The 144,179-nt window shown below is 43.6% G+C and overlaps 3 protein-coding genes across 4 annotated transcripts in view; 2 read left to right on the top strand and 1 right to left on the bottom strand.

The window, feature by feature from the left end:
- Nucleotides 1–42,212, bottom strand: part of LOC120027661 (MAGUK p55 subfamily member 7-like) — a 160,843-nt gene extending 118,631 nt beyond the window's left edge. Inside the window, exons 1-2 of the mRNA XM_038972655.1 lie at nucleotides 42,068–42,212; nucleotides 26,679–26,771 (exon numbers count right to left, since the gene is read on the bottom strand). The gene's annotated coding sequence lies outside the window, so the exon portion shown is untranslated. The remainder of the gene's footprint in view (nucleotides 1–26,678; nucleotides 26,772–42,067) is intronic.
- A 5,872-nt stretch (nucleotides 42,213–48,084) lies between these two features.
- Nucleotides 48,085–91,826, top strand: LOC120027718 (WW domain-containing adapter protein with coiled-coil-like). Of its 2 annotated transcripts, none has more exons than XM_038972708.1 (13): nucleotides 48,085–48,265; nucleotides 48,478–48,511; nucleotides 49,240–49,432; nucleotides 58,041–58,135; nucleotides 68,988–69,103; nucleotides 69,715–69,836; nucleotides 73,462–73,716; nucleotides 80,482–80,604; nucleotides 81,021–81,169; nucleotides 82,932–83,059; nucleotides 88,548–88,737; nucleotides 88,935–89,062; nucleotides 89,168–91,826. In XM_038972708.1, the coding sequence occupies exons 3-13, from the start codon at nucleotides 49,294–49,296 to the stop codon at nucleotides 89,235–89,237; spliced, it is 1,515 nt and encodes a 504-aa protein (XP_038828636.1). In that variant the 5' UTR covers nucleotides 48,085–48,265; nucleotides 48,478–48,511; nucleotides 49,240–49,293; the 3' UTR covers nucleotides 89,238–91,826. The 2 variants fall into 2 exon arrangements, with proteins under 2 accessions (XP_038828636.1, XP_038828635.1); XM_038972707.1 differs by having other exon boundaries at nucleotides 48,085–48,303.
- Nucleotides 91,827–97,733: 5,907 nt separating this feature from the next.
- Nucleotides 97,734–101,629, top strand: LOC120027849 (BMP and activin membrane-bound inhibitor homolog). Its single transcript, XM_038972921.1, has 3 exons — nucleotides 97,734–97,809; nucleotides 99,682–99,960; nucleotides 100,630–101,629. Exons 1-3 carry the CDS (start codon nucleotides 97,734–97,736, stop codon nucleotides 101,046–101,048), a joined length of 774 nt encoding a protein of 257 aa, XP_038828849.1. The 3' UTR covers nucleotides 101,049–101,629.
- The last annotated feature ends 42,550 nt before the right edge of the window (nucleotides 101,630–144,179 follow it).

Below are 144,179 nucleotides of genomic sequence, written 5' to 3'. Positions count from 1 at the left end.
CTGTCTCTGTATTTGTAGGCCATCTATCTGATGCTGCCTGGTCCAAAAGAGTATGTCATTGTTGCCGCCCGTAGCATTGAATGCAAGGGATGTGGCAAGCGTTTGGCCTACCTTGATGAAAATTTTTTTTCTAATAATAGCCAATCAGCATTGAGCTAAACTGAGCGAGCTCAACTGTAAAATGGTCCTGACGCACCAAAAAAAAGGGTTAAGGGAAGCCAGTTTGGCTTTGGCGTCACTCCTATCCAATTGCGTCAAGAGCATATGTCACTTGACAGGAACATTTTTTATTGTTGTATCTCGTTGTGTTGTTGTCCTCTGGTGGCTAGCTAGCTAGCTAAAATTGACCCTTTTATAAATTAGTCATGGATGGAGACACGGATTTGGACTTCTGGTTTAACTTCATTCTTCGTATTGGCCAATGAATATAAGGGCGATTGTGATCCAACCAATAATTACGACATTGTGCCCCTGGCCCGAGAGGATGGAAGTACAATATGTAGCTAGATGTGATGAAACAAACGTGTCTTCTTATTGTCGCGGCCATTAGGCCTCTGTATCACGGTCACAAGGCATATGAACTAATAGGTTATAGAGCAAACAAACAGTGGGGGGAAAACACACGAGGCTTATCAGGGAAAAGGTAGAAACAACAAAAAGGCAAATAAATGAACAAGTTTCATTCATCAACAAGTCTCTAAAAAGTCCCCCAGCCAGACCAATTAAAACATTCCTGCTGCGAGGGAGAGAAAACTGGCCATGGACCTGCTGAAGATTCATCATCATTCACTGATTACTGGGCAGCAAGCGCCATGGACCTGAGATGAGGAGAGGCCAGGCCAATGACTTTAATTTACAAGGACCAGCAGAGGGCAGGAGGGGCAGGGGAGACTGGGTCTATGCACCCCGGCACTCCATGAGTCACCCCATTACACAGTGTGTACCACTCACAGGCTACGAGTAAGGGTCCACTGTCTCTCAGCGTGAAAATGGACATCAAGGGACTTTCCAGTTTCCTCATCATTGTGCCAATGTGACACTGGATGAAACAAAGATCCAAATAAAGTTAACTAGTTACTCAGTTTCCTTTGAAAAGGTTCAGCACTATTGTTACTTAATTCCTTTGTTTTTTTATGGAGAACATTGCTAACAAACAATGTCATGCTCCCGTATAGATTCCCACAAATTGGTTTATGGGTCGTTTCTATGCCATTTCAGAGATCTGTCACACCCAACAACTCAGGTTGTTCTAAAAATAATTTCTGTAGTTAGAAACAGATAATATAAAAATTCCTACAAATCAAACTTTGTCACATGCGCTTAATACAACAAGTGTAGACCTTACTGTGAAATTCTTACTTACAAGCCCTTAACCAACAGTGCAGTTCAAGAGAGTTAAGACAACTAAAAGTAAAAAATAATTAAAAAGTAACACAATAACATAACAAGGCTGTATACAGTGGGTACCGAGTCAGTGTGCAGGGGTACAGGTTAGATGTCATTTGTAGGTAGGGGTGAAGTGACTATGCATAGATAATAAACAGTGAGTAACAGCGGTGTACAAAACAAAAAGGGGGGGGGGGGGGGGGGGGATTTAATAGTCCGGTGGCCATTTGATTAATTGTTCAGCAGTCTTATGGCTTGGGGGTAGAAGCTGTTAAGGAGCCTTTTGGTCCTAGACTTGGCGCTCCGGTACCGCTTGCCATGCGGTAGCAGAGAAAACAGTCTATGACTTTGGTGACTGAAGTCTCTGACAACTTTATGGGCCTTCCTATGACACTGCCTATTATATAGGTCCTATTATACAACATTATATCATTTGACCAGTGTCACATTTATTGAGTATTATATCATTTAAAATGGCCAATTTGGGTGAAATCAATTAGCTTAATTGCTGAGAAATTATATTTCAACAAAATAATGTTGCAGGAATGCTAATCTTGTTTGTTTTTACTATTTCAAAACAATCTGAGATGGTGAGTGTTGAAATCCTCTTTCTTGTGCTTTTTGAGAGGTGGAATGACCCTTATGAGACTGCATGCACAGTAGTCTGTGCAGTGAGTGTGTCCCGTCTGGCAATAAAGGCCCCCATTGTCTGTGAAACCAAAAACAAATGAGTAAGCCCTGAGCATCAGCACCTGTCATCTCCCTCACACCCCTCCCTGTTAATCACAACGACTGACCCAAATGAGCCAGCCACGCAGAAGAGATTCACATAATAATCATTACACACACATTACACACTCTCTCTCTCTCTCTTACACACAACTACGCACACACACACCCCTTTTTCTCAACATTCCTCAGACACAATAATATACAGTCCCCGCCAAGCAGGCCGTAGTGGATTCTGTCTGTCGGTGTATTTTCCACCCTCAGCTATCCTCTCATCTAATTGTTGCCTTGCCTGTGAAATGTGAACCAAGGGAGAGATTAGACGTGAAGGAGTATAAAATACAACCGCTAAGAAGCAATTGATTTAAAATAAATCTGATTTATGATCCTGGATTCAGGTGGGTGAATCTAAAACACTGTACGGACGGAGAGCAGGAGGCGATGAGAAGGATGAGTTTAGTAACAGAGACCGGCTGGCTGTGGAATGGTTGGTTCCCTTGAGGCTTCAAAGCACAAACTCCCTGAAACTCCCACCACCTCCACTCTGGGATTAGGAGGAGTCTGTATAACACTTGAGCTCACTTTTTACCGCTTTAAAATGCCTTGATAACGCCTTGGAATGTACCTCCCTTTCTGACATGGGAGGACAGAGAGAACAGAGAGACAACCCATATGCCTCTTTTTGGCATGAGGAGTGAGTTGTACCCGCAAAACACCAGTCTCAACGTCAACAGTGAAGAGGTGACTCCGGGTTGCTGGCCTCCTAGGCAGAGTTGCAAAGAAAAAGCCATATCTCAGACTGGTCAATAAAAATAATAACATCCTCCTACTTCCCGTTGCCATTCATAAACTATGCAACGTGGTTAGATGTCCATGGTATCACATCGGGAGTAGTAAATCAAAGGATTTCCTAGGTGTCATTTCCTAGGATGTCAGGGATTGCCTGACAGTGACACTTAAGTGAGTGACTTTCGTCTCGTCAGTCAGCGTAGCCTACTGAATCGCATCGGTGAGAGAGCCGTTCTTTTGGCGCCCTAATTTGCACAGGCAACTGGTACAGTAGGCCAAGGCTGTTTGCCGATAACCTGCAAATAAATTATGAAAACATTCAATGAAAATTGTGATTCATCACTGCAGGAACAATAGGTAGTGGAGAGCCTCATTCTGGTCCAAATATGATAATTAGTGCCCTCACGGAATTCAGGCATTAAAACAGAATTCAACAATGTAATTTTCTTTATTGGACTTGGTAGGGAATCAACTAAATGTATTGAAAATGTATTAAATTTGCCCAATATTATCATAAGACGTGAACAGATTCAGGGACGTCACTACAGATTCATCAATAGGGGGGATAAGCCTCTGTTAAGGGGGGTCTTTTTTAGCGTAACAACGGGGTGTAAAATCTATCAAAATAAGGTTATTTTTGGTCAAGCTTGGGTAAAAGTATACCTGTCTCATAGTTTGTGTTAGACACTTTATCCAAATAAAGTCCACTCTGTCCCCCCATCCATCCAAAACCAACAAAAGGCACAAACATGGCTGTACTATGTATCCAAAATACTTTTAGGATAACATTTTGAGAGAGAGAAGAGAGAGAAGAGAGAGAAGAGAAGAGAAGAGCGAGAGAGAAAATGATGGATCTGTTTGTTGTCCCTCCCTCTCTGGATCTGTTCACCTCGCTCTGGATCTGTTTCTTGTCCCTCTTTCTCCGGGCATGCTTGCTCTCTCTCACTTATACAGCTCGCAGATCTCTTCCTTGCACACAAGTCTCTCTTACGGCATGCCCCTTGAATATATCATGAACATCACTTATTTATGCCTAACAAAAGTAAGACATAAATTTGCACAGCATATGACAGCTTAAACATCTACTCGCTTTTTTAATCACTAAACCATCAGACATGCTCCCTCAGCCCTGTCAGCCTCCAGCTTCTTTCCCTCATTCTTGTCTGCTGTGTTTTGACATGTATTGTTATTAAACTCATATTTACAATAACTCAAAGCTTAATAGTTGATTAATTAGCATACATTTTAAATTGTTTGAACTGGAACAAATTTTTATTTGTTTGAACTGGTAAAATCTTAATTTCTCACCGGATTGGCTTTCGGCAGAGCTGCTGGCACTGCCTCTTTTGAAGAATTTTGTATATCCATCTAGCGATAGTTGTTAGCTAGCCTACAGTTGAGAAATTGAGGATAATACAATGACATTGTGATCAACACTATGTCACCTTTTCTACACATGACCTACCTGATAATTATTTTGCAATGGCTACTGAATGAAAGCAATTGAGTATGAAAAGATATGTGCATGATGTTACATCATCGGTCTCATTTATAGCCTGACACAGATAGCAAAACTAAATTAAGGCAGAAAACAAAAATATTCTCTCAAACCTTAACCCTTACCTTAGCCATGGAGTTGATGCTTAAACTTAAACACAAACTCCGAAATGTGACGTTTGAGAAACCTGAATGAAGATCTAATTCGGATATGAGACTGGGAGAACTAGTTGGTCTTGAAAGTACCACAAGCACCTCTGTATACATTTGATAAGAAAGATACAGTTGAAGTTGGAAGTTTACATACACCTTAGCCAAATACATTTAAACTCAGTTTTTTTTAAATTCCTGACATTTAATCCTAGTAAAAATTCCCTGTTTTAGGTCAATTATGATCACCACTTTATTTAATTTTTTCCTGACCAACTTACCCTCCAAATACACCTCTGCTGTTTTCAATCAGGATCTCAGTAATCAATGCCTCATTGCCTGCATCCGTTATGGGTCCGCGGTCAAACGACCACCCCTCATCACTGTCAAACGCTCCCTAAAACACTTCTGCGAGCAGACCTTTCTAATCGACCTGGCCCGGGTACCCTGGAAGGATATTGACCTCATCCCGTCAGTAGAGGATGCCTGGTTGTTCTTTAAAAAGAAATTTCCTCACCATCTTAAATAAGCATGCCCTTTTCAAAAAATGTAGAACTAAGAACAGATATAGCCCTTGGTTCACTCCAGACCTGACTGAACTCGACCAGCACAAAAACATCCTGGGGCGTACTGCACTAGCATGAAAAATTCCCCGCGATATGCAACTTTTCAGGGAAGTTAGGAACCAATACACACAGTCAGTTAGGAAAGCAAAGCATTTTCAAACAGAAATTTGCATCCTGTAGCTCTAACTCCAAAAAGTTCTGGGACACTGTAAAGTCCATGGAGAATAAGAGCACCTCCTCCCAGCTGCCCACTGCACTGAGGCTAGGAAACACTGTCAAAACCGATGAATTCCCCCCCCCAAAAAATTGAGAAATTCAATAAGCATTTCTCTACGGCTGGCCATGATTTCCTCCTGGTAACCCCAACCCCGGCCAACAGCTCCGCACCCCCCGCAGCTACTTGCCCAAGCCTCCCAGCTTCTCCTTCACCCAAATCCAGAAAGCAGATATTCTGAAAGAGCTACGAAACCTGGACCCCTACAAATAAGCTGGGCTAGACAATCTGGACCCTCTCTTACTAAAATTATCCACCGCCATTGTTGCAACCCCTATTACTAGTCTGTTCAACCTCTCTTCGTATCGTCCGAGATTCCTAAAGATTGGAAAGCTGCCGCGGTCATCCCCCTCTTCAAAGGGGGTGACACTCTAGACACAAACTGTTACAGACCTATATCCATCCTGTCCTGCCTTCCTAAAGTCTTCGAAAGCCAAGATAACATACAGATCACTGACCATTTTGAATCCCACCGTACCTTCTCCGCTGTGCAATCCGGTTTCCGAGCTGGTCACAGGTGCACCTCAGCCACGCTCAAGGTACTAAACGATATCATAACCGCCATCGATAAAAGACAGTAATGTACAGCCGTCTTCAACAACCTGGCCAAGGCTTTCGAATCTGTCAATCACAGCATTCTTATCGGCAGACTTAATAGCCTTGGTTTCTCAAATGACTGCTTCGCCTGGTTCACCAACTACTTCTCAGACAGAGTTCAATGTGTCAAATCGGAGGGCCATTTGTCCGGACCTCTGTCAGTCTCTATAGGGGTACCACAGGGTTCAATTCTCGGGCCGACTCTTTTCTCTGTATATATCAATGATGTCGCTCTTGCTGCAGGTGATTCCTTGATCCACCTCTACGCAGACGACACCATTCTGTATACATCTGGCCCTTCTTTGGACACTGTTAACCAACCTACAAATGAGCTTCAATGCCATACAACTCTCCTTCCGTGGCCTCCATCTGCTCTTAATTGCAAGTAAAACTAAATGCATGCTCTTCAACCGATCGCTGCCCGCACCGGCCCGCCTGACTAGCATCACTACTCTGGATGGTTTGGACTTAGAATATGTGGACAACTACAAATACCTAGGTGTCTGGTTAGACTGTTAACTCTCCTTCCAGACTCACATTAAGCATCTCCAATCCAAAATTAAATCTAGAATCGGCTTCCTATTTCGCAACAAAGCCTCCTTCACTCACGCTGCCAAACATACCCTCGTAAAACTGACCATCCTACCGACCTTTGACTTCGGCGATGTCATTTACAAAATAGCCTTCAACACTCTACTCAGGAAATTGGATGTAGTCTATCACAGTGCCATCCGTTATGTCACCAAAGCCCCATATACCACCCACCACTGTGACCTGTATGCGCTCATCGGCTGGCCCTCGCTACATATTCGTCGCCAGACACACTGGCTCCAGGTCATCTAGAAGTCTTTGCTGGGTAAAGCTCCGCCTTATCTCAGCTCACTGGTCACTATAACAACACCCACCCATAGCATGCGCTCCAGCAGGTATATCTTACTGGTCATCCCCAAAGCCAACACCTCCTTTGGCCATCATTCCTTCCAGTTCTCTGCTGCCAATGACTGGAACGAATTGCAAAAATCACTGAAGTTGGAGACATATCTCCCTCACTAACTTTAAGAATCAGCAATCTGAGCAGCTTACCGATCGCTGCAGCTGTACATAGCCCATCTGTAAATAGCCCATCCAACTACCTACCTCATCCCCATATTGTCACGCGGGACTAGGTTGGCGAAAGAACCAGACGCAGAGAGAGAGAGCCGCTTGGGAAAAATATTCCTTATATTTTTACTTAACAAAAACTGAATAAGCCCGAACATCCAGGGCGCAGAGAGAACACTTGCCAAACACCCAAAATACACACACGTAACAAAAAAACAATCCCGCACAAAACAAGGGCGGGTTAAACTCCTAATTATAGGGAAGCTAATTACGAAACAAAAAACAGGTGCAACTAATAAGACAAAACAAACAGACAAACGAAAAAGGGATCGGTGGCGGCTAGTAGGACGGTGACGACGACCGCCGAGCACCGCCCGAACAGGCAGGGGAGTCAACTTCGGCGGAAGTCGTGACAGTACCCCCCTCCTGACGCGCGGCTCCCGCAGCGCGCCGCCACCGGCCTCGAGGACGACCCGGAGGGCGAGGTGCCGGGCGATCCGGGTGGAAGTCTCTCAGTAGAGTAGGATCTAAAATGTCCCCCACCGGAACCCAGCATCTCTCCTCCGGACCGTACCCCTCCCAGTCCACGAGGTACTGTAGGCCCCTCACCCGGCGTCTCGAGTCCAGAATGGCACGTACTGTGTACGCCGGGGACCCCTCGATCTCCAGAGGGGGTGGAGGGACCTCAGGCACCTCACTTTCTTGCAGGGGACCAGCCACCACCGGCCTGAGGAGAGACACATGAAACGAGGGGTTAATACGGTAATACCTAGGGAGTTGTAACCTATAACACACCTCGTTTATTCTCCTCAGGACTTTAAACGGCCCCACACACTGCGGCCCCAGCTTCCGACAGGGCAGGCGGAGAGGCAGGTTTCGGGTCGAGAGCCAGACCCTGTCCCCCGGTGTGAACACGGGGGCCTCACTGCGGTGCTGGTCAGCGCTCCTCTTCTGCCGTTGTCCTGCTAACTTTAGCGATTCCTGGACGGCTTTCCAGGTGTCCTTGGAGCGCTGTACCCATTCCTCTACCGCAGGAGCCTCGGTCTGACTCTGGTGCCAGGACCGGCTGGTAACCTAACACACACTCAAACGGGGACATGTTCGTTGAGGAGTGGCGGAGGGAGTTCTGAGCGAGCTCAGCCCAAGGAACATACCTCGCCCACTCACCAGGCCGGTCCCGGCAATATGACCGCAGAAACCTGCCCACATCCTGGTTTACGCGCTCCACCTGCCCATTACTCTCGGGGTGAAAACCCGAGGTCAAGCTGACCGAGACCCCCAGTCTTTCCATAAACGCCCTCCAAACTCTGGACGTGAATTGGGGGCCCCGATCAGAAACGATGTCCTCAGGCACCCCATAGTGCCGGAAGACATGGGTAAACAAGGCTTCCGCAGTCTGCAGGGCCGTAGGGAGACCGGGCAACGGGATGAGACGGCAGGACTTAGAAAACCGATCCACAACGACCAAAATCGTAGTGCTTCCCTGGGACGGGGGAAGATCGGTAAGAAAGTCCACCGATAAGTGTGTCCACGGCCGTTGTGGAACGGGGAGGGGCTGTAACTTCCCTCTAGGCAAGTGCCGAGGAGCCTTGCTCTGAGCGCACACCGAGCAGGAGGAGACATAAAATCTCACGTCCTTAGCCAACGTGGGCCACCAGTATCTCCCTCTAAGACTCCGCACTGTCCTCTCGATGCCAGGATGACCCGAGGAGGGGAGAGTATGAGCCCAACGGATTAGCTTATCCCGGACCCCTCCTGGCACGTACTGAACCCCCGCTGGACAGTTAGGAGGGGTCTGCTCTAACCGTGAGGCTCTCTCTATCTCCGCGTCCACCTCCCATACCACCGGTGCCACGAGACATGAAGGTGGAATGATGGGAGTTGGCTCAACGGACCGCTCCTCGGTATCATAGAGACGGGACAGCGCGTCGGCCTTGGTGTTTTGGGAGCCTGGTCGGTACGAGATGGTGAACTGAAACCGGGTGAAAAACATGGCCCATCTAGCCTGACGCGGATTTAGTCTCCTCGCTTCCCGGATGTACTCGAGATTACGATGGTCAGTCCAGATGAGAAAAGGGTGTTTCGCCCCCTCAAGCCAATGTCTCCACACCTTCAGAGCCTTGACTACAGCTAACAACTCCCGGTCCCCCACATCATAGTTTCGCTCCGCCGGACCGAGCTTCCTCGAAAAGAAGGCACAAGGGCGGAGCTTGGGTGGTTCGCCCGAGCGCTGGGACAGCACGGCCCCGACCCCCGCCTCGGACGCGTCCACCTCCACTATGAACGCTAAAGAGGGGTCCGGATGCGCCAACACGGGCGCATTGGTAAACAGCTCCTTCAGACGACTGAAAGCTCTGTCCGCCTCTGCTGACCAACGCAAGCGCACCGGTCCTCCCTTCAGCATTGAGGTAATGGGAGCAGCCACCTGACCAAAACCCCGGATAAACCTCCGGTAGTAATTGGCAAACCCTAAAAACCGCTGCACCTCTTTCACCGTGGTCGGAGTCGGCCAATTACGCACGGCTGTAACGCGGTCATCCTCCATCACCACCCCGTAGGTGGAAATACGATAACCCAGGAAGGAAACGGCCTGTTTGAAGAACTCACATTTCTCCGCCTTGCAATACAGGTCATGCTCCAGCAGTCGCCCAAGTACCCTACGCACCAGAGACACATGCGCCGCGCGGGTGGCAGAGTAGATCAAGATGTCATCAATGTACACTACCACTCCCTGCCCGAGCAGGTCTCGGAGAATCTCATCTACGAAGGATTGAAAGACAGCTGGAGCATTTTTCAACCCATATGGCATGACGCGGTACTCATAATGACCAGATGTAGTACTAAATGCGGTTTTCCACTCATCTCCTCCCCGGATACGCACCAGATTATACGCACTCCTCAGGTCCAATTTTGTGAAGAAGCGTGCCCCGTGAAATGATTCCACCGCCGTAGCGATGAGAGGTAGTGGGTAACTAAACCCCACTGTGATGGAATTTAGACCTCGATAATCAATGCACGGGCGTAAACCGCCATCCTTCTTCTTCACAAAAAAGAAGCTCGAGGAGACAGGTGATGCGGAGGGCCGAATGTATCCCTGTCCCAGTGATTCAGTAACATATGTCTCCATAGCCGCTGTCTCCTCCTGGGACAAAGGATACACGTGACTCCTAGGAAGTGCAGCGTTCTCCAGGAGGTTTATCGCGCAGTCCCCTCGTCGATGGGGTGGTAATTGGGTCGCCTTCTTTTTACTGAAGGCGATAGCCAAATCGGCATATTCAGAGGGAATGCGCACGGTGGAAACCTGGTCTGGACTCTCCACCGTAGTCGCACCAACGGCAACTCCTAGACACCTGCCTGAACACTCCTCTGACCACCCCTTAAGAGCCCCCTGTTGCCAGGAAATCACCGGGTTGTGCTGAGCTAGCCAGGGAATTCCCAATACCACTGGAAACGCAGGTGAGTCGATAAGGAACAGACTAATCTGCTCCTTATGACTACCCTGCGTTACCATGTCCAGTGGTACCGTGGCCTCCCTGACCATTCCTGACACTAATGGTCGGCTATCTAAGGAGTGCACGGGGAAAGGTAGGTCTAACGACACAAGGGGAATCCCTAGCCTTAATGCGAGCCCCCGATCAATGAAATTCCCAGCTGCGCCTGAATCGACTAGCGCCTTATGCTGTAGAGAGGGAGAAAACCCGGGGAAATAGGTTAACACATACATATGACTAACAGGAAGCTCTGGGTAAGTCTGGTGCTGACTCACCTGGGGTGATCGAGTAGTGTTCCGCCTGCCCTCCCGACTCCCAGAAGAGTTCCTCCAGCACCGGTCGGCCGTGTGCCCTCGCCGACCACAACTGGTGCAGGAGGACACTCCTCCTCCGGTCCCCCTTGACGCTGCCCCCCCTAACTCCATAGGGATAGGAGCAGGAGGGCTGGGAGGTGGAAACGACAGGACCTGTTCCGAACGTCCGCGGGCAGCCAGCAGGTTGTCGAGACGGATGGCCATGTCAATAAGTTCGTCCAGCGTGAGTGTGGTGTCCCGACACGCTAGCTCCCTGCGGACGTCCTCCCTAAGGCTACATCGGAAATGGTCTATTAAGGCCCTGTCGTTCCACCCTGCTCCTGCAGCCAAGGTCCTGAACTCCAGGGCAAAGTCCTGTACGCTCCTCGTCTCCTGACGCAGGTGGAACAGCCGTTCACCCGCCGCACGACCCTCTGGTGGGTGGTCAAACACAGCTCGGAATCGGCGGGTGAACTCAGGGTAATGATCCCTCGCCGAGTCTGGGCCATTCCACACTGCGTTGGCCCATTCAAGAGCTCGTCCAGTCAAACAGGAGACGAGGGCGCTCACGCTCTCCTCTCCGGAGGGAGTAGGACGAACGGTCGCCAGGTAAAGCTCCAGCTGGAGAAGAAACCCCTGACACCCGGCCGCCGTTCCATCATACTCCCGTGGGAGCGCCAGCCGAAGAGCCCCGGAGCCGGATGCTGTAACAGGAACAGGAGGTGTTGGAGGAGGGGGTGCTGGAGATGAGGTGGGAAGGCCACTCCTCTCCCATCGATCCATCCTCTCCATCATTTGGTCCATCGCCGACCCAATTCTGTGGAGAACACTGGTGTGATGGAGGACCCTTTCCTCCATCGATGGGAGAGGAGACGCGGCTGCTCCTGCTGGTTCCATTTTGTTTGGTGCGGGATTCTGTCACGCGGGACTAGGTTGGCGAAAGAACCAGACGCAGAGAGAGAGAGCCGCTTGGGAAAAATATTCCTTATATTTTTACTTAACAAAAACTGAATAAGCCCGAACATCCAGGGCGCAGAGAGAACACTTGCCAAACACCCAAAATACACACACGTAACAAAAAAACAATCCCGCACAAAACAAGGGCGGGTTAAACTCCTAATTATAGGGAAGCTAATTACGAAACAAAAAACAGGTGAAACTAATAAGACAAAACAAACAGACAAACGAAAAAGGGATCGGTGGCGGCTAGTAGGACGGTGACGACGATCGCCGAGCACCGCCCGAACAGGCAGGGGAGTCAACTTCGGCGGAAGTCGTGACACATATTGTTTTTATTTGCTCTGTTGCACACCAGTATTTCTACTTGCACATCCTCATCTGCACATCTATCACTCCAGTGCTATTTCCCTAAATTGTAATTACGCTACTATGGCCTATTTATTGCCTTACCTCCTTACTCCATTTGCACACACTGTGTATAGATTGTCTATTGTGTTATTGACTGTCTATTGTGTTATTGACTGTACTTTTGTTTATCCCATGTGTAACTTTGTTGTTGTTTTTTGTTGCATTGCTATGCTTTGCTTTATCTTGGCCAGGTCGCAGTTGTAAATGAGAACTTGTTCTCAACTGGCCTACCTGGTTAAATAAAGGTGAAATAAAAAAAATTAAGAATGTGAAATGTCAGAATAATAGTAGAGAATTATTTATTTCAGCTTTTATTTCTTTCATCACATTCCCAGTGGGTCAAAAGTTTACATACACTCAATTAGTATTTGGAAGCATTGCCTTTAAATTGTTTAACTTGGGTCAAATGTTTCAGGTAGCCTTCCACAAGCTTCCCACAATAAGTTGGATGAATTTTGGCCCATTCCTCCTAACAGAGCTGGTGTAACTGAGTCAGGTTTGTAGGCCTCCTTGCTCGCACACGCTTTTTCAGTTCTGCCCACAAATGTTCTATAGGATTGAGGTCAGGGCTTTGTAATGGCCACGCCGATACCTTGACTTTGTTGTCCTTAAGCCATTTTGCCACAATTTTGGAAGTATGCTTGGGGTCATTGTCCATTTGGAAGATCCATTTGCAACCAAGCTTTAACTTCCTGACTGATGTCTTAAGATGTTGCTTCAATATATCCACATAATGTTCCTTCCTCATGATGCCATCTATTTTGTGAAGTGCACCAGCCCCTCCTGCAGCAAGGCAACCTCACAACATGATGATGCCACCCCCGTGCTTCACGGTTGGGATGGGGTTCTTCGGCTTACAAGCCCCCACCTTTTTCCTCCAAACATAACGATGGTCATTATGGCCAAACAGTTCTATTTTTGTTTCATCAGACCAGAGGACATTTCTCCACAAAGTACGATGTTTGTCCCCATGTGCAGTTGCAAACCGTAGTCTGGATTTTTTATGGCGGTTTTGGAGCAGTGGCTTCTTCCTTGCTGAGCGGCCTTTCAGGTTATGTCGATATAGGACTCGTTTTACTGTGGATATAGATACTTTTGTACCGTTTCCTCCAGCATCTTCACAAGGTCCTTTGCAGTTGTGTGGAGTGGTTGAAAAACTAGTTTTAATGACTCCAACCTAAGTGTATGTAAACTTCCGACTTCAACTGTACGTAATGAATATACTGTACACATGGGACAATTTATTTCCACTAAATTATGCAAATTACCTACAGACCGATAAGCATGACCAGTCAAATGGATTTACACCGACTGGTATTTCCATCAATGAACAGGCTAAAAAGCATTATTTCGCAAAGGGATTTTCTCTTCTTCCGGTGCCAATTCTATTTTTTTTCTCTGACAAAAGCCAGCTATTAGCCGGTTAACGGAAACCCTGGCCTAGACAATACGCAAAACTACTAACTGAATTCATACATTTTCAGTCATTTAAATTGTCAAGTCATGTCTTTCTACACAACACCACAACTAATTTTTCCAATCGGGGAGGTAAACTTGACAAAGGTAACCACTTGTTCAATCATTTTGCTGTGTATTTAGGATGGAATCAAGACATTGGAATGGACCAGAGGCCACCAAAAGAGAGTTCCTTCAGCAAACACATTGTAACCCTGGGGGCCATGCCTGGCTGGATACTTTCTCTGTTTGACTGGCTACTCCATGTAATTGCGGAAAACACTGCGGTAAGGTGGCTATTCCCATGACATTGCGTACATCTTTCTCACCACAATATACATCTCTCGTCTCCAGGAGCTAGCCTAACCCGGATGCCTGTCCTACTTGAGAGCTGCTGCTGCACTGAACAAACTGAACTGTGACATTAAACAGAACCTCTCACACATAGTTACACATACCCTCTCTCTCTCTCTCTCTCTCTCGCTCTCTCTCTTGACACACACACACACAAATCCTCTCTACACACACATACCATGCTTCCTCTATCAACATCAGCCATCCATAGAACAGTTGCCTGGACATAAGGGCCCGTTAGAATTGGCTCCCACCTTTCTGTGGCCTATAAATGAGAACAAATGCTAGAAGCTAGTGTAATATGAATTACAGTGGGGAACTTGGGTGTATAGTGTTACTTGCAATGGCAGAATCATGGGTTCAATTCCCACTGGTGCCACCCATACAAAAATGTATATATAGTCAAATGCATAATTATTTAGCACCAATGATAAAGATGAGCAAAAAAGCCTATAAATACTGAGCTATATTGTATACTAAAAAGGAAAATTATATTATTTTATACTAAATGGTCATTTCCATGTAAAAGGACCCATGAGCATCAACATGTGGTTCATAGGAGCATATCACATTGGGTGTCAAATGAAAGCTAACAGGCTGACTGCACCGCTTGCGTCGTGTGCGCGAGTGTTGCAAAATAAATGTAGAAATCTATATTATTCAATTACTGCACCCATACTGCTCGGCGCGCCAACGAGCGTCTGCATTGCCAAGGGCTAAAATAGAAGTCAGTTCTATTTGTGACGCAGATCGCGCAGCAAGTCCTGCCTCTCCCATCTCATTTGTTTATAGAAGCAGGTACCCACGTGCCATCTCCTCATTGGTTATACCCACGTGGGTGACTGAAAGATGAACAAGGTCAGTGGCGGTAATGCACCTAATTTATGAATGTTGCCAATCGCAATATAAAGTCAAGAGAAGAAAAAGCCTGGAAGGAGGAGAGATGACTAGAAACGATTCGGTTGACCGTTTTATGTGTGGATTAATTGGCAGAGTAGAGGACCTTGTGCATTTCAGGTAAAATAACAACTCAATGTTTATATCACAGGACAAATTAGCTAGCAAGTACAAGCTAGCTAGCTAAATTGCCATAAATGTTTAATGCTTTTCGACTTGTCCCCAAATTAATGTAATTGGTTCAGAGTTTGCTTTGATATTTTAACCTGCATATGTCCTGTAATTCCCACAAAATATACACTCTTACAACAACCCAAACCGGCTGTGCCGTGATCGCGTTTGGTGTGGGGGGACAAAATACATTTAGTCACGATGGCGCACGCGCACAGCCGTTTGGTGTGGGGGGACAAAATACATTTAGTCACGATGGCGCACGCGCACAGCCGTTTGGTGTGGGGGGACAAAATACATTTAGTCACGATGGCGCACGCGCACAGCCGGTTTGGGTTGTTGTAAGAGTGTATATTTTGTGGGAATTACAGACATATATATTTTTTTCAACCATTTCCCTCCAAAAAACGAGGAATAAGCAAAGGCTTTGATTCCTGGTCAAACAGATGGAAAAGGGGTCTTAGAAAACATCTAGCAGAAAAAAAGTCTGGAAAGGTGTTAGAAATAAATCTAAACACAATAATGAAGTAAAAGGCCCCTGCCAACTAATATCAACACTTACATTTTGTTTATGAATTATTAAGTGATTAAAACTAAAAAACTTCCATTACCAAATCGGTAACAGAATTCCTGCAATTGAATTGGCTACAATGAGAAACCACAGTTGGGTTCACAAGTTTGGACAGCACAGTACATTACAGCACAGTAGAGTACAGGAAAGTAGTACTGTAATGTACTCTACTGTTTTGTGCTGTACTCTACTGATCTCGACTTTGATTTCCAAACTTGTGAACATAGAAGTTGATGATTGGTTCAGATTTGGTCCGGTCCAGACCAACCAAATGTGGTCTTTGGGGTTAGAGCTCATTAAAAAATAAATAGCCAGTGTTTAGAATATAATCCAAATATGCAAAGGAGGATATTGCCTATTTACACATTTGTGTACCTATTTAGGACACATCACCATGAAGAGAATGACATTCATATCATAACTGTGCATTTCTGTGTAGTACAGATCAGAGACCCATGATGAAATTCCCTTACAGGGTGTAAATCCACTTCACTTACTGTATTTCAATAATCTAAATAGATTTTTTCAAAGTCAACGTGTCATGTCATATTTTTACAGACATCTTTGAATCTCAATTCAGAGCACGTATTTAACAGAGATATTGGAAAATGGTCACATAAAAAGAACTGAGGGAGATTTTACCGAAATTCAGTTGCCAAACTTTGCATCTTCACAGTTCAAGTAAATGTGTTTTTGTAAAATTGTCAGTGTAAATTGTTAAAAGTAGTCCTTGTGCATAGAGTTTGTTGAACTTTGAAATCAACTGTTTTTTCTGTGGCATACATTTTAACTGTAAAATTGGAGTGTCAGCGCAATTCCATTACCACGGAACTGCCCTAATACAAATGCTCAGAGAAAGACATTTGGTTTAACAAGTATTACAACAAAAAATGTAAAAGATAAATAGGGGTCAAAATTATTGGCACCCCTGTTTTCAATACTCTAGCACTCTCCCTTTGTGAGGATAACGATATTGAGCCTTTTTCTAAAAAGGTTGTATGCGATTAGAGAACACGTTGGGAGGTACATTAGACCAGTCCTCCATAAAGAATCTTTCCAGATCCTTGATATCCTTTGTGTGTTCTTACGGACTGCTCTTAAATTAAATCTTTCTCTGAGCAATTATATTAGTGGAAAATAATATAATTTCCCAATTGTTGAGCATACTACCTCAGGATCTGCATTATTTATACTTTACAAAAATATAAACTCAACATGTAAAGTATTGGTCCCATGTTTCATGAGATGAAATAAAATATCCCTGAAATGTTCCATATGCACCAAAAGGTTATTTCTCTCATATTTTGTGCACAAATTTGTTAACATCCCTGTTAGTGAGCATTTCTCCGTTGCCACGTTAACCCATCCACCTGATAGGTGTGGCAAATCAGAAAGCTGATTAAAACAGCATGATTATTACACAAGTGCACCTTGTGCTGGGGACAATAAAAGGCCACTTTAAAATGTGCAGTTTTGTCACACAACACAATGCTACAGATGTCTCAAGTTGAGGGAGCGTGCAATTGGCATGCTGACTACAGGAATGTCCACCAGAGCTATTGCCAGAGAATTTAATATTCATTTCTCTACCATAATGTCATTTTAGAGAATTTGGCAGTACACCCAACCCGGCCTCACAACCGCAGACCACGTGTAATCACACCAGCCCAGGATCTCTTCTTCACCTGCAGGATCGTCTGAGACCAGTCACCCGGACAGCTGATTAAACTGTGGGTCTGCACAACCAAAGAATTTCTGCAAACTGTCAGAAACTGTCTTAAGGAAGCTAATATGTGTGTTCGTCTTCTTCACCAGGGTCTTGGTCTGACTGCAGTTCAACGTCGTAACCGAGTTCAGTGGGCAAATGCTCACCTTGAATGGCCGCTGGATCTTCACGGATGAATCCTGGTTTCAACTGTACCAGGCAGATGGCAGGCAGCTTGTGTATGACCTTGTGTGGCGAGAGGTTTGCTGAGAAAACATTATGGTATGGGTAGGCATAAGCTACGGATAAACACAACTGCATTTTATCTATGGCAATTTGAATGCACACAGATACCGTGACGAGATCCTGAGGCCCATTGTCGTGCCATTCATCCGCTGCCATAACCTCATGTTTCAGCATGATAACGAACAACCCCAAATCGCAAGGATGTGTACACAATTCCTGAAAGCTGAAAATGTCCCAGTTCTTCCGTTGCCTGCATACTCACCAGACATGTCACCCATTGAGCATGTTTGGGATGCCCTGGATCGACGTGCACAACAGCGTGTTCCAGTTCCCGCCAATTTCCAGCAACTTCGCACAGTCATTGAAGAGGAGTGGGACAACATTCTACAGGCCACAGCCTGATCAACTCTATGCGAAGGAGATGTGTCGCACTGCATGAGGCAAATGATGGTCACACCAGATACAGACCGGTTTTCTGGTCCACGGCCCTAACTTACATTTTTTAAGGTATCTGTTACCAACAGCTTCATATCTGTATTCCCAGTTACATAAAATCCATAGATTAGAGGCTAATGAATTTATTTCAATTGACTGACTTCGTTATATGAACATTAACTCAGTAAAATCTTTGAAATTGTTCCGTTAATATTTTTGTTACGTGTATTTATATTCTTTTTTGATCATATTTATCAAGGGTGCCTCTCCGAGAGGATTATGGCCACATGTTGACTGACAACGTCAAGCAGATGAAATGAACAAAGAGAATAAAGACCTCCCAGCTTTATCACCCACTTACCCCTCCTTCCAATGCTTACACCTGTTCCTACTTCTTCAGTTCCAAAGTCGCCCTGCCACACCCCCATTTCTGTCAGAGCCTGGTCAACACACACACACAAATGCCTCTTCCACCCACTGAGGGATTTGTTACGGTGGAAGCCGGACACAGGGGCGACCGACAGGACAGACAAGCCTGTAAAACCTGCTCAGCACTAAACAATGTAGTTATTCTGGCGGTTCCCCTCCCCTCCCTCGATTTTACTGGGAAGATACAAGATCCCATATCCCCAGCTGTCCTTACAGGTAATGCCAACCGGAGAACAACTTCCCTACCTGGCACAGGTAACTGGCACCACACCTGGATAAACTGTTAACATGGCACAGATGGGTAATACATGCTCTTATACCTTTGTAGTAGGCCTAACGCTGTAATTACTACATGACCTTGGCTAACTCAAGCTTCTTAATAAACAAGCTAAACAAAGGGTGCAGAGACAAAGATTTAACCAAGTGGTCAGGGGCTCACTCACAGGTTAGAGCTTACTGCCATCTCTAGTCTGTCAGACACACAGAAACAGAGAGCGCAAGCCGTCTTCATTTAGCCCCATTATAGCCTATTAGGGTGATTAACTTCAAAGCCCTAGACCTAAACTCATCCGCTATACCATTAAAACCATCCTGCTGGGCTGATAGGGCTAGACAAGAGGGGCTTTAAATACACTACATGACCAAAAGTATGTGGACACCTGCTCGAAGGAACGTAATATTCCAAAATCATGGCCATTAATAAACCATTTCTGTATGGACCTCGCTTTGTGCACGGGGTATTGTCACGCTGAAAAAGGCAAGGTCCTTCGCCAAACTGTTGCCACAATTCTGTGCTGGAAGCTTAGTCCGTCGGACTGCCAAACGGTGTAGCATGATTCATCACTCCAGAGAACGTGTTTCTACGGCTCCAGAGTCCAATGGCGGAGAGCTTTACACCACTCCAGTCAACGCTTGGCATTGGCACTACGCGCTTCAGCACTCAGTGGTCCCGTTCTGTGAGCTTGTGTGGCCTACCACTTTGCAGCTGAGCCGTTCTTGCTCCTAGGCGTTTCTACTTCACAATAACAGCACTCACATTTGACCGGGCAGCTCTAGCAGGGTAGAAAATTGACAAACTGACTTGTTGGAAAGGTAGCATCCTGTTACGGAACCACGTTGAAAGTCACTGAGCAATTCAGTAAGGCCATTCTACTGCCGATGTTTGTCTATGGAGATTGCATGGCTGTGTGCTCGATTTTATACACCGGTCAGCAACGTGTGTGGCTGAAAAAAAACAAATCAACTAATTTTAAGGGGTTTCCACATACTTTGTATATATAGTGTACCTCTAATGAGGAAAGGTACTATCTAGAACCTAAAAGGGTTCTTTGGCTGTCCCCATAGGAGAACCCTTTTTGGTTCCAGGTAGAACACTTTTGGTACTAGGTTGAACCCTTTTGGGTTCAATGTAGAACTCTTTCCACAGAGGGTTCTACCTGGAACCAAAAAGGGTTTTCCCTGGAACCAAAAAGGGTTCTCCTATGGGGACAGCCGAAGAAACCATTGTACAGTATAGGCATAGGCCGATGAAGGCCTGGGTCGTATTCTTAGTACAAAATGTACAATTTTGACAAGTTCCGGGTAGTCCCTCTCCGTTTTGCCCCATTTACTTCAGGTTCTTTCCTTATGAAAAATGGGAAAGAGGGAAATACCCACACACCTTAAAAAAATGGCTCAGAAAACAGCAGAGACTCAGACTGGGGACAGAACTGACTGAGAAGAAAGGACAGCAACCTGTCAGTCTGGGATTGAACCTCTGAAAGTGGAGGAGGCGGCTGGGGACAGTGTGTTAAGAAGAAAAGCCAGTGGAAGGCCGCTGGGTACAACAGATTAGCTGAGGAGCTGAGCCCGGGGCGATCCCATGCAGCAGGACCAGTTCACTACTAGACTAGCCCTACCCTGGTGGGGTGGTGTCACTGGCAGAGCTCCATGAGAGAGGATCTGCTCAGTCACTGATGAGATTAAAACAGCCCAGCAGATGTAGAGGCTCTGAAAGTATTTATACGCAACACACTCCTGAGGGAGTTACTATTACGTTACTATACAGCGCACACACCCTGCTGTGGCCTGGCTTGTAGGGTTGAAGTCCTTGGCTAACCTTCCTGTAAAGGTTCACAATAAACGGTTCCTGGCTGGGGCAATAGGCTCAGTCTCTGGCTAACCTAACCTGTGAAGGAAGGGCCAAGGTAAGAGTTAGGATTTCCAACTTCCCATCAAGTTACAGCCACTGATTCCATGGTGTTTGTTGGCTCTTCTGAACAATAAATAACCCTGCCTAAGAGACTTCTGGATGTTGATAGAGCAATGTGCAGTCTTTATCCAGAAACGAGCTAGATACTGTGTGGCATCTCACTCCCTTTCTAGTGCACTACTTTGGCCTGGGCCCATAGGGCACAACGCAGTAACGTGACTGGTGATGTGGGTAGCCAATCCTCCGGTTGTGTCTGACATTAAGGAGACAAGTATCTCACACAAACCTATCTGCTACCATAACAATTTAGATAGCATTGCTCCCTGTGAGAGTAAAATCCCCTATTTACACCGAAAAAGCTCTACTGCTCACGAAACTGAACAATGAATCACATCCCACACCCCATTGTCAGAAGCGGTGAGAAAGGAGGGGGATTGCAATATCTCCACTGAAGGCCATTGAGTTTGGGGCTCAGAGATGGAGGCGATGGTTCATGCCCTCCTCTGTCCATTTGCCAGACCCTTTGTGTTAGTGGAGCTGTACTCATAAAAATAGAAAACCATGGAATTCACAGGAGGTTGGTGGCACCATAATTGGGGAGAACGGGCTCGTGTTAATGACTGGAGCAGAATAGGTGGATTGGTATCATATACATGGTTTACAGGTGTTTGATGCCATTCCATTTGCTCCGTTCCGGCCATTATTATGAGCCGTCCTCCCCTCAAGTAGCCACCTGTGATGGAAGTAATTATCAATTAGTTGTATTTCTATGGCTCTCTTTAAATTCCTCTCTTCCTGCATCCTCCAGGCTGGCCCGGCGACCTTGTGCCTGGCTGGGGTTCAGTGCTGCTGGACAGGACAGGTCCACCTCTAAAGAGGTTGTGTTCTACTACTGGGTCCAGACACACACACACACACACACACACACAACACAACTCGGTTATATTCAATGCAGGCCCACTGGTCAATGGCAAGTTTGATCATGTTCGCTTTCTCTCTCACTCTCATTAATTATCTAGCCCTCTCCTTCACTCTCTTTCTCCCTCTCACCCCCTCTTCCTCGGCTAGTGGGCCATAGAAGCCACTGATGGTCAATTAGATAACCGAACAGCAGTCTAAATGGACAGATTCAGAAAAAGGAGAGAGAAAGAGCAGCATTGTTTTACACCCAAGCCCAATGGCTAAGTCCCATATGGCACCCTATTCCTTATATAGGGCACATAAGTTCTGGTCAAAAGAAGTGCACTACATAGGGAATAGGGTGTCATTTGGGATGCACACAATGACCCAATAAACTAGACAGAGAAAGCTACATGGGAAGAAATCTCTGAAAGAATTTGTTGGGAAAAACAAATGTGTTGGAGGAAGAAAAGGCAATATAGTGACCATTTGTGTGAGTTGGGAGAGGGAGACTAGGAATGTGAGATTAGGGCCTGAGAGTTGCAGTTGTAATCAGTTATTAATGCATCTGCCTTCCCACTCTTTTTCCCTCCCACTCCTTCCACACACCCCCACTGTGCAGCGTTGTGACCTGTTAGCATGTCCTTGGGATGGTCTTCTCCTAGCCTGGGAGTTGGGGGAGTAGCCTACTGCTTACCAGAACTCATTCAAATGCAGCCTTACGAAAGATGCAACTGAAACCCCTGCTGCCCCAGTAGCCCCTCCCCCATGGGAGCATCAGCCATTAACATAACCCTGTCACCCCAATGACTGTATACACATGAATGGACAAAGTAATTGATCAAGTGACACAATTCATTCCTACGTTAAGACTCAATAGCACATTGAAGCCAAATTAAGATGTTTAAGATGGCGCGTCTCATGGAAACATGTGCAGTTTGAGCTATTCCGGAAAGTAACGTTGCAGGCTAGCTCAGCGCTGCCCCCACTCATTGAGTAAAAGCTTTTATGCGGTCCGGAAGCTCCGTACGGAGGTTGTGACGCAATTGCGGAGCCTACAGAGACATGCAGCGGTTAAATCAAGCTCTGTACAGCGTCGCCGTGTGCCTCCCAATAATTTTTACAATGCTTCGTATAGCTCCGCATTGACATGATTCTTCGACAACTTCCTTCACAACAGCTCTGGGCCCTGTTCCCGATAGCCTAAGTTCCCTTGCATACAGGCGTTTTAACGATGCATTTTTCCTACAACAATCTATGATGTAACGTGCATTTCTGAAAACACCACGCAGATAGAAAGTTTGCTAAGTGCATTGTTGAGGCATGCGTCGATACTGATAGGATCGAACGAAAGGTCACGCTGCTCTCGGATCAGCGTTCTCCCTTTCAAATCTTACCTTAACATTATAATTCTTACACAATACTGACGACGGATCAGCACCTATGAAATATTATCCCCTATGGCTACAAATATTGAGGTGGCTTCTAAAACTTACCCTATAATAATGAACTAAATCAGGATTTGACACGTCACTGAGCACATGTATGCTACCCATCCTAAAATATATTGGAGGCAAAAATTTGACAGTAGCATACAAATAGCTAAATAAAACTGAATGAACAAGAAATTGATTTTAACATCATTGAAATATAGGCCTATATGTACAGTCATCTCGTTTTTAATTTTTAACATCTTATATCCTTTCCTTTTTTTAAACAATTGCAAAGACATTGACAACTTTGTATTTTTAGTAACGTTCGTTTCTGAAGTTAGTTTTCGGCGGGTACAGAAAGACGGATAAAGATCTTGATTTTGTGTTTAGCGGAGATCTTTTTGTGTTGAAAGTGACACGGAAGGGCAAAAAAAATTATCTAATGACGCATTTAGCTGTTCTAAATATGGAGTCTTTTCATGTGCAACTTCAGTAAAGATAGTTTTGAACTTCTTAGGGATAGCCCCCCTTTTTTTCAATTTTAGCCTAAAATGACATACCCTAACTCTAACTGCCTGTAGCTCAGGCCATGAAGCAAGGATATGGATATTATTAGTACCATTTGAAAGGAAACACTTTGAAGTTTGTGAAAATGTGAATTGAAAGTGGGAGAAAATACAAAGAAAAAAACAGTTTATTTTCTACCACCATATTTGACATGCAAGAGAAAGGTCCCAGTTTTAGCCATCACTCTGGTCGTAATTCCGATGGTGTCCACAAGATGGCAGCAGTGTATGTGCAAAGTTTCAGACGGATAACTTGAAGTATGAGCAAACTACATGACATTTCGTGTGAAGTCACCCAGGTACATTTGGGCAAATCGTGAAGGAGACAGTTGCATTCATATCACATTTTTCTGCAAGAATATCATCAAATCTGTATACTTGGACTTTGATTTAGCTTTTCCAGAATATGTAGCCATATTATAACTTCAACATTTGCTAAACAACCAGTTTTCGTAACTTCATAACTCTGAATATTCTTATAATTTCTGTTCAAAAGGAAAAGGTTAGCACCTACATTTTACGACAGACACAGGGTTTCCGGACACTCCCGTAAAGCCCAGCTCATTGGCTATCTAGCTAGCTTTGTTTGACCCTGATTGGCGCTTATTTGACAAAGATAGCCGTTCAAGTGAAGACCGCCCGCGTCGTCGGCCTGCCATGAAGGCGTCATTCTCTGACCAAATATGGTGTCCTATAGGATATACTACACTCCTAATGATATAGTGAAGTCTTGATGCGTTCTAGGATCTCTGAGGAATAAATACAAACGTGATTTGACTCGTTGAAACAACGTTTAGGGTGAGATTTTCACAGATTCCTTTCTGTGAGTAGAAATACAAAATCGATCATGCATGATTTATGGACCTTTTTAGGATATGAAAAGGGATTTTATCAAACAAAACGACACTTCATGTTATCTCTTGTTAACAAACTATAGTTTTGGCAAGTTGGTTAGGACATCTATCTTAGTGCATGACACAAGTCATTTTCCCAACAATTGTTTACAGACAGATTATTTCACTTATAATTCACTGTTTCACAATTCCAGTGGGTCAGAAGTTTACATACACTAAGTTGACTGTCTTTAAACAGCTTGGAAAATTCCAGAAAATTATGTCATGGCTTTAGAAGCTTCTGATAGACTAATTGACATCATTTGAGTCAATTGGAGGTGTACCTGTGGATGTATTTCAAGGCCTACCTTCAAACTCAGTGCCTCTTTGCTTGACATCATGGGAAAATCAAAAGAAATCAGCCAAGACCTCAGAAAAAAAATGTAGACCTCCACAAGTCTGGTTCATCCTTGGGAGCAATTTCCAAACGCCTGAAGGTACCACGTTCATCTGTACAAACAATTGAACGCAAGTATAAACACCATGGGACCAAGCAGCCGTCATACCGCTCAGGAAGGAGACGCGTTCTGTCTCCAAGAGATGAATGTACTTTGGTGCGAAAAGTGCAAATCAATACCAGAACAACAGCAAAGGACCTTGTGAAGATGCTGGGGGAAACCGGTACAAAAGTATCTATATCCACAGTAAAACGAGTCCGATCGACATAACCTGAAAGGCCGCTCAGCAAGGAAGAAGCCACTGCTCCAAAACCGCCATAAAAAAAGCCAGTCTACGGTTTGCAACTGGACATGGGGACAAAGATCGTAGTTTTTGGAGAAATGTCCTCTGGTCTGATGAAACAAAAATAGAACTGTTTGGCCATAATGACCATCGTTATGTTTGGAGGAAAAAGGGGGAGGCTTGCAAGCCGAAGAACACCATCCCAACCGTGAAACAGGGGTGGCAGCATCATGTTGTGGGGGTGCTTTTCTGCAGGAGGGGCTGGTGCATTTCACAAAATAGATGGCAACATGAGGGAAGAAAATTGTGGATATATTGAAGTTAAAGCTTGGTCACAAATGGGTCTTCCAAATGGACAATGACCCCAAGCATACTTCCAAAATTGTGGCAAAATGGCTTAAGGACAAGAAAGTCAGGGTGGCCACAAAGCCCTGACCTCAATCCTACAGAACATTTGTGGGCAGAACTGAAAAAAGTGTGTGCGAGCAAGGAGGAATGTCCGGAGGAATGGGCCAAAATTCACCCAACTTATTGTGGGAAGCTTGTGGAAGGCTACCCGAAATGTTGGATAACAATCCAGAAGTGGATTGTGGATTGTGGATAACAATCCAGAAGTGTTTGTGCTGAAGCACCACAAGCACACTAATAAACAAGAAGGGCTGAATTAATTAAACTTTGTCTCAAAGTAAATCTGAAACTGCAATTTTTACAACCCAAGCAGTGATATGCCATAACGTGCAGTTTGTAATCAAATCAAGTTTATTTTATATAGCCCTTCGTACATCAGCTAATATCTCGAAGTGCTGTACAGAAACCCAGCCTAAAACCCCAAACAGCAAGCAATGCAGGTGTAGAAGCACGGTGGCTAGGAAAAACTCCCTAATGTCAGCATTAGTAGATTCACTACAGCGCTTTACAACAGTCAAAGGTCATGTAAACAAACACTATGGCAACCTTGCAATGAGAGCTTGTTATCATAAGCAAGCACATGCTAGCTCTTTATTAACACAAAGTTTTCTTACAGAAGCCATAATTTGAATTACACTTATTTAATACAAAATGTATTGGCTATATATATTTCAACTGCAAATGCGCTAATGCCATTTGCTGCACTGGTTGTAGTCCAACACATTCAAATTTAGCTAGCTAGCTACAATCTTTCTCATCATGAATGTAAGAACATGTATGCAGATTGCATATATTTGGGAAAACAAACTAAATAAGCCCACTAACATAATAGGCCCAGACAGTAATGGTGTTATTTTTCTTTCAAGGATGAGTGTTCACTTTGGCGCCAGTCCAGTGTTCGCACATAGTGAAGATTGCTAGCTAATGTTATCTAGGCTAACTACCTTTCTAGCTAGATAGAGCCCAACTACCTTGCTGGCTAGGTAGCCAGCTAACGTTAACTAAGTGAGAATGTGATGACAGGGCTGCTTGCTTGGTGTAGCGTACTTTTGATTATTTACTTATTCAAATATGCTGTCGCTGGCTGTAGCAAGCTACTCACCATCAAACCACCATGCCTACTCTCTCTCACGTTGTGATGACTTTGGCTGAATGATGTTCAATGAGCAGCTCGTAGAGCACCCTCTTTAGGAACCTTTTGGGGAAAAAAGAAAAAGAAAAAAAGACCGCAAATGAGCAGACGTATTTGTTCATTCTATGTATATAATATTGGCGCTTTATCTGTGGAATATAGACCAATACAAATATTTTGGTGAAAGGCTAATATCAGCCAACTGATTTATCGGTCGGGCTCTAGTATCAGATAAAGGGTTGACACTGGCCCATGCCTGAATCCATCCCTGAAACAGTCCTAATACAAACACTAGTGAGCTGAACAACTGAGTGCACCTGCCAACAAGCCAATCCTTAACCCAGCTTCAAATCAAATTCACTCAGATTTAAACAGACTCTTCTTCCTGAGGAGGCGGGAAGAGAAGCATGAAGAGGAGGAGGGGGGAGATAAGCATGAAGAGGAGGGGGAAGAGAAGCGGGGGACAAAGAAGCATGAAGAGGAGGATGGGGAAGAGAAGCATGAGGAGGAGGAGGGGGGACAAAGAAGCATGAAGAGGAGGGGGGAAGAGAAGGAGAACACGTAGGCTACCTCACAGCTACAGCCACAGTGCGTGGTCCACAACTCCACACCAACCATCTGCCAAAACAATAAAAGCCTTTTGATATCAACCCCCAACGTTCCTCTCGCTATATTTACCTCACTGTAATTGCGACAAAGCCAAAGGTTTCTCTATAGGAGATGGTTCAGTGAGGCTATGCAGCAATTAGTGGTGAGCTAAGAGCTAGCTCAGAGGCTCCGTTGTTTGATATGAAAGGAGGAACAACATGTTTGTGGGAAAGTAGAGCTTGCTGATGCATTGAGTCCCATGGCACACTAATCCCTACATAGTGCACTATGGGCCCTGGTCAAACGTAGTGCACTATATACAGAATAGGGTTCCATTTGAGATGCATCCTAGGGTTGTTTAGATTCTGAGACTGCTTTTAGTGTACAGCACGACCTGGGACATAAATTACTGGCAAAGTAAAGCTGTGGTAGAAGACTGGGTTCAAATTATGGCATGACTTCTTGACATTTGTATTGTATATACTCCTCCATTTAAAGTAACTTACAGTAGTTGTATAGAAGGTTACATTGACACAAACCCACATACCCTTACGCGAAACGACCATTCGGGTCAAGAAAGACTGGATGTTAACAGGCATAGAAGAGGGCAGCCACTGGGGTAGGGCTGGGCAATATGGTCAAAATATCATATCACAATATTTCTCTAATTTTTGACGGTATGACGTATTTGATAGTATTTTATGTTTTTGAATAATAAAAAGTTCAAAGTAGTGTAACAAATACATTCGAATTGGTTTTAAATGGGGCTTTCTCTTCTGTTTTATACTGTTCAATAAACATACAGTTCTGCATTTCATTCACTAATTTGTTATCATTTCCACACATTACCACATTTATTTGGTCTTTGTTTGCCTCTATTTTGTGAAAAAGTAACTTCCTTTATCAGAATAATTATCCTATATGAAAAAGAGTGCCACCAACTGGTGGTGGACTTCAATAGAGGTGCCGGTTTAATGTATTGGAAAATGACCAGTAGGAGACAGTACAAAACAAGCTTTATTCCACACTCAAGACTGACAGGCACACACACACAGCCCCGTGTCACCACCGATTCAGTGGCAGGGATGGAGCGGACAGTGAGGGACAAGGTGCCCACATTGTCTGTGAGGCTGTGCTGTCCAGCAGGAGTCAGGGCAGTCCATGCCCATGCTGCTGGAGGTTCCCAGACTGGTGGAAGAGGCCATTCCACCGAGTCAGGCCAGGCATCCTTGGCCGGAACAGGGCGAGATGGAGGTTAGAGGGAGGCTCTCCTTCGGAGGCTGGATGTGCATCCAGATCCGGAGCCGGAAACAGGCCCAGATCTGGTCCTGTTGGTGGATCCAGGTCTGGAGATGGGCCCAGGTCAGGGCCGGACTGGTCCTCCAGGACGGCAGTGGATATCGGGACCAGCACTGTGGTTGGTCCGACGATGACAGGTCTAGGAGAGATAGTGGAGGCTTGGGTGCTGCTGGAACCTGAGGTGCTGAGTGGGAGCATCATGTCCAAGCCAAGCAGGCCTGCAAGTGCAGCAGGCTGTGTAGGGACCAGCACTGGAGTTGAGTCCAGTGATGGCTGGTCCAGAAGGAACACTAAATGAAGTGTCGGCTGGGGTGCTGGTTCTAGCTGGCAGTCTGCAGGCAGAGCGTGTGTGCCTCATCTGGGGAATGGCATATGGCACAAACTTTATCCCGTCTCTACTTGTCATGTCCCAGGACAACTGCACCTATACTGCTCGAAGGACCATGAAAAAGCACACTCTATAACCATGTATTTTCAATGTCAGTTCTTACTTTCGCCACAAGGGACATTGTGACAATTTCTAGAGTGCTTTTGGCTCCAGCGCTGCCTCACAGGCCCTATTCATGTCAGAAAAGTACATGCGCACAACCGAAGCTCTTGCTAGCAAATGTTCAACTGTTAGCAATGTCTTACTGCCGGTAAGAACAAATGATTGCCATAATTTCGAGTATCATCACTCAGTTATTACATTTAAAACATCAAAAATGTAAATACCGTAAAGTTAGATAAAGTAAATATCCAAAACATCAATACCGGTATGTAGTAAAATACGGTTTACCACCCAGCCCTACTCTGGGGCCTTCAGCAGGGCGGCAAGGGGTGGCAGTCTGGAATGAGACAGAGCAACAAGGGTATGTATAAGGAGCCACACATGCAGCTGACAACACTTCAGACAGCCCTGACACAAAGAGAAGATTACTACCATGAAAACCATCGCTGTTACAGCTGCACCAACAGCACGCCCCAGGACAAGATTCAGCCCAGAAAGGAGCCAACGGAGCAGGGAAGGGAGGGGAGAAGGGAGGGGAGGACCGAGTAAACCCAGCACCACCTTCAACACTCAGTATTCTGACCTGAGGGAGGGGTTCAAAGGTTGGGTCCCTGTTGGCACTGGTCAAAAGTAGAACTATTTCCTAGGGTGCCAGTTGAGATACAGCCAAAGACTAGCACAACACCCACTCCGCCCTGACCTGACGCCCTCACTCACGCCCTCACAAAGGCACAGTTTGACAACATACTGCAGACAAAAAAAGGGAAAAAGGCAAGATCATGGGCTAGCATCATCTCATAGAAAAAGGGCAAGCAATATGGTGTGTATGTACTGTGTACTAGTAAACATCACACCTCCCGGGTGGCGCAGTGGTCTAAGGCACTGCATCGCAGTGCTAGCTGTGCCAACAGAGATTCTGGGTCGCAGCCGGCCACGACCGGGAGGCCCATGGGGCGGCGCACAATTGGCCCAGCGTCGTCCGGGTTAGGGAGGGTTTGGCCGGCAGGGATATCCTTGTCTCATCGCGCACTAGCGACTCCTGTGGCGGCCCGGGCGCAGTGCACGCTGACCAGGTCGCTAGGTGTACGGTGTTTCCTCCGACACATTGGTGCTGCTGGTTTCCGGGTTGGATGTGCGTTGTGTCAAGAAGCAGTGCGGCTTGGTTGGGTTGTGTTTCGGAGGACGCATGGCTCTCGACCTTCGCCTCTCCCGAGTCTGTACGGGAGTTGCAGCGATGAGACAAGACAGTAACTACTACCAATTCGGGAGAAAAAGGGGGTAAAAAAATTAAAACATCAGGTAGGAAATGAAAGCTTTACTACAGCACTGGCGTCAGAAATGGCACCGTATTCCCTACAAAGTGCACTACTTTTGACCAGGGCCCTTAGGGAATAGGGTGCCATTTGGGACTCATTCTTAGATATGAAAGGGTAAACAACACCATCCTCCCTGTCCCTGCTATCTCTACATATCGTGTCAGGATGTCAACCACCAACTTTCCAAGTAGCAAATGGCCTTTACCACAGAGAGTCAGAGAGAGGAGTCAGGTGACGACTGTAGGATCCCTTACCTACACACAGAGACACACACAACAAATCGTCAACTGATGGGATCCCTGTCACTTGATAGACTAGGTAGTCTCAGACATTATTGGGCTCTGACTGAGGCTGCAAGCGAGGCAAGGCTACTTGATAGGGTACACCGCTGAGCTTGGAGAAGAGGGAGGATGTGTGTGTGTGTGTGTGTGTGTGTGTGGGTGTGTGTGTGTGTGTGTGTGTGTGTGTGTGTGTGTGTGTGTGTGTGTGTGTGTGGAAGGGCGGCTTATCAGAAGCTGTCTGTGTAGCCCAACATGTGTAAGACACACCAGAGACGCCTTGGCTTGGACACAACCAATATTCATTACCCTAGAGTTGAATTAGAAACACTATGAATGTAGGCTTGTATCTTATTTGTGCCTCACAGCCAGTCTGTTACAGTTCAACTGAGGTAGGGCTATCAAATACCCACTGGATTGATGCAACTCATCATGATATAATTCTGCCATTTTGTAGGGAGTCTACGCACTCTGCCCAAAGTGGGTGAAAACGCATTTTGGTAATGAAATTTCGCTTCCTTATGTTATAAAATACATTTTACCAAGACAAATATGATTATTCATGTTCTGATTCATTCAGTGGGGTCGTTTTTCTAACATTTCATTACCATTATGCCCCCCCCCCCCCAAAAAGTCACATTATTAACCTAATACATCCAATTATAAGCTCCGAACTCTGTTAACAAAGCGGTTCGGGTATCTCATAACTTTTGAGAATTGAACATTTTATGGTGGTCATCTTCAAAGTTGTTTCCGCGGGTGGCAAAAAGCTAAATTATCATGACATGAGCGGAATTAAATGTATACGCTCAGTGCTCTGTTGACATTTCACAGGGATATGCTTGTGTTTGTGAGAAATCTTAGAAAAAAACTGAATTTCGAATGAATATGAAAAGCGTATACTAAAATATGAAAATACTTCATGTCAGCTCTCAAACTCTGTATCAATCTTACCTTTATTTTGTTTAATGTCCTGCGGATTCGAGAAGAAAGATGACTAGTTCAATGGGAAAGTGAGCCTGTCAGGTAGTCGGTAGCCGATTTCTGTCACAGAACCCAGCCTCCATTAATTTAGTCAGCCTAACTTTGGCCATCCTACAAGTGTAAAAACTCCAGAAAACATTTCACTAGCATCTTCGCTAACAGCTACACAAAGCGGTTGGCGTGGGCACCGCACATATTCTCATTGCCTCTTCAGAGAGTTGCAAGAAATACTGTATCACTGATGCATTCTGTTCATGTCTTACGGATAAACTTGGGCAAATGACTACATTTTTAATACATTTAGTTGATTCCCTACTAAGTTCAATACATTTTTGAATATTGTCGAATTTTGTTTTAATGTCTGGATTCTGTGATTCTGTCCACGTTCTCCGTATCAAGGATTTTATTGTGCCCTAAAAAGGGTAACTAAGGATGCAAAGCACCACACAGGTACTCGATACACACCACTGACAGGTTATAATGTTGCACACTTTATTTGTAATCTACAAACCATAAACAGATATCCTATGATGCAGATAGCGCTGACGTGGAGTGACAGGAAAACCAGTGACAAGGACGATGTGAGTGACAAGGACAATGTCATTACACACCACACCGCACGCACATACAGGCTAAATGAAGACACCAACTCGTGACCATTAACACGAGTACTCGATTCAAACCATTGAAAGACGATAATGTTGGACACAGTATTTGTAATCCACAAACCATAAACAGATATCCTATTATGCTGATGTGAGGTGACAGGTAAACCAGTGACAAGGACAATGTCTTCACACACATAGACCCTTTTCGCCTCCTCTTTCCTTGTCCACTTTAAAATGGCCGAGTAGGGTTTACACATCAGAGCCAGTATTCACAAAGCATCTCAGAGTAGAAGTGCAGAACTAACATCAGGTCCATCCTGTCCATGTAATCTTATTCTTTGTGATCTAAAAAGGCAAAACTGATCCTATATCAGCACTACTACTCAGACTGGTCCAGGTGTACTTTCATCACCCCATATTTAACAAAAGCCGGCAGGTATTGTATGTGCTGTGGTTAACGTTTCCCACCTACCAGCATTTGACATGACAGGCGGAGCTACACACACAGTAGTCAGGCCTGTTTCGGTCTTGTTTTCCCTGTCTTCCTTGCCTGGTAGTTGAATAATTTACAGGCACGGGTTAAGGGACCCGTAGAGAGTCGTAGTAGTAGTCTAATGCTGGGAACAGAACAGGGACCATTCATGGAACACCGTCATCAATAAAACAACCGCAGACGTTACAGGCTGACCGCTCGCGTCGCAAAATACATTTAAAAATCTATATATTATTCAATTATTGCACCCACACTGCTCACGCGTGCCAAGGAGCGTCTGCGTTGCCAAGGGCTAAAATAGAAGTCAGTTCTATTTGTGACGCAGATGGCGCCACAAGTCCTGCCTCTCCCATCTCCTCATTGGTTTATAGAAGCAGGTACCCACGTGCCATTTCCTCATTGGTTATACCCACGTGGGTGACAAAGACGAACGAGGTCAGTGGCGGCAATGCACCTAATTTATTAAAGTTGCCAATCGCAATATAAAGTCAAGAGAAGAAAAAGCCTGGAAGGAGGAGAGATAACTAGAAACGATTTGGTTGACCGTTTTATGTGTGGATTAATTGGCAGAGTAGAGGACCTTGTGCATTTCAGGTAAAATAACAACTCAATGTTTATATCCCAGGACAAATTAGCTAGCAAGTACAAGCTAGCTAAATAGGACAAATTAGCGAGCAAGTGCAAGCTAGCTAGCTAAATTGGCATAAATGTTTAATGCTTTTCGACCTGTCCCCAAATTAATGTAATTGGTTCAGAGTTTGTTTTGATATTTTAATCTGCGTGTCGTGATCTCGTTTGGTGTAGGGGGACAAAATAAATGTATGCATGATGGTGCACGCGTGCAGCCGGTTTGGGTTCCGTGTCAGTCTGAGCTGCTCTGCCATGTATAGAGCTGGGCACAATCTTCTGCTCTGCTTGTGTGTTGCACTGTAATGGAGCTTCTATAACTTCTTGACGCACGGATCCCTTTAGCGGGATCATTTTCGTAAACAACCGCTGAATTGCAGAGCGCCAAATAAAATAAAATAAATACTAAAAATATTTATAATCATGAAATCACAAGTGAAATATACCAAAACACAGCTTAGCTTGTTGTTAATCCACCTATCGTGTCAGATTTTGAAAATATGCTTTACAGCGAAAGTAATCCAAGCGTTTGTGAGTTTATCAATCACTAGACAAAAAAGTAAGAACAGCTAGCCGCAAATTAGCTTGGTCATGAAAGTCAGAAAAGCAATACAATTAATCGCTTAACTTTGATAATCTTCGGATGTTTGCACTCACGAGACTCCCAGTTACACAATAAATGTTATTTTTGTTAGATAAATATTAGTTTTATAACCAAAAACCGCCATTTGGTTTGCGTGTTATGTTCAGAAAACCACAGGCTCGTTCCGGTCCTGAAAAGTATCCGTAATGTTCGTAGAAACATGTCAAATGTTTTTTATAATCAATCCTCAGGTTGTTTTTAACATACATAATCGATAATATTTCAACCGGACGGTAACCTATTCAATACGACAGAGAAAGAAAATGACGATCTACATCTCTCGCGCGCAGGAACTAATCAAAGGACACCTGACACGTTTTGATAAATCTCGCTCATTTTTCAAAATAAAAGCTTGAAACTATGTCTAAAGCCTGGTCACAGCCTGAGGAAGCCATTGGAAAAGGAATCTGGTTGATACCCATTTAAATGAAGGAGGGGCAGGCAATGGAACAGGGATTTTTCCAAATAAAAGGCACTTCCGGGTTGGATTTCCTCAGGTTTTCGCCTGCAAAATCAGTTCTGTTATACTCACAGACAATATTTTGACAGTTTTGGAAACTTTAGAGTGTTTTCTATCCTAATCTGTCAATTATATGCATATTCTAGCATCTGGACCTGAGAAATAGTCTGTTTACCTTGGGAACGTTATTTTTCCTAACATAAAAATTCTGCCCCCTAGCTGAAAGAGGATAAGCACTGGTCTGAGATCAGCTGTAGGAGAATGGAATTAATATAATGTGATGTGAACAAACTGCAGCCTCGAGATGATGATGTAGATTACTGACCTAAGATCAGGTTCCCCTGACCCTAAATCAGCACTCCTACTCTGAGACGATTGATAAACATACAGCACAATATACACTGCTCAAAAAAATAAAGGGAACACTTAAACAACACAATGTAACTCCAAGTCAATCACACTTCTGTGAAATCAAACTGTCCACTTAGGAAGCAACACTGATTGACAATAAATTGCACATGCTGTTGTGCAAATGGAATAGACAAAAGGTGGAAATTATAGGCAATTAGCAAGACACCCCCAATAAAGGAGTGATTCTGCAGGTGGTGACCACAGACCACTTCTCAGTTCCTATGCTTCCTGGCTGATGTTTTGGTCACTTTTGAATGCTGGCGGTGCTCTCTCTCTAGTGGTAGCATGAGACGGAGTCTACAACCCACACAAGTGGCTCAGGTAGTGCAGCTCATCCATGATGGCACATCAATGCGAGCTGTGGCAAGAAGGTTTGCTGTGTCTGTCAGCGTAGTGTCCAGAGCATGGAGGCGCTACCAGGAGACAGGCCAGTACATCAAGAGACGTGGAGGAGGCCGTAGGAGGGCAACAACCCAGCAGCAGGACCGCTACCTCCGCCTTTGTGCAAGGAGTAGCACTGCCAGAGCCCTGCAAAATGACCTCCAGCAGGCCACAAATGTGCATGTGTGCTGGGTTGTTGCCCTCCTACGGCCTCCTCCACGTCTCCTGATGTACTGGCCTGTCTCCTGGTAGCGCCTCCATGCTCTGGACACTACGCTGACAGACACAGCAAACCTTCTTGCCACAGCTCGCATTGATGTGCCATCCTGGATGAGCTGCACTACCTGAGCCACTTGTGTGGGTTGTAGACTCCGTCTCATGCTACCACTAGAGTGAGGGCACCGCCAGCATTCAAAAGTGACCAAAACATCAGCCAGGAAGCATAAGAACTGAGAAGTGGTCTGTGGTCACCACCTGCAGAATCACTCCTTTATTGGGGGTGTCTTGCTAATTGCCTATAATTTCCACCTTTTGTCTATTCCATTTGCACAACAGCATGTGCAATTTATTGTCAATCAGTGTTGCTTCCTAAGTGGACAGTTTGATTTCACAGAAGTGTAATTGACTTGGAGTTACATTGTGTTGTTTAAGTGTTCCCTTTATTTTTTTGAGCAGTGTATATATTATTTTGCTCATGGGAAACATTTGAGCTTCAGTGTCCGATGTCCATATCACAACAAACATCTTGATGGCTAACCTTCTCTTGTCCCCCACAAGGGTTGTGGGTGGCCTAACACTCCTGGTTCCCACGCCCATTACTTTGATTGCCGGTGTGTTTCTCTGTCTCCGTTTTCTCCTCATAGGCCCCCACCACCAGTCTATTGTAGTGACAACGTGCCTGGGGGGATAGAGGAGAAGCTTTATGGCTGGTAATCAAATGTGACCGCTGACTGTTGCTGGTGTCTGATGGCTGACATCTGCCTGGTGGACTCATACCAGCACAGCTCAGAACGCACCACGGTGATGGGTAACCCGACACTACACCGCCGGTCCAGAGGAGGAAACAGAAGCGCTGTCTGACCTAAGACCCTTACAAGGCAACCGAAGCTAACATTGACAGCAATTAATTCGAGAGAGAATTCCAGGCCATTGTCGGATGGACGGATGGATGTCCCGAGAGCTTGTTTCCTCTAAACAGTGGCTGTGACGACTGCCTGGCTCCAATGACTTGTAGCACTGACACTAGGTCCCAAATGGCACCCTATTACCTATATAGTGCACAACATTAAGGGTTCTGGTCAAAAGTAGTGCACTATCAAGGGAATAGGGGGCCACTTGGGATGCAATGTAGTGTGTGCTGTGTACACTACAGGTACCTCCACATCCCTATGCATTCCTGGAGCGAGAAACAATAAACACACCAACATCTGACCCCTAAATAGATGCAGTAGAATACTTAAGCATCCATTCACCTAAATATGTCATCACTCGGCAGTCATTTGGCATGTCCCTCCCTGTCCCTGGGTTACTGAACAAGCCAGAGGAGCTGCTGCCTGTCATCTGCAGTGAGTGTGTTGGATGCGTCCCAAATGCCACCCTAATCTCTGTATAGTGCACTACTTTTGAACAGAGCCCTATGAAGAATAGGGTGCTGATGAGGCAGTACAGAAGCAGTTAGGAGGCCAGGACCTTTGTACAACCGTCTCACATGCCTTAGCTATTTACTTGTTTTTCCACATGTGAATGTGGAAGTGGATGGCCTGCATTGCGGCATACAGTACAAGTATTCACTTATCGAACGTAGCCTACATACCTGAACATTTTACCACCACGACCCTTTTGAAACGAGGTGTAGAATATAGTGATGGTGGAAACATCGATACCGTAGAGTATCGATTTTATGTCGATACTGTGACTATCGATTTGTAAAATAAATCAATAATAAAATAAAATTGCTAGCAGTAGTGAGCTGTAGCCTACCTGCACCAAAACTCTGACATTTCTCTTTCTTCATTCTAAAATGGTGAGCCAACATGTTTTCAGCACTTTTATCTCAATGACTGATCAAAACATGTCAATTTTGTCCCTCTGCAGACATATAGTGAGCAATATGTTTGGAACATCGAATCACAATAAAAACGCAGTTTTGAATCGCTATATATATATATATAAATAAATCGCAATACATATCGGCACCTAAGTATTGTGATAATATCGTGTCGAGAGGTTCCTGCCAATTCCCAGCCCTAGCAGAAATAACTAGGCCTGCGCCTAAGGCTTGCTCCTGATAGGCATGCCTTATTTCCTAGAGACCAAGCCTACAGTATAAAGTCTTTCAAATTCTAACTTAGGCTGGGCTAACACAGATATCCCACTTCTCTCCCACAGAAATTCATAACCTGGCTTTAGTTTAATCAATAGCTCAGCAGGAAGCGTTTTTGTCTCCTTCAAAGTAGGCCTAGTGCATACAGCAGATGACTCGTGAGACTACGAGCTGACTGAGTGTAATTTGAGCATAGCACAAATAGCATTTCCAGACATCGCTCCCCCTCCCGAGAGACGCACCACTCCCGTCGCACGAGGAACAAAACCTGAGGAATGTAAGTTATGTCGGGCCAGGGGTCTCTCAGACACAGGTTCATAGGACCAGGCCGCCCCACGCTGCCCCCTCCATCACTCCCCATCTGGAGCTGCTCTCTCAGGGCTGACCCCACTCGGGCCTCCCCCTCCCCCCTCTGCTAGTTTCCAGCTGCTGGAGGGTAGGAACACATCAACACAACACACAAGACCAGGATGCAACATCCAGGTAAAATCCTTCAACTGACTGACCCCTGGAAGGAATCCTTCTAAAGACATAATTCTCTCACTGTCTGGGGGAAGACTTCTTGCATTGTCAGTATACAAAGTTTAGGCTAGTTTTCTAATTCCAATAACAAAAGCTGCTCAACTCCATTACTATACAATTACAGTACTAGCTATGTAACAACACTGTTGTTGCAGTAGTTATTACAGTGTTACTACACACAGGTATAAGAGCAACCTGGGTGCATTTCAGTTGGTAACGTTAAAGCCAAGAAGTTTAGGTGAGCCAAGGGTGAAGCCCTTCTACAGTCACCGTCTGATCCCCTTTGAATTATACAGGAAGGGCATGCGGCGCCAAAGGAACATTGGAGACTAACTGGGATCCACAGGAATCGGGCCAGGCTTTAGCTTTCTAGCCATGGGATGAAGACAAGAGGAGGGTGATCTGAGCAGCTCCAGTCAGACCACAGCCCTGCCATCATCCCCTGTTTTGGCCTAGTCCTCACCCCCTGAAGCAGACCACATTATGAAGGCTAGGCCTGATCATTGGTTGTATCCGATGTACATGTGCAGGATAGACTACTCATGACAAGACCCGCGGAATTTCAAATAGGGTTAGTTGGATTCTAAAGCTAAAAATAACATGACAGGTGATAGCAAAGTTAAATCAAACTGACTTGTTGAATTTAAGTTTTTCCTCTGTTTTCATTGATGTATTTCAATCACCGAAAAGTATAGCAAAATGGGTAGCCCAGTCTCCCACCGTAGCCCCTCCTGTGTGAGTGAGAGGTGTAGCCCAGTCTCCCACCGTAGCCCCTCCCCTGTGTGAGTGAGAGGTGTAGCCCAGTCTCCCACCGTAGCCCCTCCTGTGTGAGTGAGAGGTGTAGCCCAGTCTCCCACCGTAGCCCCTCCCCTGTGTGAGTGAGAGGTGTAGCCCAGTCTCCCACCATAGCCCCTCCCCTGTGTGAGTGAGAGGTGTAGCCCAGTCTCCCACCGTAGCCCCTCCCCTGTGTGAGTGAGAGGTGTAGCCCAGTCTCCCACCGTAGCCCCTCCCCTGTGTGAGTGAGAGGTGTAGCCCAGTCTCCCACCGTAGCCCCTCCCCTGTGTGAGTGAGAGGTGTAGCCCAGTCTCCCACCATAGCCCCTCCCCTGTGTGAGTGAGAGGTGTAGCCCAGTCTCCCACCGTAGCCCCTCCCCTGTGTGAGTGAGAGGTGTAGGGTGCAGACAGCTGTGTGAATGAATGACAGATACTTCTCTCCTCAGACAGCTAACATAAAATGCCCAGATTTACAGCAGAGGAGCTGAGGAGTAAACACTTGGCGACCAGTTTAACAGCCAAGGCCAGGGAGTTTCCAGCTGAACTGTACGAGGATGGAGGAGTACTATTCTGCAGTCTATCAGCATTTAATCGACTACATATGACGTCTGCGGTGGAGCACCTGAGGTCCTTCCGACAGAAAAATAGGAGGGCTAGTGGACCAGGTAAACATTCTGACGCTTTAGCTAGCTACAGATATATTAACTAGCTAGTAGGTTTGTTCTAGTTAGCTAATATCTCTTCTTGACACCAAAGTGACGTGGTGGAGCTATCAAAACAAGTGAGAAGTTAGGAGGGGGGAGGGCAAGTTCTCCACATTTCTGAAGAAACACTGCAACCAGGGAGGGCCTATCCCAGCGCCATCCCATCTGCGTACAGAGTACCTTCCAGAGCTCTATTCACAATATGAACTGGACATCAAAGATGCTGTACAGGGAAAGGACATTTATATTGATGAGACGACCGATGCATTTGGAAGATGTGCACTCGCCCTCCAGTCAGTGGGTGAGTGACCGGTTGTAGCAGAATTGTCTTTCTTGGATAAAATCAACTTTACCACTGTGTCCCAAGCTGTCATCTCCTGTGTCAACAACAGTGGGGTTGACTTTAGCAATGTGTAGGCTTTTGTAAGCGACTCAGCTAGCTACATGAAGAAGGCTTGGAGTACCTGACTTCAACACGACCTTATTAGAAACGGCCAAGTGTGTCCAGGACCTTTGAGCTGCTGAGGGAACACAAGGCCCAGCTGAAAGCCCAGACAGTGCTCATTGTGGAGCATAGCATGTAGATAGTGGCTAACCTGACAAAGCTGGAGGAGACCTCTGTGCCAACAGCCCACAACATCGCCAGCAAGCTGGAGGACCTGCAAATGCAGTTTGAGTATGGCAGAACAGCTTGGGCTGAGGACTGGTGCCCTCATACAACTGAGCTAATGGGGCAGCTTCCAGAGGAAGACAGGCTCTCCTGCACTGAGTTGTTCCAGTCTGCCATGGCAGCATGCTCAATCAAGCTGCAGACTGTGCTGGAGAAACCTTTCCCTGTTCACGTGACTAACTGTTCTAGATCCAGCCCAGGTGGTAGGACCAAGGACATTAAGGACTATGTCCATGCCATCCCTGCTCTGAGCCAGGTGTCTGCAGAGGAGTGGCACAGATACATGGGCATCAACAAGGCAGACTCTATGGAACTGAGTGCAGTGGACTGGTGGGCAGCTAGGCAGGACAGGATGCCAGCCTTAGCTCACATTGCAGTGATACATATTTTTTAAATGTTGTTGATTGCAAAGTATAATAGCATTGAGCACTAAAAAGCATGTCAGTCACATACACACCCACCAACTCTACAACTCTTTCTGTGTTTTGGTTTGAAGCAATTTGATAATAGTTCATTAATGGAACGAAGGGACAGAATTGTTAATCTAATCGATTTGGTATTTATGTAATTATAGATGGATTCAATGTATTTGTATTTATATGCCTTTGCACTTTGTTGATGATGCTCTATTTATTTATCTATCATATATTTTTTTCCATAAGGAAACACTTAAGATAAAAGGATAATATAAAGGTTGAGTTTATTTTTGACTGAGCTTTAGTAGAAGGATAACCATGGGTTCATTGTCATATAATACACAGAATTAAGCATTTATTTACATAAAACCATGTTCCCAATGTTATTAAATAATGTTACTACACTAGAGGCCAAAAAAAACTATCCGCAGATTGTCAGCAGAAATCGTCACAGAAAATATAAAAAATCCCCGCAGCTTCCGTTTGGGTTTGCTCATGACCCCGAGCCCAGACCAGGTCAGACCCCCACCCAATCACGCCGTCTGTCCCCTGACTAAAATTATATAAAAACACTATTATTACACTTTACAACTTAATGTAAAGTGTTATCCATGAACCCAATACTGTACAAACAGACACTGACATACTTTTATTTGCCTGACCTAAATACATGTGCAAATACTGGTGGTGTTTACATTTCGAACACCTGCTGTCACCCAGAACGGATGCAGGTGACATGATCTACATTGCCATATTTGCCTAATATACCAGAGACATAACCCACTAAATATTTTGTCATCATCTACCAATAATACAACGAACAGAGCAAATGCAATCTGTAACTAGAATCCTAACGATTCGAGTCATTTTACTATCAACATCGCGACTTGCTCCGACTTGAACTTGCTTGTTTGAGAGCGAGCCGAGCTATATTGTTGAAGGAACTAGCTCGCTAGTTTACTATATAAATAAAGATAAGGATCTAGCTACCATAACATGTATTGTTTCGTTTGTTTAAGTCCTTATTCCAGACACGGAAAATGCCCCAAAATAAGTAGAGGTTAGCTTGAAAATACTGACTACTTGCCTCGCGCTGTCAGTGACAAGCTCCGTTTCAAAACACTTGGCTCGAGCTCAAGAAAGGGCTCCGTATTTCTTCGCAACCGCGCTTGCTAGTTAGCGATGGCTAACTTTTCCTTTCGGAAAGTATAGCAAAATTCTCACATATTTCAGATATACATCTAGTTAAGAGATGTGAGCGCATGTAAAACACAACGTAGCTAATTTCTTAACTAATGTTAACTTTGCTATGAGAGCAGCTTGCAAGTTTCTTTCCCACGCAACATGGAATCGTCAAATACAATATTACTCACTCAAGCTTCGTTGCGTTGGTGCAAATTTGCTCACACAGAGGTTTGCACTTCACAAGATCACTTCGGGATAGAAATTCCTTTGCAGCCAGCCTTACTTGATCTTTAAATTCTAGACGGAGACTTTCTGCCTGTTTCAATATCTCATCCTTGTTCTTTCTCTGTCTGGGACGCGAGCCTTCCACAAAGAAACGCCCAGTGCCATCCTCATTCGTATTCCCGTTTTGGGCGTTGCCAGTTGTTCATCTGCACATTTTTATTGGTTCTCTCAAGTTATCAATCACCCGCCAATGCCTGCTTCTCTTGCTACATTGTTCGAATAAGAGAAAAAGTACAGTATTCAGACTAAGTCAATAATACTGTATCTCATTTGGATATTCGCCATGTTAACATTAAGGTATACTTCAAATTATTTATAAAGGCTTTATAAGTAAATTATAAAGTATACATTTAGATTATCTAATACTCCTATATCAAATATTATAGTTTTTATCATAAAAATGTACTTACTTATTCTAATCTGTGCTGTGTGTAAGCAGAGTTTGTTTAACAGTATTATGATGATGCTTAAAACAGGGGTTCTCAAACTTTTTGGGCCCACAACCCCATTTTGAAATCTGAAAATTATCGTGAACCCACCCATGTGAAAACAATTATGCAGCCTAATTAATAGCCAACGTTTACTTTTTTTATGTCGGTCAATTGAAAAACATTCTAACAGTATTGCTGACTGTCTTCTCAACTCACCATCACATACTTTTAATGTGTCAACAGTCAATTGCAAATTGTCTGACATTGTGTCTCTTATCTCGCCACCACTAATGTGCTTGATGCAAGTCATTGTCCGAGAGTCTCAAAGTCAGCGGGCGTGGTCTACAGTACGCACCCCATCTCTGCTTTCACATCCAACCTGGATCGATATATGGTTTTAATGCAGACGAGAGCACTGAATCCAGCTTCACATAGATACAGTATGAGCTAGCGAAGGGTAGCCTACCATGAGTTTTATGGTGCTTTCAAGACATCTGGATACTCGGAAAAATACAAGGTCAAATCATGACGTCAGTGATCTTTAGGTTGGAAAGTCTGAGCTCTAGAATGAGGCCCGATTTCTCGAGTTGAATTCCGAGTTGGATGACTGTTCAAAACAATTGTTTTCAAGTCGGAGCTCGTTTCTTTCCGAGTTTATCAGTTTTCTTGAACGCTCGGAAGTCGGCGATTTCCCCGTTCCGTTTTCCCAGGGGGTTGAACGCGGCATTAGTGCTCAGATGGAGACGGCAGGATATTTAATCAATTTGAGCCCCTTTGGGCTGCTCTCCGCCCGGTGATAGATGGAGCCCCATCTGTGGAAAAGGCCACTATTCGATCCCATATAGAATATGTTTTTCGTCAATATAGCCTAGCAGCACACTGAACATCCCATATGCCGTTTCATGCTCGGGAATCGTGGGACAGAACAATATGTCCTCGTGAATAGCATCCCCGACATGTAGTCTATAGCAAACAAAGTCTATGCATCTCGACCCTCACAGCTAAAGTCCATTTGGAGAGGTTAAACTGGGGAGTTTGAGTCGTTCAGGACGAGTTTCCGCTTGATTGCTCGCAATAGCATATCTTATTCGTAACAGTGTTATATGACAAAGGTATTGATATGAGTTTCTGTGACTCTGCCTCCCCCACATATTGTTTTCCCCATATCAAATGCGGCCGGTAATATCAGTCTGCAGTAGTGTGTGGTTTCATTGCGGACCTAGCCATTCACTGTGGGAATGATTCAAGTGCAACGGTCAAGTGCGACCTTTTCCCATGATCTAAGAGAACTCTGGTTGAATTTGATCTTTTAGATTTGAGATACAAAGACGATATAATATCTCTATATATTTTGGTATATATATATAGAAAATCCAGAAGAAAAAACAAGATTTATATATATATGTCGTTACAATATATATATATATATATATATATATATATATATATATATAATATATATATGTGTGTGTAATATTTTTTTTCTTCTGGATTTTCTAAATTCTCCCACTACCCCATTTTTTATATCAGGTGACCCCACATGGTGTTGTGACCCCTAGTTTGGGAACAGCTGACTAAAAATTAAGGCAAATTGTGGGCATGCTAATTCAAGCTCAAGCTTAGTACTGCCCACTATTTGTATACAGTCGATTGGCACTACTAGCCAGCAGTGGTGTAAAGTAATTAAGTAAAAATACTTTAGAGTACCACTTAAGTAGTTTTTGGGAGTATCTGTACTTTACTATCTATATTTTTGACAACTTTTCATTTTACTTCACTACATTCCTAAAGAAAATAATGTACTTTTTACTCCATACATTATTCCTAACACCCAAAAGTACTTTTTGAATGCTTAGCAGGACAGGAAAATTGTCAAATTCACACACTTATCAAGAGAGCATCCCTGGTCATCCCTACTACCTCTGTTCTGGCAGACTCACTAAACACAAATTCTTAATTTGTAAATTATGTCTGCGTGTTGGAGTGTGTTCTCCTGGCTATCCTGAAATAAAAAATGTAAAATTGAATTGTACCTTCTGGTTTGCTTAATATAAGCACTTTGAAATGATTTATACCTTTACTTTCACTTTTGATACTTAAGTATATTTGATCAATTATATTTACTTTTGATACTTACATATATTTAAAACCAAATCTTTTTAAACTTGTACTCAAGTAGTATTTTACTGGGTGACTTTCACTTTTACTTGAGTCATTTTTTATTAAGATATCTTTACTTTTACTCAAGTGTGACAATTGGTAACTTTTTCCACTACTACTAACCAGGCATCATGGACAAGAGGAATGATATCAGGCTTTTTGCTCTCTGAAATGTTCTGTAGATTTATTAGGAAATATGAGAGGAATGAGTCGTTTTGCTTTGCTTGATTTAGGCTTCTTCCTGTTCTATATCTCTGTTATTGGTTTGTTTTAACATGCCCAAGCTAAAGGTTATAAGTGAGACTTGCACATACCTGCCCCCTGAAGAATTTAGCCTTTCAGGATTGGCTGGCCTTACTACTTCAAGCTATTTATGTAGTGCTTATACATACATGTATGGGATGTATATGCTGCATCTTTAAATCCCTGGCTGCAATAAAATGCTATTGGGGTGTTTATGACATGCCAGCGTAGGGTGTGGCTCAATCTCAGTGCAGAGAAGCACCAATCATAGGCAACAAGTGTTATTTTCAGATGTACCATAAGAAAAGTTGATCTATGGTGCCCCCTGGTGTTTTTTTTATACAGACCACGTGGATTGTTAGTCAGTTCGGGCACTTACAAGTAGGCCTAGGCCTAAATACTCCTAATTTTCAATGGTCAAATAAAGATAAAATACAGAAGTCGTTTTCAATATCCCTGCTAGCCTACTATCCTGTATTAATTTGGAAGGAGAGGAGCACTATGTGATATTTGATTATTCAAATCAAAGGTCTAGGCCAATTGTAGCCTTCAAGCGCTAGCATTAGAGTACATGAATGGGAAAGCCCCATTTAAACAGTCAAAGGGGAATATAAAAAACAAGCTACCTTTATTAATTAAAGGCTTGAAATTTAGATTTGCTTTTATGAAACAGGTTTTACAGTAAAACACATTGACACGAGTACACTAATGGCTTCTAACTCTTTACTTTCACTGGATGGCTCAATCACTTCCTAAAGTGCTACAGTGCTTTTACAGACTTATTTGTTGCTGACCGAGTCCACAACTGACCAGAAACAGTACCAAAGAAAACCTGCTTTGTTATTTTTTTCCCAAACAAAACTGTAGGGTGATTTCAATAAACTACTTGGTCCCCCACAGACTCCCTCTACAAACACAAACTAGCCTATTTATTTGTATGTAATTGCTTCTTCTATTAACCTTTTCAATCATTAAGTGTAATGATGCAACATTGTGTAGAAATGTTTTCACTCCTGTTAAATGTATGCTGATTGTCTTAACCAACAAAGCATTAAGCATTGCATGAGTCTACAATCAGCTTGTTCTAGAAATTAATCAACAAAGAGAGCTCCATACTGTGCCCTCCTGACCCATAGTCGAAATGCATTGTGCACCAAAGTGCTGATGCACATAGCTTTTTTTGTCCATGCTCTCTCTTCATTCTGACCATGCTAACAATATGTAAATGACCTTGTTCTGGACCTGGGGACTGTGAAAAGACCCCTGGTAGCATGTCTGGTGGGGTAAGTGTGTGTGTCAGTGCTGTGTGTAAGTTGACTATGCAAACAATTTGGAATTTACAACACATTAATGTTTCTTATAAAAACAAGAAGTGACGCAGTCAGTCTTTCCTTAACTCTTAGCCAAGAAAGACCGGCATGCATATTCTTAATATTAGCCCTCTGATTACAATAAAGAGCAAGATGTGCCGCTCTGTTCTGGGCCAGTTGCAGCTTAACTAGGTCTTTCTTTGCAGCACTTGACCATATGACTGCACAATAATCAAGATAAGATCAAATTTGAGCCTTCAGGACTTGGTTTGTGGAGTGTGGTGTAAAAAAAGCAGAGCATCTCTTTATTACGGACAGACCTCTTCCCATCGTTACAACCATTGAATCTATATGTTTTGACCATGGAAGTTTACAATCTAAGGTAACACCAAATAATTTAGCCTCCTCAATTGGTTCAACAGCCACACCATTCATTACCAGATTCAGCTGAGGTCTAGAACTAAAGGAATGATTTGGACGAAATACAATGCTCTTAGTTTTAGAGATGTTCAGGACCAGTTGATTACAGGTCACCCATTCCAAAACAGATTGCAACTCTTTGTTAAGGCTTTCAGTGACGTCATTCGCTGTGGCTGCTGATGCGTATGTAGTTGAATCATCAGCATACATGGACACACATGCTTTGTTTAATGCCAGTGGCAGGTCATTGGTAAAAATAGAAGAGTAGAGAGCCTAGAGAGCTGCCCTGCAGTACACCACACTTTACATGTTTGACATTAGAGAAGCTTCCATTAAAGAAAACCCTCTGAGTTATGATAGATACAGTAGCTCTGAATACACGATATGGCAGAAGTTGAAAAGCCAAACTGTTTTCTCAACAAAAGGTTATGGTCAATAATATCAATGGTTTCACTAAATCTAACATTACAGCTCTCAAATCTCTTTATTATCAATTTCTTTCAACCAATCATCAGTAATTTGTGTTAGTACAGTACATGCTGAGTGCCCTTCTCTATAAGCATGCTGAAAGTCTGTGTTGTTCATTTATTTACAACGAAATAGCATTGTATTTGGTCAAACACCATTTTGCTAAGAGCAGTTTGCTAAGAGCTGTCAGTACGTGAGTACGATGGCTCACTGTTTGTTGTTGGCATTGCATGCCTAAGTTTGCCCACTTTGCCAATGAAGTAGTCATTAAAATAATTGCCAACATTAAATAGTTTTGTGATGAATAAGCCATCTGATTCGATGAAAGATGGAGTTTAATTTGTCTTTCTGCCCATCATTTATCCAACGTTATTTTTTCATCATTCTTTATATCATTGATCTTGATTTCATAATACAGTTTCTTCTTCTTTTTGTTGAGTTTAGTCACACAATTTCTCAATTTGCAGTAAGTCAGCCAGTCAGATGTGCAGCCAGACTTATTAGCCACTCCTTTTGCCCCATCTCTTTTAACCATACAGTCCTCATCATCCTTAGAAGTACAGTACACAACATACTGTACAATAGATCACAATATTTGTCAATTCACTTCCACAAATATCTACCAAGTGTCACAAGATATCCACAATCGAAAAAGGGAGAATCTGTTTTAAGTAGATACTCGAATTACTAGACATCAACTCCTTTGAAAGAGTGTATTTGTGACCAAAAGTGACAAAGTACCGGTAGCTAATATTTTTTTTGCCGATGTTATTTAATCGGCAACCGGATGATGGCGGCCGAGTTTAGCCCCACAGTTTCCCGGATGTAGTGGTGGGAGGGAAGCGGGTGGTTTGCAGCCTGAGCTTCGCTTTTTGGTAGATAGGGGCAGTTGGTGTTTGCGAGTGGGAGATGGATCGTGAGCCCTCTTCTGATTAGCGAAGCCGAAGAGCTCCTCAAAATAATCAGAACTATTGAAATAATAGAAGAGAACGGGTTGCTGAAACAAAAAGAAAACATAACTTAGTCCATCTTTCACATCCACTCCACACACAATAACACGGCATTGATGGTAATGTATGCAAGGAAACAACCGAGACTCAGCGATGGGTAAATAGCTCCTAACCTTACTTCTATTCAGAATTTCCTTCTTAGCTTTGACAATCCGCCATTTTTATTGAAACCAAAATAAGTAGACATTTATGGCAGATATTCAGCTGTTGCAGACTATTGTACAGTTTTTTTTTTACATTCATCTTTACAACCTGTTTCTTTATTTTTTAGGTGCAACGACCGAAGGGATTCACAGCCCTACCAGGTACTTGTTAATGTTAGCTAGCAACAAATAAGATTAAAATGGATACTCTAGTGCAGGCTTCCTGAACACTACAGGCCTCAGTGCGGAAAATAAATCGAAAAGTAGCCACTTTCCTTTGAATTTGAACAAAAAAAGAATGCTCTGTTTGTTTTCATAATTATGACCGGCAGATCTAACTTTGCCTTATGAACACATTTACTAGCGAGTTTTATTGGAGTTAAGTTAGCCTGTTAGCTAACGTTAGCTGGAATTCCGGCCTATTCGTAATATGTCACAGCTCGCGCGATGTAAGACCAAAGATCAGAAGTATGTAAACAACGTTCAGTTACCAATTTGTACAGCCATATAAATGAGTTTTTCTGTGCAATGGAATAATTATACCTAGTTATGTCAAGACAGACAACACTTAAACTACCATGGATCTATTGATTTAAAAATGTGTCGTTTAACCCAGCATTTAGTTTATTCTTAAATGCGCAGGGTTTAGTCTATTTCCAATGCCCATCCATGGAGCCATTATAATAGCGTGTGACGTACTACAGGCACAGCTGATCTAAATACAAGATTAAGTCACGACTTTATGGATTTTGCAAGACACACACTTTTTATTGGCAATGATATTTGTGCACATTATTTATAGATTCTGCTCGAGCCGTTCTAATCGAGCATTGCTCTGAACAGATTGCAGTTCCAGAATCTAACGTTATTAATGTCTTTGGTGTTTTCAGACGCTCAAATACTCGTCGAAGAGTCACCCCGGTGGTGATCATCGCCATGACAAGATGCGAGACACCGCAGATGCCACTCCTCCATGTAAAATGTATCGGCGATCTGACAGTCCTGACAACAAACACATCGATAACACGGGGCATGGCAGGGCAAAGGCAGTCCACACGCACCGGGCCAGAGAGAGGGATGGAGGTGAGAAATACGTCTAAAACGATCTTGATCAAAACAAACCATCTATTTGAAGTAGCTAACCACCAGTGTCTGACTTAATTTCTCCCTCGGCTAATTTTACTGCTGATTTGTCTGCAGCCTTAAAATGTTAAACTGAATGACATAGCCTAGGATGATATAGCCTACACCTATTCAGAAATACTGCACTGTTGCTAATACAACAACAGTAGACCTACTTTCTCTCATTAGGTTGAGTTTCTGGATCTGAAGCTCAAGGCAACAGTTATGACTTGTAAGACGTGAGAAGTAGGGTTTGGTCACATGCCATAAATTGATCTTTAATAGTTTGGTGTGGTTCATTTGGCAACCATTGTTGTGATTCTAGTAGGCAGATAGCAAGCCACATTTCTTAAACGGTTTAATGACAGTTATTTACCTGTTGCATTGTCAAACATTAGTCGAATGATACTTACTATCTAGGATAGGGAAGACGAGACAACGTTCTGAGTGCTGTGGTGAAACTAGACAGTCAAGTCATGAAAGCTAGTTGGCTAACGCCAACTCAGGAAAGTGCATCTCCTTGAATTAGCGCTTCAGTTTGCAAATGCACAATATTAGATGAATAGTTCTGTCAACTGTTTGCTTATATTTTGATTAATTCAGGTAGCCTCTGTAAACATTTCCCTAACTAACCACTAGTCTTTAATTGTAATTTATTTTGCGAATAGTATTCAAACACACCAACTTTGGATACTTGGCCGTGACATAACAGCATTATAGTGTGCAACCTTAATTTCCCATTGTTATACTTCTTCTGGTTTGCATCTGGTTAACTCTAGCTGTGCATCATTCTTTTATACAACTTCCGATTATTTAGGCTAATTTACAGGTACTGTGTTAGCCTATTTCTTGGCTTCGGTCATTTTATCCAAAATGTCCTCTCTCTCCCCCTAACCTGACTGGAAATCGGTCGCTGTTTGGCTTCTTCACCCACAATGAGAATGGCTTAACCTAATGAGACATGTACGAACAGTGAAAGACCAGTGTATAGATTATATCACTTCATCAATATCTGGTACGGGTCTAACGTTTCACCAAACCCATGGTTTGGTACATTTTGGGGCCACGTTTCGGTACAGCAGGAAAATGAAATTTCCAACAGCTACTTTGGTAGATTTTTAAGAAAATACAAAGTGTTGTTATTCCTGATTCCATATATGATCATGTTGTCATATAATGCCTGATGAGAGCACAATCAGGAATAACAACACTTTGTATTTTCTTAAAAATGAATAAAAACACATGATTACTCAACCGCAATAAAATAGTGGAATATGCGATTAAAATCAATACATAAACATGGCTCAGACATTGTGTAGGCGTATGCTATAATGTTTTCTTACGAAGATACAAATATGCACACTTGTGTGACTCTCATAAAGGGGCATTGTCTGTAGCACGGGACTTGTCATTTCCCACTCAGGGTAATGTGATGGGCTGTCACTGTTAAGTAGCACTCTGCAGTCCATCTGCAGTAAGCGCAGTGCAGGGTGCATTGGCCAATTAATTGACAACTTCATCTTTAGCTTGGTTATATAGAGCGGGTACTACCTGTTTGCTGAAATGGTTGTGAGAGGACGAAGTTTGTAACGTGGCTCGAGCACTTTCACGAGGTGCTGAAACCCCCTATTCTTCTCAACCACGAGAACGGGCGCATATCCACAGCTGGAAACATACCTATCGCTCTTGTTATTTCCTGGTCAGAATCGGCTGCGTGAATGCAGCGGGGTGAAGTTGTTTTTTTGCCTTTCAGTCTTGCTCCAGTGGTAGGAGTACTGGGTCGATGTCGGCGTAAGTGTGTCAACATGTTTGAGGTGTTGGCAGCTGCATAGGCTATTTTCGTTGAGAAGTGGCGACATACTCTGTCCATTGCCGTTGAAACCAAAATGTTCCGAAATTGGAGATTTTAAACGATGATGAAGAATCCTCCTGGTTTATTGAACCCGTCACTCGCTATAGAACAGAACTTGTTCCCGTCCGTGCCTCACAAAAGGACAGTTTGAAATGCTATAGTTTTAACTATGCTGAACAAAAATGTAAACGCAACAATTTCAACGATTTTAATGAGTAACAGTTCGTATAAGGAAATCAGTCAATTGAAATCAATTCATTGGACCCTAATCTGGACCCTAATCTATGGATTTCACATGGTTGGGCAGGGGCGCAGCCATGGGTGCCCACCCACTGGGGAGCCGGGCCTAGGCAATCAGAATAAGTTTTCCCCCACAAAAGGGCTTTATTACAGACAGAAATACTCCTCAGTTTCATCAGCTGTCCGGGTGGCTGGTCTCAGACTATCCCGCAGGTGAAGAAGCTGGATGTGGAAATCCTGGGCTGGTGTGGTTACACGTGGTTGTGAGGCTGGTTGGACGTACTGCCAAATTCTTTAAATGATTCTCTGGAAACTGCTCTGGTGGGTATTCCTGCAGTCAGCATGCCAATTGCGTGGTCCCTCAACTGTGGCATTGTGTTGTGAAGCAACGGCACATTTTAGTGGTCTTTTATTGTCCCCAGCACAAGGTGCATCTGTGTAATGAACATGCTGTTTAATCATCTTATTGATATGCCACACCTGTCAGGTGGATGGATAATTTTGGCAAAGGAGAAATGCTCACTAACAGGGATATAAACAAATTTGTGCACAACATTTGAGAAAAAAGCTTTTTGTGCGCATGGAACATTAGTGGGATCTTTTATTTCAGCTTACGAAACATGGGGCCAGTGCTTCACGTTGTCTTTTTATATTTTTGTATAGTTTAACTAGCCTGGAATGATTTACTCAAGAGGCCTACAGCGTAGGCATGGCCTATAGGCCTAGTGTTTTTGTATTGTAAATATTTTTGGGTTTCATAGTGTGGTACCGTACCAAGGTCCCTGTACCTAATTGTTCGGTACAAATACGTGTACCTTTACACCCCTAATATCTAGCTGAACATATCTGTGGCTCATGGGCTATATGTAACAGTGGCAACGGCTGCGTTTACACAGGCAGCCCAAATCTGATATTTTGTTCATTAATTCGTCTTTTGACTAATCAGATCAGCATTGAAATGTATCTGATTTGAAACTAGCTGATTTATTATTGGTAAAAAAAACTCATTAGTGGGACAGCTATCAAAATTTCCCTGCCCTGTAAACGCAGCCAAAGGGACATCTGGGCACGTATTCAACAAACGTGTCAGAGGTCTAGGATCAGGTCCCTCCTGTCCATGTAATCTTAGTCATTATGGTCTAAAAGGCAAAACTGCAGCACTCCCACTCTGAGACACTATGAATACAGGCCCTGAATTGAGTTCCCCTATGATAAGTCCGTGCATACACTGTAAATACTACACTGGAAAAAAAGCCTGCCTAATTACATATGATCAAATGCATGACAGAGTGAACTCAACGTTGTATTTCATCTAGGTAAAACATGCCTCTGATATACAAGCTCAGCCTATGATTGCGAGAACTATTTTTTTTATGGGGAGTTATATCTTAAGTGCTAGGAAATGGCAGCACATTTTATTAATCAATTTGCTTTCGGTTTGACATGTTAGTTAAATGATACATACTTTCTTAACCCCCTTTTCCAGCAGTCTTTCACTGTTGGTAGGCGCTAATTAACATTCATCCCATACTATAGGCCCTATATGTTGTAGCCAACTCTTTGATCATTCTTCAACATACCATATGAGGAACAAAATAAGAGATGGCCACAGCAACTAGGCCTACTGCATGGGACGAGGCTCAGAGTTAAGGACCAGGGCTCTGTTAAAAAATGCAGAAATCCTTGAAGTCACTCTGACATGCCGTGATTGTTGAAAGCAATGCAATGGCTAGCTTTCTAAAATCTATCTAGTAATGTAAGATCAATGATTACTTGAAGGAAGGAAAAATGCCTGTTTTGAAAGTTGCCAAAGTTGGTCGACTAGACGTTGACAGCTACTTATTACCCCATAGTCTTTCATGCACAGTGACCACAAACTAAGCCTCAATGTTCTGGTTTTCACGTCAGTCACGAGGCTTTAGGACCTTTTATGCACAGTGGCACCAACTTCTCCTGCCCGTTTGTCAGTCTTCTAACCTAGAGATCTGCATTATTTCTATAAAAGTTAGATTATCATAACATTTACGCTTGCAAGGAAATAAGTGTGACAGTCATTTATGTGATAATGTCTTAATTAGTTTAATTTCTTGGCTGTTGAAACATCTTTAGATAAAGCATACCTCCATACCCAACCATATTTATTATTAAATGTCTGCTGCTGATACTGCTGGCTGCACAGGGCTGTCACAGCTAATAGTTATTCATGGCAATGGCTGGCATTTTGGTTGCCATAGATATGAGTGTTTGACACCTCTACCTCCCCCACCTGTTTCGTTCAGGGATGCCCTGTCATATGGGCCCTGGTGGTCAAAAGCAGTACACTATAGCCACGGTTCCATTGTCACTTTGAAGTCTACTCAGGTTGGGCTGGCCTTGGTGGGCTAGCTCAGATTGTTTCCACTGCCTCCAGAAATCAGAAATTAGGTCATCTTGCTTGAGCCTATATGTGACTGCAGCTGGCTTTGCTAATGTTTGCTAGCTAGCAAGATGTTGAAGAATTTAATTCACCCTCACCATGCAGTAACTAACGTTATCCCATACTCCTGCCAGTGCCAGCCAGACTTGGAGCCATGTACTAGCTTGCTGACGTTAGCGTCGTTGTTGGCGTAACAGGCTAGCTATGTAGCTTAATCGTGCTTGTCATGGCATTGGCTATTAGCTGCTAGCTAACCAAGCAAACCAGATGACAGGTTTGATATGATGTAGCTAGCTAGCTTTCAATACAACCTGGCCAGCTAAAATTCCTACTAGCTCACGTTAGCTCGCTAGCTTGTTTCAACTCTGATTTGCTATCATTTGAGGGATGACTGTTATCATAAGTTTATTGTGTAGTGCAAAAGTGAATGACGGATCCAGGTATGGTGTTAATTTGTGTCATGTCTGACTACTGCAGTACTGTTTGTCCATGTGCTAACTAACAGCAACAATCCCAAGCTAGCCAGTCGTTTACAGCATCCAGCAGTGATCAGCTTGGTGGTTGCGTAGTAACGGCGTCACCAGCCCAAATTCTAATCGAGCTTGCACCAGTTGTGAAACTGGGCTGTGCTGTCCCGGGTTTCCTCGACCCAAACAGTTCTGCGTTTGATGGCGCTATTTCTGCCTCTAATGATGCATTTCCATACAGGATTTGCCCCAGTGTTTTACTAAAAAGGCACAGACTTTACTTTTTCCATCTACGCGGGCAGGCACCTGTGTCTCACTGGGAAAAGGCTCAGGCGGATCTACTCTCTCTTGGCACCAAAGCCAGGCCACTGGTACTTTTCAGCCAGCGTTTACATAACAATGGCTAACTGAACTTTAACACCTTCTCACAAAGCAACTGTTTTGAATATGTAGAGATTGTTGATTCTGGTCTTCACTGTCAGCCCTAGCTCTGGAAACACAATTTCCCTAATATAACATGAGGGTATACAGTCCAGTAAAAAGTTGGGACACACCCACGCATTAAAGTTTAATTATTTACTTTTTTACTTTTTTCTACATTGTATAATAATAGTACAGACATCAAAATTATGAAATAACACACATGGAATCATGTAGTAACCAAAAGTGTTAAACAAATCCAAATATATTTTAGATTCTTCTTGATGACAGCTTTGCACACTCTTGGCATTCTCTCAACCAGCTTCACCTGGAATGCTTTTCCAACAGTCTTGGAGGAGTTCCCACATATGCTGTGCACTTGTTGGCTGTTTGTCCTTCACTCTGCAGTCCAATTCATGCCAAACCATCTCAATTGGGTTGAGGTTGGTTGATTGTGGAGGCCAGGTCATCTGATGCAGCATTCCATCACTCTCCTTCTTGGTCAAATAGCCCTTACACAGCCTAGAGGTGTGTTGGGTCATTGTCCTGTTGAAAAATAAATTATAGTCCCACTAGGCGCAACCCAGATGTGATGGTGTATCGCTATAGAATGCTGTGGTAGCCATGCTGGTTAAGTGTGCCTTGAATTCTAAATTAATCACCGACAGTGTCACCAGCAAAGCACCACCACCTCCATGTTTCACAGTGGGAACCACACATGCAGAGATCATCCATTCACCTACTCTGTGTCTCACAAAGACACGGCAGGTGGAACCAAAAATCTCACATTTGGTCTCTTAAGACCAAAGGACAGATTTCCACCGGTCTAATGTCCATTGCTCGTGTTTCTTGGCCCAAGCAAGTCTCTTCTTATTATTGGTGTCCTTTAGTAGTGGTTGCAGCAATTCGACCATGAATGCCTGATTCACGTAGTCTCCTCTGAACAGTTGATGTGTCTGCTACTTGAACTCTGTGAAGCAGAGGCTGGTAACTCTAATGAACTTCTCCTCTGCAGCAGAGGTAACTCTGGGTCTTCCTTTCCTGTGGCGGTCCTCATGAGATCCAGTTCCATCATAGCGCTTGATGGTTTTTGAACTTTAAAAGTTCTTGAAATTGTCCTGATTGACTGACCTTCATGTCTTAAAGTAATGATGGACTGTCTTTCTCTTTGTTTATTTGAGCTGTTCTTGCCATAATATGAACTTGTTTTTTTACCAAATAGGGCTATCTTCTGTATACCATCCCTACCTTGTCACAACACAACTGATTGGCTCAAATGCGTTAAGGAAATAAATTCCACAAATAAACTTGTAACAAGGCACACCTGTTAATTGAAATACATTCCAGGTGACTACCTCATGAAGCTGGTTGAGAGAATGCCAAGAGTGTGCAAAGCTGTCAAAGGCAAAGGGTGGCTACTTTGAAGAATCTCAAATATAAAAAATATTTTGATTTGTTCAACACTTTTTTTGGTTACTACATGATTCCATATGTGTTATTTCATTGTTTTGATGTCTTCACTATTATTCTACAATGTAGAAAAAAAGTAAAATAAAGAAAAAACTCCCGGCCGCTATCCAATCAAAGCCACATTGACATTATCCCACCCCTGGTTAGCCACTATTGGCTTAAAAATCCAAACGTGACTCTATCTGCCAATTCATTTCCAGCAAGATTGGCCGTCTGTCTTTTTGGTGTGCGTCTGTCCGTATGTAGCCATTTAGTGATGCTAATGATAACTGGCATCTTGTAGGTAGACAAACTTTCCCCATAAACCTTCTCAATTAAATGTATACTGCAAAGTAGTCATACCTGAAAACTGTGTTAATTTGTATCCATTGGATGGCTTTTGTTTTTTCAAACTGCATTGACATGTGCTACAGCAGTAGGGCTAACGGCAGAAACACTGCTCGACTGACACATTCTGCTCTTGCTAGATACTCAATAAAAGGGGAATTACACTCAAATATATCTCATTTTCAGGCCTAAATGGTCTTCTGCTGTGATTTAAGCATTGACATGGACTCAGAACATCTATTTCATTATCTCAATGAGTAAATGTTATATTCAGTGTGAAAAAACGAAACAAAATCCCAAACCAGGAAATATAAGACGTAAGAAGCAGTATTCAATATATATATTTTTTTTTATGCGTTCCCCTAGGTTGTTAAATAACTGTTATTTTACTAGGTATATTGACAGAAAACACATCTCTTGTACACAAAGGACCCAGTGAAGAGTTGCAGGGTAGAAGAAAAGAACGGGACTATTTGAAGGCAAAAAAATAATAGAGTAACTTGCAACATGTTTGATAAAAATAAAATAAAATGTGCTCATGTTAAAGGCTGGATACAGTGGAATAGCAGTATGACTGACACCTGCCCTATGGGACAGGAGGCTTTCTCACTGATACATTGACATGCGTGCGCACACACACAATCATCCCTCCTCCCCCTTGGGCAGCATCCACAAGCATTATGGCCCAGTAAATTTTAAAACACCATTTGTATCTGCATCAAAAGGAAGTAAAAAAAATAATAATAATAAAAAAGTCTTAACTGGCAGATGAGTGAGTACTTTACCCATCTATCTGACTTGCCTAGTTAAGTTTAAAAAATTTGCCAGTGATGCCACTTTAATTTGGCAATGGTTTGTAGTAAAAGATTTGTTAATTGTAAGCTTCAACTTTTTAGTTTGAATTGGAGATGTATCTTGCTGGCAAGTCAGTTTTCCTCTAAATTTGTTTACACCATATATACACTTACTGTATCTGAAAAGTGGTCAACTTGTAAGTTGCAATAACTAAATATTGTAGTGTCGGTTTGGTTTGATTAGACTCACAGGTTTATTTTTGTGTCAGTCTGATGGTAGTTGGATGCCCGTATCAGGGCTCCCGAGGTACGGAGTGGTCTAAGGCACTGCATCTCAGCGCTAGAGGTGTCACTGCAGACCCTGGTTCAGTTCCAGGCTGTATCACAACCGGCCGTTATTGGAAGTCCCATAAGTTAGGCTACTAGGTTAGTTAGGCTACCATTTATCTTGATTGGATTTTCAATTACACAGAATTGGACAAAGGACTGTCGTTATTGTTCCATATCTAGCAATATGATAGTATAATAACAATGTTGCCTATTGGTTGAATTAAAAACCATCTACCTTTTTGTTCTTTTCTAGGGACGAGTTATTCTCCACAGGAAAATTCACACAACCACAGCACACATCATAGCAGCTCCAATTCACATTCGAACCCCAGCAAGACATCAGACGCAGTAAGTACAGTACCCGCTTACCACCTCTCTGTATTGTCGATGCTATGTCATGGTGGGCTGGGCCATGTCCCTATCTCTCCTTTCCCCAGGAGTGTGCAATTGTTTACTTCACTGCATGGATTTGAAATGATTGCTTTAAGAGATATGGTGTAAACTCCCTCTAGCACATGCCTATACCACTTCAATGATTTGAAATGTGTGGGGGTGTGTACAAGTGCACACTTCAGGAGTAAGGAGAGACTATTGTGATGAACCCCTAGTGATTGACGTATTTAGCACATTGAAGAGGTTCAGACAGTCTGTCTCTGAGTGGGAACAGCTACACTCCAGAGACTGGACCAATACCTTGTCCTGTATGTGGGTCTTTCTATAAATAATGGGTCCAATGTGTGACATTGGATCCACATTTAAAAATGGTTTGAAACTAAAATAAATATGATTTTTATTCAGTTCCACATGTGAACTAAAAGGAATATATACCAATTGGCCCATAACTCCACCTATACAACAACATAGACCTAGGACTATATAGCCTTTAAGCAGGGTTCATACAGATATTGGCAACTGTCAAACGCTCCCTAAAACACTTCAGCGAGCGGGCCTTTCTAATCGACCTGGCCCGGGTATCCTGGAAGGATATTGACCTCATCCCGTCAGTAGAGGATGCCTGGTTGCTCTTTAAAAAGAAATTTCCTCACCATCTTAAATAAGCATGCCCCATTCAGAAAATGTAGAACTAAGAACTGATATAGCCTGTGGTTCACCCCAGACTTGACTGCCCTTGACCAGCACAAAAACTTCCTGTGGCGTACTGCATTAGCATCGAATAGCCCCCGCGATATGCAACTTTTCGGGGAAGTTAGGAACCAAATAGTCAGTTAGGAAAGTTAAGGCTTTTTCAAAAGAAATTTGCATCCTGTGGCACTAATTCCAAAAAGACACTAATGTCCATAGAGAATAAAAGCACCTCCTCCCAGCTGCCCACTGCACTGAGGCCAGGAAACACTGTCACCACCGATGAATCCAAGATAATCGAGAATTTCAATAAGCATTTTTCTACGGCTGGCCATGCTTTCCACCTGGCTACTCCTACCCCGGCCAACATCTCAGCACCCCCTGCAGCAACTTGCCCCCCCCGCTTCTCCTTCACCCAAATCCAGATAGCTGATGTTCTGAAAGAGCTGCAAAATCTGGACCCGTACAAATCAGCTGGGCAAGACAATCTGGACCCTCTTTCTAAAATGATCCGCCGAAATTGTTGCAACCCCCATTACTTGCCTGTTCAACCTCTCTTTCGTATCGTCTGAGATCCCCAAAGATTGGAAAGCGGTCGCAGTCATCCCCCTCTTCAAAGGGGGAGACACTCTAGACCCAAACTGCTACAGACCTATATCCATCCTGCCTTGCCTTTTCTAAAATCTTCGTAAGCCAAGTTAAACAGATCACCGACCATTTAGAATCCCACCGTACCTTCTCCACTATGCAATCTGGTTTCTGAGCTGGTCATGGGTGCTCCTCAGCCACGCTCAAGGTCCTAAACGATATCATAACCGCCATCAATAAAAGACAGTACTGTTCAGCCGTCTTCATCAACTTGGCCAAGGCTTTCGACTCTGTCAATCACCATATTCTTATCAGCAGACTCAGTAGCCTTGGCTTCTCAAATGACTGCCTCGCCTGGTTCACCAACTACTTCTCCGACAGAGTTCAGTGTGTCAAATTGGAGGGCTTGTTGTCTTGACCTCTGGCAGTCTCTATGGGGGTGCCACAGGGTTCAATTCTTGGGCCGGCTCTTTTCTCTGTATATATCAATGATGTCGCTCTTGCTGCTTGTGATTCTCTGATCCACCTCTACGCAGACGACACAGTTCTGTATACATCAGGACCTTCTTTGGACACTGTGCTAACAAACGTCCAAACAAGCTTCAATGCCATACAACACTCCTTCCGTAGCCTCCAACTGCTTTTAAATGCTAGTAAAACTAAGTGCATGCTCTTCAAACAATTGCTGCCCGCACCCTGCCGCCCAACTAGCATCACTACTCTGAATGGTTTGGACTTAGAATATGTGGAAAATTACAAATACCTAGGTGTCTGGTTAGACTGTGAACTCTCCTTCCAGACTCACATGAAGCATCTCCAATCCAAAATTAAATATAGAATCGGCTTCCTATTTCGCAACAAAGCTTCCTTCACTCACGCTGCTAAACATACCCTCGTAAAACTTGACTATCCTACCGATCTTTGACTTTGGCGATGTCATTTACAAAATAGCCTTCAACACTCTACTCAGCAAATTGGATGTAGTCTATCACAGTGCCATCAGTTTTGTCACCAAAGCCCCATATACTACCCACCACCGTGACCTGTATGCTCTCGTTGGCTGGCCCTCACTACATATTCGTCGCCAAACCCACTGGCTCCAGGTCATCTGTAAGTCTTTGCTGGGTAAAGCTCCGCCTTATCTCAGCTCACTGGTCACCATAGCAACACCCACTCGTAGCACGCGCTCCAGCAGGTATATTTCACTGGTCATCCCCAAAGCCAACACCTCCTTTGGCTGCCTTTCCTTCCAGTTCTCTGCTGCCAATGACTGGAACTAATTGCAAAAATCACTGAAGCTGGAGACTTATCTCCCCCTCACTAACTTTAAGCGTCAGCTGTCAGAGCAGCTTACCACTGTGCCTGTATACAGCCCATCTGTAAATAGCACACCCAACTACCTCATCCCCATATTGTTACTTGTCCTCTTGCTCTTTTGCACCCCAGTATCTCTACTTGCACATCATCATCTGCACATCTATCACTCCAGTGTTAATGCTAAATTGTAATTACTTCGCCATTATGGCCTATTTATTGCCTTACCTCCCTACTCTTCTACATTTGCACACACTGTATATAGATTTTTCTATTGTGTTATTGACTGTGCGTTTGTTTATTCCATGTGTAACTCTTTTGTCGCACTGCTGTGCTTTCTTGGCCAGGTCGCAGTTGTAAATAAGAACTTGTTCTCAACTGGTCTACCTGGTTAAATAAAGGTGAAAAAATAAAAAAATGCATGCATGCTTAATACATCCATAAATAGCTGTAGAATTAATATCACCATTTTTGAATCTCGCCATCGCTGGTTTTATAATGAGAAGCACACCAAAAACCAGGTTCCTTTTGTAATGGAAGGATTTGTATGGAAAGCCAATGTGAAGCCAGCATTAATGTTGTCGTCCTCATAATAGCCGCAAATGGTTTTACCGCAAGCGTGGCGCAAGACCCTTCAACTGAAGAGGCGCGAAACAAACTAAGGTGGCCACATCTCACAAAATGGATAAAAACTGAAATCGCGGATAGTTATAAGGCCGCAAGGTAACTTTATAATTTGGCTACATAATTACAAAGACTTTTCATACACCAAATTGAGGAAATATTAGATTTTCCAGATACAGGCCTATTCCAATAGACTACATGAAGGTCTGAGCTCCAAGTTCAAGTAGGCTACGTCAAGCCCCTTGTATTGTTTTACAATTGCAGGTGTAACATGGAAACCAAAATATATTTCATGTTATTTCAATAACAGATCTTATTGTGAGAAGCCCACTAAGCTATGTAGTTTGTCAATATCCAGAATAATTAATAAGAATAGCGTTGGGTGTTGCGCAAACAGTCTATATACACAATTGCGCACCGTGGACTGTGCACAAAAACATATGAAAACATGAACTAATTAATTACCTTGATGCTTCTCATCAATCTAACGACCCTGCTGTAAATCAAGAGGACAACAACAGATGTCCAACATCAATTCGTTAGGAATCTTAGATCCGTGTATCCAGACACAACCAATCTTCACCGTCGTAACGAATGAGATTCCCCACACCAAAATATTATGGACATTCCTCGCAAACACCTTTCCTTTCATCACAAGCTCCATCACAACAGCTGTTTGTCACTTGACTGTCATTCCGAAAATTCCTTCCTGGATCAGATGGTGTGTGTGTGTGAAAATATCACAGCGTAATTAAACAGCTTGACACCAAATTCGCATTCCAACAAATATAATTCATAATTTAAGAACCATGTTAATGACAGTATCAAGGTAAGGGGGGACTCTTTCAGTTAGAAGCATTACATTTTGGAAGTGCATTAGGGCTGACCCCATTAAGTCGATTGGCTTTTGGTCGACAATATTTGTTTAGGGTCGAGCAGCTGCCCCAAAAAAGTATAAATTGTATGGCACGTGTCTTGATTGACGCCTGTTTCAGTGGACTAATCCATTGCGAAGGCTGTGGGGATGGCACACCATTATCACCAGTAGTACAATTACCGTTAATTCCCATAATTTCTGTTAATACATTCAATTTATTATTATTGGTATTTTACAGTTCTCATTGTAGGAGTGGACATGTTGTTTGCAGAGTGCACATCCCAGGCTACACTTTTGAGAAACACATTTTGTGTTATTCTATTTACGAGTTGTCAATTTATTAATTTTGTTTGGAGCGCTCCTGTCAATATTGAGTAAGGACACTCACCTGATTATACGTAGTAGGCCTAGGCTACCTGGCCTGCGAGCAAATATAGGCTTATAAATGTGCCCAATTGGTCGGTCTGATTTGTATATCTGATTTGTCTTAACTCACCACCACTATTAATGAGCTTCTCAAATACAAAAAATCTTCACCTCAAACAGCAAGTGAACAGTCTGTTTTTACATCCATTGAAAATTACATTAGTTCCTTTATGTAGCCTTTGTGTAGCCTTTGTGTAGCCTTTGAATCTATCCAGCTCTCCCTTTCAATAACCAATCGGCATGAAAGAAACAGGAAAAAATGTAATGCTCTGATCCGGTGGAATCGTCATAAAATAGGCCTGCCTACCTGATTACTTCTTACCCCTTGCCCAAATAGCCTACAGCTGTGTCTGTCTGGAGCTCACTGGTGCTGAGGGTCCAGAATATTTTATACAATGCTGCAAGTTTGTTAGTGCATGCTTTGGGCTGGACCTAGTTGATACAATGTTTCAAGTTCCTTGCAGATAGGCCATGCATAGCCAATGTGATCTATTTTTATCAGGATCTTTTGTATCTGCAGGCTGAAATGTGTTTATTTGTTGGCTTTACGTGGGCTCTTTTTATATAGTTGGCAAGGTTAAGAAGTTACTTTTAGGTTTGTATAATTTTCATAAAGATATCATTTTTATTAGTCACATGACAAGGATTTTGAGATACGACTTTATAAAAGAAATGAAACTGTTCCACGAAATGTGCATATGAAAGTCATGACTGTCACGCAGATTGTTAGAGGTTTGGGCTCCCGAGTGGCGCAGTGGTTTAAGGCATTGCATCTCAGTGCTAGAAGCGTCACTACAGACCCTGGTTCGATTCCAGGCTGTATCACAACCGGCCGTAATTGGGAGTCCCATAGGGCGGGTCACAATTGGCCCAGTGTTGTCCGGATTAGGGTTTGGCCGGGTTAGGCCGTCATTGTAAATCAGAATTTGTTCTTAACTAACTTTCCTGGTTAAATATAAGAAATGGTAAGAAAAATAGGCACTCCTAATGGAAAAGGTTGCCGACCCCTGGTGTAGCCTATTAACGGTAACTTTGGGAACATAATGGCAGAATCTGCAAAGGCCAGCAGCGTTTTAGGTTGTTGTTTAGGAAGAGGTTTTTTTCTCTTCTGTTTAGGCTGTCATGATCACTGGCTCCCTCTTGAGTCATTTGTGTCTGAGTTATTTAATCACAGTGTGCTTAAAGCATCAGACAAGCTCAGTAGCCTACATATAGTTGATTTGATTAAAACACTTAGGTTGTGTCTATATAATGAAAATACTTGGTTTAACATTTCGATGGGTTGAAAGAACAGACGACGACTCGGTCTACCAAGATTGTATTTGATCTGGAACAGCACTAAATACATATATTTTGGGTGATTTGTGTGCCCCTGGAAACTGTTATCACCCTGTAACATAAGGAGGCATGAAATGTTACGTAGTTGCACTGCATTTCTGAGATCTCTATACAAAAAACTGTCCGATGGCTAGATCCAGGGTTCAAGTTCAATGTCTAATATAACTTAATGCTTAATATATGATACAATTTACACTGCCATAACGGCAAGGATGGAAAAGTAAAGTTTTTTTTGTCACACAATCGTCACTAGTACATTAGTTTATAGAGAAAACCATGTATATAGCGTCCCAGATTAGGAGTGGTCATCTTCGATCAGGTTCACACAATGTCATTGGACAGGAGGCTCTTAATGTCTTGTGGACAGTTTGCACATGACATAGGATGGTCGCGTCTGTGAAGACTGGGATGCGACAACCAGCAAGGAACCTTGTTCCGGTGCAAATTGAACGTAGTCATTATTTTTTAGGTTACACAGTTGTTTGTCACTTGTCAAAAATAAGGGGGATGGGCATTAGAAATACTTTCACTTGGAATGGGGAAAAATATTGTTATTACACAAGGCCCGCACTGGAGAAAAATGTGCTCATTTATCTCTAGGCCTATGCCAACAGTGTGCAACAAACATTGCCTCATTTATCATAACCATTACAGATAACAAATCCTAATTGCTTAATTGCCCGATAGATATATCTATCTTTGTACAGTGCATTCAGAAAGTATTCAGACCCCTTTTTTCACATTTTGTTACGTTAGACTTAATTCTAAAATAGATTTATTTATTTTTTATCCCCCTTCAATCTACACACACTACCCCATAATGAGAAAGCAAAAACAGTTTTTTAGAAATGTTTACAAATTTTTATAATATGACATCTCATTTACATAAGTATTCAGACTCTTTACTCTGTACTTTATTGAAGCAACTTTTGCAGCGGGAGTTTCTCACCTTCTCTACAGATCCTCTCAAGCTCTGTCAGGTTGGATGGGGAGCGTCGCTGCACAGCTATTTTCAGCTCTCTCCAGAGATGTTCGATCGGCTCTGGCAGGCCAACTCGAGGACTTTCAGAGACTTGTCCCGAAGCCACTCCTGCATTGTCTTGGCTGTGTGGTTAGGGTCGTTGTCCTGTTGGAAGATGAACCTTTGCCCCAGTCTGAAGTCCTGAGCGCTCTGAAGCAGGTTTTCATCAAGGATCTCTCTGTACTTTGCACCGCTCATCTTTCCCTCGATCCTGACTAGTCTCCCAGTCCCTGCCACTGAAAAACTTACCCACCGCATGATGCTGCCACCACCATGCTTCACCATTGGGATGGTGCCAAGTTTCCTCCAGATGTGACTCTTGGCATTCAGGCCAAGGAGTTCAATCTTGGTTTCAGCAGAGCAGAGAATCTAATTTCTCATGTTCTGAGAGTCCTTTAGATGCCTTTTGGCAAAAATCCAAGTGGGCTGTCATGTGCCTTTTACCTTGGAGTGGCTTCCATCTGGCTACTCTACCATAAGGGCCTGATTGGTGGAGTGCTGCAGAGATGGTTGTCCTTCTGGAAGGTTTTCCCATCTCCACAGTGGAACTCTGTCAGAGTGACAATTGGGTTCTTGGTCACCTCCATGACCAAGGCCTTTCTCCCCGGATTGCTCAGTTAGGCCGGGTGTCCGGTTCTAGGAAGAGTCTTGGTGGTTCCAAACTTCTTCCATTTAAGAATGATGGAGGCCACTGTGTTCTTGGGGACCTTCAATGCTGCAGAAATGTTTTGGTACCCTTCCGCAGATCTGTGCCTCGCCACAATCCTGTCTCTGAGCTCTACGGTCAATTCCTTCGACCTCGTGGCTTGGTTTTTAACCTGACCTGTATTGTCAACTGTGGGACCTTATATATAGACAGGTGTGTGCCTTTACAAATCATGTCATATCAATTTAATTTACCACAGGTGGACTCCAATCAAGTTGTAGAAACATCTCAAGGATGATCAATGGAAACAGGATGCACCGGAGCTCAATTTTGAGTCTCATAGCAAAGGGTCTAAATACTTAGGTAATTACGTTATTTCTGTATTTTTTTTTCTAAAAACCTGTTGTCGCTTTGTCATAATGTGGTATTGTTGTAGACTGAGGAAAGTGTATTTAATACATTTTTGAATAAGGTTGTAATGTAACAATGTGGAGAAAGGGACGGGGTTCTGAATACTTTCCGAATGCGCTGTAGGCATATGCTTAATGATTCTGATGAAAATATGCTCTTTACCAAACGAATGTTTTTGCGTATTTTCAGTGTAGAACCGGTCTATGTTTAGGAGGGTTATAGCCTCGGCTAAACAACTCTAAATGGCTCTAGCAGTTCACAAAGTAGCTGAAGTAGAAAATAAACGGACGCAATTATTCCAAAACTGCAGCTCGTTGTTGGAATGCACATTCTCCTACTTCAATCAACCAGTTCATTTTATATTTGTGATTAAACTGTCGTCATTTTGTGTACTGAGTTATTGTTCATATAAGGAAATCAGTCAATTTAAATAAATTAATTAGTTCCTAATCTATGGATTTCACATGACTGGGAGTACAGATATGTATCTGTTGGTCACAGATACCTTAAAGAAAATAGACAAAGTAGTGGCTTGGTCTGAAAACTAGTCAGTATCTGGTGAGACCACCATTTACCTCATGTAGTGTGCCACATTGCCTTCGCATAGAGTTGATTGTGGAATGTTGTCCCACTCCTCTTCAATGGCTGTGCGAAGTTGCTGGATATTGGTGGGAACTGGAACACGCTGTCATGCACTTTGATCCAGAGCATCCCAAACATGCTCAATGGATGACGTGTCTGGTGAGTATGCAGGCAATGGAAGAACTGGGACATTTTCAACTTCCAGGAATTGTGTACAGATCCTTGCGACATGGGGCCGTGCATTATGCTGAAACATGAGGTGATGGCGGCAGATGAATGGCATGACAATGGGCCTCAGGATCTCGTCCAGGCATCTCTGTGCATTCAAATGGCCATCAATACATTGCAATTGTGTTCCAGTGGGCACTATGTTCACAACGTTCGCAAACTGCTCGCCAACACTACGCTGTACACGTGGTCTGCAGTTGTGAGGCCGGTTGGATGTAATGCCAAATTCTCTATAACGTTGGAGGCGGCTTTTCTCTACTTGCACATCATCATATGCTCATATATCACTCCAGTATTAATGCTAAATTGTAATTATTTTTGCCTCTATGGCCTATTTGCTGTCTACCTCCCTACTCTTCTACATTTGCACACACAGCACATAGATCTTTCTATTTTAATTTTCTTTAGTGTTATTGACTGTACGTTTGTTTGTGTAACTCTGTAGTTTTTGTCACACTGCTATGCTTTATCTTGGCCAGGTTGCAGTTGTAAATGAGAACTTGTTCTCAACTGGCCTACCTGGTGAAATAAAATAAAAAATGTAGAGAAATTAACATTAAATTATCTGGCAACAGCTCTGGTGGACATTCCTGCAGTCAATTACACGCTCCCTCAAAACCTGAGACATCTGTGGTGTTGGGTGACGAAACTACACATTTAAGTGGCCTTTTGTCTCTTGCACAACGTGCGACTGTGTACTGATCATGCTGTTTAATCAGCTTCTTGATATGCCACACCTGTCAGGTGGATGGCTTATTTTGGCAAATGCTGACTAACAGGAATGTAAACAGGGATCTTTTATTTCAGCTCATGAAACATGGGACCAACACTTTACATGTTGCCTTCATCATTTTGTTCAGTGTAGCGTGTGTACCCCATCAGTTAGATATGTTTTTATGGGCATTTATTTCAGTCTGCCTAACGTGTGTGTGTGGGTGGAGCGGTCGGAACGCAATTGAATGAATGGGAAAGGGAATTTAGGGAGAACTCTGTGACCCTTTCTTTTTAGTTGTGTCCCGCAAATGCACATTTACAAATGGAACTCTAGAGTCCAAGCTAGTTAACGTTGTGTTCATGACAATTCGGGCAGCCACAAAGGACATTCCACCAAATAGTTTGTTACAGTATAAAAATAGTAAGTGAACTCTGGTTAAAGATGGAGCTTTGATGTGCGTTCCAGTACTCTATTACTCAAGCCCGTCCCTACTTTGCAAGATTTGATTCGATTTATATACTGGTACTATGCACAACATTAATCACACGTCTGGAAATGTGTCCGCTTTGTGGACAGATTTGTATCTAGTCCCTGGGCAGGTGGTTTTCAGAATCCGAATCGCAAAATGTTACTTTCTCTTGGTGTTGCACATAGAAGCACAGACCTCAACATTGACATAAACGTCAACATTTTAAAAGCTTGAGAAGACGTCCTAGCTGTTGAGTAAGCCAGCATCCATCCCTACATGTCATCTCCCAACCAGCACTGGTATCAGAGTCCAACCTTAAAGCCCAGATAGAGCCTCACATACTAGACATTTCACATTGCAAGCTCTTGCATCAGACCTAATCGCTCTCGCTCTCTCTCTCGCTCTCTGTCTCTCTCTGTGTCTCTCTCTCTCTCGCTGCAGTATCCTTTTTCTCACCTATCAAATCTTGATGGCATAAAATGTATCATTGCATATTCTCCTCCCTTCATACATAAAATGTATCCTCTTCTCTATTCCCTATTTACCTAAAATGTCTGCCTTCTCCCTATTTGCCTACAGTTCCCTCCTTTCTTTTTTGCAAAATGTCACTTTCTTTCCCCTTCTTACCCAAATGTACCTTTCTCCCGCCTCCTTACTTTGCTGACTTGCAATGTTCTGAATGATGGCTTGCCATAGCTCTCTGTTGCTCATAACAGCTGGTAGGTCCTCTGTTGTGAGACCAATGTCTTGGTGGTAGTAGTTGTCTATAATGGTGGCCTCCTGTAGTATTCCTGTCTCAGGAGAGCCTTCTTAACCTAAATGTTCCCATCTACCTCCCTCCGCCTTCTCTCATAACTGTCGTCTTCTCTCCTCCTCAGCCTTATGAAGATAAAGATGACTGGTCAGAGCACATCAGTTCCTCTGGGAAGAAGTACTACTACAACTGCAGAACAGAGGTGTCACAGTGGGAGAAACCCAAAGAGTGGTTGGAGAGGTAGACATTATGCCATCTGCATTCACTTAATTCCCCTTTCACATGACGGATCCAAGCGTAGCTGAGCTGTACTGCACTGGCTGGCCTGGTTCCCTTTTCATTTTTAAAATGCTGGCCTTTTCAGTCAGTGATGACTGGGGGGGGGGCACGGTGTACCTTAGAGCTATTTTTAACTTTTCAGAAATGTCCAGATCAACTAGCCCATGTCAGTTAATGTTTTTTAGCTAGGTTCTTTAGCCCATAGATTTTGTTGTAATGTTTGAGTCACTTAAGTATCACATGAATAAACACAATGTATAGAATTGCAAGAAAATGAGCTTTTAAACTGCAACGTTTTCTTGCCGCCAACAAGAGGGGTGTGAACAGTTTGTGTCATGAACAGTGCTTGTGCCAATAGAAATAGACGTGGCACACTCGCAGGATGTTCCCCAACCCTGGAAGGGGTCCCTGAGTGGAAAGAGTTTGGGAACCCCTGCCCTAATCACATGTCAAAAATGAGGAAGATTTGCACTATGTGTTTTAACTTATGGCCCAGGTCAAAAGTAGTGCAATATATAGGGAATAGGGTGCCATTGGAGACGCAGACTTGAGTTCTAACTGTTTGTTTCCAGAGAGCAGAGGCAGAAGGAGTCCTGCACTAAGTCGGCGCCAGTCAACAGTTTCCCCAAAGACAGGGACTACAGACGGGAGGCCATGCAGCAGGCTACAGCAGTCACTGGCTTTACTGCTGCTAGTAAGTCGTACAACTACATACTGACTTTACTGCTGCTAGTGAGTCGTACAACTACATACTGACTTTACTGCTGCTAGTAAGTCGTACAACTACATACTGACTTTACTGCTGCTAGTAAGTCGTACAACTACATACTGACTTTACTGCTGCTAGTGAGTCGTACAACTACATACTGACTTTAGTGCTGCTAGTAAGTCGTACAACTACATACTGACTAGTGCTGCTAGTGAGTCGTACAACTACATACTGACTAGTGCTGCTAGTGAGTCGTACAACTACATACTGACTTTAGTGCTGCTAGTGAGTCGTACAACTACATACTGACTTTAGTGCTGCTAGTGAGTCGTACAACTACATACTGACTTTAGTGCTGCTAGTGAGTCGTACAACTACATACTGACTTTACTGCTGCTAGTGAGTCGTACAACTACATACTGAGTTTAGTGCTGCTAGTGAGTCGTACAACTACATACTGACTAGTGCTGCTAGTGAGTCGTACAACTACATACTGACTTTAGTGCTGCTAGTGAGTCGTACAACTACATACTGACTTTACTGCTGCTAGTGAGTCGTACAACTACATACTGACTTTAGTGCTGCTAGTAAGTCGTACAACTACATACTGACTAGTGCTGCTAGTGAGTCGTACAACTACATACTGACTAGTGCTGCTAGTGAGTCGTACAACTACATACTGACTTTAGTGCTGCTAGTGAGTCGTACAACTACATACTGACTTTAGTGCTGCTAGTGAGTCGTACAACTACATACTGACTTTAGTGCTGCTAGTGAGTCGTACAACTACATACTGACTTTAGTGCTGCTAGTGAGTCGTACAACTACATACTGACTTTAGTGCTGCTAGTGAGTCGTACAACTACATACTGACTAGTGCTGCTAGTGAGTCGTACAACTACATACTGACTTTAGTGCTGCTAGTGAGTCGTACAACTACATACTGACTTTAGTGCTGCTAGTGAGTCGTACAACTACATACTGACTTTGGTGCTGCTAGTGAGTCGTACAACTACATACTGACTTTGGTGCTGCTAGTGAGTCGTACAACTACATACTGACTTTAGTGCTGCTAGTGAGTCGTACAACTACATACTGACTTTAGTGCTGCTAGTGAGTCGTACAACTACATACTGACTTTAGTGCTGCTAGTGAGTCGTACAACTACATACTGACTTTAGTGCTGCTAGTGAGTCGTACAACTACATACTGACTTTAGTGCTGCTAGTGAGTCGTGCAACTACATACTGAGTTTACTGCTGCTAGTGAGTCGTACAACTACATACCGACTTTACTGCTGCTAGTGAGTCTGTTTTTTGTTGCTTTTTTAAGTATTTACCATGTCTCCCATTGAGGTCAAAATACCTTTTACAAGGAAGACCTGGCCAAATTGCTAGAAACATGCGATTTGACTTTTTTGTGTAATGATGGTTGCTGAATGTTCTTATCAGTCATGGATGATCCTTGTTAAATTTCTGGCTAGCGTATGCTAAATTTACCAAAAGAATGAGACTTATTATGGCCGTGCCGTCTATACGTATGATTCAATTAATGCTGCATCTGTGAGTCAAGGTCATGTTTTGAACGTGTGCCTCTGGAAGGAGGCCTTGTTGAGTTCTAAAATGTCTGATGAAATCTGTGGGCTGCTTGTCTTCAAAAACAACTGTCTTATTCTCAGGCCTTTCATTATCTCAGTGAAATAGTAGCCTCTTAGGGGATATACTGCAGGAGCGGTGGTAGTGGTTCATGTTGGTGAGCGTGCCGTGCTGTACAGCCAGTCAGTGGAGACTGGGGGTGGGGGGGGGGGGAACATGGGCCGTCATAGAGACCTGATTGATGTCTTCTGGCAAACACAGACTGACTGCACTGTCACCGTCCGGGAGAGAGAGAGCAACGGAGGGGGAAAGAGAGCGAGACTTACTGCACCGTCCAGAGCAGAGTAGAGCTCTCCCCTCCTGTCAAACAGCCAGAACACAGCGGTGGTGCACAGTGCTCTGTCTACCCTACCAGACCTGGCATCTGGGCTGAAACGGTATTTGCAAGATTTATTTGGACTCAGGTTTGTCATGCGTGTTCACTATGCCAAGGTCACTGGTTTGTGGTTGGTTCATAAGTGGTACAGCTTCAACAAAGGGAAGAACGGTATCAAGTTTCTTCTTTCGGAGGAGCTACTCTTTGGAAGCTAAAATGTTGAGGGCCAGCTTGGGGGGGGGGGGGAGCTCTCAGGGAGAGATTTGGCTTTCTAAGTTAGCGCCTTACAGTTCACATGCCTACTTTCAAACCAACAGCCAGGTTCTAATCAGACTTCACAAGCCTGTTGATTTGAGATGGTTTGAATAGTTTGAATCATTTGGCATATTTATCCAAGAGAGAACTTCTGTGTGTCTGTCACCGACTCGACACACCCACTTGCTGACTTATCATCAGAAAATGAGATTCCGCCAATTTTAACAGGCAGTTTCCACTGGAGCGAATCCCGTCTTTAACAAACACATCTGCTGCCCAGTAGGGATGTGATATAAGTATCGCATCATTTTTTCCCCCGTGACAACAATGAAAACATGAAGCAGACAACTCTTTGGACCTTTAAAAGCCTGCTGTATATAAAATGTGTGCTATAGCTAAGAAAATACGTTAATGTGACTCTTGATGACAACTTGTTTGTTTCCAACATTAGAGCTGTTTTCCTAAAGAAGTCAAAGCTTCTTTGTGTATAGTTTTCTTGCCATGATACTAACGAGTATCGCAATACTGGTATCGTCCCTCTATTGTTTAATAGGCTAAGCTTTCCTATCGGCTTGAGTTCCATTGAACATTTCCTACACACTTGCAAAAATAATCTTGAAGAATCGGTAGTGCTGAGCGATTTAATGCTAATGTTTTGACATTAAATGCATTATGTTGGTTGAATGCTGTAACAACACAGAATAAACAATTAATTAAAGTCCCGTGATGGTAGTAACTGCCCATTACCGCTCATCACTTAAGTCATTTATTCACTTTAATCAACTATTTCAGTCTATATTATATTTGTTTTATTTGATGACTGTTTAATTCCAAGTAATCTCATCTCTATAGAGCTGCTGTCTGACAAAATCCCTATTTTGTAATAATTTCAAAGTAAATAAGGCATACATTTATGACTGCTGAACACCAACTATCAATCACTTAGATCATGTATTGTTTCAGGTAGAGGGGCGTCACGAAGCAACAGCTGCTCTCTATCACCTCACGTTGTGCATTCTTCTCCCTTCTATAGCAGGCGTAAAATAAACACTGACCCCACAAGTAGATGCGCAATGGATTATGGTTGTTGTAGTTAATTACCACGGTTAATGCGCTAAACAATGTAGAATATTGGCCTGTTGGAAACTACAACTCCCTACTGCATTGCACAGTTCAGGCTGGATCTGATTTATCTCTAGAGAAACTGCGATGTGCACATTGAGCTCACAGAAGAAGAAAAACGAACTAATGAAATTCTAATAATTGAACCGATACCTGTCAATTAGTTGTTTTAAAAAAGAAAAGTAACTGCTCAGCACTAAATCAGATGTGAGTGCTTTTAACATGTGAGATCTAACAAGGCTGCCTCTCTCCTCCCTCACAGAGTCAGCCCAGGTGGAGAAGCAGCCTGCGTCGGTGTCTTCACAGTCGTCCTCCTCAGGCTCGGTCCTGAACCCCACGTCGGGTACCCCCTGTTCCTCCTCAGCCCCCACCACTGTGCCGGTATCCCCGGTCCTGCAGTCCCACGCCCATACCCCCCTGCTCCAGGACCCCTCCCTGCTCAGACAGCTCCTCCCAGCACTTCAGACCGCCTTGCAGCTCAATAACGCCAGCGTCGACATGGCCAAGATCAACGAGGGTGAGCGAGGGAGAGACACACGTGCACAGAGTCTTATCTGTGAGGGCTACTATGTTGAATGTTATCGTGGACAGCAAGGAAAGCTAGGTTATAGAGGGAGTAGGTGAGAGACACAATAGAGAATATTGCTGAATATTTAGGAGCAGCAAGTGATACTGGAAGGTTTTGTTTTTGCTTATGATGGTGGAGACAGTGGTCTTTCAACCTTGTGCCCATGTTTCTCTAGCTGCCCTTTGTCTGAGGACTGAAACTCACAGATAATAGGCAGATCTGTAGACCTGACTAGCAGGTTACTAAGGCTTTATAAGAAATGTCATGCAAAGGGAATCACGGAATCCAGACATTTAAAATGGAATTCAACAATATATTTACATTATTTAACTTAAGCTTGGGCAAATTAATTAACTTATCAGAAGACATGAATAGAATGCATCAGTGATTCTTATTTCATGCAACTGTCTGAAGAAGCAACGAGAATTTCCGGTGTGTGCGCATCTACCATTTTGTGTCGCTTTTAGCGTTGATTCTAATGAAAAGTCTTCTGGTAGATAGAAATGCTTCCCCCAAAATGTTATGTTAACTACCAGGTAGCCTATGCTTACAGCGCCCCCCCCCCCAGTAAAATACAAGATTAACTTCAAGTAAAACTTTAGGAAATGTAGCTGGCTACATTCTATGATAAACATTAGAAATACACTACATGACCAAAAGTATTTAGACACCTGCTCGTCGAACATCTCATTCCAAAATCATGGGCATTAATATGGAGTTGGTCCCCCCTTTACTGCTATAACAGCCTCCATTCTTCTGGAAAGGCTTTCCGCTAGATGTTGGAACATTGCTGCTTCCATTCAGCATCAAGCATTAGTGAGGTCAGACACTGATGCTTGGCGATTAGGACTGACTCGCAGTTGGCTTTCCAATTCATCCCATAGGTGTTTGATGGGGTTGAGGTCAGGGCTCTGTGCAGGCCAGTCAAGTTCTTCCACACCGATCTCGACAAACCATTTCTGTATGGACCTCACTTTGTGCACGGGAGCATTGTCATGCTGAAACAGGAAAGGGCCTTCCCCAAACTGTTGCCACAAAGTTGGAAGCACAGAATCGTCTACAATGTCATTGTATGCTGTAGCGGTAAGATTTCCCTTCACTGGAACTAAGGGGCCCAAACCATGAAAAACAGCCCCAGACCATTATTCCTCCTCCACCAAACATTTGGCTCTATGCATTGAGGCAGGTAGGGTTCTCCTGGCATCCACCAAACCCAGATTTGTCCGTCGGACTGCCAGATGGTGAAGCGTGATTCATCACTCCAGAGTACGTGTTTCCACTGCTCCAGAGTCCAATGGCTGCGAGCTTTACACCACTCCAGCCAACACTTGGCATTGCACATTATGATCTTAGGCTGCTCGGCCTTGGAAACTCATTTCATGAAGCTCCTGTCAAACATTTCTTGTGCTGACGTTGCTTCCAGAGGCAGTTTGGAAGTCAGTAGTGAGTGTTGCAACCGATGACAGCTGATGATTACGAGCATCAGCGCTCCCCTTCTGTGAGGTTGTGTGGCCTACCACTACGCTGCTGAGACGTTGTTGCTCCAAGAGGTTTCCACTTCACAGTAACAGCACTTAAAGTTGACCGGGCAGCTCTAGCAGGGCATACATTTGATGAACTGACTTGTTGGGAAGGTGGCATCTTATGACGGTGGCATGTTGAAAGCCACTGAGCTCTTCAGAAAGGCCATTCTACTGCAAATGTTTGTCTATGGAAATTGCATGGCTGTGTGCTCAATTTTATACACCTGTCAGCAATGGGTGCGGCTGAAATAGGCGAATCCACTCATTTGAGAGGGTGTCCACTTACTTTTTTATATAGAGTATGATGGTGATGCATTGTTTATGAAAGAAAGTCCTTGCTTTTCCATTTGTAAGCTAATATACTTTGGCTGCTAGCCAAATAGCGTTGCACTTCTGTCATCTGATGAAAATGAAGCCACTTTCTGCTTAGTGTATTTTTTCTGAAGGAAAGCTAGTTGCATGCCCCTGATCACTCTATTGAAGCAAAAAAAAGCCCCGTTGATTTTCAATATGAAACGCTGGTGAAATGGTTTATACCGCAGATTTTTTTGATGGTCTGCGTTTTGAAAATGCAGATTTCTAAACTCCAACGTGACCCATGGCTTACCTGGCAGAATGATATCATGATCATTTGCATCAGTTCAGTAGGTATTTGTTTTGCAAACTCCATCGCATGTGTGCTACAAAAACACTGCTTCTCTCCTACCCTTGTCCTTCCACCTCTTTTCTCTCTTTGTTTGTCCTCTCTTTCTCTCCGCTCTCTTTCTCCTTATGCCTGTTCTGTCTTTTTCATCTCTTTTGTTGTTCTGGTATTGCTTAGGGCTGGGAATGGCCAGGGACCTCACGATACTTTGGTGCCGATAAGATATGTTTTGTTATTCAATGCTGTGATTTTATTGCTGTTCGATATTCCGAACATATTTCTCACCATATCGGCTGCAGAGACAAGAGGAGAGCCATGAGAAACGTTTTGATCAGTCATGGAAATGCAAGTGCTGAAAACAATTTGGCTCCCTATTTAAAAAGACGAAGAACAAGCAATGAAGGAAAAATTGTTTTGGTGCAGGTACAGCCAACTAGCACAAGAATTATACAATATATCGTCAAATTATATCTCTATGTAACTAGCTTTAAAAAAAATAAAATTGGGGCAAAAATGTCCTATCACTAGTATTGGTACTACCAGGTCTCTCGGTTGGAGGCTGGCCCTGGCTCTGCCTGGCTTGTGAGGGGAAGGCCTACTTAAGTGCTCCAAATGTGCTCATCGGGGCCAATGTCACACAGCCGTAGCCCAATCCTGCTTCAGTATGCATCGATGAGTGGCCATGCAGAAAAGAACATGTCTGTCTGGGGCGAGCGTGTCATTCTGTCTGACTGCTTTATGATCCCTGAGTCGAAAGCAGAATGCAGTATCTTAGCGGAGCAGACTATACTATACTGGCTCATCTTTCCACATTTCTGGGTTTTAACAGTGGGAGTTAGCCAGGTTACCAGGCACTGTTATGTCATTTGACAGATTTCTTTTTGATTTTTTACCTCAGCCTAGCCTGGAAGTTCCCATACTAAGCATTTTAAAATCTAACGCGAGAACTGAATGAATATTCACTCAAATGTATTAGCATGACCTGGGATACAATATTAGTAGCGTAGACTGAAGGGTTATGTAAATGCTTGTATATCCAGTTTCTGCATTTTGGGGTTTTGCTATTGGGAAGTAGCCTGGTTACTAGGTGGCGTTGTCATCTCAATTGACAGATCTACCTACCGTCTAGGTCTGTTGCATATCTGTCTCAAATTCTGAATCGAACAAGATCTGAATAAATATACATCAGACTGTATTGGAATATGTGGTAACGCTACTCAACCAACAAATGTAATGCTGCTGTAGTACACCTTCGTGTAGCCACCTCTTCTTTAAACATCTTTGTTCCTACTACTGACCACGACCAAGAATGGAAGCTTTTCTTCCTGCCTGTACTTAAGTAGGCCAAAAGGACAAGACGGACCAACACAAATGTCGTCTGTGTCCATTGAATCACCTGCTGGGTGTCGTCGAAAGGTGGTGATTTCAAAATGTGGAATTGTCTGAAACTTGGGCCCTGGTCAAAAGTAGTGCCCTACGAAAGATGTAGGGTGCCGATTGGGACGCACAGAGAGACTCCAGTCTCCAGAAGTGGGTCAGACGGTCTATTTTCCTGCTGGTGCTCTGCTCTCTTCGAGATTCCCTGCTTTCCCTTACTCAGCTCAATCTGCACACCTAAACCTACAGAGAAATGACTGCTAAGGGGTCTTCCAGGAATCAGTTAAATCCAACATGATGTAGGCTTCCTATTAGTAACCATCTATCAGTTGACCTGGACTCCAGACTGAACACTGCTCTGTGATAGAGGTTGACATGGGAACAGGACTCTTTAGGGTCCAGGATTCTGGCATGAATGGGAGTGAAAGGCTACCTTAGATGCCAACCTACGTCAATCAGCTAAATGATGAAGCCGTCAATAGCGGAATTACAATGCGTTTCAGCCAAGGACCCATCACTAACATTAAGGACAAGGAAAGAGCAATGTTTTAGCTACATTTTTTTATGGAGTTGTCTTTGACAAGGAAGGAACTGAGTACAGGGCTTGTTAAAAAAAAAAAAATGCTGAACTTTAGTCAAATAGCCTACCAACCGGAGAGTGGGACAAGTGGCCTGAAGCAGCATAGCTGCTCTACTCCTTACAGCTTTACCATCAAGCCCAATTGTTTGTGTGTTTAACTAAACCCGTGCCATCTGAGGTGAAGAGTGAAATAAATATAGATTGACTTACCCAGTAGCCTACTGCCGATCAGTTTAAAAAAATATATGTTGTATATGTTCATATGTTCTCAGCTGTAGGCTACAGATTTCTGGGTGCTGTGGTCTCGGCTCTCGTCCTCCAGCCTTAATCTGTCTACATTTAGGTCATTTTAGAATACGCTGTTATCCAGAGCGACTTAAGGCCAACAGTCAGTGCATTCAACTAAAGTAGGTAAGACAACCACATCAGTCACACGTTGCATTACTGAAATTATTTCACATACTTCCTAAACAAACACAATAGCCTACATATTTCTGCTTGCAAAAATGAGTGGGACTGATTTTTATCGGGAAGGGACAGGAAAGTTCCGGGGTTATAGAACTGTCGTGAGATCAGGACAGGGGGGGGGGAAATGACAAGGCGGGACAGGAATGAATTTTCACTCCCGTGTCAACCTCTACTCTGTTACTGTTTCACCGTTCTGATGCAGTTTGCACCTACTTCAAAAGAGACACATGGAGCAGCTAGAGAACGGCTGTTCATTGCAGGTCCTGGAGGGCCGAGCCGCTTCTTGTTTTCATCATCCTCTCCTAATAAGGGACCAATTCATACCTGGGACACCAGGTGAGTGCGGTTAATTACCAGGTGGAAACAAAAACCAGAAGTGTTTCTGCCCTCCAGGACCGGAATTGAAAAGCCCTGAGCTAGAGAGGAGCCGCTGTCACCAAATGCATTTGCGCCGTTGTTTACATTTTATTGGTGGGCCAGGTCACTTTTTGGTGGTGTCCGCTGCACATTTTACGGAGTGTGGCTTTAAAGTGGGTCTGGTCAGTATTGATCTAAAACAGGGATTATATTAGGGATTAGGGGGTGTGACGGCTCACCAAAACCACGGTTTTCGGTACATATTGCGTTTTTGTCAGAGTTCGTTTTCGGTACAGCAGGAAAGTTATTTGCCGTTCACGATGTTCAGCATTTACAATGTTCCTTGCATTGTCTGTTGTGACCGGATTGTTATGTTGGGCCTCTGCAGTTTTCACTCTGGTGCTGCGTTTGCAACCATGTGGGAGGTGGGAATTTACCAGTTGGATTCATTCATGTGACTTAAACTTATTGAGAAAGGCAGATTTGGATCATTGTCAAGGAGCTGTGTCAACTATGCTACAAGTACAGCTATCATGCTTGTAAACACATTTATAGTTCAAAAGCCACATTAATACATTGCTTTTTTATACATGTTTTGTTGCATTTAACTGCCGAAAAAGCTGTTTTATAGAGGCAATTTCCTTAGTAGGTCACCATGTGGGAGAGGTAGGTGCTCAGGATGATAGTTTACCACTAGTAATTTATCAGTTTCATGGCCGTTCAAGTGGATTTTTCCCAGTCGTATTTGGTAAACATCCACTTCCCACTTAGTTACGAACGCACCATGACGCTGCCTATTTCAGTGCCAGATGCGCGTCTAGCACGGTACATCTCCCACTCCGGGTAATGTGATCGGCTGTCACTTAAGCGCAACACAAGGTGCTATGGAAAATTTATTGAAACTTCGGCTGTGGTTTGCTTATATAGAGCGTGTACTACCTGTTTGCTGAATTGGGTGTAAGATTGAAGTTCGTAATGTAGCTCGGGCACGTTCACGAGGTGCTGAAACCCCCTCTTCTCAACCACAGAGTATGCGCATATCCACGGCTATAAACCAAAGACTAAAAAACAAAATATATATAAACACAGCCTACATATCGCTCCTGTTATTTCTTTGGTCCGGTCTGATTCCACTGCCAAGGGCTGCTTGAATGGGGAGAACATTTCATTTCTTCTTTGTGTTTCTGTCTTGCTCTGGTATATGGCGGGGGGACTGTGTAAATGTGTCAACATATTTGAGGTGTTGGCAGCTGCATATTCATTCTCGTTGAGTGTGGCGACATACTGTTAACGTTTTATCCACAACTCTATGTCCATCGCTGTTGGAAGCTACTGGGAAGCTAACATTTTCCCAAACTGGAGATTTTAAACAATGATGGGGAATCCTCCTGGTTTATTGAACTCTCCATCGAACAGAACTTTTTCCCGGTTGCGCCTCACAAAAGGACGGTTTGAAATGCGTCAGTTAAGATTATAAGTTTGATCATAACGTGCGCATCGGCTCTAGATTTAACGGAATAGCCTGAAATGTTTTTTCAGCTCAGATGTACTTGAGGCATACAAAGCAGCTAAGGCATAGCCTATAGGCCTCGTGTGTTTATTTCATTTTTTTATGTATTCATTCTGGTTCACAGTGCGGACCGAACCAAGTTCCCTGCACCGAACTGTTCGGTACGAATACATGTACCCGTACACCCCTAATTAGGGATCATCTGTTATACTTTTAGATAGTCTTTATCTTTCCTCACTATTTTCTCTCTCCCTAGTCCTCAAAGCTGCTGTCACTCAAGCGTCGTTACAGTCGTTGCTTCATAAGATCCTCACGGCCGGCCCGTCGGCCTTCAACATCACCACTCTTCTCTCCCAAGCAGCCCAGCTCTCCAACCAAGGTAGGACTTCTTCAGCCACAAACTGTTCTGTTTTGCTGCTGCGCTTGATTTTTACATCCAAAATTGGCAACCTTCCTCCAACTTGCCACTGTTGATTTTAGTATTAAAAATCTGTCTAAACCAGAATTGGAATGGTGGTCAAATGTGTAACCATATCCATGCCCTCTCCCTCAAACAGCATCGATGCGTGTTTTTAGCATCTCATGTCAGTGGTTGATTTTTGTATGATTTTGCGTCAGTCTTCTTTTTGCACTGTTACACTCTGCAAAGAAGACACTGTTTTCATCTACAATTCTGTCGTAGTTAGTCCCTAACATTACTTTGAGTTGCTTTTGCCACCTGCTTACAAAATGCAGCTTTGTCATAGAAATGGTTTTTACTAAATCATTCTCCAACCTCTCTGTTAACACCAACAGCGCAGCAGTCGAACCAGTCCCCCATGTCCTTGACATCAGACGCCTCCTCTCCCCGCTCCTACGTGTCTCCCAGGATCAGCACGCCTCAGACCAACGCTGGTCACCACAAAGCCCTGCTCAGCACGCCGCCTGTCGCCTCACAAACCAAGGTACTGTCTACTCTACCCCCCCAGCCTAAGGTAGGGCCTCTTTACCCCACTGTCCCCCTGAGTGGAGGGGATGGTAGTGATTTTGTTGACTTCATAACCCAGCTGGTCTGGGACGGGGAGTATTTACTCTTGGTGTTTCACAGTATCATGACCAGCTGTTCTAAGACCTACCCAGGTTGTTCAGCATTTATTACTGTTGTAGGGGTGTGTTTCTCTTTCAGATTTGTGTTTTTGTCAGTGTAATAAGCGTGTCATTGTCGAGGAACGCGTGTTGTGACAGCACTTGAGCAAGCAGCTCTTGTTTTCCGTGTGTCTGTCTGGCGGAGTGTGTCTGCATCTTAGTCTTTAATAATGAATGTTTATCTCACTAGAGCTATTCTTATCTGGCCTCGGCTGTCTGGCTGTTGCTGGCTGGCTGGCGGTGTCGCTCGCTGGCTGGCTGGCGGTGTCGCTCGCTGGCTGGCTGGCGGTGTCGCTCGCTGGCTGGCTGGCGGTGTCGCTCGCTGGCTGGCTGGCGGTGTCGCTCGCTGGCTGGCTGGCGGTGTCGCTCGCTGGCTGGCTGGCGGTGTCGCTCGCTGGCTGGCTGGCGGTGTCGCTCGCTGGCTGGCTGGCGGTGTCGCTCGCTGGCTGGCTGGCGGTGTCGCTCGCTGGCTGGCTGGCGGTGTCGCTCGCTGGCTGGCTGGCGGTGTCGCTGGCTGGCGGTGTCGCTGGCTGGCGGTGTCGCTCGCTGGCTGGCTGGCGGTGTCGCTGGCTGGCGGTGTCGCTGGCTGGCTGGCTGGGGGTGTCGCTCGCTGGCTGGCTGGCGGTGTCGCTCGCTGGCTGGCTGGCGGTGTCGCTCGCTGGCTGGCTGGCGGTGTCGCTGGCTGGCGGTGTCGCTGGCTGGCTGGCTGGCGGTGTTGCTGGCGGTGTTGCTCGCTGGCGGTGTTGCTGGCGGTGTCGCTCGCTGGCTGGCTGGCGGTGTCGCTCGCTGGCTGGCTGGCGGTGTCGCTCGCTGGCTGGCTGGCGGTGTCGCTGGCTGGCTGGCTGGCGGTGTCGCTGGCGGTGTCGCTGGCTGGCTGGCGGTGTCGCTGGCTGGCGGTGTCGCTGGCTGGCTGGCTGGCGGTGTCGCTGGCGGTGTTGCTGGCGGTGTCGCTCGCTGGCGGTGTTGCTGGCGGTGTCGCTCGCTGGCGGTGTTGCTGGCGGTGTCGCTCGCTGGCGGTGTTGCTGGCGGTGTCGCTCGCTGGCTGGCTGGCTGGCGGTGTCGCTCGCTGGCTGGCTGGCTGGCGGTGTCGCTCGCTGGCTGGCTGGCTGGCGGTGTCGCTCGCTGGCTGGCTGGCTGGCGGTGTCGCTCGCTGGCTGGCTGGCTGGCGGTGTCGCTCGCTGGCTGGCTGGCTGGCGGTGTCGCTCGCTGGCTGGCTGGCTGGCGGTGTCGCTCGCTGGCTGGCTGGCTGGCGGTGTCGCTGGCGGTGTCGCTGGCGGTGTCGCTGGCTGGCTGGCGGTGTCGCTGGCTGGCGGTGTCGCTGGCTGGCGGTGTCGCTGGCGGTCTGTGTGTGGGTCGGTGTGTCGGTCGGTGGGCCTGTGTCGGTCGGTTGGTGTCTGACTCTGTCTGTCGGTGTTTCTGTCTGTGGTGGTCTATGTCTCTGTGTGGTCCAGCTGAACCTCCATGGTTCTGGTGTTTCCTCTCTAACTCTCCTCCCCTCTGTCTCTGTGTGGTCCAGCTGAACCTCCATGGTTCTGGTGTTTCCTCTCTAACTCTCCTCCCCTCTTTCTCGGTGTGGTCTAGGTGAACAACACGCCAGTTGTGAAGCAGCAGGGATCAGCCCCCCAGCCCTCCCCCCAGCAGCCCCTCCCCAGCGACAAACTGCACGGACACGACATCGCCGCCTCCCCAAGGACCCTCCAGCGCCAAGGGTTAGCCCACATTTACATTTTAGTCATTAGCAGACTATTTTCTATTTGATTCATCATTGGCTGGAGCTCTGTGACATTGTGTTGAATGTGTTTGTGTTTTTAAGATGTTTTCAGTGAAGAATCTATAAAAAATGTAATCATAATTTAGCAGATGCTCTAATCTAGAGCGATTTACAATTGGTGTTGTCAACTAACGGAGGTAAAACAACAATTTATCATTGCTACAAAGAATCTTCAAGAAGCTCTTGTGTTCATTTCAGACTGATGTGAAGAGAAAGCAGAGAACCTCAAGGGGTGACGTACAATGCCATGATCATGCCTTGTAAAACACTGTTTACACAATATTTCAATATGTAGTGTTGAGGTGCCACCTACTGGTGGGTGGACAACAAGTATTTGATATATCATTGCGAAGACCCTATTGCAGGGTTCCCAAACTGGCGGCCCAGCAATTTTGGGGGCAAATATTGCTGACCTGCCAGTTGGGGAACCCTGCAATAGGGTCTTCGCAATGATTTATCAAAGATTTATATATATTTATATTGGACCTGAGATGCAAAAAGTCCCAAATGCAATGTCCCAAGAAGGAAGTGACCCTACCTAATTAATGCAAAAGTTAAATTTGAACTTCATTCATGAGGAGAGAGAATGCAGGAGACAGTCCACTAATAAAGCAGGCAGCGGACCATTTTTTTAGGTGCTGAAATGTAAAGCTGCAACCGCAGCGCAATCAATAGGAGGTGACCAGCGCCTGCCGCAGAAAATATAGCTAACTTGTTACGCAAGTGGCGCCAAGCAACAGATGGAGGAAAAACTACCACAGTCGAGTAATTCACTTCCACAATAATCTTCATTTTAATTTGACTTTACAAACAACAAGAGGCCATAATTGGAGTGTTATTTCCTCCGTGCCAAGGCCCATATAAAATAACTTGACCTACCTCAGCCAGTTATGTGGCTTAACAGCATCTTTCACAAGAAAAGAAAAATGGCCTAATAGAAGTGGGATTTTATTTTATTTATTAGGCCTACTTACAATTTGCAACTGGCAAACAAGGTAGCATCCTACATAAAACAATCATTTAAGAAAGAAAGGTGGTGGGCAATGTCCGTCTGTATCGGGAGTCTCGGGATAACCTGCTCCTGTAACGACAAACAGAAAATAGTGTCAGCATGAGACCTGAAATAGCCATGGATAAGCACATAATTAATAATGTTAGTAGCCTATATGATTATTTATTAAATACTGAGTTAGTTACTTAATGGGAAAAGTTGCATTTCCCCCCGGACACGATCTTGTGGGTGTCTGGTGAGGGGGATGTGATTTTGATGTGCAGGCAGTCCTCGATTCACTTATGTGAAAGCCGGTTCCTGTCGTGAGTCTTGATTGTGTTCATAGAGGTTCTACACCTGCATTGCTTGCTGTTTGGGGGTTTTAGGCTGGGTTTCTGTACAGCACTTTGTGACATCAGCTCATGTAACAAGGGCTTTATAGATACATTTGATAGAGGAAAAGAAAGACTCGCAGATGTAAGTCGAACCAAACATTGTTAGCACATAGCACAATAAAGACATTTGTATTTTATGTTCCTCTGAGCATGCCAGGACTCGGCACTCCTGAGTGCATCCCTGATTTGGCTCGATGTTTGGAATTCAATCAGCTCAGTTTGAATTGCGGCCTCATCCAGCGAGGGTGTCGTTTTCTTGCCCCCTGGTACCTCTGCCTGTCATTTCTTCAGTGTGCTGAGGCGCGGTAGCCTTCCAGAGCACAAGTCCAAATAGAAAACTCAAGCTTCCTGGTAAAGGCCTCAAGTTTTTCCACCATGTCCTCGACTGTTTTCCCTCTTCCTTGTAAATGCAGATTTAACCCGATTAAGTGACAGAATATGTCAGCCAAACCAGCTATATTAGAGAGGAATTCTTCAATTTCCAGAATACGAAGATGGTCAGCTGCTGTCCTCATTTCGCTTTTTCTGACGAAATCCACAACCTGGTCATGCAGCTCACAGAATCGCTCTTGATCATTTCCTTTACTCTGACAGCGCACGTTGTTGTGAAGCAGGAGATCATCGTGGGTGGCTTTCTCTGATTCTAACACAAGCTCGCGGAAAACACGGTGGTGTGTGCTTGATGTCCCCCTGACAAAGTTGATTATGCGCATGACTTTATCCATCACATCTTTTAGCTCAGAGTTTAGTCTGACACACAGCACACTCTGATGGGTGAGACAATGCAAGCCATTCATTTGTGGGGCGATTTCCTTCAACCTGCTGAACAGGCCCATGTGTCTGCCCACCATAGCAGGAGCCCCGTCGGAGACCACAAAGTTTTCTAATGACAGGCCATGCTGCGTAAATAATGGTTCCAGCTTTGTGAATAGGATGTCCCTGGTGGTGTGTCCGTCAAGGGGAATCAGTGCCAGTTGCTCTTTAAAGTCATTTCCATGAAACTAACAGCCAAATACACACAACTGTACTACATCGGTGTTGTCAGTACTCTCATCAATAGCCAGGGGAAAATGCTCAGCCTGACTGAGCCCCTCCAGAACAATCCTATGTAGAGGTCGCCCGATTATGATTTTTCAACGCCGATACCGATTTATTGGAGGACCAAAAAAAACGATGCCGATTCTTTTTTTTTTATTTCTTTTTTTTATTATTATTATTTCTTTTTTTCTTTTTTTATATATATAAATGTATTTGTAATAATGACCATTACAACAATACTGAATAAACAGCTATTTTAACTTAATATAATACATCAATAAAATCAATTTAGCCTCAAATGAATAATGAAACATGTTCAATTTGGTTTAAATAATGCAAAAACAAAGTGTTGGAGAAGAAAGTAAAAGTGCAATATGTGCTATGTAAGAAAGCTAACGTTTCAGTTCCTTGCTCAGAACATGAGAACATATGAAAGCTGGTGGTTCCTTTTAACATCAGTTTTCAATATTCCCAGGTAAGAAGTTTTAGGTTGTAGTTATTATAGGAATTATAGGACTATTTCTCTCTCTACGATTTGTATTTCATATGCCTTTGACTATTGGATGTTCTTATAGGCACTTTAGTATTGCCAGTGTAACAGTATAGCTTCCATCCCTCTCCTCGCTCCTACCTGGGCTCGAACCAGGAACACAACGACAACAGCCACCCTCGAAGCAGCGTTACCCATGCAGAGCAAAGGGAATAACTACTCCAAGTCTCAGCGAGTGACATTTGAAACGCTATTAGCGCACCCCGCTAACTAGCTAGCCATTTCACATCGGTTACCAGCGGTTACCAGCCTAATCTCGGGAGTTGATAGGCTTGAAGCACAGCGAAGAGCTTCTGGCAAAACGCAGGAAAGTGCTGTTTGAATGAATGCTTACGAGCCTGCTGCTGCCTACCACCGCTCAGACTGCTCTATCAAATCATAGACTTAATTATAACATAATAACACACAGAAATACGAGCCTTAGGTCATTAATATGGTCGAATCCGGAAACTATCATCTCGAAAACAAGACGTTTATTCTTTCAGTGAAATACGCAACCGTTGCAAATTGCACAACCTTCAATGTTATGTCATAATTACGTAAAATTCTGGCAAATTAGTTCGCAACGAGCCAGGTGGCCCAAACTGTTGCATATACCCTGACTCTGCGTACAATGAACGCAAGAGAAGTGACACAATTTCCCTAGTTTAATATTGCCTGCTAACATGAATTTCTTTTAACTAAATATGCAGGTTTAAAAAATATATACTTCTGTGCATTGATTTTAAGAAAGGCATTGATGTTTTATGGTTAGGTACAGTCGTGCAACGATTGTGCTTTTTTCGCAAATGCGCTTTTGGCGAAGTTGGCTGTCTTTGTTAGGAAGTTTATGCTAGATGTTGGAAAATTGCTGTGGGGACTTGCTTCCCTTCAGCCACGAGCATTAATGAGGTCGGGCCATTAGGCCTGGCTCTGTCTGCGTTCCAGTTCACCCCAAAGGTGTTCGATGGGGTTGAGGTCAGGGCTCTGTGCAGGCCAGTCAAGTTCTTTCACAACGATCTCGACAAACCATTTCTGTATGGACCTGGCTTTGTGCACGGGGGCATGTCATTGTATGCTGTAGCATTTAAGATATCCATTCACTGGAACTAAGGGGCCCGAAACATATAAAACAGCCTCAGACCATTATTCCTCCTCCAGCAAACTTTACAGTTGTCACTATGCATTCGGGCTGGGAGTCTTCTCCCGGCATCTGCCAAACCCAGATTAATCGGTCGCACTGCCAGGTGAAGTGTGATTCATCACTCCAGAAAATGCGTTTCCACTGCTCCAGAGTCCAATGGCGGCGAGCTTTAGACCTCTCCAGCCAATGCTTGGAATTGGAATTGTGCATGGGGATCTTAGACTTGTGTGCAGCTGCTCGGCCATGGAAACCCGTTTCATGAAGCTCCTGACGAGCAGTTATTGTGCTGACGTTGCTTCCAGAGGCAGTTTGGAACTCGGTACTGAGTGTTGCAACCGAGGACAGGCTATTTTTACGTGCTAAGTGGTTCAGCACTCTGCGGTCCCATTCTGTGAGCTTTGGTGTCCTACCACTTCGCGGCTGAGCCGTTGTTGCTCCTAGTCATTTCCACTTCACAATAACTGCACTTACAGTTGACCGGGCAACTCTAGCAGCGCAGAAATTTGACAAACTAACTTGAGGGAAAGGTGGCATCCTATTACGGCGCCACGTTGATACTCACTGAGCTCTTCAGTAAGGCTGTTCTGCTGCCAATGTTTGTCTATGGAGATTGCATGGCTGTGTGCTCGATTTTATACACCTGTCTGCAATAGGTGTGGCTGAAATAGACGAATCCACTAATTTTAATGGGTGTTTTTTGTATATATAGTGTATCGTATGTTAACTTTGAGCTGGATTGCTTGTTTTTGCAATTCAGTTTTTTTCCATCTGCGCTCGTTAGCATATTTAACTAGCAGCATCTGCAAATTCGTTGTTACTTGTGCTAATTGTTTTAACCTTCTGGTAATAGATGCCCAATGGGCTTTTTTCCCCTTTGTTGGTGCCAACTTGTGTATTAAACCGGTAAAATAAGGGAAAGGGGGATACCTAGTCAGTTGAATGCTTTCAACTGAAATGTGTCCTACACATTTAACCCAACCCCTCTGAATCAGAGCGGTGCGGGGGGCTGCCTTAACCCACTGTTCCCAGGGCGTCAAAGACGTAGATGTTGATTAACTGCCTTGCTCAGGGGCAGAACGATAGATTTTTACCTTGTCAGCTCGGGGATTCGATCCAGCAACCTTTCGGTTACTGTCCCAACGCCGCCCCACTACCTTTGTACTTGTTGATCTTATTCTGTGGGGTTCCGTTTTGTCCGATTTTATCAGTTTGACCCTCTCCTACAGTCTCCTCTGTTACAACAACAAAGTTGGCGATAGTGTTATTACAACAGAATAATTAACCCATAATATGCAGAAATGGACTGAACCCTCTCCTGTCATTCCACAGCAGTCAGAGGAGTCCCTCCCCAGGTCCCAACCACGCCCCCCCCAGTAGCAGCAGCAGTGCCCCCACCACACCCTCCAGCTCCTCCACCCGGCCAGCCTCCTGCTCCTTCACCCCAACCCTAGCGTCACACTTCAACGAGAATCTCATCAAGCATGTCCAGGGCTGGCCCGCCGACCACGCAGAGAAACAGGTAGGTTACGCATCCCAGTAATTGTATGTATGTATGTATTAGTTTGTTTTTATTTTAACAGGTTGTCCAATTTGATAAAATACCTGTTTTTCAAAGTAGATCAGTAAAGAGCTATATATAGATTTTAGCAGTATTTGAATACCTGATTCATGTCGTTATTGTGATGTGAACCTACATTCATGCTTCGGCTACCCCAGGCGTCCAGGCTACGTGAGGAGGCCCACACCATGGGAAGCATCAACATGTCTGAAAATTGCACCGAGCTCAAAAATCTGAGATCCTTAGTTCGAGTCAGTGAAATTCAAGCGACATTGCGCGAGCAGAGGTAAGAATCCAGACCCTAATTGCCATGGTAACATCGCAATATGTTAAATTATTACAAATATTTTATGTCAACTAATAAATGTTTATTTTTTACTCTTTCCTCTAGGATATTATTTTTGAGACAACAAATTAAAGAACTTGAAAAGTTGAAGAATCAGAATTCCTTCATGGTCTGAGGACTTGACTTGAAGAGTGGAGAGGAAAGGGGGGAGAGACCCATTGCACATGGTTGGAAGAGAGCTCTTGGTTGGGAGAACCATTGTGTTCTTGTTCTGTGCCCAGTCTTAACACTTTTGAGCTGCAGTTGGATTGGCTTTGGACCACTGGACTGGGCTTTGAGAGGGCTGGGTTAGGTGGAGAGAGTCTGAGTGGTTGATGGTTGTTGTGGAGGAGAAGAGCGGAGAGAAGGGTTAGACATGGCTTGCATCCCAAATGGCATCCTTTTCCGTTTATACTGCGCTACTTTTGAACGGGGCCAACAGGACGCAACCATGGTTGGTTTTGTTTGCGCCCTGGAGATGTCGATTTCTTGTAGATGTTATCCATGTTGTAAATATGTTTTGTAGATGACTGAAGCCATGGAAAGCCATGTTTATCAAAGCTTTTGACATCCAAACTAGTCAAAGTTATGCCCGAGGAATCAACAGCTTAATAAGTTCATAGCCGCCTTCATGTTAAACGCATCAGTCGGGTATGTCCCAAATGGCACCCTATTCCTTATAGTGCACACTATTCCCTATATATAGTACACTACTTTTGACCGGAACCCTATGGGCCTTGGTCGAAAGTACACTATATAGGGTGCCATTTGGGACAGAGGCACTCAGTCTGCAGACTTCAAGCTTTTTTGTTAATAGATCAGTGAACCATTGCCTTGAGCATGTCTGTGACCTATGACCTGCATGGAACTGGAAGATGGCGTTATAATAACTGAAACATAAAAAAAGACTAACGCAAACAAAACAAACTCGGTTTTAATTTTCTAGTTTTCTCTGCCCTTGCATAATAATAATAATGCTCCATGGATGAAACCCAGTCATATTTGACGTATGTATTACCCTCTGGTGGAAGTATTAAGGTTACACAACCACACACGATGTCTCTCAAATGGCACCCTTTTCCCTTTATATGGCAGTACTTTTGGCAAACGTAGTAGTGCACTATATAGGAAATAGGGTGATGTTTGCGAGACAGGTACCCATCTCCACCATCCTCCTAAAAAGGTTAATCATGCCTGGTTGCAATGGTTCAGAGATCTGTTTGTTCACAGCTCACAGTAGCCAAACCAGTGCCTGATGGTGTGATGGGGAAAAAAATTATGAAAGAGAGCACAGCAATGCTGTTTTTTTTTACATCAAGGATAATTCCCGATGCTAGTCCCTCCGTAACCCTGCCCCTGGCCACACCCATTACATGCCGAAGCCCAACCCCCCTGGTCTAGCTCTTCTGAGGAGCCGCACAGCAGTTGTCTTTCTAAAACCCTCCTGTTGGTTTTTTCTTTCTCCAAAACTTTCCAGCTAAGTTATTTTTGTATTTTTTGGGGGGAGAACTGTACTTTTATTAAATGTGAGGTGGCACCATCTCGGTTCAACTAAGAGTTCATTCCTATGTACATTTGATAAGGTAATAATGGAGTTTAAGAAGAGGTTAAAAAAAACAAGTTTTATTAAAAAGTTGCAGTGATTACTAGTATATCAGAATGTTATAAATTATTGCTACACATTTTCCTTTGCACACTGTTGTGAGTGAATGAGTGCGAATGAGAGCTATTAAAGAAGTGGTTTGGGGGGCACTACCGAGGCAAGGTATGGAGTGCGTCTGAAATGGCACCATATTCCCTTTTTTCTGCACTACCTTTGACCAAGGCCCATAGGCAAGACTAAAATGGAGAAGACAGCAATGTCATCGTTTTCAAGATTCTTCAGCAGGTGCACTGGGAGCCAAATGGAGCGTCCGGTGAACTTACCTGAATGACGCAATTGGAGCTCTTGGCATCCATTTGTCTTCTCTTTTAGTCTTCCTGCCCATAGGGACTGGTCAAAATGTAGTGTACTATATAGGGAATAGGGTACCATTAGGGACGTAGGCATGGAGATTATGATCGCTGCCCCACACACCATGGTCAGAGGTCGAGCAGGGCAATGACAGCCAGGTCACAAGGTCAAATGTGAAATGTACGTATTGTAATAAACATGCTAAACTCAAGCGAGCACTGGTTATTTTATTAGAGTTTTCTGTTAGGTTTTACATTGTATTATTACTATTATAACGCTAGTGCCTTGTTGAAAGTCTTAAGTCACACAGCCTCTGACATGGAAATAAATGTACCAAGTTTGTTTTCGGGTTTGATCAGTAACAAAGATATTCAATAAGCATGTCATGCATCAATCTACATAGGGTTGTTTTGGCACTCCAACCCAGAATTGCATCTTTGTATATGTTGTGTTTGTTCCCCTGTTCACTCTGAGTCAGAACGGGAACAGTGTTTCTATCCCAAATAGCACCCTATTCCCTGTGTAAGTGCACTACTTTTGACTGGGGCCCATATGACTTGTCAAAAGTAGTGCACTATTTAGGGGATAGGGTGCCATTTGGGAACCATACGTGTCCTCAGCTGTGACGTGTTTTTCTCCACTGTTCTATTATTCTAGTGAGTCTGTGATTTCAGCTGCACCAACACATTCAGTAAATATGACCACATTGCTTTGTATATTGTTTTCCTCTGACTATATTGAATAAAATAAATCAAATATGCCTCTACAGGACCAAGTTGTCTCTGTTTTGCACATTGAATTCAGTTATTTTTGGTTAAAGTGCTTTGTGCTGACCTTGCCTGAGTGTCAGTCTGTGATACCATGTTTACTCATTGTCATGTCAGACATGTTTGACTTGGCAATGACCGCAATGGACTAGGTAAGAGCGCAAACTGATCTGGGACCAGGGTAGTTTGTTCCAATGTTCACACAATGAACATGTTAAATGTGTCCGATTTAATATTCCATTGTATTCAGTCCGGTGTATCCAAAATAAATGAACGCCACACAACTAGAGATTATTTGAACCCTTGCAACAAAGACCCATATGTGCATTTTTAGATTATAACGTATTTTGTTTCTTAGAACGCATATAACGGTTCTTGTCATTGTGACCGTTTGAATAGTCCTTTTATGTTGAAGATGTGAATATCATAAGTGGACTGCTGCCATTAGGAAGCTGGCAAGGCCTGCCAGTCCTCCCTCTCCCTACTCATGCTTATCTTCTAGTTGTCCTGCTTTCCTTTACCCAATGATACTCACCATTTAATATTCCTGTTTTCCTTCCCTTGACCCAGTTCCTACTCTAGATTTCTCTCCTCTGCAGGACAAGGAACCCTCTTAAAATCAGTAGGTCTACTGAGAAGGGCTCCAGTTAATGTCACTGAATACAAGGAGTATGGAGACTGCAAAGGCATAGTTGAAAGGAGGTAACAAGTTATATTTTACATTGAACAGAACACACACCACACCAATGTTTCACACATGAAACCAAAGGAATGCCAAAAAGATTTGAACCTTGAGCTAGTCTAGGCTACAGTAGTGTCACTGATTCTACTTATCGCTAGATGGCGCTGTTGTCTTTCCCATATGATTGCACACCACAAAGAACCAGGTAGGTTTGCGCAATGTGATTCTTGTACGTTTCCTTAATTTATGACGCTTGTACACTATATCAAATAATTCATCTAGCTCTCTTTGCTTTTTATACTCTGTTGCCAAACTTTGTAATAACCATTTTCTCTCACTAGAACTACAAGATCACTGGACCGTAGACCGCAGTGCTGAAATGAAGCAACTGCAGCTGTGAAATGTGTCATTTGAAGACTACAGGCTACTAACTGCAGTAATTTTCTTGTCAAGGTATGGATCCTTCTTGAAGATTAAACCGCGTTGGTAAAATGTCTGGCAGGCTTAATCACATTTGTTATAAAAAATTAAAAAATCAAGCCTGATGAGACCTGCCTCTGATAAGGTGGGAAGCTGATAACATCTTAGAATGGAAAAACATCGACAGTCACTTCCTGTCAGAGACGTTATTTAGCCTAGTAGTTGTCTGAGTAGTCCTGCAGTACTTAAACCTATAGGATAAATGTACTTTAGAATTTAAAAATACCAAATGTATAGGTAATAACTAGCTTTCATACAGTAGGCGTACATAAACTCAGCAAAAATAGAAACGTCCCTTTTTCAGGACCCTGTCTTTCAAAGATAATTCGTAAAAATCCAAATAACTTCACAGATCTTCATTGTAAAGGGTTTAAACACTGTTTCCCATGCTTGTTCAATGAACCATAAACAATTAATGAACATGCACCTGTGGAACGGTCAAGACAGAAAACAGCTTACAGACGGTAGGCAATTGGTGACAATGCCACCAGCCATACTGGTCGTTCTGTGTGTGATTTCCTGCAAGACAGGAATGTCAGTCTTCTGCCATGGCCAGCGAAGAGCCTGGATCTCAATCCCATTGAGCACGCCTGGGACCTGTTGGATCGGAGGGTGAGGGCTAGGGCCATTACCCCAGAAATGTCCGGGAACTTGCAGGTTCCTTGGTGGAAGAGTGGGGTAACATCTCACAGCAAGAACTGGCGAATCTGGTGCAGTCCATTTTACCACATAAACTAAAGTAGTAAAATAATAAACACAATAAAATTAAAATAACGAGGCTATATACAGAGGGTACCTGTACCGAGTCAATGTGCAGGGGTACAGATTAGTCGAGGTAATTTGTACATGTAGGTAGGGGTGAAGTGATTATGCATAGATAATAAACAGCGAGTAGCAGCAGTGTAAAAAAACTAATGGAGTGAGGGGCATTTCATTAATTGTTCAGAAGTCTTATGGCTTGGGGGTAGAAGATCCTTATACAGTGTGTAAGTTATAACATAGTAATTAGGCTAATCCCTTTTTTGTCCATCTGGGACCTAAAAATGTCCTACATGTCGAACACACGGATGCACTGTAGATCAGGTCTCTCATAAACCTGTGGTGAAGGCTCAAATCCTCACACTGGGTCCTGTTGGGATCAAAGTCTGCAGGCTACATTCCCAACTTGCTCAATCTTTGAACGTTTGATTCAATTAACTCTTCCATTCATCTGAGCCGAGGCTACTAATTAACAGTGGATAGGTACCTTCTACCTTTGTAGTAGGGAAGAAAGCATTAACAATTAATGGAGCCACCCAATCTTTCCCTAGACGAGACGACCTCAAACTTGATATGACACACACGTCTAAGAGAGGATGAAGACAGAGGTGTCAGAGGATGTCTGTCTTACTCTGCTCCCGTCTCGGCTGGCAGATGGAGACCCTAGGTGAGAGGGGGGGAGTGTGTGTGTCAGTTCTAAACTGACCTCTTGTTTCTCTCCACACAGGTGAGTGGATCACTGGCCAGAGTCCCGTCTGGACTGAAGGGGTCCCAGGACATCCTCTACTTACTCAGGTAGTCTTCAACCCACCCCCACTTATCTCCCATTCCCATTCTCTATATATTGACAGGTAATTGCCGTCATTCCCTCACGGCCCAAACAATAGCTCTCTAGGCAGGGATCCTGTAGTCAGGCTAAAGAGAACCCAACCAGGCATCACAGACAGACAGGGGCTTGACATTGGCAGGACAAACGGCTGCAGACAGACAGAGCTCTCTGTCCCCGCTCCCCAGCGAAGTACAGTGAATTTACCCCTTTACACTGATCATGGGTCAGTTTTGCATTTCCCCCACTAATGGTTAAGACCACGATTGGGAGGGGGAACTTCACCCCGGGGGCCCTCAGACGACTAGCCCTATATACACCCTTGTTGTCTCTGAGTCACACCTCCAGGTGTGGACAGTTTAATGGTCAGCAACATGAAAAGCCCCAGTCTTACCAGCTCACCGACACTGATCCCCTCAGCATGTAAACACACACTGTTTTGTTTCCTTACCCGTTCTCTTTTTTGATTATGCAATCAATCTATCTACTAGGTTCTACCCCATTAGGTGGGACTGACTGGCCATCATGGGGCAGATACATGACATAGTTTGTCCTGTCCATACTCAGTGTCCTACTTTGCACCAACTGCTTGAAACTAAACAGCCTCTAGTATTATTCAGGCCATTAAAATGACTGAACAAAGATTTTAGTTAATTTGATTGATTGGTTTGAGTTGATTTGAGTAAATGTTATTGATTGGTTTGAGTTGATTTGAGTTAATATGATTGATTGATTCATCAAGGCATTTTTTCGTGCAAGAGAGTATGTGATCTACAGTTCAGTTTAGACACAACGGACATTTCACTCTGAGTCAGTAGATGGCGTCAATCGACCATACAGCTGAGATACTGGCAAAATGCCTACCTGTGATGCATGGAACATGCCATTCATGATGAATTTATAGAGCTAGAACCTCAATGCCTATTGGATATTATTTTTGTCTGAGAATATCACACCCTCTATTTAATTTATATGGTTTCTTAGAATTGCTTCTATTTTCGGGAAAGGGGCTATTATGTCGCACAGTTGCCTCCAAAAGCCAATAGCCTACATGTAGACTAAAACGTGGGCCCATATAGGTTACATAATTAACCTGAGGGAGAGCATAATTTCGGAGCACAGTAGTAGTTTTATGCTTGTTATAAAAAGTTGCAAGGGCTGTGGGAAATATGTAACTAAACTACTTATTGCCACAGTTGTCATTTTTAGAGGCAGAAGAACAAGTTAGGTTTAGTTTGCTGAATAGTTTTGGGTGGATGATGATGCACATCAGGGATAGGTCTGGCGCCTCTCAGGAATTACCGACAATTACCGATAATGGCTGTCAATCCAGTTATTTCTGTACGTGTCCCCTTGAGCGGAATCGCACCCCTTTACCCTTTGACACTGTGTCGATGACCATCTATCTGTAGGGCAAATAATTAGGCCTGCGCGTCTCTATGTCTGCTCTCTCTCTGTTCTCCATACTCAGGCAGTCTATGAAAATTCGTGTCCATTTAGACCCACAAGGCTAAGCTTTTAGAGCTATGCGAGTAGGCCTATGACATTTAGCTACCGTCATGAGAAGGTCGCCGTTGTTGCCCTTTTCTGGAGATTCTGCCTGAAGGGGGTTATAATTAGGGGATATAAACAGGAAAAAACGGCTGCTGCACAGTTATCCACGAGAATGTTTGATGCTATCAGTGCAAAACCTTAGCTAGCTGTCATTCCATGTAGCCTGTAATCTCTTTCCCTCACAGAATTCTTAAATAAGTAATATCCTAATAATCCTTTTTCCCAGACACAATACCACATTGGTGAATAATGCTTCACCTTTTTCCTGAATTATGTGAATTATGGTTGTGTGGTTGTACTCTTTTATTAGCCTAACTCAATCAATCAATTTAAAATATATATTTTTTCATTCATTCTTTAAATTTTTCAAACCAAAGATCAAACAGTCTACATCCTAAGTAATCAACACTTCAACGGATAGGTTTGAGTTGAGCTGGTTGGTTTTGATATCGATCGGAGACCAGTGCTGCTGTGTGTTTTGCATAGAATTGTTGGAGGGTAATTGAGTGTCTGTGTCTGTCTGTCGTCTCAGTGGCGCCATATGCCTTTTTGGATTGCTAATTTCTCTAACCGCCTGTCCGCTCCGCCCATAACATCCATTCTCACAGGCAGAAGCAATCTAGATATCTCCGGGCTGGCGTAGCCTGGGGAACCTGCTCACGATGGCGTCGGCCTGACGAGGCAATGCGGATGACACTATAACTACAGACAGACATGTAAAAATGAGCTAATAGCCTAGTCTGTTTAGAAGTTCAGATAGTGTTTGTTTTCATTATTAGGCTATTGAGGTAGAATGTAATCTATGGTTATAGTTTATACATGTTTCTAAGGCATTTATAGGCATATTTGATGCTGCTATTTAATAAAACAATGTCGCATTAAATTGCAACATTGTAGCCAACGCCACAGTCTGCAAAAGGAGTGAAACAAACTGTAACAATGTTTCTTCACCTTTTACTGTAGCCTAGTCAGCACGATAGACTATATTGCACTATCAGTAAGAGGAATGATAAATTGTGACCGCCGGGTGAACCAATGGAAATGTAAAGTTCATGAAGTATGCTAATTGAGCGAGGGGTGCTCCAATGGGCGCTGATGGGGCGGAGTTATGTTACGTAGAGAAGTCTGGCTCGGATATTTCTTCAACTCAAGGTCCGCTTCCTGAAGTCGACTATTGAAGTGTTGATGCGAGAGTAGACGACATTTTATTCACATTTCGTTGTTTTCGGATTATAAACGTTATGCTTGACCATCATCGTGGATGTGTGTAAAGTCGGATTGGACAAGTAGTCACAACATTTATCCGGTTTTCTACTAAAGGAATGTTTTTTTCTTCCTCTTTTCAACAACTAACGATACAAGTGCTCCGCTTTTCCAGTAGGGCTTTTCAAGTACACCAGTCCGGCTTTTAGGCTTTTTCTCATGTAGCCTAGTTTTCCTATGCAGGGAAAGCCTTCCGTTTTTCGTGTGCTTTTCTTACGTCTTCCGGTGGATTGTGATTGTGGCAACTATTTCTTCTGTAGATTTCATGTAACCGTGTCTTCGAGCTCAGCCCTGCGGGTTTTGGTACTTGGATAAGAGTGACTAAAAAGTTAGGCTACTTGTCGTAAATGGATCGCCATTTCAGTTTCATTTCCATTTGGCTACAACTGGAACTCTGTGCCATGGCTGTTCTTCTAACTAAAGGTAAACTTTGATCCCTTAAAACATGCCTTCATGTCCTCTTTGCCTTTTTCTGACCAAAGGAAAAAGTTCAAAAAGGGTGAATGCGAGAAAACGGGGTCAGAACCTCCCAAAGGCCTTATCATTGCTTTCTTATCCGTTTCCAATTGCGCAACGTTGAATAAATCAAATTATTAAACAACGCAGTTTTGTCATCAAAATGTTTTTCTCTTCTCTCTTTACTTTCCGAACTTTGATCTTTCCTATAATAAAGAACGATACAAATAAAATAAAAACTATCCGCGCATCCAGGTGGCGTGTTTTCTATAGCTGTTTCTAAATCTCAATTTCTAGTGTGTTTAATCTACTATATATTCCAACACAGGACAGATGCCATAACATTGTTATAACTATGAAAAACGTAACTTTTTATACAGTTTGTGGTCTGTGTTTTCCCCCCATGAGTTCCTATAGCAAGGCCTTAACAGACTGAATGCCCCTAATGTTTCTCATAATTCTCGCGCTAGTGCACATCAATGGGATGTGTGATATTATGTAGCCTATAGGGTTTAATGTAAATACTTCAACTCGAGTCTCCAAAGTAGAAAGCAAAGCCCAGTAGCTACTACGCTACGGATGTTTGGCTCCTATATATAAAGCATTTGGCAATTACGAGACCATATTTATTAGTTTGTTGCCGTAATGCCATTATAATGTGTTTAGGGCCCTGTCAATGGTCAGCTCGTGATTAATAAGATGACAACATGTAACTGGAGACTGGAGGTACACAAAAAACATCGTGTAACAACATACAACGGCTGTGTTTATTTGTGTGCGTCTCTGTGTGTGTTTTGGGGTAGCTGTCTTGTAACAATGTTAATTAGCCTTTAACTAGTAAAGCTATGGATTTATATTGAAAATTATAACAGGTCGATACAAATAGCTTGTTGAACTCCATAAAAATGTTTTCAGTCATTTTAAAACATCTGACTATAAGTGAAACGCTATTCGTAGCATTTGCTGCGCGTTTTTAGCACTTTATATATATATATAAAGTACTTGTTGCAAAACAACGAATACTAACATGGTTGTTTGGTGGAAGCTTTTGAGATGAGAAGCTGAGAGAGCTCATTGCGCCCAGCCCATCTTGACCACACTAATGCTTGCATGAAAGCTGAAAAAGGAGACTCCTGCGCTGCTCTCTCACCCCCTTACGAGTTTCCATTTGGGTTGAAAGAAATTGACTTTGGAAAACAAACCACTAATTATAAGATACACGGTTCCTGTTTTATAATAGGGACGGACTAAAAGGACAATTTTGCACGGAAAGGGCTTAACCTCGGCGTATGTACTGCATTTCATTTGAACACGTCTACTTCTCAAAGTCTTTCAGGGGTTACCTTGTCATTTACACGCGTTTTGCCAATATCGGTTCAGATCCGACTAGGCAGTTTTTAAAAGACACAAGTAGTCTGGTTTCTGATTCAAATATCGAAATAGCGAGTTGAGATAATTATTTGGTTTTAAAAGTAAAATAGATATGCTATTGGCTTTATTTTATTATTGGATATAACAGCCATGTGTGTGACTATATCAAATATCTATCTGAGAAGTTTATAACATTTCCACAAATTTGACTACAAAACGCAAGATTTCTCCCCTGTTGGAATATGTTTTGATTTCCCAAACTGCTGCCTAGTTAGAAAAGGCAGTCCATGTAGCAGAAAAGATTCAAAGCACAAACAATTTAATTGAGACGTTATTACTAGATAATATGCAGAATGTGTGGTCAGTTATTCTTGAAATGTTGGAGAATAGGCTACTATTTAGCCTACAACACTTCATAAACGAATCATGTAGGCCTATGACTAACACATCGCATTTCTTTTCTTTTAGGAGAAATACGGTGTTACTGTGATGCCCCCCACTGCGTGGCCACGGGCTACATGTGTAAATCTGATCTAAACGCCTGTTTCACCAAGGTGCTGGACCCAATGAACACTAACTCTCCCCTCACGCACGGGTGTCTAGATCCCATAGCGAACGCTGCCGACATGTGCAGCTCTAAGAACACAAATGCCCTGAGTGAGCGTTTGTCTATGCTGGAGTGCTGTCACGACGATATGTGCAACTACAGAGGCCTTCACGACCTGGCTCACACCAGAGAATCAACAGGTAAGAAAAGAAGTAAGAGAGAATTGAAACATGAAATGGCTCTGACTGAAAACATGGGTATTATTTTATATTCTGTTCTGTAAGGTTTCTAATGTGTGACAGACAGAGCAACCGAACTGACAATATGTAGTGTAGCCTATTCAGGTCGCCTCCCTGTCATAGTGTTTAATGGTCTACTGTAATGCAAACGCCTTTTACTAATTCCCACCTTTACACAGCTTCAGTTAGATTTTTTTATGGGTTGCAGCACAGCGGCAAAGAGAGGAGTGTTGGGGGCAACCGGTTTACCTGAAGAACTTGGACGCAGATCAGATATTTTTTGTTGCATGTGCACCATGTAATTTCTCCACCGAGTAGGAATGTGCCTTGTAGAATATCCTTTCACAGGCTGCATGTAGGAAGGCATAAATACTAGCATCACTGAGTTATGAAAAGGTGGATAGTCTTACAGAGAGGAAAGGAGAGCTCTCAAGTAGGGCTTTCTGTTATGAAATATATTGGAGTTTAGCTAGTTTATTAGCTGAAATTCATTTATTTTGGCTCTTATTTGGGATAAGGCTCGGCGACACATTGCATTTCCCTTCTGAAAGCAGGAGCCAAGTTTCCACTGGACATCAGTGTACGTTAGGCAATAAAATAACCTACGTTTCCTCTTGTCTCCTCGTCCAGAGCACGGCAGGTACCAGCCTGAGAGCAACAACCGTCACCTGGTCACGCGGGTACAGGAGCTGGCCTCGGCCAAAGAGGTGTGGTTCAGGGCAGCGGTGATCGCGGTGCCCATCGCTGGAGGCCTCATCTTGGTCCTTCTCATCATGCTGGCCTTACGGATGCTCCGCAGTGAGAACAAGCGGCTGCAAGACCAGAGGCAGCAGATGCTGTCACGGCTCCACTACAGTTTCCACGGCCACCACACCAAGAAGGGCCACATGGCGAAGCTAGACCTGGAGTGTATGGTGCCCGTGACAGGACACGAAAACTGCTGCCTCACCTGTGACAAGATGAGACAGGCAGACCTGGGGAACGACAAGATACTGTCTCTGGTACACTGGGGGATGTACAGTGGGCGTGGGAAGCTGGAGTTTGTATGACTTACTTTTCTAAGTTTGTTTGACTTTACTTAATGTCCCCCCCCCCCCCCGCCCAAAAAACAGCCACGGCTGTCTCCTCTACTCGTTGGGTTTTCTCTTTTAATTTTAAAAATGAATCCCCCGTTTTGTCTATTTTACTTAACAGCTGGTTTTTTTCAATGGAGGGGAAAAAAAGAGGACTGAACTGAACGCAAGCCTTGTGGTTTTTGCTGAAGGAGCACTTTACTTGAAAATGAAAGGCAAACCATCGAGGCTGTATTTAAACTTGAGGACAGGACTGACCGACGGACTGAGAAAGCTCTGTCAAGACCCTGTCTGCATGTGGATCCTGGACTTTACACGGAGCGCTGAAGGATTCCAAATCTGTCTTATTTGCACATTTGTAAAAAGTAAAATAAGTTGTTTTGCTTAAAAAGAAGCTAAGTAGAAGAAGACTTTTACACTGACACCAGGGTTAAACAACAATAAAATAGTTCAATAATTCAGTGTTGACTGTAGGTGTGTGCACTCCTCTGTGTACGTTTCTTGATCCAAGCCTATTGTAAAGATTTAAAATATATATATTTTTGTCTGAAAAGAAACACCCTGTCCTGTGTCTTCTTCCTTGCTGTGTGAAAGAGAGGAACAGTTTTCAAGATGTTTTTCACCCCCTGGTGTGTTTGTGTGTGTACAGTAGGATGTAAGAGGATGTGTAGTGAGTGAGAGGACCACGCTGCCATGGTGGTGTGACGTTTCATACCCAGACGGTGGGAGTGTGGGCCGCCGTGGCGTGTGTGTAGTATCAGGCGGAGTGTGTTGGCCGTGTGGTGCGTGTAGGACTGACTTCACAGTGAGGCCTTGTTTCACAGTAGTACTCCACATCTGAGTCATTCTTGAATCTCCTCCAAAGGTCAAGATTTCGGCTTCAAACACATTCGGTTTCTTTCATTGCACGCGCTGGATTCCTCCTGGAAGTAGTGTGGCTATTTATTTTATACTCGGTCGAATGCCAGTATAAGCCCTCCCCATTCAGCTACTCTGGATGTGTTTCAGCCGACACACTAACCCTTCTGTATCCCAGCTTGTGTTGATGAAGAGGGCTCTTTTCTTTGCCAAGCGACTAGGCTAGTGATTATGCCACAATTGACACTCTTATTACGCGGCTTAGAAATAGAGCTCGAGCCTGAGGTTGCGCGTGTGTTTTATTACGAGAGTTATGCATGGGTTATCAGGAGAGTTAATATGGAACCCACAGAGTTATAGCTTGGATAATATGAAGACTGTATTTCTATTGTTGTTGTGTTTGAAATCCCCTTCACTTCTTTTCTCCAGTCTGTTTGGTAGTCCTTCTACTTTATTACGTCCTAATACTTCCCTGATGGTACGTGTATCTCGCTGTAAAGCCTGTCCATAGTGAGACACATAAACATATCGCGTGACCAATTTCAACCAGCTACTTTTTTCCCTTTTTGAGGTAAAACTTTGGTGGACTTTGACTGTGATAAATTATGTGGAAGAATCAATAATGGCGATGCAGGATTCTGTGTACTTGTAGTAACGTTAACATAGCAGCCTAAAAGTTGGGCCTTCAAAAGGAACATAGCATGTTTTGGAAACCACGGTTCAAAGGAACTGTGTTACTCCTCTCCGTGGTAACCAAGACAGAGAGGAGGAAAGTAAGTTGTTTATTTTAGGTCCACCTGTGTCTGTGTGTGTATGTCTGTGTGTCTGTGTCCATTTGCATGCGTGCGTGTCTACTGTGCGCGTGTCAGTTCCAGGCTGACTTCTTGTTTCTCTCCATTAGGCCTTAAGGAAAACACTATTACCAGGCTAACCACTTAACAGCAATCTGCCTTAACCGGGCCTCAGCCCACGCAGACACTTAGTCTCCCCAGGACTATTACCCTGCAATAATAACAAGACCCTCTGGTTTGGACAGCTAATGTGCCCTGTGTTTTTGCTCTGCTCGCTCCCATCACCTGCTGATACCAGACAGACAGGGATGTCTGAAGGGGGAGGGCACGTACACACACACGTACGCACACACACACACACACACTCTAGTAGTGCCTCTTGATGCTACAGTTAGACCCCATGCACAGTGGCTCTACAATAAAACACTTCTCCAGGCCCATTAGGATCGGCTGCCATTTTGCTGAGCGGCAGGCGGTCAGGCTGTTTGTATTGACATGCAAATGTAATGAGGCGGTCGACTGGCTCCCTTCAAAAGCCCAATTTGTTTTGAAGTCACTTCAAAAATGTCCCCTTTCTAACTTGCCAGTGAATTGTTATTGGTGTATATTCTGGATGCGTCTGGAAAGGCACCCTGTTGCCTATATGGTGCAATATATACATAATAGGATGCCTTTTGGGTCGCTCCCGCTGTCTCTCTCTCAATTCAATTCGCTTTATTGGCATGACGTAACAATGTACATATTGCCAAAGCTTATTTTGGATATTTACAATATAAAATAAATAAAATCTCTCTCTCTGTCTCTCTGTCTGTCTCTCTCTCTCTTTCTCGCTCTGTCTCTCTCTGTCTCTCCCTCTCGTGTAGACCTCTCTCTCTCGTGTAGACCTCTCTCGTGTAGACCTCTCAAGAATCATAGACTCCAGTCCCAGGTTTCCGCACTAGCAGCAATGAGGGTGAGATATACAGCTTTTATTGGTATGTGACATTTTCCAAACCTCATAGAGGGGAAGGTTAACTACCGTGATTTAAATCAGAGCTGTTCTCATTTTTTCTCTCCCCACCTCGCTGGCGATAAAATGCTCATGCAGTCGGTGCTGTGTGTATATAGGGATCCCATAGACTATACTGTGCCCTGTGTTAAACAATATATGAAGTGTAAACACACATGGGACCTGTTAACACCTGCACATAGTAATGGGTCATTACACAGCTTTTATAGCCTTGGATGTTATTCTTGTTTTCCCCTCTTCCTCTTCCTCTATAGAGATTTCAGCGTATCCATGTTGATGAATCCTGGGTAATAAAGACACTCATGATCAATTAGTTATTGGTGAAGATTACAGGTTAATGCTTCTCTGTCTCAGTAGAAAACTCTTGACTACATAGTACACAAACTGATATGCGGAGAAGCCTATATATATATGAGGACACACTATAAACGGTTTCACAAATGAACTCTAGGACCTTTTCCCTTTTCAGAGAGAGTTCTTGTAACTCCTCTGGCCTATCTTGAAAACATACGCCGTAAATGACCCACTGAAGACTATTTACTTGTTAGCCATTAAAATAAATAAAAACATTCTCAAAAACAAACCAATGTGTCATTTTAGAAAACAACAATTTATACGTTCAAGAAAATAGATGGTAATGTTGGGTTTCCGCCGTGACGCATATACCAGTGTCATTCTGCCCTGTGACGAATGGACATCCGTTTAAATAAGACATGGAATAAATATTTATTCCACCCAAAGCAAGTTCACTTCCTTTGAATGGATACAACATGGGTTGGTCCCTGTCCTCCTTGACCTTCAACCCATCTAAACATTTAGCCCTGCATGTTGTTAACGTTTACATTTCAATCTGCCTTGAGAAAAATCTAGTTGGGAATGTTTACGAGATCCGGCTGGGGCTCTTGAAGCTTAATGTCACCGTGTGTAAATAGGCGTTTTGTTATGTTTTTTAAAAGGGGGTTTCTCAGTTGCAGTCCAACCACGGTTAAATCAAACACTAGCTCTCCAAGTGAAAGATAATTAACAGAGGAGTCCGACAGGAGACAGAGATTGATGATGATGGTCCATTGTGGCTCAGTTGGTAGAGCATGGCACTTGCAATGCCCAGGTTGTGGGTTCGATTTCCACGAGGGACCAGTACTAATGTAAATATATGCACTCACTACTGTAAGTCGCTCTGGACTAGAGCATCTGCTAAATTACTAAAATGTCAAATTAAATACAATTTCAGGATTACAAAAAAGTCCCAAATAGATACTCCAATGTCTGACTATGTATAGGTATAGATAACAAGCCACGCTGCTAGTCAAGTGTCCTGTTGGTTTAGCTAACTCTAAGCCGTGGCAGAGAGAAGAGCCCCGAGCGTCAGTGAGGAGGCTGGAAGCCACCAAACGTGTCCCCATGGCTGGTGTTGAGACTATTGTATTAATTTACTGACATTCAGAGAGCCCATTAAGGATCCAGACTAGGCCTTGTGATGAGCTGTCCCCAACAAAGCCTGAGTGCATACACATACACACACATTTATTGGCCCCTCACCTGGCCCTAAAGACAGACAGCAGAACAATGTCTACCTCGCCTGAGAGCCTCTGACACTTCTTACCCTCAGAGACCCACTTATATCTCTCATTCTCGCTCTCTCTCTACGACCACTCAAACTTCCACTCACGGCTGACATGGATAAGCTTATATTGCCAGTACCCAACAAGGATGGTTAAAAAGGCCTCTTATGTAGTCTGATGTTATCCAAGTCAGGTGGTCCTAGTCATACATGTAGGGAATAAAGGCCATATTTTAAGACGACACACTGCAGCAGTTTGGATGTACTATGCAGGACCTTCACTTTCTATTTGACTGAAATACCAACTCCCACCTGTATGCCACATCCTGCTGTTAACGTGGTCCCTATACATCCCAACACACTTCTGTAGTAGAGGAGAGATGGAGTACATTATCAGGTGCCAACTGTGAACACAGAGAATGACAACAGAGGCTGAACATGAGCAGAAGTTGAAACTGTTCAATAAGCCCTCCCAACCCCCATAATAATGGCTTTCACAAAGTCAATTGGCAGCTGGCCAGAGCCAGGCTTCTCTCTCTGTGAAGAGAACAGAGCAGGGACAGTGAGCAGCAGCAACACCTTGAGTTGGCAGCTAAATCCCCGGTCTAGTGTGTGTGTTAGTTGGCAGCCATATCTCCGGGTGGGACTCTGTGCAGGGAGGTTATTATTTGTGTGCATTGTGAGACCTAGATCCCAGGAATTACCAGACTGAAAGGACAGATTAAAAGGATTGCAGGCAGTCAAATGTCCAGAGAATCTAATCCTACAATAACAGATAAGACTGTGGACTTGTGTCCCAAATGGCATCCTATTTCATATATGGTGCACTATGGGCCCTGGTCAAAAGTAGTGCACTAAATAGGGAATAGGGTGACATTTGGGATGCAGATTTTATAGCTTGCCAGGTGATGAATGGGCAGTGGCATATCTCATCCCAGTTGTCACACTTTAGCTTTTAAAACCATGTCAGATCAGATTATATCTTGGTCACTGAGAGATTTGATTACAGAGCAGCACTAGTGTTTAGAGACCCAGTATGGGTTGTTTTCTCTATAGAGGGTGGATGGGTGGGTGTAGCCTGGATCCTAACCGGATTGTTCCGTTTCAGTTTGGATTCAGGCTAGGGTGGGTGGCCATTGTCAAGTGACACCCAATAACGTGCTGTGGAAAAATGTGTCCAATGTATTTCACAGGGAGGGAGCCAAACTAAATCAACTACAGACAGACAACTGGGACATGGAGTCTATAAGTGATAAAAACTAAGTGGAGTGATAAAACCGCTCCTGACAAAATGAATTTATCTATTTGTTTATGTTTGAGAAATTACTAACTGACATATCTACAGATGTAGGATGTTCATTTGATCAACCGGTTGGCTCTTGCAGGAAAACTTTCTTGCAATGCAGGAAATGTAAAACGTGTCATGCATTTGAGGTTAAAAAAGGATTCTGAAGTTTGTAATTTTCACTTAGAAATGTCAAACTTGATTTTCACATAAGAAAAATGTATTGAACTCCTACGAAAATGTTAATTCATATAATCCACATAATAATTCATATTTCCTGTTGCTGATGGATTATTCTCCTGCTGTAGCAAACTGGCCCAAATTCAGATCATACATGTGTACCACATGTTGGAGTACTACACCACTGCAGGGCAAAGTGAAATTAGACATTTAGGCTGCTATGTACCAAAACACTGGGGGTAAACGCTGGATAATTATTCTCCGAGACATTAACGACACTTTCTGGGGAACGTTAAACTGTAGGGTTTGTTTGGGGAAAGTGTCCTATTAACCATTTAAAATCAAAATGTTTCCCAAAATGCACCCTATTACCTATAGGGTTTTGGTCAAAAGTAGTGCACTATATAGAGGATAGGGTGTCATTTGGGATGCAACCCGGGACAGACATGTAAAGACGTTAGGTGGTGATGAAATCTTTCAAACCCATTTTTTAATACAGTACATACACATGGAAAATCAGGTTTGGCTAATAGGCCTATATGTGATTGTTGTTATGTACAGTTTATAAACATGATATTCGTTCTGTGTGTAAAACGCTGGATGGGATTTGTGCATACTGTAATGGTAGGAGACAGCGTTCATGTATGAGCTCTGCAACCCCTCAATCCTTTACGGGGGAAGAAAAACAACAATTTCACATGTGAAACCATGTTGTTTTGGAACATTTCTCATGTGATGTTATTTCAAATGAAGTTTCACATGTGGATTTTCATGTGATTACATAAGCTTTCATATGTGAAATCATGTGGTTTTGGAACACTTCACAATTGTTGAAATTTCAAGTGAAGTTTCACGTGATTATTTTTCACATGATATTTCCAAAATGAGTTGTTAAGATGTCCCCGGAACATCACAGACGCAGTGTTTTCAACTTACACAATGTAATCATGTATGTCAAATATGTATGTTTATACAGTAATTATGATTCAACCTTTTCTCACCTGGGATTTGAACTCACAACTTCTTGGTTGAGGCATTGTGATGTTCCTGCTACGCCACCATGACAGTGTCAATGACTGAGTTCACTTGTATTTCTACACTTTGGACTTCAAAGTAAATCTCTGCTTTTTTTTTTAAAATACACAAAAGAAAAACGATTACACTTATCATAGTGATTTAAGTGTAACAATAAAACATAATAATATGTCCCACAAACATTAGACAACTATAGAGAAAAACCTCAAATTGCTGAAATAAGAAAACTAAATCAATGATGAGAGAATAGTCAGATTAACTGATAACTAAAATAGCAGTGCAGATGGCACACTTTTGCTAAGTGCAGTGATTTATTATAGGTACAGGGCATTCGGAAAGTATTCAGACGCCTTAACTTTTCCCACATTTTGTTACGTTAAAGCCTTTTTCTAAAATGGATTACATAGGTTTTTCCCCTCATCAATCTACACACAATACCCCATAATGATAAGGCAAAACAGGTTTGTAGAATTTTTGGCGAGAATTTATTTAAAAAAAACAAAAAAAATATCTAAATTAGCTAAGTATTCAGACCCTTTACTCAGTACTTTGTTGAAGCACCTTTGGCAGCGATTACAGCCTCAAGTCTTCTTGGGTATGACGCTACAAGCTTGGCACACCTGTATTTGGGGAGTTTCTGCCATTCTACTCTGCAGATCTGCAGGTCTTTGCAGAGATGTTCGAACGGGTTCAAGTCCGGGCTCTGGCTGGGCCACTCAAGGACTTTCAGAGACTTGTCCCGAATCCATTCCAGCGTTGTCTTGGCTGTGTGCTTAGGGTCGTTGTCCTGTTGGAAGGTAAACCTTCGCCCCAGTCTGAGGTCCTGAGTGCTCTGGAGCAGGTTTTCATCAAGGATCTCTCTGTACTTTTCTCCGTTCATCTTTCCCTCGATCCTGACTAGTCTCCCAGTCCCTGCCGCTGAAAAACATTCCCACAGCTTCACCGTAGGTTAGGTGACAGGTTTCCTCCAGACGTGACGCTTGGTATTCAGGCCAAGGAGTTCAATCTTGTTTCTCATGGTCTGAGAGTCCTTAAGGTGCCTTTTGGCAAACTCCTGGCGGGCTGTCATGTGCCTTTACTGAGGAGTGGCATCCATCTGGCCACTTTACCATAAAGGCCTGATTGGTGGAGTGCTGCAGAGATGGTTGTCCTTCTGGAGGGTTCTCCCATCTCCACAGAGGAACTCTGGAGCTTTGTCAGAGTGATCATCGGGTTCTTGGTCACCTCCCTGACCAAGGCCCTTCTCCCTCGATTGCTCAGTTTGGCCGGGCGGCCAGCTCTAGGACGAGTTTTGGTGGAGGCCACTGTGTTCTTGGGGACCATCAATGCTGCAAAAAAGTTTTGGTACCTTTCCCCAGATCTTTCCCCAAAACCTGTTTTCACTTTGTCATTATGGAGTATTGTTTGTAGATTGATGTGGGTAAAAAATGATATATTCCATTTTAGAATAAGGCTGTAATGTAACAAAATGTGAAAAAAGTCAAGGGGTCCGAATTCTTTCTGAATGCATTGCATTTGTCTTTATTATAAATCCCCATTAGCTGCTTCCAAGGCAGCAGCTACTCTTCCTGGGGTCCAGCAAAATGAAGGCAGTTGTACAATTAAAAAAACATTACAATACATTCACAACTGATTTCACAACACATTGTGTGCCCTACTCTACTACCACATATCTACAACACAAAATCTATGTTAATGTGTGTGTATAGTGCGTATGTTATTGTGTGTTTGTATGCATGTGTCTGTGCCTATGTTTGTGTTACTTCACAGTCCCCGCTGTTACATAAGGTGTATTTTTATCTGTTTAAGAAAAATCTAATTGTACTGCTTGCATGAGTTACTTGATGTGGAATAGAGTTCTATGTAGTCATGTGTGCCTCCCATAGTCTGTTCTGGACTTGGGGACTGTGAAGAGACCTCTGGTGTCTTGTGGGGTATGCATGGGTGTCCGAGCTGTGTGCCAGTAGTTCAAACAGACAGCTCGGTGCATTCAACATGTCAATACCTCTCACAAATACAAGTAGTGATGAAATCAATCTCTCATCTATTTTGAGCCAGGAGAGATTTACATGCATATTATTAATGTTACCTCTCTGTGTACATGTTAGGGCCAGCCCGTGCTGCCCTGTTCTGAGCCAAAACTAGGGCCTGTCGGACCTGCCTTGTTGATAGTGCTGTTAAGAAGGTAGAGCAGCGCTTTACTATGGACAGACTTCTCCCCATCTTAGCTTCTGATGTATAAACATGTTTTGATCATGACAGTTTACAATCCAGTGTTACTCCAAGCAGTTTAGTCACCTGAACTTGCTCAATTTCCACATTATTCATTACAATATTCAGCTGTTTAGAGTTTAGTGATTGATTTGTCTCAAATACAATGCTTTTAGTTTTTGAAATATTTAAGACTAACTTATTCCTTGCCACCCATTCAGAAACTTACTGCAGTTCTTTGTTAAGTGTTCCAGTCATTTCAGTTGCTGTAGTAGCTGACGTGTATAGTTTTGAGTCATCCGCATATCGTTAGTAAAGATTGAAAAAAGTAAGGGGCCTAGACAGCTGCCCTGGGGAATTCCTGATTCTACCTAGATTATGTTGAATAGACTTCCATTAAAGAATACCTTCTATGTTCTGTTACAGGTAACTCTTTATCCACAATATAGCAGGGTATGTAAAGCCACAACACATACATTTTTCCAGCAGCAGACCATGATCGATAATGTCAAAACCTGCACTGAAATCTAACAAAACAACTCCCGCAATCTTTTTCTCATCAATTCCTCTCAGCCAATCATGAGTCGTTTGTGTAATTGCTGTACTTGTTGAATGCTCTTCCCCATAAGCGTGCTGAAAGTCTGTTGTCAATTTGTTTACTGTAAAATAGCATTGTATCTGTTCAAACACCATTTCTTCCAAAAGTTTACTACGGGTTGATTGGTCGGCTATTTTAGCTAGTAAACTGGGCTTTACTATTCTAGGTAGGGGAATGACGTTTGTTTCCCTCCAGGCCTGAGGGCACACAGTTTCTAGTTGGTTTAAATTGAAGATATGGCAAATAGGAGTGGCAATATCGTCCGCTATTATCCTCAGTAATTTTCCATCCAAGTTGTCAGACCCCGGTGGCTTGTCGTTGTTGATAGACAACAATCATTTTTTCACCTCTTCCACGCTCACTTTACGGAATTCAAATTGTCATAATTTGTTCAGGTATACTTGGATGTGTAGTGTCAGCATTTGTTTTGCGGGCATTCATGCCTAAGTTTGCTAATCTTGCCAATGAAAAAATCACAAAGTGGTTGACAATATCAGTGGGTTTTGTGATGAATGAGCCATCTGATTCAATGAATGATGGAGCTGAGTTTGCCTTTTTTCCCAACATTTCATTTAAGGTGCTCCAAAGCTTTTTACTATCATTCTTTGTAATTTATCTTTGTTTCATAGTGTAGTTTCTTCTTTTTATTCAGTTTAGTCACATGATTTCTCAATTTACAGAACGTTTGCCAATCGGTTGTGCAGCCAGACTCATTTGCCATTTCTTTTGCCTCATCCCTCAACCATACAATTTTTAAATGTAAGGAATGTGTAGGGGACTTCTGAGAATTCTACAGACTTTGTGGCGACCCAGAAAGATCAGCGTTGTGAGTTTAAATCCCAGGCGGGGTCATATTGAAAAGTCATCACTAAGTGATCGTGTCAAATGTAATCATATTGATAAAAGATGTTTACACTATTTTAGTTGAACAGTGTACCACTTACCTTAAAACCCCCATTCACTTTTATTACTTCCCTTAAAAAAACACAAGTGAGATGTGCAGTTTCACATGTGAAAATCGAATTTCCACAAACATGTGAAAAACGTTCCCTTATGTAAATCTAACTCTCACGTGGAATTGCATTTTCACATGTGAAAAACATTTACATGTAAAAATTGAATTGCCAGTTTCATATGTTGTCACGTCTAGTTTCATGGTATGTTGACATTTTGCATCCCCATGTTGTCATTTATTTCACAAGATCATGTTTTCACATGTGTAGTTTCATGTTCATGCTTTTACATGTTACATGTTATCACATTAACTTCACATACGTAAGATCACGTGTCAAATTCATGTTTTTTTTGTAAGGGATCACAACCCCTCTCCTCTCCACCTCTTTGATGATAGACAAATATAGCCTATAAAACTACAAACATTACATTAGTAAATGTTGGTCAATTAGCAGGCACTATTATCCTGAATAAACTAGTCAGTGCATTCAAGGTAGGTAAGACGACCACATATCACAATCACATTACAAGTAAATCTTTCCTACATTGTTTTTTTTCCTGTCCTCCTCCATGACCTCCACTCCTCTCTCCAGATTTCTCTACCTCTTCCTCCTTTCCTCTCCAACTCTTTACAGATAGACTCTAGAACTTTGGACCTCAAGACTCCTCCCCTCTCTACCTCTCTCAAGCAGGTGACAGGCTGTGTCTGCTTGTGTAATGACTGGATCCTTATTACCCAGTACATGAGATCATTAACCTGTCTCCTTAAAATACCTTATCTTTAAAAACAAGAAAAAAGTGGCAATAGTACTGTTTGTACTTTTTTGAGAAGCCGTAGCTAGTATAAAGTTCCTAAAAATAGACAGAATTAATCTAAGATAAGTCAAGGAATCTGTCATTAATTTGGACGTGTCTGCCGACGAGATCCTAGTCGCTCAATTTTACATCTAAGATGTTTGGTGCAATATTTTTCAAGGAAAAAAGGTACATGAAAATGAGTCGTCTCTCATTGAATGACAACAAATACTTTATTGAATAATCCCTACTGTTGACCAATCACTGACAAAGGGGCATAGACTTCGGCTCCGAACTTCGGCTTGCCTCCAGAAAGAAAAACGTGCGCCCAAACAGCCGAAAAAAAACTCACCGATGTCCAAAACGAACAAAGGGCACAAAATGTTGTCGTTATACGTATATGCAATAACTCTACCGAACTGTTTAGTCTGGGAAGCATGCGACTCCTTACCCCCCTCTGAACCCCCTTCTCCCCTCCCACCCACCCAGACACCTAGAGGTCACCTCTTCCTCCTCCCCCCTCCTCACTCCCTCCGCTACATCTTCTGGTGGGACAGACTCCCCAAGTACATTAAGTGCATATCCAGCAGGGCCATTTACCATTCACATGTTGGTACCCTAATCCCTATATAGTGCACTACTTTTCACCAAACTTCAGTCAAAAGTAGTGCACTACATAGGGAACAGGGTGCCATTTGGTATGTAGCCAGAGTCCCCAGAGCTCAGTCATACTTTGTTTGTTGTAAACATGATTCCTCAAGGCCTTTCAGTCCCTCTCAGTCCTAATGTCTGTTTGGAAACTTTAGAGTACAGGAGGAAACAGTGGTTCACCAGACCGGCTCCTCTCCTTCACCCTGGTGCTTCCGATGGTATGGTGAAGCCGCCTGCTGGCTGTTCGTCTCTCACGGTTCACCTCTCATGGCCTATAGCCAGGTCAGAGTTGCCCTAAGTGTTAAGGTTACTGGGAAGGGTGTCTCTCGTTTCCGAGGCTTGGTGTGTTTTTATAGCAGGGCCCTGATCAAAAGCAGTGCATTACGTGTTCACAGCGACCTCATCACAACCCTCTCTGTTTGATGTTCCAAATGCCCATCACCTCTAGTTACAGAACACTATCCACCATACTACTTTGTAGGGTGGAAGTTTATTACATTTAAGAGTTTCCAAATCAAGTCTTAGGCTCCATATCAAATGTACTCAACATCTCAATTTCATAAATCGTCTATGTTTGGGGAAAAAACACCATCTCCTCAGGAAGGCAACTAAATAGTTATTCCCCTGGTCCTTCACTGCACTGGTAGGAGGATCTGGCTCTTGAGAAGAAGAGGGAAGTTCACTTTCAAACATAAATGTGTTTCAATGTAGGACAGTCCCCTGGTGTCACTAAGAGCAGGGCAGTGGAAAATAGACAGGACAGGAGGCTTCCTCTGTTCTGTGTGTAGTGTTGTACCTCAGTGGTGTTTTAGAGTCTGTCCCAAATTGCACCCTATTCCCTATTTAGTACACTACTTTTGACCAGACTCTGGTCAAATTCAGTGCACTGTGTCGGGAACCAGGTGCCATTTGGGACAGTCTTACTGTGGAGACTGACGAGGGGCAAGGCGGGACAAGGAGGTCCCCCCCATCCACAGTAACCCTATACTCCATGAATTAGAGTTGTAGGGGGTGGGGGGGGACAGGAGCTACAGTGCATTTAGAAAGTATTCAGACCCCTTCCCTTTTTCCATATTTTGTTACATTACAGCCTTATTCTAAAATTGATTAAATACATGTTATACTCATCAATCTACTCACACTACCTCAAAATGACACAGTAAAAACAGGTTTGTAGAAATGTTTGTAAATTTCTAAATAAAAAATGAAATACCTTATTTATGTAAGTATTCAAACCCTTTGCTATGAGACTCCGGTGCATCCTGTTTCCATTGATCATCCTTGATGTTTCTACAACTTGGAGTCCACCTGTGGTAAATTCAATTGATTGGACATGATTTGGAAAGGCACACACCTGTCTACATAAGGACCCACAGTTGACAGTGCATGTCAGAGCAAAAACCAAGCCATGAGGTCGAAGGAATTGTCGTAGAGCTCTGAGACAGGATTGTGTCAAAGCACAGATCTGGGGAAGGATACCAAAAAATGTCTGTAGCATTGAAAGGCCCCAAGAACACAGTGGTATCCATCATTCTTAAATTAAAGACGTTTGGAACCACCAAGACTCTTCCTAGACTCTCCCAGCCTAACTGAACAATCGGGGGAGAAGGGACTTGGTCAGGGAGGTGACCAGGAACCCGATGGTCACTCTGACAGAGCTCCAGAGTTCCTCTGTGTCGATGGGAGAAACTTCCAGAAGGACAGCCATCTCTGCAGCACTCCATCAATCAGGCCTTTATGGTAGAGTGGCCAGACAGAAGCCACTCCTCAGTAAAAGGCATAAGACAGCCCACTTAGAGTTTGCCAAAAGGTACCTAAAGACTCACAGACCATGAGAAACAAGATTCTCTGGTCTGATGAAACCAAGATGGAAATCTTTAGCCTGAATGCCAAGCGTCACATCTGGAGGGAACCTGGCACCATCCCTACGGTGAAGCATTGTGGTGGAAGCATCATGCTGTGGGGATGTTTTTCAGCAGCAGGGACTGGGAGACTAGTCAGGATCGAGGGAAAGCTGAACGGAGAAAAGTACAGAGAGATCCTTGATGAAAACCTTCTCCAGAGCACTCAGAACCTCAGACTGGGATGAAGGTTCACCTTCCAACAGGACAACGACCCTAAGCACACAGCCAAGACAACGCAGGATTGGCTTCGGGACAAGTCTCTGAATGTCCTTGAGTGGCCAAGCCAGAGACCGGACTTGAACCCGTTCGAACAACTCTGGAGAGACCTGAATCAAATCAAATCAAATGTATTTATATAGCCCTTCTTACATCAGCTGATATCTCAAAGTGCTGTACAGAAACCCAGCCTAAAACCCCAATCAGCAAGCAATGCAGGTGTAGAAGCACGGTGGCTAGGAAAAACTCCCTAGAAAGGCCAAAACCTAGGAAGAAACCTAGAGAGGAACCAGGCTATGAGGGGTGGCCAGTCCTCTTCTGGCTGTGCCGGGTGGAGATTATAACAGAACATGGCCAAGATGTTCAAATGTTCATAAATGACCAGCATGGTCAAATAATAATAATCACAGTAGTTGTCGAGGGTGCAACAAGTCAGCACCTCAGGAGTAAATGTCAGTTGGCTTTTCATAGCCGATCATTGAGAGTATCTCTACCGCTCCTGCTGTCTCTAGAGAGTTGAAAACAGCAGGTCTGGGACAGGTAGCACGTCCGGTGAACAGGTCAGGGTTCCATGGCCGCAGGCAGAACAGTTGGCCAGGTGGACTGGGGACAGGTGGACTGGGGACAGCAAGGAGTCATCATGTCAGGTCATCCTGAGGCATGGTCCTAGGGCTCAGGTCCTCCGAGAGAGAGAAAGAAAGAGAGAAAGAGAATTAGAGAGAGCATACTTAAACTCACACAGGACACCGGATAAGACAGGAGAAATACTCCAGATATAAACAGACTGACCCTAGCCCCCCGACACAAACTACTGCAGCATAAATACTGGAGGCTGAGACAGGAGGGGTCAGGAGACACTGTGGCCCCATCCGATGATACCCCCGGACAGGGCCAAACAGGCATGATATAACCCCACCCACTTTGCCAAAGCACAGCCCCCACACCACTAGAGGGATATCTTCAACCACCAACTTACCATTCTGAGACAAGGCCGAGTATAGCCCACAAAGATCTCCGCCACGGCACAACCCAAGGGGGGGCGACAACCCAGACAGGAAGATCACGTCAGTGACTCAACCCACTCAAGTGACGCACCCCTCCTAGGCACAGCATGGAAGAGCACCAGTAAGCCAGCGACTCAGCCCCTGTAATAGGGTTAGAGGCAGAGAATCCCAGTGGAGAGAGGGGAACCGGCCAGGCAGAGACAGCAAGGGCGATTCGTTGCTCCAGAGCCTTTCCGTTCACCTTCACACTCCTGGGCCAGACTACACTCAATCATATGACCTACTGAAGAGATAAGTCTTCAGTAAAGACTTAAAGGTTGAGACCGAGTCTGCGTCTCTCACGTGGGTAGGCAGACCACTCCATAAAAATGGAGCTCTATAGGAGAAAGCCCTGCCTCCAGCTGTTTGCTTAGAAATTCTAGGGACAAATAGGAGGCCTGCGTCTTGTGACCGTAGCGTACGTGTAGGTATGTACGGCAGGACCAAATCGGAAAGATAGGTAGGAGCAAGCCCATGTAATGCTTTGTAGGTTAGCAGTAAAACCTTGAAATCAGCCCTTGCCTTAACAGGAAGCCAGTGTAGGGAGGCTAGCACTGGAGTAATATGATCAAATTGTGCAGCGACGCTGCCCATCCAACCTGACAGAGCTCCCAAATACAGGTGTGCCAAGCTTGTAGCGCCATACCCAAGAAGACTTGAGGCTGCAATTGCTGCCAAAAGTTCTTCAACAAAGTACTGAGTTACAGGGTCTGAATACTTATGTAAATGTGATATTTCCGCGATAACATTTTTATTTGCAAACATTTCTAAAAATCTCTTTTTACTTTGTCATTATGGGGCATTGTGTGTAGATTGATGAGAAAATAAAACTATTTAATCAATTTTAGATGTATTTTATTTTATTTAGATGTATTTTACCTTTATTTAACTCGGCAAGTCAGTTAAGAACAAATTCTTATTTACAATGACGACCTACCCCGGCCAAACCCTCCCCTAACCCAGACAACGCTGGGCTAATTGTGCGCCGCCCCGTTGGACTCCCGATCACGGCCGGTTGTGATACAGCCCGGGATCGAATCAGGGTCTGTAGTGACGCCTCTAGCACTGCAATAGACTAGCAGTGCCTTAGACCGCTGCGCCACTCAGGAGCCCATTACCGCCTGTAACGTAACAAAATGTGGAAAAAGTCAAGGGGTCTGAATACTTTCCGAATGCACTGTATAGCTACTGTAATCTTAGTTTAACACTGGCCTGGTTTGATTATCAAAGAGTAAAAGTGGAGGGAGAAAAGGACATCGAGAGAGAGAGATTTGAGGTTGGCTCAGAGAAAGGAAAGGAAAGAGAAAAAGAGAGACAGAGATTTCCTCCTTTTATTTGCTAATTCCAGAGAGAGGAAGGGAAGAGAGAGAGGTTTCCCTTCCTTTCCTTCCTCTCCTTCCTCCTGCTCTACCCAGCTCCCAGCTCTGCTATTCATCACGGAGGGAAAGCCTGTTTACTGCCGCGGTCAAGGTTCCAGGCACGTTTACTGCCGCTCTCAGAAGAGCCATTGTTGTTAAACTTCACCCAGTGCATGCTATGGCCACATTAAGACCTTATCTTAACAGGCCCCCGGCCTCTCTCTTAGCGCCCCCCCCCCCCCAACTCCATTTGAACCAGATTTGGGGCAACAGTTTGGTGCAAAAAGTGAATCATTAAAACACATTTAGGTTTACATTTTGAGGATAGAGTTTATGATAATGAAATATCTTTGTATGTTGATAACTATGTTCTTAGCTAATTAATGTTCCTCAAAATCTAAATTATAGCTATGTGGACATTGCTCAAAAATAATAGCCCTGCATAAGATTGTTTCACAATCACTGACTTAAAGCGGAGGTTGCTTATTTCTCCAGTTCAGTGTGGGAGGTTATGTGGCCAAGCATCTTAACCCTTTTAACATAGCCTCTTTGTCTTTTCTTATTTAAAAGAGATCTTTGTGATAATCCACAGCTTTCCCCCTCTCTTTTGGGAAACGCTTTGACAGCGCCCCTCTCTCCTCTCCTCTTCTCCCCTTCCTTTCGTCCTGTGTGGTGTAGGTAGTGGTGGCAGCCCTCATCTGTCCAGCATTAAGAGTGAAAAGCACATTAAGCCTGTCTCCCCAACATTGGGCAGACCACTGAAGTCTGAGAGGGGGGGTGGGCGAGTAGGGGTGAGAGGGGGGTAGGTAGTAGGGGGTAAGGGGACGGACAGGCGTTGTGGAGGGGGACGGACAGGCATAATTCAGACCAGAGTTCTATGGAGCGGTGGAACCTGAGAGGCCTGCAGTCAGACAGGAAGTGCTGTATTAACTCCTGTCCCATTTAGGGCCTGCCACTGGGCCTAGGCTGCATTGGTCCAACCCAGCCTCAACCCAATCCAGCTAATCTCAGCCTCAACCCAGCCTAGTGCAGCCCAGTCTCAGGCTCTAAATCAAAGATAATTGAATTTGATATATTACTGATGTGTAAATAATGTGTGATAATACAGATGTTTAGTCTGCAAGTGATTCATTCTTATGCACAATAAGTTTACAATTGGGGGATAAGTAAGAAATCTATGAGATGTTCTCTGATTAAAACCCCCTTTGTCTCACTAAGCGATCGACACACTGTTTATGTTGTTGTTAATAACTGTAACACTTGTGGCTGGATGACTACCAGATTGGTGCTGTGATGGAGACTAGGGCTGGGCACAGTGGAAAACATGTCCCTCCACTATTGAGCTTGTAGTGTGTGTATGTATGCCAGCAGATTGAACAGGTTCTGGTTTTAATATGTCATTTTGGGAGCGCGGAGAGAATCCGCTCCTGTAAAAAAACACTGTGTTAAAACAAAACTGTGTGTAGTCCAATGCTGTTCACTCATAGATACAGAAACAAGGGGGAACTGTAAGTCTGGGGTTATTGCCCTGTGTCTGGGGTTTTCTAAATGTCAAAACTGTCTGAATCTCAAATGGCACCCTACTACCTTTGTAGTGCAATACTTTTGACCAAGGTCCATGGGGCTCCATATAGGAAAACAGAGTGCCATTTGGTACACATTGTCTTCTAAATATCCCCTGTGACTCGGAAAAGGGAAGTTTGGTCCGTTCTCACATTGGTTGGCTGTATGTGGGGTGTAGTTAAGTGCAGGACTCTAAGTGTGTTTGACTTATGGTATTCTAAACCACTGTGTATATTTCCTCTCAACATGAGAGTGTAGTTTTACTCTTTCCTTTCAAAGTTGGCCCTGATCACACAGGTTATCATGTAACACAGTGGCCACACACACACCGTCCTCTGCCCCAGCCATCCACTCAAAAAGAACATAGTCTCAATTTCCACTCTCTGGCAGAAATCTAACACAGGTCACCGCGACGACCAAAGTGATGGCATACCTCCGTAATGCCAGAAAATCCAGCAGTTAGAGTGTGTGTGTTTAAGAAACTCTAAGAGAGTGTGCCCAGGAGTGTGTGTGAGTGTTTGTGTGTGAGAGCACATCCGTTGTTGGCAGGACCTTTCCGTCCTCACAACGGTGTCCAGGAATTTTTCATAGTCCGTTTCAATGTTTTTGTAGCCTGGGTTTGTGATGTCATCTACTCTCCGTCCAAACACAGACCCAGTGAAGCGCACACTGCTCTCTTAGAAGAGTGTTGTAGCCCAGACTCTATATATGTGGCTGCATGAATAAGACATGGTAGCAGCATGTCGTAGTAGACAAAGACAATATTGGTTGCTCACGGTCATATATTGAATTGTTCTTCAATACCATCCTACACTATAAAAAATGCTGGATTGTTTGGTTGACCCAACTGCTGGGTTGCAGGTGTTGGGTCACTTAGTTGGGTTGTTTTGTTTAAAAAGAGAAGGGTTGGGTTGTTGATGCTGGGTTATTGAGATATGACCCAGCGGGTCAGATCAGAAGACTGGAGGCCTAGTTTAGTAGGAGCGTGACTTTCAGATAGTTGTTTTTAGCCACCCGTGAGAGTGTCATTCCTGTTCATCTGTTCTGTTGTATAGTTATCAAATGTTAAGGTTGAACATTGGCATTTTGTAGCTTACAGAAGTGTATCATTTCCCTAAAACCGTATTTAAATCCCATTGTTGGGATGCAGTAACGTGACATACCTTATTATAATATGTAACAAATAATTATAATGTTCAGAAGGTGTAAAATGCAAAAAGCATTTTTACTTGAACAGTAATGACATTTACTCTCATGGGTGGCCAATAAGATCTATCTGAAAGACATGCCCCCAATAAGCCACCCCTCCTGAAAATAACCTAAGGATTACATAGACCCAGCTGCTAGGTCAACCCAGCATGAAAGTAAGAAAGACCCAATTTATGGTTAAATGAACCCATCTTTGGGTAATCCCAGCAACCCAACATGTTAGGTTATTCACGCAGCCCAACTGGCTGGGTCAAAATAACTCAGCATGTGTTCTGTCCAATATTTACCCAGCGCTGGGTTACCTTATTGCAATTTTTTTTGTGTAGATTGCATAATGTATGTGGCCTTCTTTCTTAATCAACCCTTCTCTCTGAGGCCTTGTGATACTCTTCACCCTCTTTCTAGCCAGGCCTCTCTGATCCCCTCCACCTAAGAACAAGCAGCTTCATTCATCTATCTCCAGTATACCCAAGTCTTCTCCTCTCTGCAGAGGAGTGTCCAGTGGCCTTCATGCCATTCCGGTTACTGGAATCAGCTCTGACAACACATTTAGTGGAGGAATGCTGGGGCTATAACATCAGTGGTGTGTCTTTGTTGTGTGTGTTTGTGAGTGTTTGTGTCTTTGTATATGTGTGTGTGTGTGTGTGTGTGTGTGTGTCTGTGTGCAGCCATCTGGATGTGGGGCCAGTGGGGCCGGGGCTCGGTGAGAGCAGAGCAGAGGCGAACGGGACAGGCAGACCCGTAAAACTGCAAACAGGAAACACATGCAATCTGATTAGCGTTGCCGAGGCGATGACAGGCAGCCTGCCTCTGTAGTAGAAGGGGTTCCAAGGTTCCGAGGGGAAACTAATCTTTCACTCAGACAGTCGTAGCTTAGACTTCCTTATTCGTTTCTATGGAGAGCATCATCAGGATGACTGTCATTTACAATGTGGCAGAAATGGGTGGTGATATACTGTAAGTCATGATGACTATGGTGCAAATGATAAAGCCATCTAAGGCTAGAACATTGAGTGTAATTGGAAAATTTGTTTGTCCCAAATGACACCCTATCATTCCCTATATGGCGCGCTGCTTTTGTCCAGGGACCATAAATGTGTGAGGGTTGCACGTAGGGGAAACACTGCAGCTCGTACTTTTAGGGAGTCGTTTGAAGTTCAAGTTATGGTTAGAAGAGGAAGAGAAGTATTGTATATGGTGTTCTCAAGTCAACCACACTCCTAGCCCAAGCATTTTCAACCAAATCCCCCTACCATCAGAACATTCAGGCTCCAGACATGTTACAAAATACTTTCTACACAACTCGTGGAGTTTCCAATGGCCCTGTTGTAGTAGGAACTAAACTCTCGTTATTTAGCGGTACAGAAGTCTCACACTATGGCGAATAGAGAGATGTACTCTCAACAGGCTTGCATTCCAAATGGCACCCTATTCAAGTGCACTACGTTTGACCAGAGCCCTATGGGCCGTGGTCTAAAGTAGTGCTCTATAAAATGGACAGGGTGCCGTGTGGGATCCATTTGGGATGCAGTCTTAGTCTCAACACAGAGTGCTTGAGGCAGTAGTGAGACAGAGACACAGAGAGCTCCTTCTGAACTAGCCTTTAATTAATTACATTTGAGAGGGAGACTCCAACACTGCCTGGGCTTAACGCTTCCCACGACCTGAGGGGAAGACGGCTTCCACAGCACCAAATCACTTATTAAGATGAAGCAGAATTGTGATAGTATCGTCAATATCTTCATGGATATTGTACTTTATGCTGTTACTGGTTGAGAATGAACACTGACAATATTTGCTCACTCAGCTGGCACCTGCGTCCCATAAAGGGGAGGAACAAACCCACCCACCAGACAGCCAGGCAGCAGGAGAAAACTAAACTCTACTGGAGGTACAGAGGGAGAGGGAAGCACGCAACCATGTTGACATGTAACTACTGGGTGGAACACAGGCACATGCTGTTGCTAGCTACAAAGAACACAATAGTGGATAGTATTGTTCCTTAATGTGTCATGTTCTGCTCATGGTCAGTTCAGTCGCTGCATGGGTGCGGGGAAAAAAAGCTTGAGAGATGTTTATTTATTACGTTTATTTGGCAGAGACAATGCACAACAAAAGCAGAAGTCTCTGAGCACTGAGAAATCTGTCGCACCAGATTGAGTTAATAGCAACTTTTCTCCTTCTCCCTCTCCATCGCTCTCCCTCTTCCCTCTTTCTTTCTCTCGCTCTCTCTCTCTCTCTCTGTCGCTCCCTCTTTTCCTTATTTCCGGGACTACAGATGGAAAGGAGAGGGAGAAGCAAAGGGATGCAGAGAGCTGTGGGAGAGAGAGAGCTGCTTGTTTCAGATGTAGACTCCTCCAGGCTGTAACAGGATATCATAATGAGGCCTGTCTCCCGCTGGGCATTTCTTCCTGTCTCTACTCTACCCTGCTCCGCTCTGACTGGGATAGACTATTACCTGAGTTTATGCTTCTGTCTCTCTCCCCTCTCTCTTTCTTCCTCCCTCTCTCTCCCTCTCTCTTTCTTCCTCACTCACTCGCTCTCCCCCCCTCTCTCTCTATCCCTCTCTTTCTCTCTCTCTCTGCTCTCTCTTTCTCCCCCCTAACATGTTCAGTCTCATTTTTTATTGTGCTGTATGATTATGCGTCATTGCGGTCGCCCTACCTTTTCATTTCCATGCAGTGAGTCCCAATTACATTAATCAAAGATGGGGTGGAGAGGAGAGAGGGAGGGGTGGACAGGTCGGTTAAAATTTCAAACACATTTTTCACGAGAGAGAGAGAGAGAGAGAGAGATGCAGGAACCCTGGGCTTGAATGATAAAAGGTTTCAATGTTTCCAGACATGAGAAACTTATCCCCGGGTCTTCAAAGAATGCAGTAAAAGTCTTTAAACAGACACATCACAGTTATTCTAGTTGGTTACGTTTTTTTGCTTATTTGGCTATTCAGAAGGAAAACTGTTTAACGTCTGTTTCAAAACACAGATTAAGAGACTGTAGTAGAGAAAGTATATTGTTTAGTCTACCTGTAAAGGGTACTTTACTTTACAATGGCAGTCATCTTTAACAGTGTATCCATAACAATAGCTCTACTACAGATTGTCCTGTGAAAAGCCCTCATTTTCAGAGTAAAACAATTTACAGAAACCTTGGTTTGTCCCATTGCTCACGTCTGTTTGAGTTAGACTATTGACGAGCTGTCAAATCTAAGAAGGAGTTGAGACTAGAAATAAGAGTACATGCGGCTATGATTCAACAGTTTAGTGTTGCCACCAGGTCTTTTAAGAAGCACATTAACTCCCTCCTCTCTTCCTCCTGAGTAAACTACTTAAAATTCATATAGGTTGTGCCTACTGTCTACTTAGCACCCACATTCACCCAGCATTCAAAGTAGTGCACTATATAGGGAATATAGTGCCATTTGGGATGTAAGCCCTAGACTCCAATCCACTTCTGGTACAGACTCGTGGCAACCAATCGAGTTACTTTAGGGTGTAGGAGATTGGGCCTCTAAGAGGTCTTTGTGAGAATTAGAAGAGGCCCATTTGGTATTCTTAGATTTCTGCTCTGAATATGACTGTATTGACTTTGATCGCACACACGCGCAAGCAAACGTTGTACACACACACACACACACACCACACACACACAATTTGAAATCAGAGGCTTCCAGAGACAATGGTAATTTAGTGTTTATTTAGGGCGACAGAGAGTCAGACAGAGCTGGAGAAAAGTAAAGGGTTTAGACCAGACAGTGAGATTACGTCCAGCCCATAGACAAAAACAAAAGCTGCCTGTATTTTCTCTCATTTGCAGCTAAATTACATGTAATAGCACAGACCCTGATTCAATCAAATCATTATTTTGGTTTCAGTAAATGCCGTCCTTTAGGCAGGAAGAAGGCAGAGAGAGAGACGATGCACCCCAAATGGCACCCTATTCCCTATTGCCCTGGTCAAATGTAGTGCACTATATAGGGAATAGGGTGCCATTTGGGACGCACACAGAGAGACTTCCAGCTGACTGCTAGACATAAAGCCTGTCGAATTTGTCAAATGGAAGATCCTCGGAAAGAGACAACAGTGATTGACTGTTGTCAGAGATGTGCAACAACATAGTCTAAAATGACAGAACTTCATATGTGCGTAGACCTTTTTATCCATATATGCAACACCAGTTCTCTGGTATAAGGCTACTGTAATGTAATGCAATGTATACTATTAGAATCACTAATTGCATTCAGCAAATGCTCTTAGCGACTCACAGTCCTGTGTGCATATACGTTCGTAGAGGTGTCCCCAGCAGGAATCAAACCCACGACCGTGCGTTGCAAGTGCCATGCTCTAATGTGAGACTTGTATCAGTGGCTAAGGGACTGCTCAGTTTGGCCTCTCGTTAGGGCTCTGTGGTGTGGTGACAGAGGAGCCTGTCTGTCCTGATTCCCCTGGGAATGTTCTACAATTGTAATTAGTGTTTGTAAACACCACTGGAGAAATGTGAACAAGCACCTAGCGACTGGGTCTTCTTCATTCACACGTGCACACAGACGCACGCACACACACATACACACTCTCTCTCTTTCAATCTCTCTTTCTCTCTCGCTCTTTCTCTGGGAAGGGAACTGCTGTTTTCCATGTGCTGAGTTCAAGGTTTCTCCACGGTTTTCACTCCTTTAAAAATAAAAAAACAGAATGCTGGCCAAATTGCACACTATTGCCTGTCAAAGTAGTTCACTATATAGGGAATAGGGTGCCGTTTGGGATGCAGACATGAAGTCGTGAGAACAAAAACTCCAGATCACAATTATTTCCAGGGATATCCTCTTTAGTTTGGAACGGCAGCTGGGAGAGAACAAGGTATGGGTGCATCCCAAATAGCACCCTATTCCCCGTAGGGCTCTGCCATTTGGGATGTAGATTAGTGAACAACCCCGGTCGGCCACACCTTTCTACACAGGAGCAGAATGTGAAGGTTCAACAATGATGATAATTTATCTCTGACGATGGTAATTTGGCTAGAAAGAGAGCTCTGCTCTGAACAGTGTAATTCTAGCATAATTCCAGCTGCCAGGAGACCTGTTATTTCCACAAACTGGTTTAAACCAGCTGAGACGGACTCTATCTCTCTCTCCCTCCCATCAGTCAGACAAACAAGTGACCTAAACCAGACACTAACTGACTACCATTTAACTGAGGTTCTCTCTCTGTCTGTGTCGTTGATTGTCATAATCACAATTACTGTCAAAGGTTATCCTCTAAACCCCCTGAAAACACACAGTTGGAGTAAAGCAATCCAGATGAAAGACTGTATAAAAGAGCCCCCACAGGAGTTAAAGTTCCTCCCCCTCTTCTGCCAAGTGTCACAGAGAGACAATTATACAGATTTTCCCGCTCCAACCACAAATGAACCCTTCCCTCGGTGTGCGACTGCTGCACCGAGACTTTAAAGGCCCACTCCGCAATTCAAGAAACAACAAAACGGCAGCTGATCCAAAACGGCAGTGAGTATCACAGATTGAACCTTCAAGGCCCACTGAATTTTCACCCTGAAACCCCCGTTTCTCCTCCTCTCTTCTCGTCTAATTATCCCGTCTTCTGTCTTTTCTCTCTACGTTGGGTTTGTGCAAATGTCAACATGAAATGGCAAGGGCCCTAAACGTAGGCTGTAGTGTTTCCATTGACAGAGGTCTTTAAGAACAGCCCGTGGTACAGAAGTGGGTATTTGATTGTCTGAAGTAGTGGGTAGATTCTAAACTGGGGGTTTGAATGGAAGATGGCCCATAGCCTCCATCTGGAGTGACAAATGAACGGGGGTGTAATTCCACTTTTAAAGAAGTTATTTTAACGTGCCATGACTTTACATTATAAATCATTATAGGCTTTGGGATTTGGTGGTTGATTACCCACGGTCCCTGAAGTTGAGTGAAATTCTTCATTCAACTTTCCTTATGAAAGGAATCTGTTCATTTCTAGATACACACACACACAGAGTAATGTATCTGCTCATTCTTTGGCATCAGAACTAAACCATGAGTCCATTTTGGCGTGCAGTTTAGAAGAATTTGCCTCTCTTCGGTAATGACATATATACTGGATATTTAACTCATACGGATAGTTAAGCTTTAACATAAGGAATGGCCTTGTGACGCGTGTCCTCGGCTCAGTGTCACTGTTTCCATTCCAATACAACACCCCCATGATGTCAAAGTGACTATACAGTACGTGGCTGCTAACATTACAAGTTCAATCTGTTAGTCTGGAGTAGACACGCGTGCACGGACAGACACACATGCACAAGCGCCCACATTACAGGCTCAATCTGTTCCTCTAGGGTAGAGGCTAGGCTACAGTACTGATATGGACATAAACCACTCCCTGAAACTATTCTTTACTTTCTGCTCAGTGTGTGTGTCTGTGTTTGTTTGCAGGGCGTATAGTGTGGTGGTCTGCCCTCTGTTCTCTGGTCAGTGAACTGAATGGTACATTCCATTACAGCTTGGAACACAACATATTGTTCAGAGGGCCTACTGTAGCATGTGATCACCACTCTGCTCAACATGGTCTCAGGGATTTGTATTATTCTGTACGTAAATCTGTGACACTCCATTTAGCATGATGTTTTAGGTTAGGTGACATAACGAATGGATTAGCGGTCATACAATATCATACGAATTATGGGTATAGTATCATACGTCTTACCCGGTCGTACAATAGCATATGAATTGCATGACATACTGTACCTTATCATACGTCTTGGCGGACGTAAAGTACTATACATCTTTCTCCGAGACCAGGTTGCTTGTTGGTGTAACAACAAAGGTTCATTGCGAAGAGAATTTACGTTGGCGGTTAGGTGAACTACCGAGTTTCACCTAAGTAGCTGGTTAGGTGAAATGGGTTAAGTTTAGAATAAGGGAAGGATTAGCTAAAATGCTACAGTTGTACCCGAAGCGACTCGAACCCACAACCTTTAGATTGCTAGACGGTTGTTGATTACACCCACCCATCCTCCCTGACCAACCGCCCTACTTTGGTTTCTGTCTAAAGTAACTAGACCATTAGTAGGTATCATACGTCTTGGAGATGCTCAGGAATACGTCAAGTATGGCTCTGAGGCCAGGCTGCTTCGCTCCGTATAGCATTTTAATCCAGGAAAATCTCATATGTGGGTTGGAAATGTGCATGGAGACAGAAAGGGAATGAGAGAGAGAGGAGAAAGAGGGAACCAGAGAGAGAGAGGAGAAAGAGGGAACCAGAGAGAGAGAGAGGAGAAAGAGGGAACCAGAGAGAGAGAGAGGAGAAAGAGGGAACCAGAGAGAGAGAGAGGAGAAAGAGGGAACCAGAGAGAGAGAGAGGAGAAAGAGGGAACGAGAGAACCAGAGAGAGGAAACGAGAGAACCAGAGAGAGGAGAAAGAGGGAATCAGAGAGAGGAGAAAGAGGGAATCAGAGAGAGAGGGAATCAGAGAGAGAGGAGAAAGAGGGAACGAGAGAACCAGAGAGAGGAGAAAGAGGGAACGAGAGAGATTTGTATTGAATGCTCCTCTGTGTGATCTATGATCAATGACGGAAAGAAAAAGAGAAGTGCTTCACTGTGTTAGTATGAAACGTAATGAAAACTACTGTAAGTAAGAAAATGTACGTGTGCACGTGTTTGTATGCTGACATATGTTTGCGCTTTACAAGCCAACCTTTTGCATATTTACTTTGAATATATTGTTTGTTGTGTCTGCCTGATCTTTTTTTAATTCCCTCTGTTCGCTGAACAAGAAGCAGTGACGTGAAGAGATGTACCACAAATGTGACCAGAGAAACAGCAGGAAGATCAACAAACCTGTGTGTGTGTTGGGGATGTCTAATCAGCTTAACCCATACAGTATTTCTCAATAATGTTTGTCTCTCTTAGTGACACACCAGTGAACAAGAAACATCCATAGACGTGCCATACAGTCAGGCAGGAAGCCAGTGAGTGCTACAGTACATAGGGTTTCTATCCAACCAACACGATAACATTCTCTCTGTCACTGGTTACCCTGTCTAAAAACAGCCACCATTCCCAAAACAGTGGGCACCCAGCTAGCACATAACATTCTGAGAACGATATGCTTCTTAGAGCTTGGTGAGAGTGTGGTTGTCCTATGGTTATTTTGCATACTTTCCCACAACTTTCTTGGAATGGTGCAGGATAGTTGCTTGGCTTTGAAACATTCTCAGCACATTTAAGGAACTTTACATAGTTTTCTTCTTATTTCATTACTTTAACAAAACAATTCCTGAAAGTTCAAACATGGTTACATTTCATTTAAATTTTGGTAATGTTCTAGGAACGTTCTCCAACTGGTTTGACATTGGGAATGTTCTTAAATAGTTCAGAGAAACAATGGTCTTCTATGGGAATTTCAGTACTTCAGCATAACGTTTCCTTATCGTTCTTGTTCAAAGAACGTTAAGAAACAACATTCTTCAGTGGGAATTTCAATACTTCAGCATAACATTTCACACAGGCTTCCTCGTGGTTCTATTTAAAGTCATGTTCTCAAATTGTTCCGAGGATGTTAAGAAAACTTTCCATAAAAACCACAAGAAGATGTTAGTAACTTTCAGAGAATGTTCTAAGAATGTTCTCAACAAAACACTCTCTAGCCTCTACCTTGTTAAGTGTGTTCAGGTGTGTTGGCCACGCCCACTAATTGGCCACACCTGATCTTAATGAGTGCTTGTTTCCTTTGAAATGGGGTCTGTTTGAGTGAGACTGACGTGAACAGCCTTGTATGCATAAAAAAATGGCATGCTAGCTCCATCCAGGGGGTGCAGTGGACTAATTCCATGTATAGAGAACAGAAGATTATAGGTATAACATGTTTTCAGAACCTCCCTGCAACCTAAAAATAAATGTTCCCAGAACAGGTGAAATTTTCACTTCTGTTCTCAGAAAGTTTAAAAACGTTCTGTTTGACCGGTTAGTAAACGTATGGCTTCGTTCCCACAATCAATGTGAAACCAAAAACATACGTTACCACAACTTCCAAAGAACCAAATGCGCTAGCTGGGCACTCTATAAAGGAACATTCTTTCTCCATCTAACCAGAACCATACTTGTCTGTAACTGAACCATTTAATTTACATACTGAATGTTGTAGCTGATTTTCACCCAAACATATAGCATGTACTGTACTGTATAGTTGATGTAATCAGATGATTTATGTCCAGCAGAGAGTTTGAGCAAAGTTAATTGGAACAGGCAGAAGGAGAGAGAACATGCAAGAAATTGAAACAGGCACGTAATTGCCTGAGGGTGCATTTAAATGTTGGAGCACCCTTTTCTTTTTGTGTATGTTTTGCAACTGGGTTCAACTTTTCACTTTGCCTTGTTCCTTGTTCCTGTTGAAGACAGCTTAACTAGGGGAGGGAGAAAAAAGACCAGAGGCCACGACATCAGAGGAGAACAATCTATAACCCAGCCAACGTGGAACCTGTACCCATGGAAACACATGTTCTGACTGTCATGGTGATGGTGTCTCGTCCGTAGCCAGTGTAATACCAATACTGACTTGCCTAGTTAAATAAAAAATAAAACATTTGCAAATACCAACATCATGCGGGGACCCCAAATCGCACCCTATTCCCTATATCAATGCTCTCCTCTCCTGTTCCTGGAGAGCTACAGTCCTGTAGGTTTTGGCTCCAATCCCAATCTAGCACACCTGATTCTAATAATTAGCTGGTTGATAAGCTGAATCAGGTGAGTTACAACTGGGGTTGGAGTGAAAACCTACAGGAGGGTAGTTCTCCAGGAACAGGGTTGGAGAGCCCTGGCCTATATAGTGCACTTCTTGTGACCAAAGCCCTGGTCAAAAGTAGTGCACTACATAGGGAATAAGGTGGCATTTGGGACACAAGCTACTGTCTATCCCCTGCGGAAAGCAAAAAAAGCTAAACGTCAATGGAAACCTTAGCCTTGGTGTATGGAAAAACGATCCTGTTGCTTTTAGCTCAAAGTTGCATGTCATATTCTATGAGCAAAAGAAGCACGCCAACACACATAACACACAAATACACACACACATACAGGATGGGGTTTGTGGATGATGAACATGTGTCACATGTTTCATGTCTGTGGCTGTGATTGTGGATTGAGGGGCATTATTATGTCATACAGGTTACGGGACTCAGACAGTATTATTCTATGTGTTTCTCTCTGTCTCTCTGTCTCTCCCAGTCAGTTTTTATCACTACTTGTCAAATCAGTGCGGCTGTCTCCTTCCTCCCTCTTGTACTTCTTGACATAGTACATCCCCACTCCCCTCCATGTTTAAAAATAGGGGTCTCAGAACTGAAGAAGCATTGGACCTCCAGTTGATTTACACGAACATACTCAACACTCATTGGTGGCAGGGCAGGCAGCATGCAATGTGATCCACTGCCCCCAGGTATACTATCCACACTCACGCTATGTAGCGTGCTCTCAATCTGTTTGGTCTTAAAAACCCACGAAAACACTCCTTTGAAAACTCAGTGCAAAGCATGCCTCCCAGCATCACCCAACCTCAGTGTATAGAGTCAGGATAGTCCTAAATGGCACCCTATTCCTCATATGGTTCAATACTTTTGACCAGAGCCCTATGGGTAGTAGTAGTGCACTACATAGGGAATAGGGGGCTATTTGGGACATGATCAGTCAGACTAGAGGGACCTATGGATGTAATTAACCAGCTAGCGATATGAATGCTCTTATTTTGTCTTTACATTTTAGTCATTTAGTATACACACCCAGAGCGACTTACAGAAGAAATTAGGGTTAGTTGCCTCGCTCAAGGGAACATTGACAGATTTTTCACCTGGTCAGCTCGGGGAATCGAACCAGCAACCTCTCAAGTACTGGCTCAGCGCTCTTAACCACTAGGTTACCTTTATAGGTATGTTTAACATTCTGTTTATATTATAATGCACCACAGCTGGGTCTGTTAGCTGTAATAGGCTTCTTGGCTGACCTAGAAATAATGTATGAAATAAACATTGAGTTTATTCAACTAGCCTAGCTAGCTAGCCTGCTAACTGGAAAAACATAACAGAGACCCATTGAAAAACTCAGGGTGATAAAAAACAACTTAAAAAATATTCCAGTGTTCTTGAATCGAGTTAGTTTTGTGGCCTAAGAGTAGTGTAAAAAATCAAGTGTAAAAACAGAAGATTTCAATTCCACCATCTCTCTGATCTCAGAGAAGAAACAATAGACTTGTAATATTATAACTTATAATGAGATATTTTAGGTAGGTAGCAGTGCTGTGTAATTTTACTCCAGGGTCACGTCCAAAATGGCACACTTTTCCCTATAAAGTGCACAACTTCATACGGGCTATGTCAAAAGAAACACCCTCAACTATCGGACTTGTCTCCCAATCGTTAGGCAAGGGCAATTTACATGTAGGAAAGGATGAAACAGCATCTGTGCCACCAGTAAGTACAGATAGTAGTATCCCCCAGCACAGTCCCCGCAGCCGGACAACTTTCTCAAGGCTTCTGGAAGGAAATGCTGGAGGAATGCTCAACCGGTGTCGTTCATTCAGCCGACAGAAACTTTCAACCGGTTCTCCCCATTAAGCAACGATTCGGGGTCATAGTTCGAGCCTTTTCTGGGGTCTCCATTCCACCCATTACGGGGTCTAAGCCGCCAAAGTCTCCCACCATTAGCTCTGACAAATTGAAAACCCTAGTCATTGGCGACTCCACGACCCGCAATATTAGACATAAAAAGAATCATCCAGGGATCGTACACTGTTTACCAGGGGGCAGGGCTACTGACGTAAAGGCTAATCTGAAGATGGTGCAGGCTAAGGCTAAAACTGGCGAGTATAGGGATATTGTTATCCACGTCGGCACCAACGATGTTAGGATGAAACAGTCAAGAGGTCACCAAGCGCAACATAGCTTCAGAGTGTAACTCAGCTAGAAAGATGTGACGGCATCGAGTAATTGTCTCTGGCCCCCTCCCAGTTAGGGGGAGTGATGAGCTCTACAGCAGAGTCTCACAACAATCGCTGGTTGAAAACTGTTTTCTGCTCCTCCCAAACGATAGAATTTGTAGATAATTGGCCCTCTTTCTGGGACTCACCCACAAATAGGACCAAGCCTGGCCTGCTGGGGAGTGACAGACTCCATCCTAGCTGGAGGGGTGCTCTCATCTTATCTACGAACATAGACAGGGCTCTAACTCTTCTAGCTCCACAATGAGATAGGGTGCAGGCTGCCAGCTTAGTGGAGTCTGCCACTAGCACAGTCAGTGTAGTCAGCTCAGCTTTCCCCATTGAGACCGTGTCTGAGCCTCGTTCTAGGTTGTGCAAAACAAAACAAGACGGTGTTCACTTTAGTAATCTCACTGGAATAAAGACCTCCTCTATTCCTGCCACTATTGAAAGAGATTGTGATATCTCACATCTCAAAATAGGGTTACTTAATGTTAGATGCCTCACTTCTAAGGCAGTCATAGTCAATGAACTAATCACTGATCATAATCTTGATGTGATTGGCCTGGCTAAAACATGGCTCAAGCCTGATGAATTTACTGTGTTAAATGAGGCCTCTCCTCCTGGTTACACTTGTGACCATATCCCCGCGCATCCTGCAAAGGCAGAGGTGTTGCTAACATTTGACAGCAAATGTCAATTTACAACAAAAAAAGACTGCCGTTTCATATTTTGAGCTTCTAGTCATGAAATCTATGCAGCCTACTCAATCACTTTTTATAGCTACTGTTACAGGCCTACTGGGCCGTATACAGCGTTCCTCACTGAGTTCCCTGAATTCTGGTGGAGGAGATCTTCGTGGGCTATACTCAGCCTTGTCTCAGGGTAGTAAGTTGGTGGTCTGTTGATATCCCTCTAGTGATGTGGGGGCTGTGCTTTGGCAAAGTGGGTGGGGTTATATCCTGCCTGGTTGGCCCTGTCCGGGGGTATCGTTGGACGGGGCCACGGTGTCCCCCGACCCACTCATATTTCAGTCTCCAGTATCTATGCTGCAATAGTCTATGTGCCGGGGGGCTAGGGTCAATCTGTCGTATCTGGTGTCCTGTGTGAATTTAAGTAAGCTTCCTCTAATTCTCTCTCTCTCCCTTTCTCTCTCCCCTCTTGGAGGACCTGAGCCCTAGGATCATGCCTCAGGATTACTTGACCTGGTGTCTCCTTGCTGTCCCCAGTCCACCTGGTCGTGCTGCTGCCCCAGTTTCAACTGTTCTGCCTGTGGCTAGGGAACCGTGACCTGTTCACTGGACGTGCTACCTTGTCCCGGACCTGTTGTTTCGACTCTCTCTCTACCACACCTGCTGTCTCTAACTCTGAATGCTCGGCTATGAAAATGCCAACTGACATTTTACTCCTGAGGTGCTGACCTGTTGCACCCTCTACAACCACTGTGATTATTATTTGACTCTGCTGGTCATCTATGAACATTTGAACATCTTGAAGAACAAGCTGGCCTTAATGGCCATGTACTCTTATAATCTCCACCCGGCACAGCCAGAAGAGGACTGGCCACCCCTCAGAACCTGGTTCCTCTCTAGGTTTCTTCTTAGGCTCCGGCCTTTCTAGGGAGTTTTTCCTAGCCACCGTGCTTCGCATTGCTTGCTGTTTGGGGTTTTAGGCTGTGTTTCTCTATAGCACTTTATGACATCGGCTGATGTAAAAAGGGCTTTATAAATACAATTGATTGATTGATGACTTTATAGGGAATAGGGTGCCATTTTTGGATGCTGCCCAGCACTGCTTCAGCAGCTGTCCCTAGAGAGGAGCTGTTTGTCCTGCTTTGGTAACTATCAAGCTTGCGCCTCTGAATGATATAACATGTAAAAAATGTCAGCCATGTTTTTAGTTACCCTGGATAAGAGCATCTAGCTAGTCAAAGAAATAACAGTAAATATTGACCTTAGCGGCTCCGCTGTTACGGAGGATGTAACAGACTGTGGGCCATGGCTGAGGCAGGGATGAGTAGGCCTGCTTCTCTGCCTTTAAAGGGAGCAGTCACTCTCCTTAAAGGAAAATTCCATCCCCAAACTATTTTTTGGTAATTCTTTCATTAGTCCATTGTTGGTATAGTCCCAAAATGTATATCATTTCCGAAGTACATTAATACAGCCGGTATGATGTATTTTGAATCATATGATGCGTTTTGCATCAAATACCAAAATATAGTTTTTGGATGGAATTTTCCTTTGAAGGGCATGGTTAGCTTTCTCATTCAGCCCTGGCTGTCATGTGTTCAAGGCCTTTTGGCTGTCAGGCCTTATATGGCTGTTCCCGCATGAACACCCACTGGGCACAAACTGGTTGAATCGATGTGGTTTGTCTCTGACTTTTACCAATGTGCTATTGTGAGAATGATTGTTGAGAGGTCCACTGTTGCTATCAAAGCCATCCCAAAGGGTGGGTTTAACAGAGCAAATGAAATGGGACCATATTTTATCAATCATCAATGACGTTATGTAGGCCTATATAGCATTTACAAAGTCCTCAACAGCTATTGTTTAAATTCAACCCAGAATTCAACTAAAAATAGACAATGTCTAGGGTTTCAAGCTCTGGTTAATTTCAAAGGGTATTATATGTAGTTATGTTGAATTGTGTTTGGTTGTCAACACAACAAAATATCAACATTTGAAGGAGATGTATATTGTGTTTGTATAGTTCCATCTGTGCCACTGACTTAGTCTGGCTTTAATACCAGTTTGGCTTTAAGTAAACATGTGCGTGTTGGATTCACATCTCAACCCAAAATATTTGACTAAATCAAATCAAACTTTATTTAAATTGCATTTGAAAGTTTGATTTGATTTTTGGTTGAGATGCAGATGTGAATCCAACATAGCAATTGTTGTTTTGTACTGGCATTAAAGCCAAACAAAGTCAGTGGCTCAGAGAGAACTATAAAACGGAGGATAAATCTCCTTCAAATGTTGATATTTGGTTATGTTGACAACCAAACACAATTCATTATCACTTTGAAGTACAATAAATAGCCTATTAACTTATCGACAAGTTAACAAATGATATGTTGGATTCACGTCTCCATCTCAACCAAAAATAAAAGTTAAAGGGAATTAAGCCAGTGGGTCAGATGGAAATATCCAAGTAGTAAATACATCTCCTTTAATAATTGCTGATATTTGGTTGCGTTGTCAACCAAACACAATTCAGTATTACTTTTGTAAGACAGTAAATAGCCTAAAGTTAAGTCTCTTACAAACTAATGTTGCATTCAACTTTAAAAGGAGTAACACATCCATGGCCACATGGAGGTCACTGTAACTATAAATGTCTTCTTATGTACTCATATAAAGAGTGCATATTCAAGATAGAATGCATAGGTCATCACAGGTCTGTGAAGATCTTCACAACTGCTGTAATAATCTGTGCAGAATCTCGAACGGCATTGATCATCTGCACCGTGTACTTTAAATGTAATCTCAACTGCAATCCAGTTTGGTTCTGCTATTAGATGAAGCACAGTGATAACACATTCATCTGTTGTATAAATAAACAACATTTCTGACATTGTATTCCCATTTGAACTTTGCTGTGCTTTTAAATGGTTGAAAGCACAGTGATAGAGATTTGGGTGACAACTAAACCAAAAATCAGACATAGCTTTTCCATTGGAATTTGGTTGTGCTTTTAGATGGTTGAAAGCATAGTGTGATAACACATGGACAATTCAATTAACTTTTGGCTGTCTAATCTCCTTGATCAACGTCTCAAGCCAATATGAACCAGGTTTAAAGGGCGTAGTGTGCCCAGTAGGCAGATGTCTTTCTGATCACAGTGAGGTAAGAGCTATCTGCACAAAGAGAGAGAGAAGGTAGAGTGAGGGAGGGAGAGAAAGAGAGAGCGAAGGTAGAGTGAGGGAGGGAGAGAAAGAGAGAGAGGAAAGAGAGACAGAGAGCGGGAGAAAGAGAGAACCCCACCTATCAGCACAAACACAGGACAAACTGTTGATATGAGATTTTTTTGGCACATGTATGTCAGGCAGGCAGGCAGGCCAAGGCCGGGGTCTGTGAATGCGGATAGGAGTGGCTGGAGGACAGACAGCTGTCCCTTATCCTCTCCACTCTCTCCTCACTATCCCATTCTCTCTCTCTCTCCTCACTATCCCATTCTCTCTCTCTCTCTCTCTCTCTCTCTCTCTCCTCACTATCCCATGCTCTCTCTCTCATATTCCTGGTACTTTAGCTTGGTGAAGACAGAAAGCATCAGAATGCATTTCTAAAAATGTAGACGCTCTGTTATTGTGGTGTAGAAATATATTACTTCACTGAACACTTCTCTGAAATTGCCAAATATCCAAAGCTAATTTAGGGGTAGCTTATTTTTGTTGTCTTGTGTACACAGTATCTCTCTCTCTCTCTCTCTCTCTCTCTCTCTCTCTCTCTCTCTCTCTCTCTCTCTCTCTCTCTCTCTCTCCTCACTATCCCATGCTCTCTCTCTCTCCTCACTATCCCATGCTCTCTCTCTCCTCACTATCCCATGCTCTCTCTCTCTCCTCACTATCCCATGCTCTCTCTCTCTCTCTCTCTCTCTCTCTCTCTCTCCTCACTATCCCATGCTCTCTCTCTCTCTCCTCACTATCCCATGCTCTCTCTCTCTCTCTCTCTCTCTCTCTCTCTCTCTCTCTCTCTCCTCACTATCCCATGCTCTCTCTCTCTCTCTCTCCTCACTATCCCATGCTCTCTCTCTCTCTCTCTCCTCACTATCCCATGCTCTCTCTCTCGCTCTCTCTCTCTCCTCACTCTCCCATGCTCTCTCTCTCTCTCTCCTCACTATCCTATGCTCTCTCTCTCTCCTCACTATCCCATGCTCTCTCTCTCTCTCCTCACTATCCCATGCTCTCTCTCTCTCTCCTCACTATCCCATGCTCTCTCTCTCTCTCCTCACTATCCCATGCTCTCTCTCTCTCTCCTCACTATCCTATGCTCTCTCTCTCTCTTTCATATTCCTGGTACTTTAGCTTGGTGAAGACAGAAAGCATCAGAATGCATTTCTAAAAATGTAGACGCTCTGTTATTGTGGTGTAGAAATATATTACTTCACTGAACACTTCTCTGAAATTGCCAAATATCCAAAGCTAATTTAGGGGTAGCTTATTTTTGTTGTCTTGTGTACACAGTATTTTGCAACATCCCCTCTTAGCATTTGGGAATATTTATAAGCATGAAGGTCTACATTGCTCAATCCAGACCAAACAAAAAAATAACTGGAGAGAGAGAGAGCAATGCGATGAGGAATGAAACCCAAATGTTTGTTTAACAATATTTAAAAGATGACTTTTCTTGTGCTGTCTAAAATTGAAACATCAATCCACCATCCAAGATCTATCATCCACCATCCAACATCCACCATCCGCCATGACAGTCACAGACTCCCAGAGAGAGAGTGGATGTACACTGCAGTGCTGTGTTTCGGCTCAGTCGGTGGCAGGCGGGAGGGAGGCACAACAAATTCCTCCATGTTTTTCAGTTAGTCAGTGTGGAGGGGGGCCATGCTGTAGTCCACTGAACCCTGCCTGACCTCTGTGAGCGCGCTCCGTTGGGTGCAGGGAACCCCTCTCTCAGCCCCATTCAGCTCCGTCCATAATGAGATCGTTACCAACAGTTAATTAAAAGCGATGCGTCTTCTAAAACCTTTCCCCGTATCGCATTGTTTCGAACAATTGCGTCCCTTGTGGACGTCCGAGGATGAAAGGGTGAGCCAAACGGAGGAGATCGCCTATTGTCCTCCCTCCTGAGAAACTGTCTTCCCTCTTTGTCTTTCAATGAATGCTTTGTTTTCTGTGGCATGGTGGGCTCTCCAGGGTTCAGGGGGACGCTACCGTGCCATGCCCTGCCCGGGTGTTTGTGTGCTGAGGATGGGGATGGAGAGTCTATGGACTGTAGGATTGTTACTGTATAGTGCACTGCTTTGGGCCATGGTCCAAAGTACAGTAGTTCACTATATAGGGAATAAGGTGCCATTTGGGATGTAGTCAATCATTCTAGAAGTTTCCTGATTATTTTAGCTGTTTTGTTCCATGTCTGCAGTGTGAGAGAATAATCCTGGCCCTTTTAGGATAACCTGGAATAATTCATTTTTCTATAATTTGTCTCTGTCTACCTCTCTCCGGTTTCACAACACTGGCAGACACATGTTTCAGTATTGCTGTCTGTATCAGTGGGGAATGAAGGCTCTCATCCCTTATCTGTTGTGTGTGTGTGTGTGTGTGTGTGTGTGTAGACATTCATCCAGGCCTTGGAACAGAGAAATTAATCGTCCTTCCATACCAGACGTATGGAAGGAGTATGTTGGGTTTATCTCCAGTGACGGTGCCACTCACCTCTCGTCCTATCACTGAGGACTGAGGCTCCATCTGCGACCTTGGGGGGGGGGGACCTGAAGGACATTCACTATCTGTCCTGTTCCCATGCCAAGGAGGTATAGAGGAGGAGAGCTGTCTGTTGGAGGGTGAACGAACGCACTCGGATACGGGCCAGAGAGAGAGAGGGAGAAAGAGTCCAAGAGGCCTTCAGACGGAAATTACCGCTATCAGAAAGAAAACAGAGGTTGCGTCCCAAAGTGCACTATCTTTTACCATGAACCTATCAGGGGCCACAGAGCTTTGGTTAAAAGTAGTGCACTACCTAAGGAATAGAGTGTCATTTGGGATCCAAGCAAAGACACACACAGTATAGTGTTGAAATGATGGTTTATTATTGGAAAAGTATGATACAAAAGTGAGACTGTGATCAAAGGCAAAGTACATGAGATGAGGTTGTTTGAAGTTTCTCTGAAGAGAGACTCCCCTGGCTGAAACCTTGTTTATACTCTGCCTTAGGAGACTATGAGACAAGACTATGTTATTACTGATGTCATTCACTCAACTATCGTTCCAAATGGCACCCTATTCCATCTTTAGTGCACAACTTTTGCGCTGGGCTGTAGGGCTCTGGTCTAAAGTAGTGCACTATAAAGGGAATATGGTGCCATTTGGGATGAAGGCCGTGTCTTTTAACTTAAAATCCTCCTTGAAAAATAACCCTTATGGATGGCTTATGTAATGTTGTCATTCACAAGGTCAAAGGTCCTGATAATGACGTTCCCCTGTAGAGGATGGAAGAGTGTGATTAAGGCAGCTAACTGTACACTCAGAAATACAGGTTTAGATTTGTTCCTAAAAGGGGTAGAACTGCTTGTCACTGAGATGGTACCCTGTTAGGTCATCCTTTGTACTTTTCGTTATAGGTATATACTGTAATTGTACCGCAGTTCATACCTCGGACAGTACCTTTCTCCACAGGTACAAAAGCATGCTTTTTTTCCTTTATATAGTACCACCACAGTGACAAAGCCATTTGTATATTTTATGTGGCAAATTTGTTCATCTACCATAGACCACTCAAACAGGTACAACACTTTTGCTCGCAGGTGGCCAAAAATAACTATCTTAGTGAAGGCCATGCCCGTACTAAGCCACGCCTCCAATATAATTTCCCAGTGTAACTTGCCTTTTTTAGTGAACTGTAGAGTTAGAACCCATGCCTGTCTTTGTTAGTGTCAGAGACATGGTTGTTGAATTTGTTTATTTTCAGTCCTGTGGCCTTCACCAAGTGAGTTCCTAGATGTATATTATAATTCAAATTCAACTCTTTATGACAATACACTTCATATCTCATAAGGACTTATTTTGATGCCTAGTTTCACCCTAAACGTATGGTTTACAGGCAACATCAGACCTGCAAGTAGGCTTGCAAAATTCTAGTAACTTTTCCAAAATTCCCAGATTTTCCAAATTCTTGGTTTTAAGGATTTCCTGTTCATTCTCAACCCGTGAAAGTTATCAGAATTTTGCAAGCCACATTATATTATGAGACTGCCCAAGCCATTTAAACTGAAACAACTTTTTCAGTAACGGGTGCAACAAATCAAACTAACTGATTGGATTAGTTTAGAAACATCTATATTATTTATTTTTGTGTAGCATAAGAATAATCAATCAATCAATGTACCTGCAAAAACACAGATACTAAATACTTTAAAAAAAATCTACCTACCTGGGAATGTCACGACTTCCGCCGAAGTCGGCCCTTCTCCTTGTTCGGGTGGTGTTCGGCGGTCGACGTCACCGGCTTTCTAGTCACCACCGATCCATGTTTCAGTTTCGTTTTGTCTGTATTACACACACCTGGTTTCAATTCCCCTATCATGTCCACACCTATTTAACCCTCTGGCATACATTTCTGTTCTGTCTGTGATTCTGTCAGCGATTGTGTGCAGATATGTAGCGGAGTCAGGCGCAGGACACAGCTGTTGAGCAACACAACGGAGTTTACTCAAAATACAAGCAAAATTCCACATAGGAATAATAACAAACACACTAGCACAGACAACAACCACTAATGACACAAACAATCACGGACAGAACAGAAATGTATGCCAGAGGGTTAAATAGGGAACATGATAGGGGAATTGAAACCAGGTGTGTGTAATACAGACAAAACTGAAACATGGATCGGTGGTGACTAGAAAGCTGGTGACGTCGACCGCTGAACACCACCCAAACAAGAAGGGCCGACTTCGGCGGAAGTCGTGACAGGGAAATATGATGTTGTTGATAATAATTATGGTACAGATGTGCCTTTTTAGGGTACCACTCCAGTGAGTAGTTCCTTTTAGGTGGCAGAAATTCATCATTGTACTTTATGGTGGGTATTAGGGGACACAAATTACATTGTACCCTGTGAAACAGATTTGTACCTTCACATTGTACCCCTTTCTTTTGAGAGTGAGACGATTGTACCTTATATATTCAAAATATTGGGCACAAAAATGTACCGTTGTCCTCTTTATCCGCACATGTACCCTGAAAGGTACTGAACAGTACCAAGTGCAATCATTGTGTGTACCTCTTAAGGTACGTTATGTGTATTTTGATATTTTTGTACCCCAGGGAACAATACCGTACCCTTATTTCTAAGACTGCAACTGTATGTTATCGCTCAAGTAAAGACAGCTGGGTAAATAAACCAAGTACAAATTGGCTTGGTGAAAGGGAGAGACATACTGTACTTACACAGGGATACTGAAGGCAATGGTTCGTACAGCCCACCCATTACTATTGTGCTGATCGGAGCCTTACTGTGCTGGCTTGGATCTTTTATTTTCCGCTATGGTTTAATCAACTATTATGCTTGACGTGTATAATGTTGGATGCATAACTAGGCCACAGCTCAGCTCAACTCAGCTCAGTAGTGTGAAAAGTATAATAGTCTGGGCCTCGGTTGGTTCCAGTCCTGTAGCCTCCTCCGTTGTCTCTCTGTCTGTGAGTGTTGAGGAGGAAGGTTGAAGAGAGCGATGTGTGGAATGGAGAAGGTTCCTCCTCCAGGTTCCTGCCTCTTAATAAACCCTGTGAAATACTTTTGTTGGCATGTAATAATGACTCCACACACACACGTACGCACGCATGCACTTACAAACGCGCGCAACAGCTTTTGTGTGTTTGTGTTGCGTGCGCTCGGCTTCTCTCCATGGCGCCCTTTCACCTGTACCTGCCTGCCGCAGGTGTGTAATTAAGGCTAACCTCTCCTGTTCCAACACCATGCTGACAAGATTTACACTTCACTGAGAACCTCCACTTCACAACACCAAGGCCCGCCCACCACCTCCGTCCATCTCTCTCTCTCTGGGGGAATGTGGGCTGAGTGTAGTGACAAGCTTACTTGGAAAGTCCACCGATATAGTTTTTACATTTTGTATCAATTAGTTGAGCAAAAAAGTTAAAATTCTGAATAAATCCCAGTGCGAGAATCAGAAATTCCATCAAAATAAGAAACGGAACTCTCCAGAACCCCTTGGACTATTCAGAACCCCTCAATAACCCCAGCTATTCTCTGGACACCCAGAAACCCACTGGGTCTTCTCATGCCCTCCCCCCTCCTCTCCCCACTCTCCTGTGAGGCTTATCTCTGTGAGGCGGAGGGAGGTAGCGTGGGCGTCTTCTCCCCCCAGGGCAGGGAATTTGTCCCAGATAGCACCCTATTCCCTATGTAGTGCACTACTTTTGGTTAAAAGTAGTGCACTATACAGTATATTATGGTGCCATTTGGGCACAACCAGGAACTCACCCTAAGGCAGCCCTGTGACCGAGGTGAAAGCAGACTCTAACACTGCTTCACATGTTGATCTGTAGTGTTTTACAGCTAGAGATGGGTGGAGAGCAGAGCAGGAGGGTGATTCAGCCTCAAGCTACTGTCAAGTCGAGACACACCTATGCCTCTGTATTCTCATTAGCCTGTTTGAGGGTATTTTTGGGTGAAAAACGTTACGACAGAGAGAGAAAGAGAGAGAGAATGAGAGAGTTTGAGAGCGTTGAACAAAAAAAAACAAGTATTTTAAATAGTATTTGAACCCAGGTTTAGTTCCCTACTAAAGACTGTTTGCCACACTTTAGAGGCAATGAAACCACCAGATGACATCACATTCAGATTCAGAACCAGTGGTCATACTGTCCTCTTTTACAATTAGGATCTTTTAGGACATGGTAATGGAAAACTGCTGTTTCACTCTGAAAACAAAAGGAATACTTCAACAAAATAGCTCAATAAGTCTCTGCAGGTTTCTTTGAAATAAAAAGTTCAGTGGGGACTTTATTGGAAGAAGAAACAAAACCATACGGTATGAAACTAACTCATCGAAACGACGGAGTTCCGGCCGAGTCGTTGTAAGAAAGGCTTGAAGACTGTCCGCGGTCCTCCATTAAAAAAAGTGTATGTCCCAAATGGTATCCTATTCCCTATATAATGCACTACTTTTGACCAGGGCCCATAGGGCTCTGGTCAAAAGTAGTGCACTACATAGGGAATAGGGTGCCATTTGAGACTCACACCAAGATGCCGCGTGAACGAACACGTCATGGATGTCATGTCGACCGTGACCCTTCACGGGAACATAAAGAACTCCAATATTATTTGGTTGAGAAGTTAAGATTTATGTTCTTTTTCTTTGTTGTGTGGGACAGGACCATATCAGATGGCAAAAAAATACTGTCTCAACCCTTTCTCCCTCTCTCCATCCGTCGCCCGCTTGCCCTGAATTGGGAGGCATTACAAACAGATGTTGGACTTATACGTTCGAGGCACATTGTGTTCACAAGGAGGGCCTCTTTGGATGAAAAAAAAGAAGAAAACTGAATTGAATTATATGATATTTCTTTAATAGGATTCACTGGAAGCTTTTCAAAGCCTCAGTCTAGAGAGGACGTTTAGGACCAGCGAGGAGGAAATTATATGTCTTTGAAATACCAACCCAACATGCAGTGGTTAAGGGAAAAAACCTCCTGGTTATTTTCTTTTCAATTTAGCCTCAAAGATACACTGGCTAAATGTAACTTTCCAGGAGGACAGAATGGCTTTGTGATGAGATGTTTTTTTAATGGCAACCAAGCACAAATCCTTTTAATACAAAAATTACTCCCACGGAGACTCAAGGGACAATCAATGGTTTTATAATGTCGGACGCTTTATTTAACCATTCCACTAAAACCCTGACAATATGAATCAAACCAGCCGTTGATATAATCACAGAAAGTGGTACTGTAGTGTACACTTGGCAGGCATTGGAACATTGGAACTACATTGGCAACGTTCAAGGCAGATCACAGTGCAACACATTGCTCTCAGAGTTAAAATGTAACTCTTTTCCCGGTATCAGAGAGTTGGACTGTCTATCTTCGTCCCAAATGGCAACCTATTCGCTATGGGCCCTGGTCAAATTAGTGCACTATACAGTATAGGGAATAGGGTGCCATTTGGGATACAGCCTTTGTCTGCCTTTTGAAACACCATAGGAAAGCTCCATATGAGACAGACAGAGAGGC

This window comes from Salvelinus namaycush, chromosome 33, assembly GCF_016432855.1.
Source record: "Salvelinus namaycush isolate Seneca chromosome 33, SaNama_1.0, whole genome shotgun sequence".
NCBI lineage: Eukaryota > Metazoa > Chordata > Actinopteri > Salmoniformes > Salmonidae > Salvelinus > Salvelinus namaycush.
The sequence above is the reverse complement of the archived record's forward strand: the minus strand, read 5'-3'. Positions and strand labels throughout refer to the sequence as shown.

What these genes read in the sequence shown, in the direction of transcription:
- LOC120027718 (XM_038972707.1), top strand. Translation starts at nt 48,263, where the DNA reads ATGGTAATGTATGCAAGGAAACAACCGAGACTCAGCGATGG. An exon ending in CATGGCCAAGATCAACGAGG is followed by an intron (nt 73,717 to 80,481) that starts GTGAGCGAGGGA and finishes CTCTCTCCCTAG; the next exon opens with TCCTCAAAGCTGCTGTCACT. An exon ending in AGGACCCTCCAGCGCCAAGG is followed by an intron (nt 83,060 to 88,547) that starts GTTAGCCCACAT and finishes GTCATTCCACAG; the next exon opens with CAGTCAGAGGAGTCCCTCCC.
- LOC120027849 (XM_038972921.1), top strand. Translation starts at nt 97,734, where the DNA reads ATGGATCGCCATTTCAGTTTCATTTCCATTTGGCTACAACTGGAACTC. An exon ending in GGCTGTTCTTCTAACTAAAG is followed by an intron (nt 97,810 to 99,681) that starts GTAAACTTTGAT and finishes CTTTTCTTTTAG; the next exon opens with GAGAAATACGGTGTTACTGT. An exon ending in TCACACCAGAGAATCAACAG is followed by an intron (nt 99,961 to 100,629) that starts GTAAGAAAAGAA and finishes CTCCTCGTCCAG; the next exon opens with AGCACGGCAGGTACCAGCCT.